The following is a 144179-nucleotide window of genomic DNA, read 5'->3' as shown; positions in this document are numbered from 1 at the left end:
TCCCCTGTTATATTGGAAGTTTTTATTATTATTTTCCTTTTGGTTTGTGCCTTCCTTTTGTTATATGATTTTAAGTTTTGTTGTTGTCTGGAGGGAGGAGGCAGATAAGAGGGAAAGTGAAACTGTAAGGAAGTTTGCAGGGGGGAAAGTCTCACGGTTGGAGGGAACTGGGCTAGCAGGTGTGACCATGAACATCTCAAATAACACTGGGAACCAGCTGATAAGACCTGATGGGCAAGGAAGGTACAGTAACAACTAGGAGGGGAGCAGCTGCAGCTGCGGCAGCCAGCAGAAGGGCTAGTGGACAAGCAGAGATTGGAGAGAAAGGGGGAAAAGAGAAGGCAGATCTTCTGGCTCTGCAATTTTCTGAATTCAGGAGAGAAATGGTTCAATCAATGCAGGAATTTACTCAATCCAGTTGTGGCAGTAGCAGCAGTTCGAGTAATTTCCTGCATTGATTGAACCATTTCTCTCCTGAATTCAGAAAATTGCAGAGCCATAACTGCTGCTCGTATTTTGTTAGCTAAAAGGTGGAAAACCCAAAAATTACCAATGATAGAAGAATGGCAGATGAAGATGATGGATTTTTCGGAGCTAGCCGACCTAACCAGAAGGAGGAGGAGGAGTATCAGGAAGAGTGGATTAAATTTAATGATTATTGAGTTAAATATGTTAAGTTAAATTAACTGAAAACAGCTTGCAGATACTTAATTGGCTTCGGCTTTGGATTTTATTTATGTTAAGTGATAATATGTTTCATTTCATAAAGTGAAGATTTAAGGATGCTAATGTTTAAGTTAAATTTTATAAGAATTATGATTTGGGAAACCTTTAAAAGGATATGCAATGAAATTCAACCAAGGGGAAGCAGGGAGGTCATTTAACAAAGTTAATAAGTGTAAATTTCAATCAGGCTATGATTTATGTTTGTTTATGTTATGTGTTTGTTTGTTTATAATATTGTGAAAACCAATAACAATTTTTTGGGGGGGAGAAAGGAATTTACTCGATCCAATCAAACATTGATTGAACAAGTACGCAAGGATATTGAAAACTCAGAGTTTTGAAAGAGCAATTTGGGATGTTGGGAGACAAGGTTAATAAATTAGAATCCAAGGTGGACAAACGGGAAAAAGTTAGAGACAAGGTAGGAGAACTAAGAGAAGAATGGAATTGTGGAAGGGGTTCAAGGGAAACAGGAAGGATTGGAGGACCAGATCCTCCTTCTGCAATTAAAGGATCACCACACAAAGCTTTGCTGCTCAAACCACTTGGAAAGAAAGGAAAGTGGCTTACATATACTGATCTGTTAAAGGATCAAGATGGGAAATGGAAATGAAGAGACTACGAAGAAATAAAAGACCATTTTCAGAGTTGGTTACATTATCGACAATTATATGAAACATACAAAGACAACAAGAAGAAAGGATTTAGTTATACAACATCTAGATTTCAAAAAGAAGTGGTAGAAGGGAAAGAAAAACAGTTGAAAGGTGCATACAGTATCTTGTTAGAATGGGAGACCAAAGACACAGAGGTGAAAGCATTTATGATTAAATGGGTGCACGACATAGGCCACAATATTATGTTGGAAGACTGGGAAAGGTTATGGAAAATTGACCTAAAATTTACAGATTGTTCTTTACTGAAAGAAAACTACATGAAAATGATGTATAGATGGTACATACCACCAGTACAATTAGGGAAAATGTATAAAATGGGCTCAAACCTATGTTGTAAATGCAAGGAAAAAGAAGGGACTTTTTATCCTATGTGGTGGGATTGCAGTAAAGTTACCGTATTTTTCGCCCCATAAGACGCACTTTTTCCCCTCCAAAAATGAAGGGGAAATCTGGGTGCGTCCTATGGGGCGAATGCAGGCTTTCGCTGAAGCTTGGAGAGCGAGAGGGGTGGGTGCGCACCGACCCCTCTCGCTCTCCAGGCTTCAGGAAGACATCCGCAGCCTGGGCAGCCCTGCAGGAGGTCAGGCAGGGATGTCAAGGCTGCGGATAGCAGCCTGCTTCCTGGAGCGTCGGGCGCCCTGAAAGCAGAGCGCCCGGCGCTTCGGGAGCGCATCCGCAGGCCGGGCAGCCCTGCAGGAGGTCCGGCAGGGATGTCTAGGCTGCGGATAGCAGCCTGCTACCTGGAGCGTCGGGCGCCCTGAAAGCAGAGCGCCCGGCGCTTCGGGAGCGCATCCGCAACCCGGGCAGCCCTGCAGGAGGTCCGGCAGGGATGTCTAGGCTGCGGATAGCAGCCTGCTTCCCGGAGCGTCGGGCGCCCTGACAGCAGAGCGCCCCGCCCGCCGGACAGACATCCGCAGCGTAGGGAGTCCTGCAGGGGTTCCCCGCAGGGCTCCCCACGCTGCGGATAGCAGCCTGCCGCCTGAGGCAGACATCGGCCAGCCCCACAAGCTCAGGGAGGTGCAGCGCCCTTCCTCGACCTGGTTTGGTTTCCCCGACCTGCTTTTGGGGGGGAAATAAAGGAAAAAAAATTTTCCTTTATTTCCCCCCCAAAAAACTAGGTGTGTCCTATGGGACGGAGCGTCCTATGGGACGAAAAATACGGTAAAATGTTCTGGGAAATGATACATAATGAGTTAAAGAAAATGTTTCATCTAACAGTTGTGAAAAAACCTGAAGCTTTTTTGTTAGGAATTGTGAGGAAAGACATGCCAAAGAAATTTTTAAAAAAAAATTATGTATGCGACAACGGCGGCAAGAGTCTTAATAGCACAAGGATGGAAGAATGAAGAAATCCCGACGAAAGAACTGTGGCAAGAAAAACTGATGGACTATGTGGAATTGGCAAAACTGACATACAAACTATGTGACAAGGATAACTGTGATTTTAAAAATGAATGGCAACCTTTTATAAAATATTTGAAGAAACAACAAAATGAACTGAACTCTTTGGCAAGTTTTGAATAAACATTTACAAAATCTTTATTGGTAATATATATATAGATAGACAAACTGAGGCTCTTTACAATTTTACAACATGCAAATAAAAATATGTGTTGAGAAACCAAAGAAAGGAGCTGAGGGAGGGTGGATTTCTGTCTGGGGGGGCGGAAGGGGGGATAATGTGGCTGATGTATCTTTGTTAAAATTATTATGTTGAAATTCTTAATTAAAAATATTTTTTAAAAAAGAAAAGAAGCTAGAGTCTCTTCACCCAAACAAGGTTCATGAAGAAAGAAGAGAAAAATGGGTGAGCATGTATGAAACATAGCTTTGTTCTAGTCTGACCAAGATCTGAACCTACCAAAGCCTGCTTTCCTTAGGTCATTTGTAAGACACCAAAGTTAAAGTACTTCATTGGGAAGATAACTGTGTTGAAGATAAATAAGATTTACCTTTTCTGTTACTGGAAAGAGGAGAAGGATGGCACAAACAGGTCTTGGCACCATGCTAAGGAGTTCTGGTTCCATGCCGTAAACATCCACAAATTGCCAGCTGGGATGTATCCCTAGCTGTTTGAGAAACTAGGAAAAGAGAGATACACATTAAGCATTTATCAATAAGTATAGCCTTCATACAGTGTACAGTAAAAAAAAATTCTTTCCAAAAAAAAAAAGGTAATATTTTGCATCTTTCAGTATGGTTCAACATAGACAGCACAACTGACAGAGGATGGTAGTAATAAACAGCAATGTTAAGTTATATATTATTAAGAAACCGAATTCTTCAAATCTCAAGGAAAAATGGTTTTGCTTCAGGAACTTAAGTGTAGCTGAGATCTAGGGGGCAATGCAATCAGTTTTGCAAATTTAAGGTTGCCTGTGGCTTGTGATTCTCAAACTGTGATTCCTACACCCACCCATCCCTGCATTTTAAAGTAACTTTTCAAACTCGGAGGACTTTTATATAAGCAGTTTGTGATGTGGCAAAGCAATCTTCTGCTCAAAGTAAGAAATTCAAGGGTTCCACCCACCCAGTATCGCAAAGAAGCAACCTTCAAACTATGCTATTCCTAATTTCATTTCCCACTGCTCTCTCCAGAAATTAGAAAGTAACACACTTGAGGATAACCAATTTTATCTTCAGAGACTCATCTGAAAGTTCTCTTACACTAATCAATACAGATGCACAAGAGAATAACTTTTCACATTGGTGACCCCACATTTTCCACATAGCCTCTGGCTTAACCCCTTAATCCTTATCCTGACCTGTACCTGGATTTTAAAATGTGTTAACTGTACTTGGTCACAGTCATCACTTGCTTCTCCGATCCCTACTTAAGTTATAACAGAACTGAGGAGATAAACTACATAGAATAATTGATGGAAGAGGCTCAGGTATGGAGACAGACCCATGGTGTTACTACTGCCACAAAGCACACTAAGGGACCTGCAGCATGTAATTCTCAAATGCTTCACTAATCATAAATTGCCACCCAAGAAAAGGCCTTAGATAGGGTTGCAAAAATCTGAAGCAGTGCACTTCTCTGCATAAACCACTGATTATACAGAGCTTGAAATTAAACAGCACCTGTGCATGAACATGGATACAGAAGACTTACCGGGTATACTTGGTTGTCAAAATCTAGTTACCAATGGTACAAGCCGGGCCACTAGAATTCAGGAGACCTTTAACTTGTGTGCCACATTAATAAACCTGCTGAACTCAATCTGATCCCACGCAAACAGCATTTATCTAGTAGATAATGCATTTATAATGCCGACTTTTCAGGGCGGGGTCTCTGTGCCACTTACTCTGCAAGTTTATCTTCTTTCAGTCTTCCATATACTCTGCCAAAACCCAGCACTGACTTTTCCCAGCTGGGGAAACCCAGCACCGTGCTATGGAATCAGTTCATCTCACACTCACGCAACACGGACTTCCACCACAAAGTTTAAAGGTGGCAAAATGAATGCAGTGACATGGCAACTGTCGCTTGACACTCCTGCCTCCCTGAATCTTAGCATCTTAGAGGAGAAGAAACAGCAGCTACCATAATATATTGCTGTACCTCCCCCTCCAGAGTATGCCAAGCAGGAGAAAATATGCACGACTTGGAGCCATTGCTTGCTTGCCATAAGGTCAGGCGACTGTGTAATTACAAGGCTGAATAATCCTTCTCCAGAAAAAAAGAGATTGTGAGGAGGTAAAGGTAAGAACTGCATTTACTGAATTTTACAGGGATGGCTTGAGCAAGAGTTACTGTACTAGTACTTATCTGTCACATAGGCCTAAAGGGAAATTCCTTCATGAACCATATGTGCTGATGCACTAGCTTCTGAGCATGCCAGAAAACTCATCTACTGTGAAAGATTTCGTTACCACCCAAGCAATAAGCAATTAACCTGTCTCGTCTTCTCAGGGATGCTGCTGAGCAACATCGGCAAAAGCCTAATGCGTCACATTCGAAAGATCAGATTGCAAACACCACAAACCTCTTCCTCCACATACCCAGCTCAGATTCAACATAAATTAAGACTCTTTATTCTGAATCTTGTACAAGAAAGTGCCTTGATGGTCCTTTATTTATCCTCTAAACAAGGGGTTAAGTAGTAACTTACATATGTTTGTTCTTTTAAAAGTCACCCCTCATATTTTATACACATATTCAAAAGGAGGTCACCTTTCCACATCAACTCCATCACTTTTAATTGTTATCCTTTCCTAGAAAACTGATACTGTCCTATGCATACAGGAAGTGCATTTCCTTCCTGTGGTGTCACCTAGGACCAGTTATACAGGACAGAGCAAAAACTATGATAGGTATGGCAAAATACAGAAGCTGCATAGTCAACTGTCTTGGGTAGCTGACATACACAAAGGAAGATGATACCCTATTCCATTAATGCTTAAGACATGTTAAGATGCAAAAGATACGAAGCTATGGTGAGGGAAACCAAGTGTTATAGAACCAAAACAATAAAAACAGTGATGTTTGAGAATCAAGTTTCTAAGCATTGCAAATTATGATTAACAAGATTAAAGATACGGATACTTATACTTAGAAACATTATGAGACCATGAGAGAAACAGTGATGAACACTGTTATCAAACACTGTTTATAAAACCATAAAACACATTTTTACGTTCATGAGTTTATTTTCTCCCAAACTTAAATTCTCCACAAGGAGATGCTTTCCCTAATGAAATGAGTAGGCTGCAAGGGGGCGGCCAGGATATAATTTTTTGTGGTGACTGTGCAGGGCCTTGAAGGAGAATGGGAAACTCCCTGGCCTTAAAACAGGGAAGGCAGCCAGTCAATTTCTTGCAACAAATGCAAACATGTATTGCAGCATCCTGAAAGACCAAGATATTTATTGCAGCACAAGCTTTCGTGGACCAGAGCTTACTTCATCAGATGCCCAAGTGTTATCCTCAGCTGACGGATGAGAGAGAGCCTGTGGGTGGGTGTACAATACACAGGCACACATCCATGCACTCAGAGACAGAATAAAGGAGGAATATACACATCACAGCCAAAAGGTTATGGGAACAGAAGAGGTGCAAAATCCAAGAATACAACAAGCAAATTGTTATCTTAAATAAATAAAAATATGCTCACCTGGTTTGTGACCTGAAAAAAAAAAAAACAGGAAGAAAAAAAGTGATTTAGTTCTAATTGGTCACTAAGCAGTAAAACTTAAACTGGAAATGCTTTAGCTCATTTTCCACCCTCCTGAAATCCCCAACAGCTCATGCTCCCCTATGCATAACCTCCTCATCCCAGCCCCCCCCCTTTCATTGTCTTTCATGCTGTCATCCTTACATTATACATATTGAGTTTCTATACTGTAGACCACCCTGTGATCGCCGGATAGAAGGTGGTATATAGGTTTAATAAGCAAGCAAGTAAACAACTGCCCCTCCCCATTTTTTTGTCATTTCTCTCCCAACCACCTTCCCCTCCATCCCAAAACAAACTCTGAATTGACTCCTACTGCCACTGCCACCACCGCAAACTTAAATATATAAAATGAAGCTGTTTGTCTATATGCATATATGTGTGCATGCAAGTGTGTGTGTACATATAAACTGTATATATATAATTGTATATACGGTATGCACATGTATACATATATGTATATGAATAGATGTTTGTGCAAGCATATATATGTGTTTATAAATATATATGTGCATGCCTGCCTATATTTATACTTGTGTGCATAAATATACTAATATATAGATGTATATAAATATGTGAGTATGCACATGTGTATGCATTAATATAAATATCTATTACATATATATGTGTGTGCATATACTTATATACAGATGTCAATAAATATGTGAATGTGTGCATACATGCGTGTGCATTAATATAAATATATTGTGTATTACGTAGATACATATATGTGCACATATGTGCGTGTATACAAATATACTTATATATAGATGTCAATAAATTTGTGAGTGTGCACATATATGTGTGTGCATTAATATAAATATATTGTGTTACGTACATACATATATGTGTGTATATGTGTGTGTGTACAAATATACTTATATTCAGATGTCAATAAATATGTGAGTGTGTGCACATATATGTGTGTGCATTAATATAAATATATTGTGTGTTACGTAGATACATATGTGCGTGAGTACAAATATGTATACCGTTTTCCCGAAAGTAAGACATCCCTGCAAAATAAGACCTACTTCCAGTTTTGCCTCTCGCTCTAATATAAGGCCTCCCCGATAATAAGGCCACCCCATAATATAAGGCCCCGGAAGCTACCGTAAGGCACTGTACCGTATACAGGTAATAAATTTCCTTCTTCTTTTTTTTGTTCAACAATAAATGTGTACTGTATTCTTCTTCATGGAAAGAATAAGACATCCCCTGAAAATAAGACCTAGGGTATCTCTGGGAGCAAAAATTAATATAAGACACTGTCTTATTTTCGGGGAAACAGGGTCGATGTAAATAAATATGTGTGTGTATATATTCATGTAAGTCTGTGTGCATTACATCCCTCTCTCTCTGTGTGTGTGTGTGTGTGTGTGTGTATATATATATATATATATGCAGGTTTTGGTGTCCTCGGGTGTCTTCCCGTGTAAAAGTTGGGGTGTCTAGGCGACGTTTCGACGAGGTCTCACTCGTCATCTTCAGGCTGGTGCTTTCGGCTTCTTGTTACTGGAACAGAGCGGGATCTCAAACATTGAGATCCCGCTCTGTTCCAGTAACAAGAAGCCGAAAGCACCAGCCTGAAGATGACGAGTGAGACCTCGTCGAAACGTCGCCTAGACACCCCAACTTTTACACGGGAAGACACCCGAGGACACCAAAACCTGCATTCCTGTACCCGTGAAAATCTACGAAAGCATATATATATATATATATATAAATATAATGTAATACATATATATGTATAAAATAATATATTATATACACACACACACACACACATATATACACACACATATACACACACACACACATATATACACATATATATACACACACACACACACACATATATATATACACACACATATATATATATATACACATATATATATACACACACACACATATATATATATATATACATATATACACACACACACACACATATATAAGCATATACACCTCGCCCCCTCTTTGCTCCCCGTCCCCCGGCTCCCTCACCTCGGGGTTCGCCTCCAGAGGCAGCCAGCGGTGGGACTCCATGGCTCTCTCTCTGTCTCTCTCTCTCTTCCTCTCTCCCTGCTGCCGGCCGGGCTTCTCGAGACCTCGCTCTCCGGCTCCCTCGACCCGCTTCCGCCCGGAGCCCCGGCCCGTCCGCCCCGTCGCTCGCAGAGCCCGCCCCGCGCGCCTCCCTGGCGTGGCGCGTACCAACGCCTCCCGAGAAGCACGGGGGGGTGGGGCAGGAAAGTAAATACGCACGGCTTTTTTTCTTTTACTTCCTCGCCGCCCGCGGCCCCGTAGAGATAAACCCGGTATTAAAACAGCAGAATAAAATGAGGGCCGCGCGGCGTTGTGTAAATATGCCTGGTTTCCTTCTCTCCCCCCCCCATCCTCTGCGATGAATTGGTTTCTCCCACGCCCGGCCGAGCAGCTGCAGGGGCAGCTTGCTGCCTCTAGAGGGCGCAGCTCGAGGTTCCGCTGTACTCTCGGCCGGCCCACCTGAGAGGCCAGGTGAGGCGGCGGCCTCGGGCGGCGCAGCATCTTCAGCGGGGGCAAATCTTTCTTCCCCAGCCTCTTGTTCCTGAGTTGGATCTTCCCTGGAGGAGAGAGGAGGAGGAGGCGGCTGCCCTCTTGAGGTTCCTTTCAGGCACCCAAATGTCTTGGGCCGGCCCTTACCTGGTAACAAAGTTTAATCCCTTGGGGGAAACAAGCCTCTGGCTCTTTTAGTACTTGTGAAAAAGAAGTATATAAAAGTATATAGAAGCAGCGCACCATGAGAGTTACCAGAATGCTTTCTTGGGTTTAGACTCAGAAGAACAGAATTGTAATAATAATAATAGCCTACTCAGTTGAGTTGGCAAAAATGAGAGGAAAAAAACTGAGACGTAATACTGATCAAACATTTATTAAGAAATGCGGCATGTACAAAAAAAATACCTTAAGGACTGCTGTAATAACGTGACGTCAGTGGCAGGACTTGAATGACTTCTGTGGTATGATGGATAATTATAAGAGAACATCATATTGATGAAAATGAACAAAAAGAAAATGGAAATTAATAGTGCGCTAGATAGACTAAGTGGTAAATACATGATGTGGTGGCGGGAAGTCATTGGAGACTCAAGAAGAACGTACTGTGGTGTGAGGTAACAAATATTATTTTCTTTTCCTTTTTTCTGATTAATCCTTGTGTTTCTTACTTCTTTTTAATCTCAATAAAGCATTAAAAAGCAAAAAAGAAGAATTGTAGTAGCAGTAATAATAATAATAATTTCTACCCCGCCCATCTGGCTGTGTTTCCCCATCCACTTTTGGCAGCTCCCCCCAAAAAATATTAAAAACATGATAAAACATCAAACTTTTTTTAAAAAAAAAGTTGGAAGGGACTCCTTGCATTGAAAAGCAGCATTTCATGCCGGCAACTGGAAAGGGTGAGGCAGAGCTTGAAATGAAACTACCTTCCCATTTTAACATGTAGATTTTGGGGGCTGACTGCCTAATATAGTTTTTTTTTGCATATTTAACAGGCATTGAATGTGAAATAGTTATTTCTGAGGGTGTTTAATATGCCAGTGTTTAACCTAACTAGGACATCTTCCCTATAAGGTCAGTCTGGCTAGTCCATCATTGGCCAGTAAAATGCTTCTAGTTTGCATGGCTTGAAGGTCCCGATCAGATACTTAGGTATCCAGTGTCTAAATACAGGACCCTACTTGCTTTTTGCGGCGCACTTACCCATACAATGTGAATATAATATTGAAGGTGCCGTTGCAACACATTAGACCAGCCATCAATTTTTTCTTCTTATAATATTGAAGGTGCCGTTGCAACACATTAGACCAGCCATCAATTTTTTATTGAGCAAGACTGCCAAGGAAGCCACAACACCATTAAATGAATGATTCACCCCCTGTTATTCACCCCAGTTTCTAGCAGTTAATAGCAAAGGAACAGCCTGAGCAAAATCTTCCAATACCTGAATACCTGATCATCCCAGATAATAGTTGTTGACAGCAGTACTTCCTGCTGTCTGATTGTTTTTATGATTAGCTTTTAATTAATACATGACTATGACATTTTGATATCAGCTTCCATGCATGCCTCAGTGCTGATTCACAATTTTTATATGCGCATTGCACATGATGGGGGTACACTTTCCATGCATCACAGAGCCACAACCAATCACAGCTTTCAGCAGGTGTCCATTGGATGTGTCTAGGGATGTCCCTCCCTTTCCCATCTGAAGTTCCCAAGCAACAAGCACTGCTGTACTGCATTTTTTCGGTTTCGCTTCTTTTGCCAATGATATAGCCAACTTAGCGTAGCCAGGGTGTTTCATCACATACAGGAGACCCTCAGCTTTCAATTGGGTTTTATTCCAGCATGTGAGGCCCTAATCATGTATGGTCAAAACACGTTGGATTCAAAGCTGGGTGGGATTGCCAGTCTTTTTCCCCTCAGACACCTAAATCCTTTCCATCCTCTCTTATTTTTTTATTTGCCAAGCGTGTAAAGCTTGAATGCACACAAGTTAAATGTACATAAGTTGCAAGTCACCTGTAGTGCATGTTCTGTCTTTTCTGTTGTATTCTATTGCAACTTCAATAAATGAATAGCTTGTTAAGTAACTTAATGCTGGAGTCTGCCTTAGAAGATTCTTTGTTCAAAAACAGCCACTTTAAAGTCAGTAGCAATAAATGGATACAAAACCTGACATCAGGAGGGGTAACTATTCAGAAACACCTAGGAGAAAACGGCAAGCTTTCAGGACACTCCTGCTACTGACCTTAAAACGGCAATTTTCAAACACAGAAACGTCAAGATCAAGCATGAAAATGCTAAATTACAACAGTTTGATAACAGGGGATTTGTGACAAGAGCAGCCTCTGCAATGCTGGAACGAAATAATCTTTTCCAATCCAGGTGGGACTGTGTTCAAATTTATTACAATCAAGCAATCATTTTATATGTATGCTGCCTTTCCAAAGGTAAAACCATGTTCAAGGAGGCTGACAACATATAAAAAATTACGTAACTACAAAACGTAACAAAAGTCGTCATAAACAATGAACAAAACATCAAAAAGTACCCAAATGCAATGTTTTCCCTGCCCCATTGGTTGGACGTAGCCAATGAAAGACGAATTGTTGGCAAGAGAAAAAGAGAAAATGGCCGCTTGGCTGCAAGAGGATTACATGTATTGAGTAAGTTGTAACTCTTTCTGACCTTTCTTGCCCCCACAATGTCACAGCAGCACGTGCTCCCCCAGAGCAAGGAAACCCTCCTTCAGTCTTACAACAAGAGGCTGAAAGATGACATCAAGTCGGTCATGGATAACTTCACAGAGATAATCAAAACGGCAAAGATTGAGGAAGGAACTCAAGTTTCTCGGGCAAACCAAGGCAAGCAGGACAACTATGAGATGCATGTCAGAGCTGCAAATATTGTTCGGGCTGGCGAGTCTCTTAGGAAGCTTGTCTCTGACCTAAAACAATTCCTGATCCTCAACGACTTCCCTTCCGTCAACGAAGCCATCAAGCAGCAGAACCAGCAGGTGCGCAGCCTTCAGGAGGAATGCGACAAGAAGCTGATTGCCCTGCGTGATGAGATCTCCATAGACCTCTATGAGCTGGAGGAAGAATATTACTCTTCCAGGTACAAATGAAGCCATGGACGTTCCCCTGTAGTAACCACAACAATTTCCTGTTTCTGACATGGGGGGCGGCGGCGGGGGGTTGTGTGTGAAAACAACAACTGTCCTTGTTTTAAAAAGCATCCCTAAATTCTCAGCATCCCAAAGAATCCTGGCCCCAAAGCAGTTTTATTGAGTACTTTATGTATGGCATGAGAGGTGGCTGTTTTTGAGGGCAAGTGCACCATGTCACTAGGACTTTCTGCATGGAGATGTGGAGATCTGCTCCCTCATCAACATTGTGATCTTGTCACCTAAATGACTTGCAAACAGGAATCAGGATCTTGATTACCAGTAAATTGCAATCCTAACCATTTCTACTCAGAAGTCAGGACCGCCATTTCTTCTGCATAGCTATTCACCACTGGTCAAGGCTAAACAGATTTCCAGAGAGCATATTCTAAAGAAAGCCATGAAAGGCTCTGCTGTGTTATGCTGAATCCTCGAGCCGTCATAGAAACTTGTTCACCGGCATTATGAAACCAGCCTTACAAATTGCACGTTCAGATAAGCAAGGGCCTTTTTTAATTCTGAGCGTCATAATAATCCACTATGTGATCTTTTGATGACTGTTTCAGTGATTCCTTCAAAACACACCCACCTAACAGACGCAGCTTCAGTTTAAGAGACAATTGTCGGGGAGGGAAAGCTTTGCGTCCAACCCAGGGCTGGATTTAGGTTTGATGAGGCCCTGAGCTACTGAAGGTAATGGGGCCCTTTATATGTCCAGCTGTCCTTTGTCAACAACAAGTTGTCGCTGGTTTTTGTGTTGAATATGTGCGATACAGTCATACTTTGGGTTACAGGTTGTGTTTTTTTGGGTTACGGACCGCCGAAACCCAGAAGTACCGGAACGGGTTGCTTCTGGGTTTCGGCAGTCGCACATGCGCAGAAGCGCTAAATAGTGCTTTGCACATGCACAGAAGCGCCGAATTGCAACCCGCACGGGAGCAGATGCGCTGCTGTGGGTTGCGAATGTGCATCCTGCACGGATCATGTTCGCAACCAGAGCATCCACTGTATGGCAATTTATGGACCTAATAGGTATCTAAAGCCATCTGCACATAACAAAATATGTATTTTATCAAAGTACATCCAGTTCCCCCCCCTTTAAATTTTTTGGAGACCCCCCAAGAGAGTGGGGCCCTAAGCTATAGCTTATTTAGCTTATACGTAAATCTGGCACTGTCAGAAGTAAATCCTCTGGAATTCAATGGGGTTTGTTCCTAGCTAAATGGGATTAAACTGCTTTGAATTTATTTATTTTTTACAATCAAGTGGTGTATAAATTTTATGAAATAAATAATAAATGAAGATGCCAGCTTTAGACCACATTCATACAATACATAGGATGCCATGCTGAACAGTTATTGATTCCCCCGGGTAATTATGGGAGTTGTAGTTTTCGAATGGTGCAGGAATTACAGCAGGGTCAGCAAACTTTTTCAGCAGGGGGCTGGTCCACTGTCCTTCAGACCTTGTGGGGGGCCGGACTATATTGGGGGGGGGGATGAATGACTTCCTATGCCCCACAAATAACCCAGAGATGCATTTTAAATAAAAAGACACATTCTACCTATGTAAAAACACACTGATTCCCGGACCGTCCGCAGGCTGGATTTAGAAGGCGACTGGACTGGATCCGGCCCCCGGGCTTTAGTTTGCCTACCCATGAATTGCAGAATTGCAATTCATTCCCAGAGTTCTCTGTTAAAATGGATTGATTGTTAAGTCACTCTGGAAATTGTAGGTCTGTGAGGGGAACAAAGGCCTCCTAATATTGCTTAGCACCCTTAACTACAGCTCCCAGAGTTCTTTGGGAGAAGCCACAATTGTTTAAAGTGGTATCGTATGCATGGTATGAGCATGCCATAGTCAAACAACAGCATCTGAAAGGCTGCAGTCCAGAAGATATGGAACTTTGGGGTTTTGGATGCAATCATATGCACACTTAGCTGAAAGGGACCACAGCTGAATAGAGTGGGGCTTGCTTCTGAGTAAAGATACGTAAAGGGAAAGGTAAAAGGAACACTGACCATTAGGTCCAGTCGCGGATGACTCTGGGGTTGCAGCACTCATCTTGCTTTATTGGCCGAGGGAGCCGGCGTACAGCTTCCAGGTCATGTGGCCAGCATGACTAAGCCGCTTCTGGTGAACCAAAGCAGCACACGGAAACGCCGTTTACCTTCCCGCTGGAACGGTACCTATTTATCTACTTGCACTTTGACGTGCTATCGAACTGCTAGGTTGGCAGGAGCTGCGACTGAGCAACGGGAGCTCACCCCGTCGCAGGGATTCGAACCACCGACCTTCTGATTGGCAAGCCCTAGGCTCTGTGGTTTAACCCACAGCACCACCTGCGTCCTTAAAGATACATAGGATTGGACATAATAAGCATTTTTTATTCTGTCTGTGATGACTGGACCATGAGTTTCCAGTTTGGGAATCTTAAGATGCATTCAAAACAAAGCAATATTTTAAGGATTGTTTTGTTATGCTATAATATATTATATTACATTATATTACACATACATATATCCCATTAAAAATATTTGCTGGGAGGGAAGTACCCCAATAAATTGAACAATTTCCACATAAATCATAGGATCCAAAACAGAAAGACAGAAAAGCTGCTGCAGCAAAACTCGGCTCCCAAACAAGCCCCGCCTTAAATGATAGCCCAGCCCAAGATTCCTACAGACAGCCGGGTGAATGTTGGACTCCAACTCCCATCAGCCCTTGCTAGCATGACGAACGACCAGGAATTATGGGAGTTGTAGTCCAGAAGAAATAAAATTAAGTTGGGGGGGAAGGGAAGAATGGAGCGTTTTCATGGGGCCACGACTTATTCCAGCGAGAGTCAACTGATTCCCCCGGGCAAAAATGCATGCTCACAAGAGCGCAGACCTTCTCGCCGCCCGTAAAGCGACCAAGAGCGGAAAAAGCTCCGCCATCGGAAACAACGGAGGAAAACCCTGGCTTCTGATTGGCTAGGAGGGAAGTCTCGGAAGGAGAAAAATTCTTTGTTGCTGCGAAGTGACCAATCAGGGAGCCGCTCGTAGTTCGTTGACGTTCCAAGGCGTTCCAAAGTGGGAGGCGCGTCCTTTGATGTCCATGGCTGCAGGAGCCGCCGCGATGGGGCTCGGAAAGCCGCTCGGACCTTGGGGTGAGTTTGGGGAGAGGTGGGTCGCTTTGGGGACTGAACGAGGAAGCATGTCATGGAGGCTGACTATTAAAAAAAAAGGCGGGGAGGGCTGAAATTCAGCCCATATATTTTTACCCGGGAGTAAGCCTTGTTGAACATAGTGGGGTTTGCTTCCTTGAAAAAGGCGTGGAATATCATCATCATCATCATCATCATCATCATCATCATCATTATTATTATTATTATTATTACTATTTATTAAGGCTAAGGATGTAAATGAGGAGGGTTCTGGGGAACCGGCCCATCGCCTCAAGTGCTTCCTGGGCTGCGTTGCCTCCTACCCCTGCCAAATAATAATAATAATAATAATATAATTTATTTATACCCCGCCCATTAAAATACAATAATTCCTCAAATATTAAAAGCTTCCCTAAACAGCGCTTCCCACTTCCTGCATAGGTGGTTCTAGATTCAGGTAAGTAGCCGTGTTGGTCTGACGCATTCAAAATAAATAATAATAAAATTGTCTGGACAGTTTTTTATTTTTTATTTCAAGTACATAGGTGGTGTTTATCCCGTGCGTCTTTCGCAGGCTGCCTTCTCAACATGCTTGCTCTGAAGTAAGCCCTCTTTTACTTTTAGCCATACCTAGAAGCTATGCATGGCTATTATTTGCCGTTTATTAAATTTGCATCAAAGTGCAACAACATCAAGAGAGTCACCCATCCTCTATCGCTGCTTCACGTTGTCCTAAGAATAATTGCCCTACACTTTCTTTATCCTAGAATCATAGAAGTGTAGATTTGGAGGGTAGTCCAACCCTCTGAAGTGCAGGAATCACAACTAGATCATCCCTGACAGATGGCCATCCAATCTCTGCTTTAAAAACCTGCAAGGAAGGAGAGTCCATAATTTCCCAAGGGAATCCATTCCACTGTCAAAACAGCTGTTACTGCCAGAAGGTTCTTGCTGATATTTAGCCACAATCTCCCTTTTTGTAACTTGGTTTGAATCTTACCTGCTGAGCAGGAGAAAAGAAGCTTGCTCCATTTTCCATGGAGATATTTGAATATCTTGTCTCCTCTGTCTACTCTTTTGCAGGCTAAACTTATCCAAATCCCGCAACAGTTCCAAATAAGGTTTTGTTTCCAGACCCTTAAGTGCAGGCATAGGCAAACTCGGCCCTCCAGATGTTTTGGGACTACAACTCCCATCATCCCTATCTAACAGGACCAGTGGTCAGGGATGATGGGAGTTGTAGTCCCAAAACATCTGGAGGGCCAAGTTTGCCTATGCCTGCTTAAGTGCTTCCTGCCACCACCCCGGGCCCAGTGAACACCTAATTTTTCCTGACATCTTCCTGCGTATGCTTTGCCCCTCAAAAATCTCCATTCCATACTTCTGTGGACTACGGATGTCTATGCTTGATTCACTTCCCAATATTCATCATTTTTGCGGCCACTATTGAGCAGAAAACAACTTCTCCTTATTCATTCATTAGTTGGGTTAAATAATACAATGTTTTATCTAACAGTAAAATACATTTGGTGGTTTTTTTTTCTTCCTGTTTTATCATATCATCAATGCATAGTGTGTTACACTCAAGCATGTGGTAGTAAGAGAGAAATAAAAATAAATAAATATAAGACCTATATCTTTAAATAATAACAGTAACATATTTCTCCAGTTTAATTGACTCTTATGAGCCTTAATTTTAATTCCCCTTCCACTCTTTCTCTTGTTTCCTATCTGTTGTCTTTTTGACTGCGTTTTCTGATTCTACTAAATTATTTTCATTACTTTACACTATTCCGCTTTGTCACATCTACTGCTGAGTATTTTTTTTCCAGTCTGTTACACTTATTTTCTTCTTATATTTTCCATATATTCTATATATAACGTCCAGTCCTCTTTTTAAATTCTTATCGTCTATATTTCTTATATCTCTTTGTCATGCTAGAACGTTCTATATATTTTAAGGTGCCGTTCTTCTCTTGATGGTCCTGCATCTCTTCTCCACTTTTGTGCCATGAAAATTCCTCCTGGAAATATTAACAATAGAAATCCCCAAGAATAAAACTACTCTATGGATGTATGTGACTACAGCTGCCCGAATTCTAGTAAAAGACCTTTTGAAAACCATTTGTGGAGCAGTTAAATTTGTGAAGCCCTGCTGTTCATATGAGCCAGGGTGTAAGGTTTTTTGGGGAAAGGAATTCTCTATTTTTTGCTGTGCCAAGGCAAACAGGTGCAGCTAAGGGGTTTAAACCTGCCAGCAAAGTGCACAATTTTGGGGATTTTCTTCAGGCTACTGCCAGCGAAATACCCACTGGTGGCCATTTTACATAGATGGTGCATTGGTTAGAGTTGCACAGTGAAGCTCAAAATCTTCTCTCTGTTTTGCAGATTTTGGCAGCACCGCGGACATCATCAGAACAATACCACAGGATCTGTTTGCAGAGCTAGTAAGTAACTCCTTTCCCCCTTTTAATCATGGATCATTTTATAGCGATTTTGCTCCATTGTGTGTCTTGTGGTTTTTTAATTCCCTTCCTAGTATTTCTGGTGCACAGTTTCATGAATGAAAAACAGTTTTGCTTCAGACGATGGTGGGATGGAGCCATGCTGTCTCCTCACATGGGACTGGAATATATTTTAAGACTTGAGATGCACTCCACTGAAAACAGTGGAGCTTACTTCCGAGTAAACATGCATAGGTGACACAGCTCATAAACAATTCTACCCTCTACCACTTTATATTTAAGGAAAGCCTATTTATTTGTCTCCAGGATAAACCTCACATTTGTTTGTATTATTTAAATTAATAATACAATTTTAAAGAAATACCATACAGTGGTACCTCGGGTTACATACGCTTCAGGTTACATACGCTTCAGGTTACAGACTCCACTAACCCAGAAATAGTGCTTCAAGTTAAGAAATTTGCTTAAGGATGAGAACAGAAATTGGGCTCTGGCGGCGCGGCGGCAGCAGGAGGCCCCATTAGCTAAAGTGGTGCTTCAGGTTAAGAACAGTTTCAGGTTAAGAATGGACCTCCGGAACAAATTAAGTACTTAACCCAAGGTACCACTGTATTGGTCCGAATATAAGCCACACCCACAAATAAGCCTTTAAAATTTGGTGGGGGGGGGGAGAGAGAATACCCAAATATAAGCTGCTCACTTAAAATTCTGCAGGCACTCACACCCATAAATGGCAAATGTAGAAGAAAAATCTATGGGTACTAGAGAGGATCCGCAAGTGGATGGAACACCTGTTCGTAGCACCGTAAATGCAAATAAAAAAATCCATGCTGCACTGTAAAATACGAGGAAAGCGACGAATGACATTAGAATTAATTGCACAACAGTCTCAAGCTCGCAAATCAGCAATAAAACATTTTTTGTTCCGTTTTACCGTATGTCTGTTTCAGTAGCGATATTGTAAAAGCCAATTTTCATAAGGTCGCGAATTTAAGCCGCACTTTAACTTTTCACGGTCGGAATTTGGAAAAAAAGAAGTGTGGCTTATATTTGGGCCAATACGATATTCTCCAACCAATCATTAGAGTTGAAACTGTTTTAGGTTCTAGCCTGTTAATATTATGGTGGCATTTGCACCTAACTCTAAGAAACCATGGTTTAATGTGAAAATGATGATTCCTGGAGAGCAGATGGCCACCACCTAGGCCATTTGATGTAAGCCATAGTTTGGCTTAGTGTTACATGCAAACCAGGCCCTTATCGCTTTATTGGCAAATGTAGAGTGCTTGGCCAAGTAAACACTATTATGTACAGACCCAAGGATAGCCTCTGTGGTTCAGCTGTCCAAGGGGCCTGGACTAGGTGAGCCTTTGGGTCCTTTCCAACTCTACATTTCTATTCAATGATTTTTTAAATTTTAATTTAATTTATAGAAGTACCGTATATACTGCTATATCATTAAAAAAATAATCCAAGTGGCTCACAATAGTATCTGTGTGTAATAAAAACACATAAAAATGTAAAATCTGAGACTATCAATTTTCATTATTGAAACTCGTAATCTTAATTGCTGGCCTACAAAAGCAATTATCACTCAGAGACTTTACGATGTCAAATTACAACAAGAAGACGCCCTACTCCCGGAGACGTATAGATGTTTAAAAGCTTGGCCTAATTTTGCAGCTGCCCCTTACTTAACTAACATCACTAATGAAGCTTATAGATGGGCTTTCTCCAGAGCCCGCTTTGAGACAATGCCCTCAGCAGTGCTGTACGGCAAATTGAGGCGGGTACCAATGCATGCACGTCTCTGCCCCTGTATGTCTAATAAGGTAGAATCTGTCACACACATCCTTCTATTTTGCGAATTTTATAGTGAAGAACGAGTTCAACTTATTTTGCCGCTTTTATCAAAATTTATACCCCTACAACATTATTTGGAATCCTCCCCCGAAATTCTACGAAAATACCTTCTGGAAGACTCCTCAAGCTCAATATCATATGAGGTGGCCAAATTTTGCACTTTAGTAATCAGGAAGCGTAAATCTCTTCTGTTGAATGGCACACTGCGAAGTTCCCTTGTGTAATCTTTTTTTCTTCTTCTGATGTTGTTGTTGATTTCTTTTTGTTTGATCTTGTGGTGTTTAATGTCACTGGCTTTTGCCGCAATAAAACTTGAAACTTGAAACTTGATTGCTGGCCTAAGCCAGGTGGCATAGGAAAGTTTTCAGCAAACGTTTAAAGGTTGAAACAAGATGCACGATGAATCTTTCTTGGCAGAGCTTTAGCTTTAGTTGATTGTTTACCGTTTAAAGGTAAGTTTCATATTAGCAAGGCAGATACAGACCCATTCTTGGAAATATGGATATGCGAGAGAATTTACAATAGAAGCAAGGGACATCCTTAATGCCCTTTTATTTAATCTTTTTTTTATTATATATAGTTTATAGTTTATTATTTATACCCCGCCCATCTGGCTGAGTTTCCCCAGCCACTCTGGGTGGCTCCCAATTGAGTGTTAAAAATACAGCATTAAATTATTGGCCGTCCTTTAGTACAGTAGCTCACTAGAGCCAAAGAAGTCTAAAAATAAATCTTCCCTTTAACTCTCTTTTTTATATATAAATATTTATTAACAGTTTTTGGATACAATAGACAACAAAGAAACAATATAACATATATCTTAACGTAGTTTCTTGACATCTTTGGACTCCCTCACGTCTCCCGCTCCTGCGTTCCTCACAATAAAATTTTGCCAGCAATTTATCTCCTTGTTTCCAATCTTATTTATCTAATTTTCCCATGTTGTTTCTCTAATTTTAGATATCCTTTATTCAGATCCTAAGAATTTAATGTAATCTCATAATTATCCAAAATTTTTTTTTCTTTTCTTAAATCTAACTTATCTTCATAATTCCATCTAAGTTAATGGTGCCAAATTACTTATGATCTAGCAACCTTCTTAACATTCATACAATTTGCAGTGTTTTTGTAAATAGATCTTAAATTTCTTCCAGTCTTCTTCAACCATCTCCTCTCCCAGGTCTCGGATTCTGCCAGTCATCTTGGCCAGTTCCATATAGTCTATCAATTGCATCTGCCATTCTTCCAGGGTGGGTAGATCTTGGGTTTTCCAGTGTTTAGCGACGAGTATCCTTGCTGCTGTTGTTGCATACATGAAAAATGTTCGGTCCTTCTTTAACACTCTCTGGCCGACAATACCCAGGAGGAAGGCCTCTGGTTTCACTTCCCTTTAACTCTCAGTCTCGGTTATTTAAATGTGTATGCATCAATCAGTCAGCTAAAACTTCTGGTTAAAGCTTGTAGCCATGGGTAGATTATGAAAATTGTCCGGGCAAGGCCTTCCCCACCATAAGGTTGATGTCAGTTGCCATGTTTTTGAATGATCTTAAAACCAGGGATTCTTCTACCGCCATTTTATCACTCTATTGCCATTGAAAGCAAATGAATGCTGTTTCGTTCCGGGGTTTGGGGGGGGGGGAATCCTTTTAATTTCCACCAATTGCATTTGCAATTAGCAAGTAGTTGTCATCTAAGAACCATTCAAAATCTTTCTTTGCAGTGTCAGCAAATCATTCAGAATCTTCAGTGTCAGATCCCAGCTGTGAACACAGTGGAACTATGTCAGGTAAACTGAATCGCTAAAACAATATTGCATGCATTTTAACAACACCCATTATTAATTTGTCCTCTGCTACAACCCTATGAACTGCGTTTCTCTCCTAGAGATTTCAGGCAGCTGGGATTGAAATAGTCACTAGTGACCTGGAAAAGGTTGTTAATGCCATTTCCTTTGTATTCAGGTAAGCAAACATGGTCCTCGGATCTCTTTAACTATATCGCTACTGTTTACTGCATGGAAGAAAATTAGTATCTGTAATTATGAGCAGTGCTTTTGAGAATTAAAAATACTGATTTACCTTTATAGCCTGCCCTATAATCATCTACGATATATAGGGATTCCTCATACATACTCTTTGGTACACCGTTGGCCCAAGGCAAACCATGATGCTCTGCTTAACCTTCTTGACAGTGTTATTTGTGAGATTGAAGTGACATAATTCCAGAATTTACTGTAGGAAGAGCAAGCCACAAGTATGATAAATGATCTAATTTTGTTTAATTGTATTTTATTTTATTTGTTTTTTTACAAAAACCCTAAAATAGGTGTAAAGCAGTCTTCTAGGGGACAAGCAAAATTTAAAATCAGCTCTTTTCTATTTAAAATCTAGCAGTGAAGTCTTCCTCTCCCCTCCTCTCTTTTTTTTTGCTTTGCTTTGTTTTGTTTTGTTTAGCACAGCAGCAAAAGATAAACTCTCGCCAGAAGACCTGTCTACCAGGCTAGGAGGTGCAGCTGGTACTCTGCCGAAACAAGCCGTCCAGGTTCTTCGTCACGTCTGGAACGAACAGGGCAGCTCGATCGCAGTGTCGGAAAATGCCAAAAATGTAGCAGTTGTTGGACGGGTAAAACAATTTGTTTCAAAGGAAGTTTGCACTGGGGTAGCCTCCTTCTGCAGAGCATGGTGTAAAATTCTAGTTGCATATTATTGCTGTCCCATGACACGGTGTCCTGGTTTGCATACCACATTAAACCATAGTTATTTAGAAAACCCCCCACTATGGTTTAACATGAACGAGCAGCACAGTGTTGCATGTTGTGCAAAAGTTTCCAGGGCTCTGGCTGCTATCTCTGAGCTGCAAATGTAGGAATATTGTTTTGTGCAAACTGGGGCTCGTGGTTTGTTTGGGGGAAGCAAACCATGAGCCAGGATTCAGACCAAAAAACATCATTATTACCGTATTTTTTGTCCCATAGGACGCTCCATCCCATAGGATGCACCTAGTTTTTTGGGGGGGAAATAAAGGAAAAAAATTTCCCTTTATTTCCCCCCCAAAAGCAGGTCGGGGAAACCGAACCAGGTCGAGGAACAGCGGGATGGCGGCGCTGCACCTCCCTGCTGTCCCCCAAGCTTGTGGGGCTGGCCGATGTCTGTCCGGTGCGCGGGGCGCTCTGCTTCAGGGTGTCCCGCCCGCCGGGCGGCAGGCTGCTATCCGCAGCGTGGGGAGCCCTGCGGGAACGTCCCACAGGGCTGCCTAGTCTGCAGATGTGTTCCCGAAGCGCCGGGTGCTCTGCTTTCAGCGCGCCCGGCGCTCCAGGAAACAGACTTCGGATGTCTTCCTGAAGCCTGGAGAGCGAGAGGGGTCGGTGCACACTGACCCCTCTCACTCTCCAAGCTTCAGCGAAAGCCTGCATTCGCCCCATAGGACGCACCCAGATTTTCCCTTCATTTCTGGAGGGGGAAAAGTGCGTCCTATAGGGCGAAAAATACGGTAATTAAATGACCATTGGTTTCTAAGCTGTGTTTTAATGTGGCGTCCAAGGTTTGCCGCAGCTCTGTTGACATCGACGACAACTTGGTTCACATCTGAATTAGCGCACACTGTTTTGCCGTGAACCAGAATATCAAGGAGGGAACATGAGCATGCGAGGGGAAGAAACTTTGCATGTGCCCAAGTCTGTTTAATGGAATGCCAAAGCATGGTTTGGTGCTGCATTTGAACACACTACTTGAGCATTCTGCCAGCCTTGAAGAACTCATATTGGCCACAGTGTCTGATTCTCTCTCTTTATTTATTTCCAGCTTATTGATTTTCAGTGGAAGCTGGGGATGGCAGTGAGCTCCGACAGCTGCAAATCTTTGAAGTCTCCTTATGTTACAATGGCAGTAAAAGTGGCAGATGCCTCAGGCCACATCACAAGCAAAACATTTGAAATGACGGTCCCACAATTTCAGGTTTGTATAATAACATAACCCCTTCTAAAGGTTGGCTCTTGTTCTAACGTGGTTACAAATCAACTGGGTTGCAATGGAAACGCCGTTGGTTTTCCGTGTTCCTGTTAACTTAAGACTCGAAAACTGGGGAAATGCGTTAACTTTTTGAAATACGTTTTGTGTAACGGTGTACTATGATTGGCTCTAGAATGAAAAAGAGAATTTGGACATTAGAGCAGAGAAGGGGGGTTAAAGAAATGCAGACGTGTGAAAAGGCCCTGACTGGGGATTTGGACATACAAGCCAAACACTGTGGGTCAACTTTTCCCAACTTGTGTCATCCCAATATTTTAGACTGTAATGTTGATCAGCCTCTGCCAGCATGAGCAGTGGTTAGAGATTTTGGTAGTTCTAGTCCTAAACATTTGGGGGGCACCAGTTTGAAGTAGGCTGCTACATCTCATGGACTGTGTATCCAAATAATCGTATATCCTTTCCTTTTTTCCATTTTAGAACTTCTACAATCAGTTCAAGGAAATGGCAGCCGTCCTTGAGACAGTTTGAGCATCTGCTGCGCAGTTTGTTTTGAACCGAATGAGCTGTTCCTGTTTGCCTTAAAACATTGTGGTTTTTGCTAAGAGAAGGTGTCATTTCAATTTCCTACGCGACTTTGCCCATCTGCTGGACTGTTCATGTTCAAAGGCCTGTAAAATGCCTTCTTATATGCTGAAATGCTACACACATGTAGAAGGACGTGCTGCTTAAGAACAAATGTGGTGGGCGTAGGATTTTCACCATACAGAAGAACCCAGAAAAGTGGGACTGTGCAGGAGATGTTGCCTGAGTGCTGTTAGGCCACAATTATAAAGCTTGTGGTTTCTGTTAATTTTTAGCTCAAGCATATTGATTAGCCTATTACCCATGAAACGTGGCATGCCACATATTTTGGGAACCCAAAATGCTGCTGTTTTCTATTAAATCTAATGATGGGAAAAATCGTTGCACCTTTATTTCCCTGATTGTCTGCTGCCTTTTGCTTATGAACCTTAAGTCTGTGTGTGAATGTACTTGTCTGCTGCTAGACGTTTTAAACACAGTGATTTTAGGCTGGGATTTGTAGTTTTCCGTGCATGCCCCAGACTGCAGAACCTTGGGCCTTCTGAAAAATCAGGAGTGGTTCAAGGAGGCTGCATCTGATAAGCAAAACTGTCTGGCTGTCACCTGTATGCATGTTCCCTTTTTTTAAAGATACCAGCTAGCCCATTAAAGGTAAAGGGAGCCATGACAGATAAGTCCAGTCGCAGACGACTCTGGGGTTGCGGCACTCATCTCACTTTACAGGCTTTATATTTGTCTGCTCCACAGACAGTTTTTCCAGGTCATGTGACTAACATGACCAAGCCGCTTCTGGCGCAATGGAACACCAACACCAGAGCACCGCACGGAAACGCCGTTTACCTTCCCACCGGAGTGGGACCTATTTATCTACTTGCACTTTTTGGCATGCTTTCAAACTGGTAGGTTGGCAGGAGCAGGGACCAAGCGACAGGAGCTCACCCCGTCACTGGGATTCAAACTGCTGACCTTTTGATTGGCAAGCCCAAAGCTCAGTGGTTTAGACCAGTGTTTTTCAACCTTTTTTGGGCAAAGACACACTTGTTTCATGAAAAAAATCATGAGGCACACCACCATTAGAAAATTTTTAAAAATTTAACTCTGTGCCTATATTGACTATATATAAAGTAATTCTCTTGAATAGGAATCAAATAAACACAAAGAAAGTATTTTATAATTACTTTATTATGAAATAGTAAGTAAACAGAAATATGAAAAATTATAAAATACTTTATTTTTAAATTTTTCAATTTTTCCCACGGCACACCAGGCAACATCTCGCGGCACACTAGTGTGCCGCGGAACAGTGGTTAAAAAACACTGGTTTAGACCACAGTGCCACCCACGTCCCTTAGCTATCCCATTTTTGTTGTTGTTTAGTCGTTTAGTCGTGTCCAACTCTCGTTGCCCCATGGACCAGAGCACGCCAGGCACTCCTGTCTTCCACTGCCTTCCACAGTTTGGTCAAACTCATGCTGGTAGCTTCGAGAACACTGTCCAGCCATCTCGTCCTCTGTCGTCCCCTTCTCCTTGTGCCCTCAATCTTTCCCAACATCAGGGTCTTTTCCAGGGAGTCTTCTCTTATCACGAGGTGGCCAAAGTATTGGAGCCTCAGCTTCACGATCTGTCCTTCCAGTGAGCACTCAGGGCTGAATTCCTTAAGGATGAAGAGGTTTGATCTTCTTGCAGTCCATGGGACTCTCAAGAGTCTCCTCCAGCACCATAATTCAAAAAGTACCGATTCTTCAGCGATCAGCCTTCTTTATGGTCCAGCTCTCACTTCCATACATCACTACTGGGAAAACCATAGCTTCATGGATCACTGCCTTGCCATGGCGAAGGGGCTTCAATAACTCAGAGAAGCTATGAGCTATGCCGTGCAGGGCCACCCAAGATGGACAGGTCATAGTGGAGAGTTTTGACCAAACGTGATCCACCTGGAGCAGGAACCGGCAAGCCACTCCAGTATCCCTGCCAAGAAAACTCCATGGACAAGGACAACAGCTAGCCCATTATGGGCTATTAAATACAGGTTTGGTTCTATTGCAGAGTACTTGCTTAAAGTGATTGCTCTCTTCTTTCCTGATGTATAACCCATGTCCTTTCCTCCCAAACTAGCCCTGAACCAAGCAGTGAATGCTGACCCAGAAGTTAAGTTTAGGAAGTTATAATTTGATGCATAAGCCCTCCGTCCCTGTCTGCTGCTGCCCTTCCACAGTCATGGTCTCTTCAATGGTGGGTCTGGGTAGGAGTCAACAGCTCATCCACTCTTTATTTCGACAAGTTTCTTGCCTTGTCGCAAACCTGTAGAAATTACTAAGAGGCCTTTTAACTGCTACTAAATGACCACCAAACAGCTTATTGTATTAACATGGGCAGTGAATATTTTAGGGCAGTGTAGAATCCTCTGGAATTTTGTAGAAATTGAAATAATAAGGCCAGTGGCTCACTGGAGAAGAGGCTTAAGTTGAAGTCACCTTTGGCTATATTCTATCATCTCTTGCTGATTTATATATATATATACCGTATATATCTATATCTATATATCTGATTTTATAGATGAACGTACAGCAAGCAGGTAGAAAAGAAGGAACAAAATGGAGCACAGTGTAAAACGCTGTACCACCAGCAAAAAGAATAAGATACTGTACTAGTTGCAAACTGCATAATGAAATAGAGTTTAAATTGCTTAAGTCCTATCTTGTTTATCTAAACCAGCCTCTCCCTAGAAAAACCTACTGAGTAGGTCACAGGGGTTAGCAAACTTTTTCAGCAGGGGCCCGTCCACTGTCCCATATACCTTGTGGGGGGCTGGGCTATATTTTGGGGAAAAAAAAAAAAATGAACGAATTCCTATGCCCCACAAATAACCCAGAGATGCATTTTAAATAAAAGAGCACATTCTACTCATGTAAAAACACGCTGATTCCCGGACCGTCCGCAGGCCAGATTTAGAAGGCGATTGGGCCAGATCCAGCCCCCGGACCTTAGTTTGCCTACCCATGGAGTAGGAGGAAGATCTGTATCTCAAGCTGTTGTGACAATAATGACTAATAAGTAATCCTTGGGCTCCATCACATTCAGCAAGGAGCCAGCACAAGCTCTGATGCAGAAGTTCCTACCTGCAGTCTCCTAGGATGATGGGTGCTTTTCTAGTGTTGCAATTGTCCCTTTCTGCATTTGAGGGCAGATTCTAGATGCTGCGCCAGCAGCCTTCCCAGAGAACTGGATCTGAGGATAGTTTGAGAATTACTAAACTAGCTGCAGAGCTGCACAGCCAATCTGTGTGTGTATGTGTGTGTGCTTGTGTTTTAACAGTCATGATCACAACCTAGCATTCCCAAATATGAACCCTAAACACTGACTTCCACGAGCAAAATGCCATTGAAACACTTTCTCCCAAGTACTGAGCCACTGCAGGGCTTTGAGGATAACAAATGGTAGGCGGATTAAGGGATAAGAAGCCAAATGATGAAATAAGTGGATAAGCCTGTCAGGAGATGAGGGGGGATTATTGTATGGGTTGATGTGAATGGATCCCCGGATCGTGAGACAGGAGAGAGGGAGTGCCGTTTTTGTATTTACCCTCAAAAAAAGGCTGCTGGTTTCAGTAGTTCTTGCTTTCAAATAAACAGGCTTCAGTAGCAGCCTTTAATGGTTTTAAAAGGGGAAGGCGAGGGTTTGGGAACCACTAGTCTAGTGTATAAGATGTGCAGCCGTAGTCTTTAAGGCACCACCCCCCAACCTACAAATCAAATACAACACTACCTCTTGGAAATCTATAGTATTTTGGAGGAAGTGTACCATATAGCCTATAAAACCTTAAAATGTGGACGGGGGGGGGGGCGGTTTGAGATGGACAGAGACCCATCTCTTTCTAAGTATGAATGATTAAAACAACACCCCTACAGAGCAGGATGGTTTAGGGCAAATTGGGCACCAGCCTCCATCAGCGGCCAGCCAACCTGTCCCCATCTGCCTGCTTTCAGTTTTCCTCAGCGTTGTCCTCAGACAACTCAGCACGGAGGCCAAAACTAGAAATAATTGACACTGGCTCTGCGGTTCCAATGGGCACCAGCGACCACTGCGCCTCAGACGATACATGTTCTGGCCTTGGGCGCAAGCATGACACACCAGGCAGAGCTCGATGGGGCTTCTTATGGCCTGAACTTGCCACAAGATCCTCCTAAGTGGGCTTGTTTCATATGAAGTCCCTCTGACTTCAGAATACCAGGTCATCATTCTTTCTTAGCAGCACCTCCACAGAGCCTGGGACCCCCGTCCAGAGGAAAGCAGAGCAGGAGTTGCCGAAAGGCGGCGTACAAAACTCCACCCAACCATCTCGGGGATGGGTGTAGGGCTTACTCTTTAATCTCTCGTGGAAAAATTCGGCAAGGCAGCGGAGGTTTAGGGTCAGGGTTTTTCTTCTCCTAGATGGGCAACCTAGGTTGACAAGCCCCATCTGCCCCTCACGTCCCTCTACAGCACGAGCAGAAACCATCTTCTCCACCTTTGGACTCGCTAATGGTCTCATCTGCTCAATCCATTGGAGCCTGTCTTCACATGCAGGGAACGCCCCTAACTACAGATCATAGCTTCATTTATTTTTAATATTGAATCTTGGGTGTTTTGCTTTCACCTCATAGCACCTCAGGGAGTAATATCCAGCAAAGCTCATTGCATTACGACAGGGCTGGGAATTATGCCCCTTGTGGCGTTATTGTGGCTTATGTCACAATAAATCCCTCAGTACATCAGCCCCTCCCACCTTTGTTTCCTCTACCTCCCCCCCCCCCGCCCGCCCGCCTAAGTTAGAGCCTTGACGCGTAAATTGCGCTGGTTCGACGGCGACTACCAAGCAAAAAGTCAGGCGCGCAACCCGGGCGCAAAAGACGCCACTGAAGCCCGCGCTTAAACTTCCAAGTTAACGCGCTCAGGATCACGCTTGCGACCCCTCTGCCGGATCTGGCCGCTAGATCCGCCCTGCGGCAGCCCGCGGATCGCGCAGGGTGCGTGCATGAAGCCGCCGACCCCGCTCCTTCCTCCCCTTCTGCTGCTGGGCATGGGCGGCCCGACGCGCACACATGCGCGGCGGGCGCGGAGGATGCGCAGACGGCGAGAGGACTGTCGCTTCGCCTAGGCTGGCTGGAGCCAGGATCGGCTTCTGCAGCCGCGTCGAGGCGGGGAAGGGGAGCCTCCGGGAGCGAGCGAGCGAGGGAGGGAGGCGCGTTTCGTTTTGTTTTGGCCGTCGGGAAACGACGCGGCGAGTCTCCTTTGCGGGCAAGCTGCAGGGGAGGGCGGGCCAAGCCGTCCAGCCCGCCTCCCAGGCGCGTCGCCTTTCCGTGCGCCACCCCTCGCTCCGAGGAGGCGGGAGGAGGCAGCCCTCGCGGCCGCCTCACTGGCGCTGCCCGGCGGGGTGGGCGGGCGCAGGAGGCGGGCGCGGACGGCCGTCGCGCAGCTCCAGGCGAGACCCGCAGGAGCGCGGCGGGTGCTGGGAGAGGGTCGCGCCCCGGAGCCCTGCGGCACCCCGAGGGATCGCGGCACCGGGATCCAGGCGCGAAGAGTCCTCCGCCGCCCCCGACGTGCTGCCTCGCTGCTTGCGGCAGGGCATGAGATGTCCCCTTGCGGCACGTTTCCTCGCCCGGGAGCCGCGCTGAGCTGCAGGTGACCTGCTTTCCGAGGGCCGCGCAAGGCTGCGCTCCTTCTTCGGACGCCGCAAAGGAAACCGAGGACCCCTTTGGCGGGGGCTCCTGCCGGCCTCATGGAGAAGGCGAGCTCGGACGGGGCGTTCTCTCACCCCCTGGAGCCCCCCGCCGACCCGCCGCAAGGCGTCGGCAAGGCGCCGTCGGGGGAGAAGCGCTTCAGGCTGTGGTACGTGGGCTGGTCGTGCCTGGACCGGCGCACCACGCTGCCCATGCTGCCCTGGCTGGTGGCCGAGATCCGTCGGCGCAGCCAGAAGCAGGAGCCCAGCGCGGTGCCCGCCCGCGAAGTGCTGCTGCTGCTGGGCTCGCCCAACCTGCGCTGCATCCCGTCGGCCAGCAGCGCCGCCAACCCGGCCGTCTTCATCTTCGAGCACAAGGCGCAGCACATCGCGCGCTTCATCCACAACAGCCACGACCTCACCTACTTCGCCTACCTGATCAAGGCGCAGCCCGACGACCCCGAGTCCCCGATGGCTTGCCACGTCTTCAAGGCCACCGACCCCAGCCAGGCAAGTCCAGGGACGGGGGGAGGGAGGGCTGGGGTCGAGCCGTGGGCTGCGCCGCTTTCGCGCTTTGGCCGCGGGCGCGCAAGGGATGAAGAAGCGGCCCGCGCCATGCGGCGCAGCGGCTTCCTCGGCCCGCCTCTGCAATGTCGCGCGCGCCTCTTCCTCCTCCTCCTCCTCCGCCCTCCCCCGAAGGAAGGCCACGCGCGGGGTGTTGCCAGTCCGGGTGTGCAAACAAACCGCATTGGTATCCTTGCAATGGTCCAGGCTAGGGCCGCCGCAAAGGTCTGTAACTCAAAGTGGAATTTGAACCCAGCTCCAAGGGTTCTTGCACCAGACTTGGGGAAACACCCGGATTACCCCAAAGTGGAATGAATTCACAGATTGAGAGAATGTGCTTTCGTCTAGCCTCCTAAAGCAGACTGGCATTCTGGTGAAAATGATCTGAAGGCAAGGTGCACGGTAACTTGAGAGAAAGCATCGCTGAACTCACTTGAGCTTTGGAGGAAACTTGCTTAGAATTGGGCTGCAAATGTAATGCTCAAAGGCTGTGATGGACAGCTAGGTCGGCGCACCTTTCTGAAACTGTGAACACCTAGCTAATATTCCAGGAGAGTAGCGTTGTGTCCAAGGTGGCTCTTTGCAGAGTCCGCTCTGCCCTGTGGTTACATGCAGAAAGTAACTTTCTGGTGAATCATGGTGGGTTTCCAGATTTGCAGAGGTGTATATTCCTGTCAATGTATAGCCAGGTGACATATTTCACTTACGTGAGTGTGGTGCTGGGGATGGCAGTGGAACTCTGGAAAAAGCAGTGTGAGAACGGCAGCCTGTACTTCCCTTGAGTTCTGTCTCCTCCTTTACAGAATGAGTCCCACAAGTGACTGCATTCATGAAGGAGACTCTAACCAGGCTGTTCTCTCAATCCTGTAGTGGGAGCCAAGAGTCAAAATAGGGCAGTAGCGGGTGGAGCAGTAAACTATATGCAGGTCCTGATGTGTTTCTAATTAAACCCTAAAAATATGCCATCTGGATGCAAAACACACCTGTGCTTTCATTGCACCTAAATAAAAAACAAATTCTGGTGCAGCAGCAGCAGCTGTAAGGGGGGAAATAATATGATTTGATTTTCTGAGTATTGCACAATGCCCCTGGGAATAAATGTATATGTAAGAGCCTCAGTACTTATGCTGGGTAACTGTCACTTAAATGCTAACAGTAGGAGTATCCATCTTTGCCACTAAACCTTCCCTTCCAAATCGTTCTATTCCAATAGGACACATTTTGGCCTTGCTGTGCTTAATCTTGGTTCATTCCTTCTACTACCCATGGTATTGATGGGTACTTTCAGTTAACTTTCCCTAGAGCTCTCCCCATGTTATATCCCACCACGCTCTCATTGCATTAGCTTTATACAACTCTAGCTAAGGGGATTTTAAAAAAACAACAACTATGCATAGATACGGAGAATTAGTATCTTCGAAATCGGGACCCAAATCTAGCTCAGATGTTCCTTTTGAGTGATGAAACCTCTGTAACCGCTGCTTCAGGTGACTGGAGAGGAGGAAGGAAACACACACAGGAGATGTGAGATACCAAGTTGTGTTTGCTATGCAGGAGTATGCTAATTCTTAAGACAAATGCATTCAGATGCAATGGAGGAGATAGGTCCATGGTTTGGAGACCATGAGGTCTCCCCTGTTTATCACAGGCATCCAGTTGCCCATTGTGACAACAGGATGCGGGTCTACTGTAGATGGTTTGATCTTCCAGGGCTCTCTTTATGACTTTGTATCTTGGACCTGCATTTTCCTCATTTTTAATGGAAAAAACCCCATCATTCCCGAATCTTCAGCTATGGCGGGTGCTTCAAGGTGCAACCAGATGGGCAGTTTCTTGGCTTGGCACTTGCAGTTACAGGACGACGATAAAGAAATAACTTCATTTGTGTTGCTGGCTCATAGTGCTGCTGCTTGCCAGTATGTACTATCCCAGTGATGTGCAATCTGTCCGGGTTGCTTCTGTGCTGTAATAAAACACCAGCTGCACCTTATCTGGAATACCCTGAAGGCTGAAGCTGAGCACCTGGTCTTGGCTTGCTCTGGCCTCACCATAGATGACATTATCTGGGAACCAGGTGTAAGATACTCTGAGCTTCTTGAGAGGAGTGTGGGTCTGGGGTATCAGATACTCAGTAGCCACTAAAAGCTTGGCTCTGGTGACTTTTACCGGGGCTGCTTTTGAGGTCACATCCGTTGCCTAGAAAACTTGGTTGGCTCCATAAAGTTCTGGAGATCTTTACAAGCTTTTATTAATGCCTCTCAGTTCATGTGGCCTGCAGCAGTTTTGCAATCACAACTGCCTGCAATTTGTTCTATTTAGGGCAGGGAGGGACAGAAACATGGAATGAAATGGCAAGTTCTCTTGGTATAGATGCTCTATTTCAGTTAAGTTTTCTGCAGAATATCTTGGAGCACAAATCTATCCCAAGTTTGACCATCTTTAAGCAAGTTAAAGGCTTATGATTCTAAGATAACTGCTGTTATAATAAGCTGAGTTGTCTGAGGCACATTGTAATCAAAATGCAATGAATTTCAAACTTTTTCCGGTTCTGATTCAATGTGATCCACAATTACCCTTACTCAGCTAAATAGTTGAAATGCCAAAACAACCCGCTTCAGACAAAGCTTAAAGGGAAATAATGCAAAGGAAGCAGGATATTATTTTCTTAAAAAATCGGTTTTCTAAGAATGGCTGGGTGCTTTGTTTTGCTTCACAAGGATTGAAAGCCAACTTGTTTGAAAAGTCTTGCTGCACAGCTAGGTGACCACTCCTGTGTGGAATGCTCAAGAGAACACAGGTAACACAGTCTTCATCACTGTGCTAAACTATGGGATGGAAAGCTGAGGACCAAGCCCCACGTTAGTTTTGAAGTTATATACGCCTCTTATAGAGCATTTCGCTTTAGCCATATAGTAGATGCACAATGGGATGCGGGTCGCGCTGTGGGTTAAAGCCTCAGCGCCTAGGACTTGCCGATCGAAAGGTCGGCGGTTCGAATCCCCGCGGCGGGGTGCGGTCCCAGCGCCTGCCAACCTAGCAGTTCGAAAGCACCCTCGGGTGCAAGTAGATAAATAGGGACCGCTTACTAGCAGGAAGGTAAACGGCGTTCCGTGTGCTGCGCTGGCTCGCCAGATGCAGCTTCGTCACGTTGGCCACGTGACCCGGAAGTGTCTGTGGACAGCGCTGGCTCCCGGCCTATAGAGTGAGATGAGCGCACAACCCTAGAGTCTGTCAAGACTGGCCCGTACGGGCAGGGGTACCTTTTAGATGAACAATGGATAAGAGGTTTATCTAGAATTCTGCACTTGTCATGCATGGGTTCTCTGTTTCACAGATCTGGAAAGTGAGTCTCAGGCTTGTGCTACAGCAAGTGCATTCTACAGGTTCAGCTTCACCAGAAATGGTTTAAAGAGATCACTGTGACTGAGGATTTGCTATGAGTTAGCTCATTCATTTGGATTTATTCCATCACAGAACTACTTAAGCCGAAGCTCCTCTTTCTTCATTGTGACTTCCAGGAAGTCTGAATTAAATGTCCTTGTGCAGAATATTAGCTTGCCCAGCATGCAGCATCACATCTGCACATTTCTCCCGTGAAGGACGTTTTGTGTCAAGCAAACATTTATGCCACCTGCCTGACCCATTAAGATGCAGGACTGGACTATAAATAGGTAACTCATTGTAGCTACGGGCAGGTCTGTCAAAAGTTGACTTTTTAAATAGTAAGTTAACCTGGGAGATCTTAGTGCATAGCTTGTGATCAGTCACCAAAACAGTTCTTAGTAGAATTATTCACTGTACTGGTGTAGTAAGAGAAGATGCGTGTGCGTGTGCACTCAAAAGTGATGATAAATGTTTGGCTGCAGAAGTTATTACTTTAAAACTGTCCCTTCTATTTTCAGGCATTGTATAGTGTCTTCCTGTGGCCAAACTGTACATTATGGTTGCCAATGGTTGCCATGTGTATTTTTTTTTGTGCTGTGCTGCCCCATGAATCAGCTGGTTTGCATGTCTTTTGGTGCTGCGCTGCTGCACAAATCAGCTGATCTGCAGAGTAGCGCAGCACCAAAATAGGCACATTTTAGTTCATGCTTTTCAAAAAGTATAAAGTGTTGCCCAGTATATGCGTGCAACTACACAGTTTGTTTTGGCACTCACAACCCAGGAGCCTTGTGGCAAATAGCTTTTCTATCGCAGTTTCTAACACTGCCCTGGCCGCCTTAAAATTAAGGGAGGTTTCCAGCATTTAACGTAGCAACATACAAAAACATTAACCCAAAGTGCCATTGTGAAACAAATTTTCAGAAAAGCCAGCTAAATATTCCAGGACGTTAGGAGATTTCTGAAAACGTTTTCAGAAATTTATGCATAGAAATTGCCTGATATGTTAAAGGAACAAAGTGCTTTATAGATGCACCCTAGGCTTTGCTGTGTTCCAGCTCATTTCTCCATGTAGCTACCCCTAAATGACAAAAAATGCAGCATGTTCCGAAAGAACAAAACATTATGAACAACTTGTGTTTCCCTGCTGCATGACCTGAGAGTAAAAGCACATTTAGAAAACTTCAGGCTGAGCACTTGTGATGGAGGCTAAGAGATTTCTGCAAGGTTCTGCTGGAATAAATCAGCTTGATGGCAGAAAGGCTTTGTGTAGGACTGAGATCTGCCAGACTGCGCATCACATCAGTTTCCTGGAACTCTGCCAGGAGCCTGGGAGGGAACTGTGTTCTGAATGCTTCTTTATTAGGATGTACTGGGTACGAGTTTTGACCTCTTGTTTCAGGCATGTCATAGGAGGAATGGGAGCAACAATTTTCGGTAGTTGATCAGAATTAACTAGCAATACAGACACAGAATATTTGTGTGTGTGTGTGTGTGTGTGTGTGTGTGTGTGTGTGTGTGTAAAAGCAGATGAACTTTGCTTTTCCAGATATAGTTCCGGGTAGCTACTGGAAGTGTCACTTCCAGATCAAAGCCCAAAGTAGCAATGGACTTCCTGTGTCTCAATATTTGAGTCCACGAGTGTCGGTCTGTGCTGGAATGCTACTTTATTGTGAAGTGATTTTTGCAGCCCACATTTTGATGAGTAGGTGCAGAAATGCCTCATTCCCGGCCAGGGTGAATTTGATTTAAATTGAATTGTTTAAAATCATGATTTAAATCACTAGTCAGTAAGTCACTAGTCAGTAAGACTTGGTTTAAATCTTTTTTTTAACCAAAAGACTCATTCTTGCTGCTATAATCTTAATATTTACAACCAGATGAAAGTTTCGTTTTTGGAATAATAAATTTTCAGAGTAGCTTTTACAGTTCTATCAAAAATTACTGATTTGGTTATACTACTAGAAATGCATAGATTGATAATTATGAAATTATTGTGAGGTTTACTAAGTTAACTGTTTATATTTGGACCACTTTTCTGCTGTACTTTATGGAAGGAGAAAAATAATCATTTCCTTACTAACAATTTAAACCATTTGTTTAACTAAAACAATAACATTATAGCATGTGTATCCATGTTTGTTAACTGATGTGGTTAAACAATTTTTTTAAAAAAAAAAAACTTAGACTGAGTTTTAGCACACATGAAAAACTTACAACAAATCCTTCTTTCCTGATGGGTTATAATGTGACTTAAATAGAAAACTACCTTTAGAAGGATTTTCCCTCCAAAATCATCTTATTTTAAAAATCCAATTTAAATCAAAAAAATCCATTTTTTAAAAAATAAATCATTGATTTTTATCCACTCTGTTCTCGGCCCATGTCTCATTTTGGCACCAAAGGGTCCTCAAATGCACATCTTGAGCCTTGAAAGTCGCAGGTGAGTGTAGTTATCTCTCCCCTCACCAGACTCTGAGATTATTTGGAAAATAGCAAGAAATGTTGCTGTTTCTGAGTGATTTGAAAGCTTAGCAGGATGCCAGGCGATACCCTGAGAGCTGAGACAGGGCTGGCTGATGGCAACCATAGATTTTGTCTCAACGCAAAGGGCATCCCAAAAATGTGGATCCCTGCAGTAGCTCAGGGATAGGGAAGATGTAGCCAGTAGTTATTGAACTCCAATTCCAATCAGTCCCAGCCAGCATGAAGGATTATGGAAGTTGTAGTCCAAGAACATCTGGAGGGCCAGATTCCCCTCCTCTGTGTATTCCTAAATTGTATATACACTCAGATTGAGACGTTCTGGATGTTATGGAGGGTACCTTAACAATTTTGGGGTACATTTTATTATATATCCTATCCTTGAGGTAGAGAAGAACAATTGCCCTGTTTTTGAGGTTTCTCAAGCAACTGGACTGTTTTGGATTATATGTGATAGCAAAGCTGAGGGTCGTTCCCTAATAAATTTCAGCGCTGCAATTTCCATGAGTCTATTTGTGGGGCCTGAAAAGTCTTTATATTAGCAAGCGGGAAACTTCAAAGTGAGCGTAATTTTAGCTTGGCAATGCTTGGTTTAATTTATGGCTTCAGAATAGCTTTCCTTATAGAGGTTATGATTTGTAAGTGGAAAGAGTTACTCCTTTTAACCACACATTAAAAAGCACTCACAAAACTGTAATTTCTATTTTTTATTTTTCTGGCTGAAGAAGACTGTGAAGAGAGTGAGTTAAAATTTTTGTGTAAGACTTCACAATAAAGAAACGTGTGCCCTTGTATTTCACTTTTTTTCCCTTTAAGGGTGAACATTAAATCTGATTTTGTTTTGTTAGTTGTACTAGTAATTTTCTTCCTTCTGAAAAAATCAGCATTAAGGGGACAAAATAGATAGTTCTGGTCCCAGGGTATCTTCTTGTCTTTTCAAACAAAAATATTTGGGTAGAGTTGCATTTTCTAGCTCAGCATCTCGTTATCTGAAGTGGGCTATGGAGAAGCTAAAGAATTGGCTGTGCGTGGCACTGTGACTCAGGGTGGAATCAGGGGCAGTTAATTCTCAGAATAGTTGTGCATTAAGTATTTAGCGGGTCATTCTATGTCATTTCAATGAGGTCAGGTCACCCTCCGTTTCAGATGTTGATGAAATTTGGTGTATACTCTTCCCTTATGGTAGAAAGAAACCCCCTTAAATCTCCCACCTATATCTCAAACGGTTTAAATTTTATAGCACTTCAAAGTTTCGTTAAATTTGCCTTGTCTGTCCCTCTTGAGACCCTCCTCACAAGATACCCTTGTGTACATTTTACAATGGTACCTCGGGTTACATACGCTTCAGGTTACATACGCTTCAGGTTACAGACTCCGCTAACCCAGAAATAGTGCTTCAGGTTAAGAACTATGATTCAGGATGAGAACAGAAATTGCGCAGTAGCAGCACAGCGGCAGCAGGAGGTCCCATTAGCTAAAGTGGTGCTTCAGGTTAAGAACAGTTTCAGGTTAAGAACGGACCTCCGGAACAAATTAAGTATTTAACCTGAGGTACCACTGTATTTTTTTCTCCATAACCAATGATCAGATCTCTTTGAAATTTTACACAGAGTTCAATAAAATGATGAGGATTTCAGAAAAAATACACCAGCACTCAAAAGATCTTATAAATGCCTAATTTTTTAAAAATAAATGCACTTGTAGCCTAGTTTTTTTGGTGGAAAAACTAGGTTTAGAAAACCTTAATTTACAGCATGTGGGCATGATGTAACCAAAAAATTTTGATGTTGAAAATTATTGCAAAGACAAGTTCTTTCTCGACAAAGAATGAAATTTATGGTTTTTTATTCCTTATAATAAAAATTTTACTTATTTTGGACATCGTGGGAGGGAAATGGCTACTGGATAGCCATTTTGTACAACTTTCCTATAAGATGATTCCTGGAATACTATAGGAGGAAGCTGGAATAAAAATTGGGACAAGTTCTAATACTAGCCATTGTAGGATGCTACCATAAAAAGCATAAAAAAAAATTTCAAATGGCAAGTTGTAATCTAAAACTTAAATATTAAAGAACAGTTTTCTAAAGATTATTTTTCTTTCGTTCCTAATCTGCACTGAGGGAGATAAATGTGTTTGGGCTCTGGCCATCCGAAGTAGACTGCTAGCAAGCTCCATTTATCAGGGATACCATTACTTTCACACACCCCTCCTCTTTCTGAAATTGCAACAGAGGAGCCAGCAGGTAATCAGATTTGGCCATGGGGCCTGCAGTAGCTAATCTGTATTTTTCTGGTTCCCGGCTTATATTTTCTGCATTAGAGTCCAAAGCTGAGAGTATATGGTAAGCAGATTTAGCAATATATCTTAATTGAATGTGAATTGCAGAATCGCCTTCCTTAAGTTTGCTGATGTTTGTCAATATGTGTGTAGGGCATTATTTATCAAAGCTGATTGTCAGGGAACTGCCATTGGAGCCAGAGACGGAGGGAAGGCTCCGGAGGGATGCCGGAGAGGGTCCCAGTAGGGAGAGAGGCAGCCCATCTGCTGGGGAAGGAAATCAGCATAGCACCAGTGGAGAAGGGGAGCAGATGGGGGAATCGGCAAGGGGGCTCCAGGACTCCTCGCCGGAGACCAGCGGAGAGAGCACGGGTCCTCCGCTGCCCACACCCTCCCTGCGCAGAAGACTTCCGCGCAGGGAGAGTAGGAGGAGACTTGGCGTCAAAGAACTTCTTTGCTGGAAGAAGTTCAAGAAACGCCCACTGACGGATTCTGCCAGCGACTGAGACAGCCACGAGTGCAAGGCTGTCCAGAGAGAAAGGGTTCAACCAGGAACCTAGCCAGGAGTGGCGGCAACTTACGCACGAGCAACCCCTAGAACCATTACACTGATGATTTCAATTTTCAGTCTTTGGGGATCTGAATGTTCAGAATGTGTATCACAAATGGGATAGTTTGTCCAAATGAAACAAATAAATTGAGGAAAAAAACAAACAGATTGGCTCTGAAAAATTGGGGACTCGCTCAGAAAGGAAGCAGTTCATTTTTGCAAACTAACTTTTTAAAGTAATCAATCACATGTTATGGATTCTGGATATAACTAGCCGGTCTTGCAAGTAGCCTGTCTAGAAAGTTCTGAGTTCAAAAGTGCCCTCAGCGCTAGGCCTCTGTTTCCCCAGGAGTATATGAAAAGAAACAACCCAAGAAATCTTAGTTGTGAAACTGTGCAGTAGCTTCTTCTATCTAGTTTTTCATCTTCCTCTAGGACAACAGCACCTTTGCATATATTTTAGGCACCTTGCGTCGGTGAGTCAGCATAACCTACTTAATACTGCAAAGAAAGATAGCTGGCTGCTAACATCGTAGGATTTTAAAGGACACTGGATTTCCCTGATATGCATGCATTAAAAATAAATAAATCCTGGAATTCTATATAAAAATAGCAAACTCTGAGTGTGGATCTTTTTGTAGCCAAAAACAGCACCATCCAAGCCCATGAAAGTGGTATCAGCAAGCTTAAAGGTACCCCGACAGTTAAGTCTACTTGCGAACGACTTGGGTTACGCACTCATCTCGCTCTATAGGCCGAGGGAGTTGGTGTTTGTCCGCAGACAGCTTCCGGGTCATGTGGCCAGCATTACTAAGCTACTTCTGGTGAACCAGAGGAGCGCACGGAAATGCCGTTTACCTTCCCGCTGCAGCGGTACCTATTTATCTACTTGCACTGGTGTGCTTTTGAACTGCTAGGTTGCCAGGAGCTGGGACTGAACAACGGGAGCTCACCCTGTCACTGGTATTCAAACCACCAACCTTCTGATCAGCAAGCCCTAGGCTCTGTGGTTTAGACCACAGTGCCACCCGTGTCCCAGGAAGCTTAGGAAACAGCAAAATTGACAGAGGAAGGTGGTTGGAATCAGAGAGAAGAGGTGCATCCTGGGAAGTCAGTCTTGGGCAATGACGTCACTTGCATGAGTGAAGCTGCACCACAAGGATAACTTGAGTCATAGGGCAGTGGGCCATTGCCATAAGCCATTACAGGGGTACCTTGGTTCTCAAACTTAATCCGTTCCAGAAGTCCATTCCAAAACCAAGGCACACTTTCCCATAGAAAGTAATGCAAAACGGATTAATCCATTCCAGACTTTTAAAAACAACCCCTAAAACAGCAATTTAACATGAATTTTACTATCTAACGAGACCATTGATCCATAAAATGAAAGCAATAATCAATGTGCTGTACTGTAAAATAAATAAAACAGTATTGTAGATGATAGAAATTAAAATTATTATTTTTTCTTACCTGCACTGATGATAGTCATTGTTTGGATGGGGGCTTTTATCCATTTCCGCAGTCACACCATCAGTCAGTCAGTAGCTGAACTGGGTTCCACACAGTCACAAAAACAAATGAACCGAAAAAGCCTCAAAAACAAATACGCAAAATAAATAGCAAAAACAAAAGCGGCAAACTTAAATCTGTTCCAGAAGTCCGTCTGACTTCTGAAATGTTCGAAAACCTTGGTGCAGGTGCTCCGGAAACAATAGCCAATAGGACGTTCAGCTTTTGAAAAATGTTCGGATACCAGAACACTTACTTCTGGGTTTTCGGTGTTTGAGAACCAAGGCATTTGAGAACCAAGGTACCACTGTATTTGCAAGCTCTGTCCAAGGCGACCCTAAAGAGAAGACCAGTGAGGACAGACCGACTTCCTTGAACAAGGACTTGTCCACCATTACCATCCTTCTCCCCCACTATGCTCAGCTCCCAGCAGGGTGTTGGGTGTTTTGTTGGATGCAGACAACTGCATTTTCTGCACAAGTGCAACCTGCCAAAGCTGACGACTGCCTTGTGTGAGCCGAGTGGAGGCTGCGCGGATGCTGGTGGGCTACAGTTCTCATCCTCTCTAGTCATTAGCCAAGCTGGCTGGTTCTGATGGGAGTTGTGGTCCAAGCAGGTCTGGAAGATCACATTGGGGCCCCCGCTCTACAGACCAGTCGCTGTCAAAAGGGACTGTTCAAGGTGCGAGAGAAGAGGGAGGCCGCAGCGAAATAATAACGGGGGTTAGTGAAAAGAAAGGAAGAATCAGTAACTTTCTTCAAAAACCAAAAAACCTGCAACCCACACATTTTAATCATAGATCTGCCTAAGAGACAGTAAATCAGATGAAAACTTGTGTTGTCTTCCCATTATTATTTATATTAGTATTATTAGGATGGGGTTATCATTATTATTATATAATTATTATTATTGTGGGACGCAGGTGGAGCTGTGGGTTAAACCACAGAGCCTAGGACTTGCTGATGAGAAGGTCAGCGGTTTGAATCCCCGCGACGGGGTGAGCTCCCGTTGCTCGGTCCCTGCTCCTGCCAACCTAGCAATTTGAAAGCACATCAAAGTGCAAGTAGATAAATAGGTACCACTCCAGCGGGAAGGTAAACGGTGTTTCCGTGCGCTGCTCTGGTTCGCCAGAAGCAGCTTAGTCCTGCTGGCCACATGATCCGGAAGCTGTACGCCGGCTCCCTCGGCCAATGAAGCTAGGTGAGCGCCGCAACCCCAGAGTTGGCCACGACTGGACCTAATGGTCAGAGGTCCCTTTACCTTTATTATTATTATTATTATTATTGGAGTGGGGGTGGTCCTACTAGTGTCTCTAGCACCAGTTATAGAAAGCTTTTTTTGGGAGGGGTAGTTTTATAATCTACCTTTTACCCACTGTTTTTATGTTATGCTTGTCTGTACTTATTGTTGTTGTTTTGCTTTGAAATTGTGATCTTAACTATTGTAAGGTTCCCTGAGTAATATTTGCATGATAGAAGGGCAGGATTAAAGTTCTTGTATAAATAACCCTAGCGTAGAAAGCCTCTGGACAGTAGCAAGTTGTCGCTTCTGCTGTAAGTATCACAGGGATAACCCACCTGGGGAAAAGCGGGACATTGCTTTCCAGATATCCTCATTTCCCTTTTCCCTGACTTGCATTAAAAAAAATATACTTTGAAGGATCCCTTGATTGATTATCAAAGTACTTGTGCTAAGTGTTTTTCAAGCTAATTTAACATGATAACGGTGAATTTTGACGAGAACACCAGCCATATGGACCTTCTAAGCTGGCATATTGAATCACATGCTGTGTCCCGTTTTTCTGAAGTGTTAAGTTAAACTTGATTGTTGTAAAGTCAATATTATCCCACTTAGATAAGAAAAGCCTTTTATTCCTCCCAAATGGACTCTGGTGTAACGAAGCAAAAGCTCAGTGATGATGGCTTTCTTTTTGTTGACATAGCTGAGAACGTACTGTACTTGTAAGATTTAAAATTACTCCCATTCAGCGGAATAGAACAATGTAACAACAGGATTGTTTTTTTGCAGGTGGTAAATATGGATGTTTTGTTAATAGTGAACTCGGTGTGCTTTGGGCTCTTTTTAAACACCCTCCTCTGGTTTTCTTCTAGTTCTGTAGTGTTGCAGACAAATTGGACTTCTTTGGAAAGTTTAATTGATTTAGCTATAATTGATTTAGCTACATGGGCTGAAGGCAACGTGATTCAGCTGCCCAAATTTGACTGCCAACGAGCGCCAGTTTCTGATATCCCTAATGTCAGTGTTTGAGATAAAATACCACCAATAATAATTCTTGTCTGGTGTGCTTGAAATGTGCCCTTGAAAAATGTCCTAAATCGCTCAGAAATTCTCCTTGGTGTCATTAAATAGCAATCAGTCTACAGCAGTGTTGTGATCTTATCTTTAGCCTTCACAATATTATTTCTTGCGCAGCCAAGGATAGATTGCACAGCACCGTATGAAACATGAAATTTATTACGGTCAGAGACCAGCTTGAGAAACACAAATGGAACCAAAATCCCAATAGCAAAACAAACATTTAAAACAATATACAACAACATATTTTAAGTTTAAAAGTGCAATAGGCATATAAACACATAAAAACTTTAAAATAGACTGTCTTAGAGAAATGGCCCAGTCTTGCCCGTGGATTTGGGTTTGGAAATTTTCTAAACAAACTAGATTGAATTGGGGGATGGTCTGCGCCTACAGATCTGTGCGCAGAATCTGGCAACAATCCGAGCCGTCTTGTGGTCTTTGCCTAACAGAAGATCAAATTTTTGCTTTACCGGGAGGTCAGTAAGCCTTACCAGCAGGGGGTCAATGGTTTCTCTATGTGCCTCACCGTAAAAGGGACATCTAAAAAATATGTGTTCAGGGCTTCCTATATCCTCCAATGGACAGGCGCAAATTCTCTGGTCATATGAAATATATGTTTCAAGCTGATTGTAAGAGAGCTTTATTCTTCGTGGTTTCCGAAATCCACAGTGTAGCTCTACTTTCTGAGAAATGCGATGGGGTGACGCTCACAACCCAAACCAAATCTGTCCATGTTATTTTAATAAGTTCGTTTGTGTTACTGCACTTGTCAGGGCAGTGTTGGCAGGCTCCATCCTAAGAAGGTTTTTGCTCTGTGTGGGTAGCTTAGTTGGTTAGAGCGTGGTGCAGATAACAGCAAGGTTGCAGGTTCGATTCTTGCAAGCGACAGCTGCATATTCCTGCATTGCAGGGGGTTGAACCTCTGGGTCCAATCCAACTCTTATGATTCTGTGTTCAGGTACACTGCATGGCTGTATAGTTTAGCATGGGGGGAAGGAAATGGGTGGCTCATAGGATAGAACCAGCTCATAGGTAGGCAGCCTAAGGCCCGGGGGCCAAATCCGGCCCAATCGCCTTCAAAATCCGGCCCACGGATGGTCTGGGAATCAGCGTGTTTTTACATGAGTAGAACGTGTCCTTTTATTTAAAATGCATCTCTGGGTTGTTTCTGGGGCATAAGAATTTGTTCATCCCCCCCCCCAAATATAGTCTGCCCCCCCCAAGGTCTGAGGGACGGTGGACCGGCCCCCTGCTGAAAAAGTTTCCTGACCCCTGTACTAGCCCTTGCAGTCTTTCCACCAAGCCTCAACCCCTTTCAAAGGTCCTGCCCACTGCAGTTAGTCCACTCATTCTGTATTATTATTATTACTACTACTATTATTATTATTATTATTTTATTCAAACCGCACCCATCTGTCTGGGTTGCCCCAGCCACTCTGGGCAGCTTCCAACAAACATAAAAGCATAATAAAACATCAAACCTTTTAAACCTTTCCATACAGGGCTGCCTTCAGATGTTGTTTAAAGGTTGTAAACCTTGGTTCTCAAACGCCTTGGTACCCAAACAACTTGGAACCCAAACACTGCAAACCTGGAAGTAAGTGTTCTGGTTTGCGAAATTTTTCGAAGTCAAATCTGGTGCCGATTTGAGTATTATGCTGAGGTCTGTCTGTCTTTGCTATTTACGTATTTTGCATTTTTGTTTTTGTGGCTCTTTTGTTTTTGTCACTGTGACTGTGTGGAACGCAGTTCAGCTACTGATTGAGTGACTGCAGTCCATTTTTTATCGTTTTCATTTTATGTATCAATGGTCTTCATGTTAAATTGATGTTTTAGGGGTTGTTTTTCAAAGTCTGGAATGGATCGATCCATTTCACATTACTTTCTATGGGAAGGCGCGCCTTGGTTTTGGAACGCTTTGGTTTTGGAACAGACTTCTGGCACGGATTAAGTTTGAGAACCAAGGTACCACTGTACTTATCTCCTTGACATCTGATGGGAGGGCATTCTACAGGGCAGGCGCCACCACAAAGAAGGCCCTCTCCTTAGTTCCCTGTAACTTAACTTTCTGCAGTGAAGGAACCACCAGAAGGCCTTCAGGGCAGAAATCGTCACTTTCTATATTTTGTAGGTATGTTTTCAGACAGTAATCTGGGAGCCCGTGCAGTTGGGACTCCACCCTCCAAACTCCACACACACACACATGAGTAATTTCTTTTAATACAGTTGGCATTACCAGACAGAAAGGGCTTTTCAAAAGGATAGTTTTGGACTAGAGGACAATTATGTCACTTTTGGTAGTACCAAATGCTAGGTAAAAATAAGCAGGGTGAGGTGTGGTTTTCCCCCCTTCCCCTTTGCAACTTTGCTATGCCAAAAATACCATTTGATGGAATTAAAGCATGGGCACAATTGCAGCCTTGAAACAGCAGCTGTTCTCTGTGTGTTGCTGTTTGTCACGGGAGTTCCCGCAAGGTCAGTAAAAGACTCTTTCCTCTCAGAAATGGCAGGGATGAATGCATCCCACGTGGCAAAGTGTAACCTTGCTGTTTTTGAGACCTGAAAAAGCATCATGGCCAATCCAATGCCCTTTTAAAACATGGTGTGTGTGTGTGTGTGTGTGTGTGTGTGTGTGTTTTGGGGGGGGATATTGGGTTACTCTTGTTTTTATTATGTATTTTGTGATTTTATATTGTGATTTTTATGTTGCAAACGGCCCCGAGACCTGTGGTTTTTGGGCTGTATAAAAATTTAATAAGTAATAATAATATTAATAATACTTTATGTAGTGGATATTGCTTCCCCACGGGCAGTGGTTAGGGAGCCTATATTTGTGGAAAACAGAGGCCACCTTATTGCCGAACTGGACCATTAATCCAGCAGTTAGCATCACCAAGGGATCCTCTACTATTTTGCTTGCCTATTTCTGGTCCTCACTTTACCATGGGAAGAGAGAGCTCTTTACTGCCAACAGCACAGCATGGAAAGTAAGAGAAACCATGGTAGTAGGTTTGCCACATTTCAAAAAGTGAAAATCTGGACAAAAAAACGTTGCTGAGCTTTTTTGGGCAAAGCTGTTGGGATTTCATTGCAAAATCTCTTTTAAAAAATGTAAGTTTTTGAGCTATTTTTAAGGAAATTTGCCAAAAATCTGCACTTCCAACATGGGTTGCTCTGCGTCCGGATTTTCCCAGACAGTTCAGCAAATTCTCCCCTGACACTGTTTGCGATGGCCGAATCCCAGCTACGTCCGGGAAATCTTAATCATAGATCTGCCTAAGAGACACTAAAACAGATGAAAACTTGTGTTGTCTTCCCATTAATAGTATTAGTATTATTAGGATGGGGTTGTTGTTGTTGTTAGGGTGGAGGTGGTCCTACTTGTGTCTCTAGCACCAGTTATAGAAAGCTTTTTTTGGGGGGGGGTAGTTTTATAATCTACCTTTTACCCACTGTTTTTATGTTATGCTTGTCTCTACTTATTGTTGCTGTTTTGCTTTGAAATTGTGATCTTAACTATTGTAAGCTTTCCTGAGTAATATTTGCATGATAGAAGGGCAGGATTAAAGTTCTTGTACAGTGGTGCCTCGCAAGACGAAATTAATCCGTTCTGCGAGTCTCTTCGTCTAGCGGTTTTTTCGTCTTGCGAAGCAAGCCCATTGATGGCTTAGCGGATTAGCGCTATTAGCGGCGCTTAGCGGATAAGCAGATAAGCGGCTTAGCGGCTTAGAAAAAGGCGGGGGAGGAAAAAAAACCCGCAGGAACTTGCAAGACATTTTCGTCTTGCGAAGCAAGCCCATAGGAAATTCGTTTTGCGAAGCACCTCCAAAACGGAAAACCCTTTCTTCTAGCAGGTTTTCCGTCTTGCGAGGCATTCGTCTTGCGGGGCACCACTGTATAAATAACCCTAGCATAGAAAGCCTCTGGCCAGTAGCAAGTTGACACTTCTGTTGTAAGTAACACAGGGATAACCCACCTGGGTAAAAGCGGGACATTGCTTTTCAGATATCCTCATGCCCCTTTTCCCTGACTTGCATTAAAAAAAAACAACAACTTTGAATGATCCCTTGATTGATTATCAAAGTACACAGGCTGAGACCCTACCTGCCTGCAGACTGTCTCGCTAGAGTGGTACATGCTCTAGTTATCTCTCGCTTGGACTACTGCAATGCGCTCTATGTGGGGCTACCTTTGGGAGCGGCCACCGAGACCATATAACACCAGTCTTGAAAGACCTACAGTGGCTCACAGTACGTTTCCGAGCACACCTCAAAGTGTTGGTGTTGACCTTTAAAGCCCTAAAACGGCCTCAGCCCAGTATACCTGAAGGAGCATCTCCACCCCTATCATCCAGCCCAGACACTGAGGTCCAGCTCTGAGGGCCTTCTGGCAGTTCCCTCACTGTGAGAGGTGAGGTTACAGAGAACCAGCCAGAGGGCCTTCTCGGTAGTGGCACCCACCCTGTGGAACACCCTCCCATCAGATGTCAAGGAAATAGACAACTATCTGACTTTTAGAAGGCATCTGAAGGCAGCCCTGTTTAGGGAAGCTTTTAATGTTTAATAGATTATTGTATTTTAGTGTTTTGTTGGAAGCCGCCCATTTTATTTATTATTATTATTATTATTATTATTATTATTATTATTATTATTACTTGTGCTAAGTGTTCTTCAAGCCTAGGAGTTGGCTCTTATGACTGTAATGCTGAAGATAAAAAATATTCAAAAATGCCAAACTGTGTGCTCAAGAGAAAAACCAGAAATGCACAGCCTTTATTTAATGAGATTCTTGTAAACATTGCTTTGCAGACTTGTTTGCAAGTTTACTTTAAAGAGCAAGATTCAAATATTGCACATGTGCAGACACTTAAGCCATGTACACATTACTGGCTTAAATCATAGCTGGCTCCTTTTCCCCCTGAATTCAGCTCAAAGCTGGTTTGGGGAAAACATCCTCAAAATACAGGATACACATGGACTGCGGTCATTGCCATATGTACTCTTCTTCCAAAACCAGCTCTGGACACAGAAGAAACAATTCCAAAAGGAGTTAGTCCAAGCCTAGAAGCGATGATGGCTCCAATAAAACTGATATTAGTGCGTTTCAGGCTTGAATCTAAATGCCAGTGCATAACTTTAAAGCTGGCCGGCAGTTGTGGGGAGAAAGGAGGAACCAAATTTAGGGAACACTGCACCTGCCTTAAATAAGATGCCTTCTAGATTTATTCCAAATATATGCAACTTATGTGGCATGAATTACCGTATTTTTCGCCCTATAGGACGCACTTTTCCCCCTCCAAAAATGAAGGGGAAATGTGTGTGCGTCCTATGGGGTGAATGCAGGCTTTCGCTGAAGCCTGGAGAGCAAGAGGGGTCGGTGTGCACCTCTGGTTGCAAACGGGATCCGTTCCAGAGGCCCGTTTGCAACATGAAAAGAGCGCAACCCGCAGCAGTGTGTCTGCACACACGCAGGTTGCGATTTGCCACTTCTGTACATGCGTGTGACGTCATTTTGCGCATATGTGCAGGCGGCAAAACCCGGAAGTAACCCTTTCCGGTACTTCCGGGTCTCCGCGGGACGTAACCTGAAAGAACGTAACATGAAGCAAACGTAACATGAGGTATGACTGTACATGCAGCAGAAGCCGTTTGACTTCTGAGGTGTGTTTGAAAACGGAAGCATTTACTTCCAGGTTTTTGGCATTCAAAAACTGAAACATTCAGCTTCCAAGATGTTCAGAAACTGAGGTACCACTGTAACAACAACAACAACAACAACAAGTTTAATTAGTGTTTAACATTGGAGTACAGTGGTACTTCAGGTTACATACACTTCAGGTTACATACGCTTCAGGTTACAGACTCTGCTAACCCAGAAATAGTGCTTCAGGTTAAGAACTTTGCTTCAGGATGAGAACAGAAATTGTGCTCTGGCTGTGCGGCTGCAGCAGGAGGCCCCATTAGCTAACGTGGTGCTTCAGGTTAAGAACAGTTTCAGGTTAAGAACGGACCTCTGGAACAAATTAAGTACTTAACCTGAGGTACCACTATAGTCAGGGGCGCCGACTTATAAAAAATATTGGGGGGGGGGCCCATACCGCTGCTGCTGGGGGAACGAAAGGGGCGAGCCCCGGGCTGCCCCGACCTTAAGTGAACCTGTGAGGGTCCGCCCTTTGCGGCAGCCGATTGGCTGCCGCCGTGGGCGGTGAATATTAATGAGCTAGGGGGAATCCCCGCTTCTCGCGGGGCTGGATTGTTGATGGGTCGAGAGCCCGCAACCCCACCCCCTCTCTAGATCGGGAGTGGCTTTGTTTTAACTCATTACTGAATGTATTTTAAAAGGTAACTATCGTCAAACAAGGAAAATAAAAAATACCAACATAATTTTGTGATTTTACAAAGCATAATATAACTAATAATTCCCACAGTGTCTTGTCTTATGAAAAACCTGTGTGCTGCCCCCAGGACTCTGCACATTTCAGAATATTCTGGTCCATGTTTTCAGGGTGTGCTCTTTGCTCATGGAGAGCATTGCCCAAGCCTGTTTCTCAGCACTCGCCTGGGGCTTTATGTTGCAAAGTGAGATCAGGAACTGTGGCCAAGATGCCTTTCAGCAATGCTCCCATGCCACTATTGATCTCATGGAGGAATCCCAGATTTCCCTGGCACACGGCACGAGAGCCAGAGGCAAAAAACAAACACTGTTGATAATCAAAATAGCTTTTGAATTATTCTAAATTTCTGAACGATCTCTCAAACCCTCATGTTAAATATTTTCCACTACACGGCTTTTTATATTAGGAAATCAGTCGGGCTGCCAGCTTGTTACAGAAGAGGTGCAGCGCAATCCTATGGGTGTCTACTTGGAAGTAAACTCCATTGAGTTTAATTGGGCTCATTCCCAGGTCCGAGTGCAGAGGATTATATTGTGCAAATTTTAGTGCGTTAATTGGTCAGTTTGAATACATATAAGTAAAAACAGAATTTTTGCAGCAAGAAAAATACTGTATTTTTTGCGCCATAACACTCACTTTTTTCCTCCTAGAAAGTAAGGGGAAATGTCTGTGCGTGTTATGGAGCGAATGCCTACGGGTGGCGGGGGGGGATCTGCTGCAGTCGTGAGCAGAGGATCCATGGTTCCCCTTCCCTCCTCCGTGGCTCGCTTTGAAACAGCAAAGCGGAAGAAGAGCCGCTGAGTGGGGAGGAGAGAGGGACAGAGAGTCTGCTTCTTTAAAGGAGCAAAGCGGGAGAGGAGTGGAGCCTTCTCCCCTTATACCCCTCTTCTTCATTATTAGCAGCATCCTTCTCCACACCCCCCACGCGTGCTCCTTGTCCCTTGAGTGCTTTTCCTTCCCTCCCCACTTAAAATGTGGTTACAAAGCACGGATCCACATGGATCCTCAGGATTTTTGCCCTGGGTCACCCCAAATTCACCATCAGATCACATAGCATGTCCATGGCTACATCTTGCACCAAAAAAATCATGCACCCACTGTTGCCTAGGGCCGCAGTGGTGCAAAAACGTGGTTACAAAGCATGGATCCACATGGATCCTCAGGATTTTTGCATTGGGCTACTCTAAACTCACTGTCAGATCACATGTCTGTGGCCACAGCATGAACCACAAAAATAAAAAATCCACTGTTTCGTTTAGAATATTTTTTTCTTGTTTTCCTCCTCTGAAAACTACGTGTGTGTTATGGTCGGGTGCGTGTTATAGAGCGAAAAATACGGTAATCTTTATTTTTATTTGCACGTTGCTATACAGGCATTATCAGAAAAAGCATTCCTTCCTTGTGGAGGATAACCAGTTGCAATGGAGGAAAAAGCTCCTGCAGCTTTAATAATGGTGTAGAAGCAAGAATTTGAGCAGGTGAGGTTGTCAAGCAGCTATGAAACGTGCATATATGCTTTCTCCCTTTGCATCTGACTCACCTTTTGTGTGGAAGGAGAGAGGAAACAGTTTTTAAGATGGTACTTGCCACCTTCTGTTTATATAAGCAGAATGATTTATTTATATAGAAATCAGCAACTCAAATAATCAGGACAATTGGATTTTTGTCAAGTACAGTGGTGCCTCGCAAGACGAAATTAATCCGTTCCGCGAGTCTCTTCGTCTAGGGGTTTTTTCGTCTTGCAAAGCAAGCCCATTGACGGCTTAGCGGATTAGCGCTATTAGCAGCTTTTAGCGGCTTATCGGCTTAGCGGATAAGCAGATAAGCGGCTTAGCGGCTTAGAAAAAGGGGGGGGAGGAAAAAACCCCGCAGGAACTCGCAAGACATTTTCGTCTTGCGAAGCAAGCCCATAGGAAATTCGTTTTGCGAAGCACCTCCAAAACGGAAAACCCTTTCGTTTAGCGGGTTTTCCGTCTTGCGAGGCATTCGTCTTGCAGGGCACCACTGTAGCAGCCTTACGAATATATTTATTCCAAACTCCAAGAGGGCTTACTCCTAGGTAAATGTGCATTGGATCGAAGCCTTAATTGATTAACCAGCGAATCAAGTGAATGCTACGCTCCTAAGCGTAAATGTCGGAGTGACCTGAATTTTCTTTTCCAAAACAACTCTTACATCAACAAGTTCGCCCCAGCCTGCAAGATGACTCTGGTAAAATAATTCCATTGATGATATTTATACTGCAACTGTGGCTATCTTTAGTTGCTGCTACTGCTGCTTTAAGTCCTATTTAGAGCCACAAGATGAGATGACACTCGACACCCCAGCTCTATCACCCTAATACTTGTTCTTTAAAAAAAAAGTAGGCCAGAAATGCATACTTCCAAGTAGCCTATTTGCTTTAATTAGAAATGGGCATGCATGAGTTAGCTTGCTGAGAACAGAGTCCGCAGCTCAGCACTAGAAGTTATTCAATTTGTGTGTCCCTTTTACAGTGGTACCTCGGGTTACATACGCTTCAGGTTACAGACTCCACTAACCCAGAAATAGTGCTTCAGGTTAAGAACTTTGCTTCAGGATGAGAACAGAAATCGGGCTCCGGCGGCACGGCAGCAGCTGGAGGCCCCATTAGCTAAAGTGGTGCTTCAGGTTAAGAACAGTTTCAGGTTAAGAACGGACCTCTGGAATGAATTAAGTACTTAACCCGAGGTACCACTGTATTAAGTGTCTGTATCCCTTTCCACACCACTTAAAGGTACAGTTTTCTCCATGTCTGTAGGGAGCCTAATATATAGTGTCTGGTTAAAAGAAGGAAAATGGGCGCCTCATACCTTTGGCAGTGTGGAAAAGAGGGAATTTCAGCAAGGGTACATCTCACGACAATTGCATTTTGCCCTCTTTTCCGTGTGGCCAGCCTAGATTCCACCTCTCCCTGTAGATGAGATGTGGGGAACCAACCCTTGGCTCTCTTGATGTTGCTGAAATACAAACTCTATCATTCCTAGCCATTGGCCATGCTTGTTGGGGCTGTTGGGAGTTGTAGTTCAGCATCTGGAGGGTCAAAGATCCCCTGACCACTGGTCCTGCCAGCTAGGGATGATGGGAGTTGTAGTCCAACAACAGCTGGAGACCCAAGTTTGGGAAACCCTGGTCTAGGCCCAGTGTTTGTAAAATCCATTGGTTGGCCTATCTGCTTCCCTGATGGCTTGACCCAGATCTTTGCTATTGGGATTCCTTCCTGGTAGTCCTTGCGAAATGTTTGAAATGGTACTCCCCTCTGCAATTGAATTATGTGGCTCTGATGACATCTCTGTACATAAATCAGCTTCCATTACACTCTTCCACCTGGTCTTTCTCAAGTGACTTACATACTAGTGTACGAATTACGTACGCCTGCTACTTCTGAGCTTTTTGAAAAGAGCCATGCCGTTGCAAAATAAAGCAGGATGCCAATAAAAATGTCCATATCATGAGACTACGTGGAAGACATGTCCACACATGGAACAATCTGAAATGCTCTTGGACAAAGTATGCACCTCTTTTGATGACATTGCCTGATGTAGCTGTTCATGTATATCTAGTGTATTGTTATTTGTTTTGTTAACAAAAATGTTCGCAATAAAAATGTGTTTTCTAAGAGGCACGCCCTTCGTTCTGCATGCAGGTGCCCTCCTGTTTCATAAACTGGATTTCTTCCAACCTTAACTTGAGTGAGTAAGGATTTGAATTTACGTCTCTATAATTTAGTCTTTTGTTCTGAGATAGTTTGGTGGTGGTGGTTGTTTTTAGATTTAATAATAATAATAATAATGTATTATTTATTTATTATTTATACCCCGCCCATCTGTCTGGGTTTCCCTAGCCACTCTGGGCGGCTTCCAACAAAATATTAAAATACAATAGTCTATGAAACATTAAAAGCTTTCCTAAACGGGGCTGCCTTCAGATGTCTTCTAAAAGTCTGGTAGTTGTTTTTCTCTTTGACATCTGGTGGGAGGACGTTCCACAGGGCGGGTGCCACTACCGAGAAGGCCCTCTGCCTGGTTCCCTGTAACTTGGCTTCTCGCAGTGAGGGAACCACCAGAAGGCCCTTGGCGCTGGACCTCAGTGCCTGGGCAGAACGATGGGGGTGGAGATGCTCCTTCAGGTATCCTGGACCGAGGCCGTTTAGGGCTTTAAAGGTCAGCACCAACACTTTGAATTGTACTTGGAAACGTACTGGGAGCCAATGTAGGTCTTTCAAGACCGGTGTTATATAAAAGATACTTCTAGTGGTGAATGATACCCCACAATTTGGAGTGGCACATCTTGAATTGATAAATCAAGTGGATACACAGTGGTGCAAAAACAGGGAGGAAAGCTGTGATAGCTTGCAGACTGTGTAGGATCAACCTTGCTTTGAGGGACAACTGAAAGTCATGGTGATGTAATGGGATTTAATGGGCCCATTGGGATTAAGAATTAACTTTCTCTTGGCAGTACTAATTAAGTCAATGATTGGCATGTAGAAACAATAGTGTGAAGAACAGAGGGCTTCTGTATTTCAAGGATCCAGGCAGGATACGATGTGCAGTGTTGTAGCCCTGGATAGACTGTGTATTTTAGGAGGGGGAAATCAATGTGGGATCTGTTTTTAAAAGGTGGAAATACACTGTCCAACTTTACAGCAAAGCTGCTCTGCCATATATTTGACGCAAAAAAATAAAATGGTGATTAATTGTGGAACGTCTGCAAGTCAAGTTAAGAATCAGTGGTTTATGTTAGTGTTTGGTTCTGTTTAGGATGTAGTCAACTTAATTTGCTGAGAAAGAAAATGCAGTCCTCTGCATACATACTTGCGAGTAAGTCCTGCTGAACTCATTAGAGGTTTCTTTTGATTCAACATGTGTAAGGCTGAGCTGCCAGAGTGGGAGCGGGTTAATAGAATTGGCTGATTCTTTCAGTTATTTGTGGCTGTGCCTTCAACAACAGCTTGATGTGCAGAAATTATTTGGTGATGATGTTTCATTCCGTACAGAGAAAATGTTGACCTGCTGATTTCTGAACATCTCATTGCTTACAGAAGCACTTGAGCAGCTGGCCTTGTTTATTGAATCATTTGGCCACCCGTGTATGTTGGGTAGCTTAATTGCTTCAGTCATCTTGCTGCTTAAGAGCTGAACTAGAAAACTTCCCATATGGTTTAAATACTTTTTCTGTCTGTAGTCTCCATCCTATAATCCTATAGTAGTATCCTTAAAATAGCAACTCTGAAATGTGTTCTGCCTTACTCTACTTCGGATACAACATCCTTTGCTTTCTGGCTTTTTTTACCATGGAAGCTTGTGCTGTATTTCAGTTTGTAACCAGATACAGAATAAAATGTTTAGCTAAAGTAAGTATTCATAGCTCTGGTTCTTTTTCTGCAGCCTTGGAATGATTTATCATACATAAGTCTAACCGAGGGCACATTTAAAGAGGCAAATACAACTTTTCACATTTCTGGAAACTTGTAGTTAGATATCCCTGTTTGTAATAAATATAGAAAAGGGGCCTTGTACATTTTCTTTTATGTGATTGGGAGTAATGTCAAGGTTTGGGTCTCAATTCTGGCAATATTTAACTAGTACTGGCTTTTCAGGAAGTAACATTAGTATGAACAAACCTGAAAGGGAATAAAATAAAGCTAAGCTTTTCTGTTTTCCCTCAGTAAATGAGTGAAATCAAAGCAAGTTTTGCAATGACTAGTTTCTTCCTTTTTAGAGATAGAAATATAGCTGCTTCAGTGGCTACTCTTTCTCACTCTGAGAGTACATAACTGCATCTTTCTTACGTTTGGAGTTGGTGTCATTGCAAGTGCCATGTTTAATGCTGTTACAGCCCCTGTTAATGGCAGGTAAAGGGAAAAAAACATTTAAATTTAGCCATCCCTTTTATATGGTGCTCTTGTTTTGGAGCGGTGCTGGCTTCAGAAACTTTTGGGGAACCCTTCGTCTATAAACTTGTCTCATGAGGAACCTGGCCCCAGGAACCAAGCTTGCACATCGTGCTTTGGATTCTAGGAAGTGTTTGAAGTCAAGTTACTAGATTTTTTTCAAAGAATCTGGGAACACTTTTTTTAAAAAAGAGAGAGAGAGAGAAAGTTATTAAAAAAATATCTTGTCTTCTGTGGTCTCCTCTGTTGTGGGGCCCTGGCCTGCTCTCTTGGAGCACTAGCTGCCGTGGAGCAGGCTTGGGCCGGGCCTGGGCTCGGCCACGTGCCCTTGCCTTCCCGGTGCTCTCCTGCCTTTCCTCCTCAGTGGTGGTGACACAACAAGTTCGCCCCCCCCTCTTTTTTCTCTTTCCTCTTTCTCTCTCTTCCTTCTCCTTCTCCACTCCTCCTTTTCCCTGCGGCGGCTCCAGGGTTTTCCTGGCTCTGGAGCACTGCTGGGCAGTTGGCCCGGCGCTCTCACTCCTGGCTCGATTTGGGTCACATGGGGGGTCAGCGGTTCCCCCAGTTGACGCATCAGGCACCCCCGGTTTCCCCTCGGCATTGGCGGCGGCAGCAGCAGTCTCAGCAGCCCAGAGCCAGCCTGGTAGCGCAGTTGTCTCTGGCTAGCTTCAGGAGCGGTTCGCTGCTGTGGCGCCCGCCATTTTGCCTCGCTGGAAGTCCCCATACAATGTGTCTTGTGCCGTTGAACCAACATTCATTCCCTACTAATAAATCTACATCTACAACACTTAAAATATAAATCCAGGGACATTAAATGAAATCCAGGGACATTCCAGGGATGGATTTTGTCCGGGGACAGATTTGTAAACCCGGGGACTGTTCCCGGGAAACGGGGACGTCTGGTTTGAAGTGCACACTCAGTTTATGCAGTGCATTGTCCTGGCTTGTTGGGGCTGTCTATCACATTGCATGGCCTGTGGGAGCGATGCGTTGTAGGGGGAAGATCTGTAACAAAGCTGTGCCTTGCCGAACTTTATCTGGTGCTGATGGTCCTATCCGAGGCTTCTCAATGAAAATCTTCCTCTGAATATGCCTTGAGCACCGCTGTTCTAAACTTCAATCTTCAAACATTTACTAATATGGTAAACAAGATTTTGCAAGCCACCAAGTCTCCAAAACACCAGAGAGCTAGGATTTATCAAAGCATGCAGTAGCTGTTCATCATTCTTTTCCCTGTTTAGTTACTGGGGAAGTGAAGAAATGTGAAAACGAGCAGCTTAATGGGCTTCTGGTGACACTTTCATGTCAGTAGCATTACTCTAGGGTAACGTGCAAGCGTTAATGGATTTTATGCCTAATCGTTGCAGGCAGCATGTTCAAGTCTGCTGTGTAGCCCAGTGTTTGTTCTATAGCTGTAGCACTAATTGGAATCTGTACGCCACCCTGATGGGCACTTCTTGAATTACGTGTTCTGTACCCTGGCAATAACCCCTTCATGCAAAAGATCTAAGTTTTGTAAGTAGCTAAAGCCTCTGCAGATCTCTTGAGTTCAATGGAATTCTGTGCGTATAATAAGTCTTATGTTGATGCTTCAGCCAAGGACCAAGCTGAAATTGATAAGGGGTGTGTAGGTGGAGGAAATAAACCTAGTGTGTAGCTGCAAGTAGGTAAATCAGTGGTGAGATTGTGTATTGTTCACGAATTACTGTCATGGCACCCTTGGTTCCATCAGGATCTACGACCAGACATGGTTTAGCAGCCACAGTTGGAAGAGGAGGAGAAGCAGATTGGGAAGACTTGAGAACAAGCAGATTGGCACCATACGCACCAACTCTGTGGGACTGAGGGCAGCTTATACCCCCCCCCAAAGTATGTGAGGAAGGAGCAGAGTCCCCCCCCCAATCTTGAGGGGGCTCACCTGAAGAAACTTTAGTATAATCAGTCGGGTGGCTTCAGACAGAGCAGACTGGATATTTTTTTCCCCCTAACAAAAACAGAGATTTGAGGTCAAAGCCTAACAAATATACCATGGCATAAATCAGGCACTGAAAATATTTGAAAGCAGTAGGGGAGCATTTCAGTATCCCAGGCCGCTTCTGTAGCAGACTTTAAAATTGCCAAAAGTTTCTAAAGTTACTAAGTCCGACTTCCTCAGCGGATAGGCCCTGTGGTTCTTGGTTTGAACAGAGACTAGAAATGGCCTCTACTGAAAGTAATCGTGACTCTTAAAGCATATTAAACTATTCACTTTGCTATACTTATTTCCCACTAGTGGATCTGGAATGGGTCACCCACGCTGACCGAATCTTGGCTACATCTTGGTTTGAACCTGTTTTTGTTTGTGTTTAGTAGTAGGCACGTCACATTACGATACGATCTGTTGAATTGCTTGGCCTTGCTGGTTTCTTTATTTCACAAATGTGATTTCTTTAAAATAAAAAAAATCTGCAATCAATATGGATACTCTCTGTCCCATCAATGTGGGAGGACTGACCCATTTAAGCCAACGCCCCTACAGTCTTGAAGATCCATCAAAACTGTTTTAGAAATAAAGAAGCTGATGTTCTTCTTGGCACACACCTAAGGCAGTGGATCTCAGCCCATAATACACTTGCTTAGTCTTGAGCTGCTTCAACACTTTGTTATTCCTGGCATGGGCAAATGCCAGGATCCAAGGAGTGTGCCAAGGAACTCTGCCTGCCTCAGGAGGTTTTGGATGACTTCTTCTCAAGCAACCTCCTGTTCTCCACCCCTACCCCACTCCCAATCCTATGCAGCATGGACCACTTATGGGACTCGAGAGAATTAATAGAAGCACTTCACTCTGTAAACTGGAGAACCATCTATTCAAAATGGCGGGCGTTAGGTAAAGCTGAGGAGTGTCACGAGTAGCTCTTCGATCAAGACCAAAGTACTAACAAAAAGTTTTGCTTGCTTAATTCTGTACACCAGGATGCTATTAAAAACCAATGATTTTCACAAGTTTTAGCAAGGTGTTAACACAAGCCCTGTGTACTTGATAGAGCATCCATTCTCTGCAAGGACCAATTCTCTTGAAAATAAATAGTTCATCCCGTCTAAACTAAATAATACTACTTTGATGCAGATGAGAATGTTCTGAATAAACGTTGACACTTTGCTGTAGCCGCAGTCTAAAGCTGGTCAGATCGGTTTTGTCCTCGTCTTCTCCTCTTCCATTTTACTGCCATATATGAAAATATATGTTCAGTTATTATGTAAACCTGAGTGTTTTATTGCTTGTGGTCCAGATGAGGAAGGAAAGTAGACCACATAATTGCAAAACGCTGTTGGTTTATTAAGCCTCGTAACTTTACTTGGGAAGGAACTCTTTTCTTCAGGGAATGAATGGACTTACAGTGTTTACAGTGTAGTTTCTTGCAATATGTTAATTTCCAAGAATAACTCGTTTTGACGTGTGGCAAAATAGCGGCTCCTCAGCACTGACATTGGAGTGACCTTAAGGAAAGGTACTAATAAGCTCTTAAGCTTTACTGAAAATGGTGGGATATAATTATCAAAACATCTCTTTTGTACAAGGGTGAGGAAGCCACAACCCGCAGGCGTAAGTTGGCCCAGCAGACGTCCCCATTTGACCTGCGAGTCTGTTTCTTCCCAACCGTGGATCCGTACCACATCCTTGACATCACATAAGACATTGGGTGGGAGGCAGGTATAGGTGCAGCCTTCACTTTGAAGAGTGTTTTCCTAGTTTCAAAGGCGATGTCTCTCAGCCAGTGCTAGAAATTCCCCAGGCATTAGGCCTGTTTTACAGCTGGTGCTGGTCCAGTTTCAACCACATGGAGATCTCTGGATGCCAAGATTACAATGAGATCTCCACCTGGCTGGCCCCTCCAGCTTTCTTAAGCAGGTAAGCAGAAGAGCTCATTTATTGCATTTAAATTCCAACTTTTCCTCCAAGAACTACATGGTTCATCCCCTCCTCAATTTATCCCTACAATGACCCTGTCAGGGAGGTTAAGAGGCTGTGACTGACTCCATCTGAAATATTTTCCTTGAAGCTTGAATTTGTTTTATTCTGGATTGTTTTATTTGATGTTTTAATGTGTTGTAAAACACGGAGAGATTCCCCCCCCCCTTAAAATATAAAGTAGTATAGGAATGAAAATAATAATAATACAGTGGTACCTTGGTTTTTGAACGTTATCTGTTCCAGAAGACCGTTTGAATTCCGAAATGTTTGAAAACCGAGGTGCGAAGGGCGGCCTGCAGAAAACTGGAAAAAATAACAGGTACATGCAGCAAAAGCCGTTCGACTTCCAAGGCACATTGGAAAATGGAAGCATTTACTTCTGGGTTTTTGGTGTTTGAAAACCAAAACATCCAGCTTCTAAGATGTTCGAAAACCAAGGTACCACTGTAATAAGAATAAATTTCATGATTACAACAATGCCACCTAGACATTCCTTTGTGGCAACCGTAACCAAAGTTTAAGGTGCCATTTGGCGATTAGCTTCTATATCTGAGTTTCTAACACTGCTTTGAAGTGTGTTTTCAAGTAGTTTCTCTTGAAACCGCTTTGAAACACACTTCAGATTGCAGAGTCAGGAGAAAATGAAAGACAAAGTCCGAGACTGGTTACATTATGCTCAGATTAAAGAAGTTTTTAAACATGATAAAAAGCTAGGATTCCAGGTGGAAAAATCGAAGTTAGAAACGGAATTGTTAGAGCCTAAGACTAAGATACTCTCAAGAATGTATAACTTACTGCTAAAATGGAACACACAAGATGAAACGGTTAAATTAGCTATGATAAAGTGGGCACAGGACATTGGGTATAATATTATGTTTGAGGACTGGGAAAGGTTGTGGACTACTGGGCTAAATTTCACTGCATGTAATGCTTTGAAAGAAAATGTAATGAAAATTATATATAGATGGTACATGACCCCAGTCAAACTTGCAAAAATATACCACTTGTCTGATAACAAATGTTGGAAGTGTGAGGAAAATGAAGGAACATTCTTTCACCTCTGGTGGACCTGCCCTAGAGTGAAGGCTTTCTGGGAAATGATATATAATGAGCTGAAAAAGGTATTTAAGTATACCTTCTCTAAGAAACCAGAGGCCTTCCTTTTGGGTATTGTCGGCCAAGGGGTGTTAAAGAAGGACCGAATATTTTTCATGTACGCAACAACAGCAGCAAGGATACTTGTCGCCAAGCATTGGAAAACCCAAGATCTACCCACACTGGAAGAATGGCAGATGCAACTGATAGACTACATGGAACTGGCCGAGATGACTGGCAGAATCCGAGATCTGGGAGAGGAGACAGTAGAAGAAGACTGGAAAAAATTTAAGATTTATTTGCAAAAATATTGTAAATTGTATGAATGTTAAGCAGGATGCTTGACTATAAACAATTTGGCACCAGCAAAACAGATGAGGTGAATTATGAAGACAAATTAAATTTAAGAAAAAAAAATCTTTTTAGATAATTATTAGGCTAAGAGGGAAATAAAGGTATCTAAAATTTGAGATATAACATTGGAAAAATAGACAGTTAGGATGGAGACAAGGTGATAAATTGCTGGTTTAAATTTTATAATTTGGAACGCAGGAGCGGGAGATGTGAGGAAGTCCAAAGGAGATAAGAAAAGATGTTATGATATGTAATATTTTTGTTTGTTTATTTATATTGAAATTAAAAAACCCTTAATAAAAATTATATATATATAAAAAAATGAAACACACTTCAGAATGAAGGCCAAGTTTAGTATTAGATTGTTAATGCAGGAATTACGGAGAAGACATTGTCGTTTTAAGTACTTCATGATGACAAAGTACTGTATATGACAATAGATGTGTCTTTTTATAGCTTGACGTTTTTCTGACTTACTAGATTTATCCTTTTGGTAAGTTTTTTTGGTGGCGTTAACAACTTATTTTGCTTATGTTTAATATATTCCTTGTTAATGCGGTAACAATGTGTGAAAGAAAGAAATAACTGGTGTGTGTTTTTATATTCCTTGCTAAAGAAAGGAACATTTTGATCTTCCCTTTCCCTTTTGCTCAATTGACTTCATTAGCCTCAGTGATGTAATCCATGTAAATTTAATTATATATTTGTGTGATCCCCGTTTGGCTGAAATCACTCTGTGATTAATTCAGCACTTTGTGTTGAAAACTCATGATATCATATCTACCACCAGTAGAAGCAATGGCACCAACCAGGACTGGGAAAAAACTGTGCTTAAGGAAATCAAGTGCTATTTTTCTAGAAAAAAGAGGGGCAGGAACAAACCCTTGTTCTCTTATAATGGTAATGGCGCCCACCTGAGAGGTGCCAAAACTGAGTCCCGGTCAGAAAAAAAGCCCTGGTTCTACCCTACCAGATTGCTATGCTATTGAGTAAAATTGAAACTAGATGTCATTGGTTTTTTGGGTTTTTGTACAGCCCTGGTTGAGAGCAGGATGTTTCAAAAGCAAAATCTGGGTGATTGTTTAAGCATAGCAGCTAGTGTTGAAGTGGGAGATGTTATTATGAAATGTTGTGCACAAGCAACAAAACTTACATCCTGGTTTCTGTTCTGACAAAGAAAATACTTGAGGAATATTTGGCTTTCAGAGTTTAACGGTCAGTTTTCCGCTTGGTCATTCAAAAATGTCAGGATTCCGTTGCCTTTTGCCCTGGAAGTTGTTGTCTTTTACAGTTCTTTTCCCAGAAATGATGTTGCTTTAAAAAAAAAAAAAGGAAGTGATTGATGGAAGTTAAAAGGCTGTTGATGGGAAAACTAATTAACCTTATATAGTTCAGTTCTTGTTAGTAGGAGAAAACGTTAAGACTCTGAAGAGCAATAAATCAGATTAATTATCCTGCTGGATGCAGGCATTTGAGGCCAAGAACCAAATCATCTTGATGTGGGAATTGTATGAGTAACTTGGTTGAAAGTTGGTTTCATAAGTTACGAAGCGGGGTGCTTTGTGTATTTGCAAGGTGGATTAAATGTAATGGCTCGGATCCAAACAGTTGCATTAGGCGTGCCCAAGAGCTTTGACATGCGCAGTAGGATTTTGCATTGTTTTTTCACAGTAACCTGCAATCCCATTTTGCAAATGCCTTCAAAACTTGCCTTGGTTCCTAAAGCAGTTTGTTCAGTGGCAAAGAGGACCAATTTTTTTTTTTTTTTTTTTTTGCCAAATTCAAGCCTTGACACCTATTAGGCACTCAGAATAGTTCTCTTGGTTTCAGACAGTATTAGGCAGCGGAGCAACAGATGCCGCTGGTCGTTTTAGTCAGTTCCATGTTTCGATTTAGGTTCTTTCCTCTTCAAGCCTCACAAAGCTTGAAAACCTTAACTTATTAAATGTGCAACACGTGTTACATGGATGCAAAAAGACGGAGGAGGTTTCACTATTCCATAAATGTGCAAAGGATAATTGCCACAAGAAAATGAGCAGCAGAAAAACACACAGCTCTGATTCACTGCTTACTACTGCTGCTTGAATTAGACCTTTTGGGATGTACAGTGGTACCTTGGTTCTCAAACGCCTTGGTACTCAAATGACTTGGAACCCAAACACTGCAAACCTGGAAGTAAGTGTTCTGGTTTGCGAACTTTTTCAGAAGCCAAACGTGCTCCATTTTGAGTCTTACGCTTCTGTTTTGAGTACCACACTTCCGTTTTGAGTGTTACACTGAGATCTATCTGTTTTTGCTGTTTATTTTGCGTTTTTGTGGCTCTTTTTGTTGTTGTTTTTGTGACTGGGTGGAACCCAGTTCAGCTACTGATTGATTGATTGATTGATTGATTGTGTGACTGCAGTCCATTATTTATTGCTTTCATTTTATGGATCAATTGTCTCATCAGATAGTAAAATTCATATTAAATTGCTGTTTTAGGGGTTGTTTTTAAAAGTCTGGAATGGATTAATCCATTTTGCATTACTTTATATGGGAAAGTGCACCTTGGTTTTGGAACGCTTTGGTTTTGGAACGGACTTCCGGCATGGAATAAGTTTGAGAACCAAGGTACCGCTGTATAGCTGCAGCAGAAAACAGCAGCTTTATGTCTGTTTGTTCTGTCTTACTCTAATAATATGTCTTGACTAGTTTCCTGTTCTTATAAGTGATGAGCAGTGACACCTTGCAGCATGGAGATGTGTCACACACACACACACACACAGAGAGAGAGAGAGAGAGAGAGAGAGAGAGAGAGAGAGAGATGCTGTTTTGCTGTAGTATTTGGTTCTGAATTAATTTGGAGCATGCAGCTGTGATAATGAATTCTTCATAATACCTTCTGTAAGTCCTACGCTGCCTGTCGGTAGAATGCATTGTTTCACTTGCAGAAATATCTTTTTTATTTTCTTAAGGACCCTCCTGTGCCTTTGGGAGCACTCAGTTCACTAAAGCTCTTAGTGAGGTTTTGGATCAGGCCCAATCCTGCAAATGGAAGAGAGTACCCATCTCTGATCCAGGTATTGCACAGAGCAAGTACTTGGCCTAGTTTTCCCCGTGATAATAAACCCATGCCCAGTGTGTACCACTTCTGACTGCAAGCCCTGCTTGGAGTCCCTTTAATAATTTAATAATAATAACAATTTTTTTATTCGTACCTCGCCCATCTAACTGGGTTGCCCCAGCCACTCCCAATTTCTCAATCTTAAAAATCAGTTCTTAGCGTTACTACAGGAAATCTGCCTTAAAAAATAAAAATCCTCATGCAAACTCATGCCTTTCAGTATGAATTTCTCCTGACGAACACATTTTTTGTTCTGTTTTTCTTAATAGAGTCATTTTTAGAATGCCGTTTTCCTATTACAATGCATTTTCTTGAGATTTTTCCACTAACATTTCACCAATGTATGCAATCTTATGTACACTCGTACAGGGGTACCCAATATGGTGGCTGTCGTGGATTACAACTCCTATTAGCTGCAACCAGCTCGGCCACTGATTGAGGATGATGGGATTTGTAGTCTGAAACATCTGGAGGGCACCATGCTGGATACCACTGCCCAAGTATATGCCTTTTTGTACATATTATGTGACTGGAGAACTGCATTGCAAAATTCAGAGAAGTGCATATTTATAAAGATGTGACTGTGCTTTGGTTCAGAGATTGTTTTGGAAAGTGCAGATGTGCTAGGTTTGTCTTTAAATGTGAGTTTACTTTCCCCAATCCCTATGTGCTAGTTTCTCTGCAAAGCATTTTCTACTGCTCATGAGAACTCATCTCTCTGGAATTGAATGGGCCTGAGTTATGCTCTTGGGACGCGGGTGGCGCTGTGGGTTAAACCACAGAGCCTAGGACTTGCTGATCAGAAGGTCGGCGGTTCAAATCCCCGAGACAGGGTGAGCTCCCGTTGCTTGGTCTCTGCTCCTGCCAACCTAGCAGTTCGAAAGCACGTCAAAGTGCAAGTAGATAAATAGGTACCGCTCCGGCGGGAAGGTAAATGGTGTTTCCGTGCGCTGCTCTGGTTCGCCAGAAGTGGCTTAGTCATGCTGGCCACATGACCCGGAAGCTGTACGCCGGCTCCCTTGGCCAGTAAAACGAGATGAGCGCTGCAACCCCAGAGTCGGCCATGACTAGACCTAATGGTCAGGGGTCCCTTTACCTTTAAGTTATGCTTTTAAATGTATGAGATCCTTGATCATTCTTCAGCTGGGAAGTGATTGTTCCATACTGTTAGTATGTAAACCTTCAGTTAGTCAGTGGCCGTATCCCGCAATTGAATTGCTTGGGCGGCAGTTGGTGGAAAAATTTGGTGTTCACTGAAGGACACCACGACCTGCCAGGGGGTTTATGCAGGAAAAACCTTTTGGAGGCAGGAACCTCTTGGAACTGGAAACAACCTGCATTCCTATAGTATCCATTAATTGAAGCTCCTCTGCACATATCTGTATTTTTTTAAAATCTGGAGACGAGCCAGAACAGCCAGTCTTTCAAGGCCACAGATAAAATCACCTTTATTAAAATGTGTGCAAGACAAGTTCTTGCAGACCTAACTCTGTAGATGGCTATGCCCGCATTCCTACTTTGGGTTATGCAGAGGGCAGCGTTTTAAAGTACGTCAGACGCAAATTGCTAGGTAAACAGAAATGCTTTGCCCAACGGTTCAAGACTAGTTTTCGTATTGCTAGGACTGGGTTCGGAAATAAAGCTGAAATAAACAGGAAACTGTACCAGGGACTGCGCTCGCCTGGAGGGCTTGTGTGTGTCTTAACTCTGGCCTGCTTGTTTATTGAACTTAAGATGAAGAAATCTACCTCAGAATTAAAATGCTCCAGTTGTGTTTTGTGGAGTCCTCTTTAAAAATGAGTGAACAGGGGTTAGTGTGGAAGCAAAACACGTTATATGCCCATAAAGGAAGCAAATGTGTTGGATATCTTGGTTTTGTGAGGGTTATGCTTTGTCACTCAGTTATATTTTGGGCATGAAGTTCTTCTGACTTCACTTCTTACATCTTGTCTTCAATAATTGCTGCCAACACAAGTATAATTTTAATGGATTTCTAGCAGGTGTTCAGGGCTGTGTGTTGTAATATAGCAGCCTCTTCAAAAGATCATTACGAGGGAGGAAGTCTGTGTTGATGTGGTAGTGGAACATTAAGTTTTCAAATATAGATGCAGAGCTCAGAAAATGAGAAGTAATATTGATTGCAAAAGCTGAGGCTGGCCTATTTTCCTCCTAAACAGAAGCAGAAATGTTTTCAGCATAGACATTCTGGAATGTGGTTTTGTGGAGAATAACGGCTGATAGAGAATCTGTGCTAGAGATGTGTAGTTCATTTGTTAATGGTGAAGGATAAACTTGCTATTTATCAGGATGAGGCTACATGGGGGGAAGGGACATTTGCACATGGTGCCACAAACATTCACACTTCAAGAAAGTTCTGGAGGTTGGGGGTGATATCCTTATGTAATTGTATATACTTGTACTGTTATGAGTTTGTGGGTGTTTCTGTGTTTCACATGATTCCAGATATTTATTGAAGCTTAACTGAGTAAATGGCACGCAGGTGGCGCTGTGGGTTAAAGCCTCAGCGCCTAGGACTTGCCGATCGAAAGGTCGGCGGTTCGAATCCCTGCGGCGGGGTGCGCTCCCGCTGCTTGGTCCCAGCGCCTGCCAACCTAGCAGTTCGAAAGCACCTCTGGGTGCAAGTAGATAAATAGGGACCGCTTACCAGTGGGAAGGTAAACGGCGTTTCCGTGTGCGGCTCTGGCTCGCCAGATGCAGCTTTGTCACGCTGGCCACGTGACCCGGAAGTGTCTCCGGACAGCGCTGGCCCCTGGTCTCTTGAGTGAGATGGGCGCACAACCCCAGAGTCTGTCAAGACTGGCCCGTACGGGCAGGGGTACCTTTACCTTTACCTTTAACTGAGTAAATACAGGCATGGCAATTCCTATCTTTGACCTAGATTCCTGCTCTGGAGATATTTCACTTCCCAGTTTATGTTGCTCACCTGCTCAGACATATCTTGAAAAGAGCCTGCTTGCCTGGAGGTGCAGTCTGAGGCACCTGGGAGAGTTGCATGCAAGTTAATATTATTCTTATTATCCACAATATATCCACCCCACTAAAACCACACTGCACCCCATAAAACTACCTCTGGAGCAATTCCCTACACATGGTTATTAAGCATGTCAGGAGGAAGGCTAGGCTAAATCCCTTTTCCCTGACACTGAAATAGTATGCACAGGGAATTTTTTATTTTTTTTTAAGTACTCAGCCGCTGTCATATGTGGTCCATCCTAGAGTGGTTTAGTACTTCATTGAGAGTTGGGGCTTTATGTTGCCGAAGTAAACTTGAAAATACTTGTCACAGGTGCAGTAAATAAATAAAAAAGCTAGGATTTGATTTGGTGCAAGAAATACATGCGAGGATGGTTATTATGGCAGTATCCGACAGCAAGATTTAGTCGGTTGCAATGATCTCATTCCTTCAGGCTGGCATAGTATTGTGCTTAAACATTGCAGTTGGAGTTACAAAGATGCCCTATTGATAGTCATTTCCATCTGGATTCCATCCTTTGATGGGAAGAATGAAGGGTGGAAATCCATCAAAGCTGCAACAAGTCCCAGACTGACTATAAGAGTTATATTATCTGCTTCACTTGTAATGTTGGCAGACAAGGTAGAATAAAACTGCAGGAGAGTTTTGTAATATTGCCCCCTTTCCACCTTCTCCTTCATTTTAATGTTTGATTATCTTTCTCTCCTTTTTTTCTTCCATGTTTATGTGTATCATTCCTTTCATATATATATTTTGGATGAGCACTTTAGGTGATCTTTCACTGCTCTTTCTTATTTGGTTTTAAGGGGTATTTTGTTGTTGTTGTTTCTGGTTCTGTTACGTAAATTGCTTCGAAACACTTCGGTGTGAAAAAGGATTGACAGAATAAAGTTGTTGAGTGTTTTGTACACAGATCAGGACAAACACCAATGCTCATGTAATGGGACATGAGGGTTCAACACAAGACAATTGTGATTTACTCTTGCTAAAGGTGATGAGAAGTTAAGAAGAGCCAATGGAGAATAATTGTTTGCCGCCACCCCAACCCTTATAAATAGGAATGGATGTGACTGGAAATTTGGCATAAATTGATGAAACTTGCATTCTCTGCACTGAACATATAACGTCAAGAATGTATGTGCTCTGGGTCATGAACGCTTCCGCCATGTTTGAGCATTGCTTCTGTGTTCACAGTTTGCAGTTAGCCTGCATGTGTCTGTTGTAATTCCTGCATCTTGGTTTGCCTCCCTCCAGCAACTGCCCTCCTTTTTTGAGATCAGCTTGGCCAATGGAAAGATTCCCCCCGTCAAGTTGTGAGTCAATGTGAGTCAAGTTTGCCCTAACAAAAGGAAGAGCCTTTATATATATTGCTCTTTCTTCCCTGGTCTCCTAAGCAAAGCTGATGTCGTACCAAAAATCCATTTGGTCCAAACCTGATGCATCAGTACCATTGGTTTTTTGCTTCTCTCTCTCTCTCCAGCCTTCTATCTCCTACAGGTTGTGCTCTCAATAAATAGAGACTGCTAAACTAGCTCGGTGCCCCAATAGCTTTGAATTCAAAATCTTATAAATTGCACCTGTCTTTGTAGAGCAAAATAATACATCCCTTGGCAACTGCAGTCTTGAGCAATCAATAAACCTGCTCCTTTAGATACAAAGCTTGTTTATGCTTGCTCACAGAAATAAGAATATGTTTTACCTACTTTATGTGCATCTTTATGATCAATATAATAACACTTAATGAGTAGATGGCAGACTTTCCACTTTGATCTTGGAAGCAGAGTCACAGTTGGATAATGCTTTTAAGCAGAAGTTTGAGTTAATGTTTATAAAATCATGTAATCCGAAGTGAGGGCTCTTTGCATCAGTTAGCACCATTGTCCAGTGTTTACATGAGTGTAAACAAAAATAAAGTAATAACACTTGGGTTTATGTATTTCAGAGACGCTCACATGTGAACAATTTAAGGAGAATTTTAAACATCTGTGTGCATGATACAATATATTACCCATAGTTTACAATCCATCCATGTTTATACCTGCAAAATACTTAAACTTTAGTTTAGTTTTAATTATATAGCTTTAAGAATGCAACTAAAAGGGCCTGTAGATAGTTAAATGCTTGACAGCATATGTGCTTCCTGTGTTTTAAATATCAGGAAACACTCTGCTTTTGAATCTGTAATGACTGTTCCTTGAAAAACTATGCAACTGTTGCTGTGAACAGAGTGTCTAAGGAAATGCCGCAAAATAGCTGCCAATTCTGTAGCAAGAGATACTTTTTTTCCTTGCAGAGGAAGAAAGTCTTTAAATACAGTCCTCTTTCTGTTTCTGGAGTTCTGTAGAACTTTGAGAATGCCTTCACTGTTCTGCTGAAATGCTAATAACAAGGTACCACTTTGTTACATATGGAATAGGAGAAGCTTCTAGCTTACTAAATCTTAAGCGCTTACCTAAAAAATTCATAGAGAAAATATTAATGCAGCTAGTGTGTTATGTGTATAGCATTTCATCTTTCGGAGGAAATTTACTAGCAGAATATATTCAGCTTTTTATATGTGAGATGTGTGGCAGAACTAATACTATTCACAGGCTTCTTCACTTGAAGTATTGTATAACTATGGATTTCCCATTTTCTGTATCCCAAATGTATATGGTGGTCAACATAAGCTTGCATGCAGTGGTGGTTTTGTGCTACTGTAAAGCGTATCCCATCAAATGAAAATTGGCTGCCCTACCTTGTCCATTGCCACCACCACCTACCATGGTCGCTTGAATTCTCCAAAAATTGTATGTATTCAAACTCCAAATGGAGAATTTTTATATTACGGGAGCATGCCATATTTTCCTTTGATAGGTCAACGCTAAAAGTAAATAAATGAACTATTGGGTTGTATTTTTTCTAAACCTGTGAGATCAAGCTGATGTTGAAGTTCAAGTAGAAAGTCACCTTTATAATGAACAAATTTCTTATCCATACTCAAGTCTTGGAAATTTGAAATTGTTGCAAAAAATCCTACTGTCGTAAGAAAGGATGCTTTTTATGCTTAATAGTCATGATGGAGAATGTGGTTTCTGAGGATTCTAGGGCTTGAACACTTGTGATTAGAAGTGTTGGTAGAATTGCTTAAACTGTTCTTGGCAAACCAGTTAGCCATTTTTCTGCCTGTTATAGTAATTGTAATGTGCTCTGCTAGGTGCTGTATGGTTTTTAATTATATTTTATTACTTCTTTCATTTCTTTTACTGTAGTTTATTGTATTTCAGTTTGCATTCCATCGAATTCAGATTGCAAATCAATAAAACGTAATATAAGAAATAAAAGAAGCGGTCAAATACAATTGTAATCAATGTAAACATGCTGCAGACTACCAGAATGAAGTTTGTGGAGTTCTAGTGGTCCATGGACCACAGTTAGAAAATTTGTGCTCTTAACCCTCTTCTCCAAGCTTGCAGTAGTGGCAAATACTTCTCTAGTAGATGTCATTGTCCCCTGCCCAAACTGAAGTGTGTGGGGGGGGGGAGAGGTGATAACAGAGATGCACTCCCTGTCTTGGTTTTTCTTAGAATTTTCAGTGTCCTGTTCATGAATGCATGGAGCAATTGATAACTACAGAGGCATATCTGAATTCTGTTTAGAATCAATGCAAAAACAGAGAGAGCATACAGTCCCTAATCCTCACACTCTCCAGTCCAGGTAATCAGGTCATTTTATAGGTAATTGTTTGAATCTTCCATAAGATCTTATGTGTAAGGACTGGGTTATCCCTTTTTCTGGACGCCCATCCAAGGCAAGTGTAAGGTAAGGTTACCAGACGTCCCTGTTTCCCAGGGACAGTCCCCGGATTTACGAATCAGCCCCCTGACAAAATACATCTATTTAGTTGGAAGTTGAAAAGTGTCCCCAGATTCATTGGAAAAAATCTGGTAACCTTGTTGTTTAGTCGTTTAGTCGTGTCCGACTCTTCGTGACCCCATGGACCAGAGCACGCCAGGCACTCCTGTCTTCCACTGCTTCCTGCAGTTTGGTCAAACTCATGCTGGTAGCTTCAAGAACACTGTCCAACCATCTCATCCTCTGTCGTCCCCTTCTCCTTGTGCCCTCCATTTTTCCCAACATCAGGGTCTTTTCCAGGGAGTCTTCTCTTCTCATGAGGTGGCCAAAGCTTTGGAGCCTTAGCTTCACGATCTGTCCTTCCAGTGAGCACTCAGGGCTGATTTCCTTCAGAATGGATCGATTTGATCTTCTTGCAGTCCATGGGACTCTCAAAAGTCTCCTCTAGCACCAGAATTCAAAAGCATCCATTCTTTGGCGATCAGCCTTATTTATGGTCCAGCTCTCACTGGCAACCTTAGTGTAAGGCAAACCTCCACTCCAGAGACAGCACCCTTCTCCTAAAGGAAGTGCCTCTCTTTTTGTTAAAAAGTTCTCCGTTTCCTTTCAGTTTTCATTTTGTTAATGATGTTTCTCTTTCTCCTTTTCTAAAGGTTCCAGATGTCATCAGCAGCATAAGACAGGTTTGCAAAGCAGCCCTGAAAGAGGACGCCAAGCCTAACAAAGACAGCGAAGATGCCTTCTACAACTCTCAAAAATTTGAGGTTCTGTACTGTGGCAAAGTGATGGTGGCACACAAAAAGGCGCCTTCCAGCCTGATTGACGACTGCATCGAGAAGTTCAACCTGCATGAGCGTCAGCGCCTGAAACTCTTGAGCGAGCAGAGGAATGCGGAATCTATCACGGATCTTATGGAGTGCGACGGAGAACTTCCCTCTTCTCCCTTGGACAGTCCCTTTGAGGAGGTGGACGGCCTAAACGGTGGTAGCCCCGGGATGTTCATAGTTGGAAGCCAGCCCAACCTGGCCAGCTTGGCCAGCTCCCGCGTCTCTTTTCCCGAACGCATTTTGGAGGATTCAGGGTTTGATGAGCAGCAGGAGTTCAGATCCCGGTGCAGCAGTGTTACGGGTGTCATGCAAAGGAAGGTTCATGACAATAGTTTGAAAACACAATCCCGGAGACGTCACGCAAGTGCCCCAAGCCACGTCCAGCCTTCTGACTCTGAAAAGAACAGGACAATGCTGTTTCAGGTAGGTTCTGTGTGTAATCCAGAATATTCGCAGCCGGGAGGGTGGAGTGAATGGGAATGGATTGAGGTAGACAAATTTACATACTACTGTATCTTTACTTCATATCTTTAAGTTGGAGTCCTTTTGTACAAACATGCTTGAATCTGATCACTGACAAACAACACAAGCTAGCAGGGGAAGATCCTTACACAGATCCCTTATTAGTCCAAACAGACTCCCAGTCAACGCATCAGAGTTGGAGATGTACTGTTGGTGGCAAAGCACCAGCGATAGCTGCTCTAAACTTCTTGCAAGCTGCAGCTTGAACTTGCTCTCAGACAATAAGCTCTCTTATCAAAATTGTGTTTGCACCTAAAGAAGAAGAAGAAGAAGAAGAAGAAGAAGAAGAAGAAGAGGAGGAGTTTGGATTTGATATTCCGCCTTTCACTCCCTTTAAGGAGTCTCAAAGCGGCTAACAATCTCCTTTCCCTTCTTCCCCCACAACAAACACTCTGTGAGGTGAGTGGGGCTGAGAGACTTCAGAGAAGTGTGACTAGCCCAAGGTCACCCAGCAGCTGCATGTGGAGGAGCGGGGAAGCGAACCCGGTCCCCCAGATTACGAGTCTGTTGCTCTTAACCACTACACCACACTGGCTCTCATCAGTAAAACAAAATGAATCTTAACATCAGTGTTTAGTGGTACAACCATGGTTTTCAGTCATAAAGCGAACAGAATAAGAGGCTGAAATTGTGCAATACATTGAAAGACAAGGTTCCCAACTTCTGATGAGTGGTCAGTGCTGTGTTAAGAGTTCTTCTGCTGTCATTTTATGTTATTTGTCTCCCTCTGCACTTGTCTCCATTCTGCAGCAGAACAGTGAATATTACCATGGTTTCTCAAGTCAGACATCATGCCAAACTACGGTTTGCTAACCTACTTCAGAACGTATTTTTCTCAGTCTGATTTGCTGGCCAGTAATCAACCATAGTTTATAGCTTGGACATTGCAGCAAGCCATAGTTAAGCTACTGCAATTGTGCATTTGAACAGAGCTGAAAGGGAATGCAAGATAATGTACCATAGTAATCGAATACCTATTTTGTGTGTGTGTGTGTGTGTGTATGTATATATATAGCATTCCCAAAGCAAATCCTGAACAAGAAAATAACTATTTCTTGATGTCCTATCTGCCTTAGAATTTATACCTAAAATAACCTGAAAAAGCAGGAGGCAAGATAAGGCTGTCATGCCAGTTCTAAGCATTGCTACACTGCATTGGGGAGAGTTCAGTCACCCAATAGCTTCCCCAAGCGCTCATTGTTGAAAGCACAGTTAGCTATGCATAGTTTTAATTTCCTAATAATACAAAATTATCTTTTACAATTAGTGGGGATCTGTGGTGATGCCACACCTCTGTATACCTTTCCTGAGGAGGCCTTAAAGGCTGTGCCATCACTCCTAAGTTTAGCAGGCAGGGTAAAACTATTCTTTTTCCATGGGACTATTAAATTTTCTGCTGACCAGGTAGATTACCCTTTAGGTTTTGATGCAGCTGTTGCCAGTATCTGATGCAGGATCTTTGCAGAAGATAAACAGGTCTGGATCTGTTTAGTGCATGGACAGGAGACTGTCAGGGAACTCGAATGACAGAGGTTTGAGTTCCATGATGGAACTTAAGGCGGTACCTATAAAAAAAACACAGCTTTGTTTACAGTATAGCCCTGTTCATATTTACTCAGAAACAAATTTCCAATGTGACTTCCTCCACAGTTTATGATTAGGGCTATAGCCTTTAATTGTTCTTTTAATAAAACAATTATATATATATATATATATATATATATATATATATATATATATATGCTTTCGTAGATTTTCACGGGTACAGGAATGCAGGTTTTGCTGTCCTCGGGTGTCTTCCCGTGTAAAAGTTGGGGTGTCTAGGCGACGTTTCGACGAGGTCTCACTCGTCATCTTCAGGCTGGTGCTTTCGGCTTCTTGTTACTGGAACAGAGCGGGATCTCAATGTTTGAGTTCCTATAAATACTGTAGAGGGGGTGTGGTGTCTAGCCTCCAATGTTCTGGGCAGAGAGGAAGTTCCCAGGCTAGTGTGCCTTTTCTTCTTTTGTTCCTTAATTACTTGAGAGATACCTTGAGTGATTTCTTGAGTGAACAAGCGTGACGACATGAACAAGCGTGACGACACATCCCGCTTGCCAGACATCTGGAAATTAGCCCTCCCCACAAAAACTGACACCAGATCCAGAGGCACACAGAACGCCAACACCAATCAACCACACCAGACCCAAACCCAGACCCTCTCCACAGATGAATTACTGACACCATCCAGTAGCCAATCCATGGTGGCACCTCCGGATGCTGCACCCCCCTGCAATCCCTACACAGATCTGGCTGACACAAGCCACAAAACCACAGCTCGCCCCTATACACGAAGCCAAGCCAAAGCACAACTAAGTGCAATACAGCCATCTTCTCAGGAAAACTCTTCACAAAGTTCAAGAGGTCAAGACACAAAGACTTTAGCAACTAATCCACACCTAATGACCCACCTAAGTGGTACTCAGGATATCACTCAAGAAATCACTCAAGGTATCTCTCAAGTAATTAAGGAACAAAAGAAGAAAAGGCACACTAGCCTGGGAACTTCCTCTCTGCCCAGAACATTGGAGGCTAGACACCACACCCCCTCTACAGTATTTATAGGAACTCAAACATTGAGATCCCGCTCTGTTCCAGTAACAAGAAGCCGAAAGCACCAGCCTGAAGATGACGAGTGAGACCTCGTCGAAACGTCGCCTAGACACCCCAACTTTTACACGGGAAGACACCCGAGGACACCAAAACCTGCATATATATATATATATATATATATATACACACACACACACACATACACACACACACACACACACACACACACACACACAGACACACACATTTGCACGTGTACAAACACAGAGATATTAAACAGCCCTGGCAACTATTTTTGGCAGGCAGATCTGTTAAGAGGATTTAAAATTAAAAATTACACTTAACGTTGCAGACTGTAGTCCACAAAAACTTCTGCCATCAGTTCACAATCTTCAGATGCAAGAAGCCTCCTTGTTTTTATTACGAAACAGTGCAGTGCCTTACAGAAGTGAGCCCGGTTGAGTTAAGTGGAACTTTTCCCTAACAAGTGTGTATAGGACTATGACCAACATGAATGCTATTCCAGAATTTGCAGGCATAATAATAATAATAATAATAATAATAATAATTATACCCCGCCCATCTGACTGGGTTTCCCCAGCCACTCTGGGCGGTTTCCAAAAATATTAAAATAATGTAATACATCAAACATTAAAAGCTTCCCTAAAAAGGGCTGCCTTCAGATGTCTTCTAAAAGTCTGGTGGTAGTTGTTGTTCTCTTTGACATCTGGTGGGAGGGCGTTCCACAGGGAGGGCGCCACTACCGAGAAGGCCCTCTGCCTGGTTAAAGGCAATAGTTTATATCAGGGGTTGGCAAAGTTTTTGTGGCTTGGGCCAGTTCACGGTCCTTGTCCCATTAAACTTTAATTAGTTTAATGTAAATGCCCAGTGCGCTTCCATCGTCACAAGTCCCACTACAGCAGAGTATTTCGCACAGCAGTTGAAGAAGGGCAGGAGAGGCAGTATCTTTTCAAAGAGGAGTCTTGGAGCATGCGGTTTGTAACTCAAAGATAAGGTTTATTTACAAAAACAAAAAAAACAACCCTGGCGAAGAACCACACATCTCAGCAAACACGCCCAAAAAGGGGAGAAGGGAGGAACAAACACACGGGAGACTATTTATACAAACTCATGTTCCTGGAAGCCTAATGACCTCCAGCTGCTCAGTGATTAGAGCATTTCTGCTACCTTTTAACCCTTTGATAGCAACACCCCCTCTCGCTCGTAACACTGAGCTGTACCAACCTTAATTCAAATTTAAACCTGAACAGAAACATTTATGAGATTGCGGACCCAAAGCTTTCGTAAAACCGTCTGCAAGATTTTCTTGGCTTGGACAATACTTTAGTTCAATTAAACCTTGTTTTACACTTTGGCATACATTTTGATAACGGATATCCAAGTGTTTTGTGTGTGCCTTGAATTGACCTGATTTAGCTAGTTTAATACAAGGTTGATTGTCTTCCCACACTCTGATAGGTAGGGAACATTCTCCAAACAATTCTTGTACCAGTTGCTTATAAAATTCCAGTTCTCTACATACATCTGATAATGCATTAAACTCAGATTCAGTTGAACTTAAAGCTATAAGTGACTGCTTTCTTGATCTCCAACCAATTAGTGCATTTCCAAATTTTATCGCCATTCCTGACACTGATTTTCTATCTGGTCCAGCATCTGCCCAACTGCTGTCGGCCCAACATTCAAGTTGTGTGCTGCCCTCTGCTGATAGTTTTAAGTGAAACCTTTTGGTAGTTTGGAGATACCTTAAAACTCTTTTTACTCCTTGCCAAGCATGCATTGATGGTTTTTCAGCTTGTCTACACAGCATGTTGACAGCATATGTTATATCGGGCCGAGTCCACTGTGCAATGTGGAGTAGACTGCCTATCGCTGACTGGTAAACCCCAGGATTACTGAACTCTGCCTGTTGCTCGGCTTGAGCATCCTTTGTGTAACTTAACTCCATTGGGGTTTTAACACCAGCACAGTTGTCCATTTTAAACCTTTCCAGCAACTGCTGGATCTTAGCTTCTTGGCTGAGCCAATAGTTCCCATTTTCATCTTGCTGAATTTTAACTCCTAGATAAACAGATACATTGCCTAGTGATTTTATCTGAAACCTTTCTCCAAGCTTTGTGGCAAATTGTTGTGCAAGTTTATCATCCTTTCCACTGTATAATAAATCGTCAACGAATATCAAGACTGCTTCTTGTTCACATCCCGAGCCTTTTAGATAAAGACACGCATCTGCTGTGCTCTTTCTGAACCCCATGCTCTCTAGAGCATCGTTTAAGCAGGAATTCCAATTACGGGCGGACTGTTTCAACCCATAAATGGATTTGTGTAGGCGCCAGACCTGGTTTGGCTTGTCTCCTTCAAAACCCGGTGGTGGTGTCATATAGACTTCCTCCTGTAAGTCTGCGTTTAAATAAGCCACATTGACATCAAAATGAAACAGCTTATTTCCCTTCTTAGCTGAAGAGGCTAAAAGCATTCTTAGTGACTCTGATCTTGAAGTAGGGGCATAGATTTGAGAATAGTGAACACCTTTGTGTTGCGAAAACCCTTTTGCAACTAGTCGGGCTTTATATTGCAACTCCTCAGTAGTTGTGGGCTTTAAACGATATACCCATCGACAACCTACAGCTTGTTGCCCTTTCGGAAGCTCTGTACTTGTAAACACACCGAGAGACTTCATTTAAGCCATCTCCTTTTCATTGCTTCCTGCCACTTTACGGCTTCTGAGCTTGGAAGCTGTTGTACATCCATATAGCTATCTGGCTCACACTGTGCCATATTTACGTATACACTTGTCACCTTAAACCGCTCTGGCGGCTTGCCCTTTGTGGCACGATTTGACCTGCGCAATTGTTCCTCTTGTGCCCCCTCTGACCGTTGGCTGTCAGAATCTGTCTCAGACTTTATACCTGGACGCGCCCCTAGGGATAAAGACCTCCGTTTAGATACCTCCCTTGGGCTTGGTGTTGCAGGCGACCTGCTTCGCTTTTGCTGTCTGCTAGGCCTACTGACTGGCGATGTTGGAACACTCCTAGATTCTGGCTTTTCTACCCTAGGAGAAGAACCTTGTGCCTGGTCAGAATCTGCATCTGAACCATGTGCACCATCCTCTTCTGGCTCACTACTCTCTGGCCTTTCATTCTCAGCATGAATGCCTAAATCATCTCTCAAAATGTCAGGGTTAGCATGTAAGTGAGTCCATCCAGATTGCTCCATTTGGGTTCACGAACCTCCAAGATTTGGCGTGTGGTTCGTACCCACAAAAGATGAGTTTCCTAGCTCTTGGACCTCCCTTTTTCCTTAACGCTTTTGGGATAAGTACATAGGCTGGACATCCAAACACCCGAAAGTAATTAATTTTGGGCTTCTTCCCATATAAAGCAAAATAAGGGGTAGTGCCAATTACAGAATTATATACTCGGTTCAGAATATGAGTAGCCGCCTGCCAGGCTTCCGCCCAGTAACTTTGAGGGAGTTTAGCATCAAACAACATAGAGTTTGCCAACTCTTGCAGAACCCTGTTTTTACGTTCGGCCACGCCTCCTTCTTGGGGGGAATAAGGTGTAGACAGACGATGCTTAATTCCCTTTTTCTTAAAGAAATTCTGCAACACAGACCCGGTAAATTCTGACTCTCTGTCTGTCTGAAAAGCAAGTACTCTAGTACCGAATTCAAGTTCTACTGCATGAACCCAATTTTTAACTGTTTCTGCAGTATCTGCTTTTGTTTTGAGAGGAAAAAACCATGTAACCTTTGTTTTGTCATCCGAGAGACACAGTGCATACCTCGAACCTCCCATGCTAGCAACAGGCATTGGGCCACATAGGTCCATATGCACAAGTTGGAATACTTTGTCAGATTTCCTATCTGAACTGGGATAGCTGCATCTATGAACCTTCGCCCTTTTGCATGCAGTACAATCCAAATACTTAGTACATTTGTTCATTTTGCACCCTTCTGATAATTCAGGTTGCCTTTTAACATACTGAAAATTAATATGTCCCAGACGGCGGTGCCATAAATGGACACAAGAATTATGGGTAGGCGTGTTCACACAACCAGCATGAACCTGTTCAACTTCATCTGGACTTGTCTCAAAATAATATAACCCATCTCTGCATTCCACTTGCAAAAGAGATACGTTATTCTTTGAAATAGTGCAAACCCCATTTTCAAACACAGTTTTAAACCCATTTCTATCAAGTTCTGACACAGACAAAATACACCCCTTCAATCCCTTTAGCACGTAGGCATCAATTTCTGTTTGCAAACATTTCAAGAACACTGTGCCTACGGTCTCTAAGGAACGTTTAGTTGAATCTGCCATTGTCACAACTTTAAGGGTTTGCAAATGTCTGCAGTTCTGCAAACGGACACTAGATGGCGCCACCAGGTGGTGAGATGCACCACTGTCGATCAACCAGCGTAGATTGCTGCCTTGGCCACGCCCTTGCATCAACGCCATTACTGAAGCCATGTGCTGTGTGCTGTGGGAGTAGCCATGACCTCCTCCTCTTCTTCGACGCCCCCTGGAACTCCTTGTCTGGTAACTAGGGGTAATGGCCTTGGTGCTGTCTTGACCAGGTTCACGTGTGCAATTCCTAATTAGATGGGAAGGGGAACCACAGCGAAAACAGTGTCTAGCTGCAAAAGCATTTACTGTGTGCTCAAACTCAGCATCAACACTCTTAGGCACAGCATAACTCCCCTTTAAAGACAAACCTCTTTCTCTTTGCCTTTTATCCTGTTCATCTGCAAGCCAAGATGAAATGTATTCAAGGGTTAATTCAGTTGAAGGCATAGCTTCCAAAGTTAGAGCTAGAGTCTCATAGCTTTTATCAAGAGAAGACAACAATATGTATGACTGCTGCTCCATAGAGAAAGGAATGCCCAGCTGTCTTAGTTGATTAAAGGCAGACACCATTTTGGCAATATGTTCTTTCACACACGCTCCCGGTTGGAGACGTAAATCAAACAAATATCTTGTAGCATGGATCTTGGCCCCCGCAGTGTTTCTGGAATTTAGCCGCTGCAGAACCGTCCAGACCTCATGCGTGTTCTTTAACTCAGAAACATAAGGCATTTGTTCTGGTCCCACTGCCAAAACTAGTAGACCTTGGGCTTTCCTGTCGCGTTTCTGTGAAGCTGCTGCTGTTGCTTTGTCTTCTGCAGACGCGTCTGCAGCTGCCTGTAAAGGCGGTGCTTCAGTACAACTCCACAACTCTTTTGCTTGCAACCAAACCCTCACTCTAGCCTTCCAATCTTGCCAATTTTTCCCATTGAGTCGCGTAAACGGGACAGAAAAACTTTCCTGGGACTCTGCCATCCTCCCTGGGGCTTAGGAACGATACTCACACACCTGTAGACCGTCTCCCAGCTGCTGAGGTGGCTCCTTGAGGAATAAGGCGTCTTCCAGCGAGTACAAACTGCTCAGTGCCTGTTTAAAACTTTTCTAGGCACATTGCAGGACTCAAGCTGCTTTGAAAGCTTTCGTTGTCGGCAACCGCTTCTGACTTCGCTCCAGTCCTTGCATAAATCACTCTGAACTGCACTCCTTAGCTCCTTCTTGACGTACAAACATCCATAACCTGTCCCATTAAACTTTAATTAGTTTAATGTAAATGCCCAGTGCGCTTCCATCGTCACAAGTCCCACTACAGCAGAGTATTTCGCACAGCAGTTGAAGAAGGGCAGGAGAGGCAGTATCTTTTCAAAGAGGAGTCTTGGAGCATGCGGTTGGTAACTCAAAGATAAGGTTTATTTACAAAAAGAAAAAACAACAACCCTGGCGAAGAACCACACATCTCAGCAAACACACCCAAAAAGGGGAGAAGGGAGGAACAAACACACGGGAGACTATTTATACAAACTCATGTTCCTGGAAGCCTAATGACCTCCAGCTGCTCAGTGATTAGAGCGTTTCTGCTACCTTTTAACCCTTTGATAGCAACAGTCCTGCAGTGGGCCAGAGTGTGTGTGTGCGCGCACACATGCACAAACGCTATTTCTGGCGCTCCTTCCAGCGCAGAGGAGGCATACGCAGCTTCCCATTGGCTACAGGAGCTTCCTGCAACCAATGGGAAGCCAGCCAGCATCGCAGAAGGTGGTCCCTGCTTTGCTCCGCACCGGTTTAGCGCCGAACGAGCTGGCAGCGGGGATCCATGGACCGGTTAAATGACCCCCCATGGGACGCTTGTGTCCCATGGGCCTTAGGTTGCCGACCCCTGGTTCATATGCTTACAATGAATACCCCATTGATTCTCACTCGTTAGATTGTTGGGAACTTGGGTTTTTATACCTGAGGAGACCCAGGACAGAGTTGGGCATTCGCATGCATGAGAGAGAGAGAGCGGAGACTGTAGTCATCCACGCTGATCCATGCTGCTCAAAGCCATTTCAGCCCTTCCTTTACTGTTTCTGTTCCTCCCCTAGATATTTTTTCATCTTTCCTTACAAATTACTTGCTCCTTCATTTTACTCTCAGGCCTCTCCCCTCTCCCTTTTGTTACCTTTTTACTAAGGATTCATCTACAGTGGTCAGTTAAAACGTTAAAAATGCGTTATAAACCTGTGACATCAGAGGGCGCTATAGAGCAGTGATCCACTGCCAATGGAAAATTGCATTGAGAGTTATTTAACTTTTTTAAAGCATTTTTACAGGTCAGTGTAGATCTAGCCTAGGTCTGGGGCTAGCATTGCTAAAGGCTGCTGGAAATCGGAGAGTTGTCTGTAACATATGCTGTATACTTTCTCCTGGCCCAGTATGCAGGTTATAAATGGTAAAAAAAAAGTAATAATATGTTCAGCAAATGGAGCGAGAGGAGAAAACTTCACAAAATGAAATATAAATTTTGATAGGAATATGTGATGGTTGGTAGGTTTTAACCTGTGAGGCCAGGATTGTAGTTTGTAGCACTGAGGAAGCAATGGCTCTAAATAATGGAGCAGTGTCTCTAAATTATGTTTTTGTTTGGTTGACCACCACCTTAAAAGCATACCAAAGCTAATTATATACTGCAAAAGATACTGTATATGTTCAGCTGATAACACAGCCAGCAATTTGATGTACAGTACTGCTGATAAAATTCCTTGTCCTGTTTACACTTACTTTCTGCTTTTGGTGTTTGTTAAATCTGTAAACATGTGAGATTAGCTTCTGGATGACTGGTTAAGATGATCTTAAAGATCCCTTAAATTGAAAATATTTGCAGGCAAGGTTATTACTGTAGCATTTAGAGCAAATTCATCAATGTCTATTCTTAAACTGCATGCTGATGCTCTTCCTGGTTCCTCTTGACTATTTTTCTGTACCTCGTAATTCCCATTATTCATCTTCTGTCACCTAGTTTTATTCTGAATATTTCCAGTTGCCCTGACTTTTTGGAACATTTGAGAGGCTTGTTACTGAGACTTCAAGCCTGTGTCTTCTGTGGGAGCTTGCATGACTGACTACTCATCCCATAGATAAAGTGGAATCCTGAATAAAACAAAAGCAAATATATTATATGCCTGTTCCTCTTTCTCTATTCCGATTGCTTTCAGGTGGCTTAGCAGAACTGTCACCCTGTCTTTAATCATTACTGTTGGCATAACATCAGTTTTTGATACGCTTCCCTTTGATAAACAGGCACGAGTAAAAATTTCTGGCGCCTCAAGTCTCAAGGATAGCTATTTGTCCATGATGTTCTGATTGCCTTAACATGTTGTTGTTGTTTCCTCTCTTTTCAAGGTTGGTCGATTTGAAATTAACCTCATCAGTCCAGATACGAAATCGGTTGTGTTTGAGAAGAACTTTAAAGATATCTCCTCATGTTCTCAGGTGGGTATCCAAGCTAGCTTAATCGTGTTTGGATAAAACAAGCTGGGCATCTTCAGAATAAAAACAGGTTTGGAAAATTAAGTGTAAGCAGAAGGACTGAGGTGGGAGGAACTATTTGTTAACATCTGCTTAGTTGTTCCTGCTTTTCACTGTAGAATTAAGGGAATGCCAGAGAATTATCCTGCAGTATCAACAACAGAGACATCTGTTAAGTTTCATGCTGTTTGCTGCTGATTTCTCATTTCCAATCCTCCTTGTGGTAATAAATTTTTCTTAGAACATTTAGAACAACAATTTGAAATTAAAAATAAAATAAAATTGAGTGATCAGTGGGTACTTTTGACATGACGCTTTGCCTACTTATTGAAAGAGAAGTTTCAGTTCCTTCTCTTTATTAAGGTAATTGCAGGTGAAAATCTTAACTGTTCTTCACATCAAAAATTAAAAGTATCAGAGAGACAAATGATGAAATAGCGCGCTGGGATATTTCTTGATCATTCCCCTGCCCCCCAAAATGGGGTCTTGTCATGACAGCTAATCCTGTTACATGTGCAAAACAGATGGATCTGACCAGTGAATGTGCTTTGTAATAGAAATAGTGAGATACATGCTTCTGTGGGCTTTGTGTATGGAAGGCTGTTTCTGCTTGCAATTCTCCATTGCTCGATTGCAGCCACTATTTTCCAACAAGACTTGCAGGCAAATACCTTAATCACGTCATCATCTCAGTTTTCTCATCACCGGTTTTAGAGTTCTCAAGCATGCATTCTCTTGGACTAAAATAGCAACGTCACTTCCAACCGGCTGTTTTCTAGTGACTGACACTTTTGCAGGAAGGTTGCATGCATTGAACTTGTACAAGCGGATCACAAATATCAAAACATATTAGTATGGCGTGTCAGAAGCAGCTGTGAGAGTTTCCCTGTACTGAGAACAATAAAAGAAACTCACCTGTTGTTCTTGGGATGTTGAAAAATCTTCCCAGGGAAGACCTAAGAGGAGAGAACCTAACTGACAGTCACACCAGTTTTAAGTTTTAGGGTTTTCCCCCTTACACACAGTTCTCTCACTTACTGTGTTGTGGTAAGGAGCAACCCTGTGGTTACTTTCACTCCCTTAGTGCTGGTGAAGGAAAGAGAATCGTCTGCTTGCTTTTGATTCAGTATGAATTTCTGCTCCATTTCTGTTGATGTCTGAAGTCCTTGCACTTCTCTTCTGCAAGGACTTTATGATATAACCAAAGGGGATCCACAAGATGGTGTTGGACTACAACTCCCATCTGCTCTGGTCAGCATGACCGGTGATAATGTATGGGGAGAGCTATAGATCAGCAGCACATGGAGGGTTGTAAACTGCTGGCAAAAACCTTTACATGTTTACTCAGCCATAACCCCCACTGAGTTCAGTAGGACTTAACTCACAGATAGGCATGCATAGGGTTGCAGAATGAATACCTTCCTCCTTTAAACTGTTTAGTGTGGTCAGTGCTGTTCTTGGCTTCTTAAAATCACTTTTTTTCATGTTTTCCATTTTACTACAAAACTACTTCAAACATAATCATCATTATTTTATTATTTATACCCTGCCCATCTGGCTGGGTTTGCCCAGGCACTCTGGGCGGCTTACAGCATGTATAATACATAGTAAAACATCAAATATTAAAAACTTCCTGAAACAGAGCTGCCTTCACATGTCTTCTAAAAGTTATGTACAGTGGTACCTCAGGTTAAATACGCTTCAAGTTACATATGCTTCAGGTTACAGACTCCACTAACCCAGAAATAGTACCTCGGGTTAAGAACTTTGCTTCAGGATGAGAACAGAAATCGTGTTGCGGCGGCAGCGGGAGGCCCCATTAGCTAAAGTGGTGCTTCAGGTTAAGAACAGTTTCAGGTTAAGAACGGACCTCCGGAACGAATTAAGTACTTAACCAGAGGTACCACTGTAGTTCTTTATCTCCTTGACATCTGATGGGAGGGCGTTCCACAGGGTGGGCGCTACTACCAAAAAGGCCCTCTGCCTGGTTTCCTGTAACCTCACTTCTCGCAGTGAGGAAGGCCAGAAGGCCCTTGGAGCTGGACCTCAGTGTCCTGGCTGAACGATGGGGGTGGAGACAATCCTTCAGGTATGCAGGGCCAAGGCCGTTTAGAGCAGGCATCCCCAACCTTTGGCCCTCCAGATGTTTTGGACTACAATTCCCATCACCCCTGACCCCTGGTCCTGTTAGCTAGGGATCATGGGAGTTGTAGGCCAAAACATCTGGAGGGCCACAAGTTGGGGGTGCCTGCTGTAGAGCTTTAAAGTACCAACACTGGACCATAAAGAAGGCTGATCGCTGAAGAATGATGCTTTTGAATTATGGTGCTGGAAGAGACTCTTGAGAGTCCCATGGACTGCAAGAAGATCAGACTTATCCATTCTTAAGGAAATCAGCCCTTAGTGCTCACTGGAAGGACAGATCCTGAAGCTGAGGCTCCAGTACTTTGGCCACCTCATGAGAAGAGAAGACTCCCTGGAAAAGACCCTGATGTTGGGAAAGATTGAGGGCACAAGGAGAAGGGGACGACAGAGGACGAGATGGTTGGACAGTTTTTTTCTCGAAGCTGTCCAAACTACGGGAGCAAGTGGAAGACAGGAGTGCCTGGCGTGCTCTGGTCCCTGGGGTGATGAAGAGTCGGAAACAACTAAATGACTAAACAACAACCAACACTTTGAATTGTGCTCAGAAACATACTGGGAGCCAGTGTACCAAGACCAGCGTTATGTGGTCTCGGCGGCCGCCCCCAGTCACCAGTCTAGCTGCCACATTCTGGATTAGTTGTAGCTTCTAAGCCACCTTCAAAGGCAGCCCCGGGTAGAGCGTGTTGCAGTCTCGGCCGGCGTACCAGATGAGCATACAAATTTTATACACGTACCAGTGTACACAAATAAACACTGCTTGTGACCCGTTTCAACTCAGGCTGAGGCTGCCGCCATTTTCATTTTGTATGCTGGGGCCTAGAAGTCAGGAGCTATGCCAAGTAGAGACTTAACTATTTCGGATCTTCTCATGCTCCCCTCAGAAAGAAAGGACACAAATCATTGTGGGGTCCTTCTTGATTCACAGGGCTTTGGGGGAGTGTCGTAAATGTATACTGAGAGGAGGAATAGGCAGTGGAAGCAGAAACAAAAGTCAGAAAAATGATTCCGACTCTTCAGTGTAGTAATTAAAAATAGTGATCTGTTTGCTTTGTTTCGTTTTTGGAGATGTGTGTTGGAGCAAGGAGCATCACATATTCAGAAATGTTTGTATATATTTATACGCTCTCTTTAAAACCACAAAAGGATCATGGTTTTTCTATCTATATGATTGGGAAGCACTATACAGGAAAAGTAGGTTTAGTTACTCCTGATTTTTTTAAAAAAATGCTAGAGTCTTAATGATGAGTAGTTGATGAGCATCAATTAAATTTTTACTGTATGTTCAGCTTTTCGTTTTATTTCTCTCCAGGGCATAAGACACATAGATCACTTTGGTTTTATTTGTCGGGAATCTGCGGAACCTGGGATCAATCAGTATGTTTGCTATGTGTTCCAGTGTGCAAGTGAATCTCTGGTAAGTCACTACTGTTTACTGTATTCTTCCGTTCATCTAGTGATTTGTATCTCAAGAGCTATAAAAGTTCAAAAATGTGGTAAGATATTTGTGTTCCTTTTTTTTTTTGGACCCAGGCCAAATCCATAGCGTGATCTCCTTGTGACTCTTAGTTCTGGACAGTGGGGGGGGGGGGGGAAGCAGCACACGCTTCTAGTCTTTGTTTTCCTTCCCACATCCTATGGCAGTAATTTCATGTGCCAGGGCACATTCGGCAGATATTTCTTTTTTTTTTTAATAATATTGATTCAAATTTTAAAGATTACAAAGAGAAAATTAGAAAAAACAAAAAAGGGGAAAAATATACAGAAAATACAATACAAAAATACAAACAGTTCGAAAAAAACGGAAAAAAACCAACAGCTCAAACTTTTACATAACTTTCTTTCCTTTGCTTATTTCTTTGACCTCCTCACACCTCCCTTTTTTGTATTCTAGTTCAATTAGATATTTCTGCAAATTTTACATTCTCGTCTTTCTCCAATTAAAAAAATCAATTTTTACCTAATCCTTTATATCATTTCTGCTAAAACCACATTACTTCATTCCAACAGCCTTCTAACATTCCTTAATTTTACAATGTTTCTGTAAATAAACTTTAAATTTTCCCCAATCTTCTTCCACCAACTCTTCACCTTGGTCTCGGATTCTGCCAGTCATTTCCGCCAGTTCCATATAGTCCATCACTTTCATCTGCCGATATTTCATACCCATTTTGAGCAGGGTAATGAAGCGCAGCACATCTCCCTTTTCTCTTCACCAAGATATGGGCAGCGGCATCATCACAAGGCCAGGAGGAAAGAGACCCTGGGATTCAAGAGTCTATGATGATGCTGCAGTAGCAGGGGAAATCCCAGGAAAAACCCAACAGTACCCACCCAAAGTACTATAATCCTAAAAGATTATAATAGCTGCCTCCCCCCACGACCAACACCCATAGTTGCAAAAAGGGTATCGCTTGTTCTGATGCCTGATTGACATTACCTCCTACATTCCTCACAAATAACTTAATACACTAGTTTATGCATGCACAACTGCCTTCGGAGCTTCTATATCGGCAGGACAGAATTTTATTCTGTAATTTCAGGTGGTGAGAATGGCTCCAATTGTAACTAAAAGCTGTTTTGACAGAAGAGTCAAAACAGAAATCTGTGCCTAGGCTCTTGTGCCATTTAAGGCTTCGAACAGTTAGGATCTAAATGATAAAGATGATGTGATCTTTGGAAAGAGAAAATTGCACAGCCACCAAATACTCTGCTAAGCAACAATCCATAGACGAGGGCCTCGCTTTCCTTGCCTGGCAAATATTCTTCACAAGAAAGCTGTGGAACCGTGTCCAAATGCAAAAAAAGAAGTTCAAAGCAAACTAGAAGCTACTGTAAAAAGCGAATCTTGTTCCAGATTTTTCCAGACTCGAGGTCTGGCTTTCTTAAACGGCACAACATAAAATATAGGAAGGGAAAGGAGATACTGAAAAGCTTCTTTGCGGGGCATGAAAATGGATTTGAATCTCTATACCACTTGAGGGGAAGGCTTGTAACCTCTGACCCTTTTCCTGACAGAGAATGTAAAGTTTGCCCCCCTCTAACGTGGGAGAGTGTGGGAATTTTGCTTGCCTCTATTTGCGATTGTGTCGGGGGGGGGGGGAGCACGGCCCAGACTGCCGTCTGGAAACGATAAAGGCTGGCGAGCTGTTCAGTTGGTTACTAATAAGTTGGTAGCTTGTCTTCAGCTCCTTTTAGTCCCACTACATAAAGGCCCAGTTCTCTAAATTAAATTCTATCCAGGAGTAGGATTTAATAACTTCATTATGCTTATTGGAAAAGTTAAGTTTCCGATCCCTATTATCAAACAATTCAGCTGTGTTAAAAAACAAACAAACAAGAAAAACGACACTTGTTTAAAAAACAACAAAAGCAACCCAAATGTGAAACAGAGCCTGCAAAAGTCTATTTTTAACAACCCATTTAAATGAAAATAGGACACAGGACACTGGCAGATTCTTCCACAGACGCTGTAGTGAAATGAAAGGGTTCTTAGCCATTGTGTAACTCGCGTTCATTTCTGAAGGAGCATCACCTCAGTTTGCTGTGCTTTTTTCTAATGGTAACTCAGTGGTTTGCTAACTAGATTGAAAATCTAGTGTCTGGTTTAAATATGTATGTATGTATTTTTATGTAACTGGTATTAAAATGCACACATAGGATTCATTGGATTTTAATCCTCCCTTTTCAGGTGGATGAAGTAATGCTCACTCTGAAACAAGCGTTCAGCACAGCTGCAGCCCTCCAGAGTGCCAAGACTCAGATTAAGCTCTGCGAGGCCTGCCCCATGCACTCGCTGCACAAGCTCTGCGAAAGGATTGAAGGTAGTTGTGAGCCCTTGCTTGCTTTCTGAATCTGGAGCATTGTGCTTTGCACACAAAAGTGCCACGGGGCTTTGTTTTGCAGTAAGTCAAGCTTGTTTGCTTAGGGTGCCATGCTAAGTCTTCCAGTGTCCATAAACGCCTGGTTAAGGCTGTAACTTATGTTAGATTGCCTTGCGTATACCATAACTGTGAGGGAATATAACTTAACTACCCGGACCCTGAGATCATCTTCTGAGGCCTTTCTTCCTGTGCCTCCTCCGCGAGACATCCAGAGAGTGGCAACACAAGAACGGGGCCTTCTCTGCAGTGGCTCCCCATCTGTGGAATGCTCTCGCCAGGGAAGTTCACCTGGCGCCTTCATTACACACCTTAAGGCGCCAGGCACAAACCTTTCTTTTTAACCAGGCCTTTGGATGATCTGATTTACATCCAATGCCCTTTTAAAATGTTCCAGTTACAGATAGGTAGCCGTGTTGGTCTGCCATAGTCAAAACAAAACAAAATTCCTTCCAGTAGCACCTTAAAGACCAACTAAGTCAGTTCTTGGTATGAGCTTTCGTGTGCATGCACACTTCTTCAGATACATTGAAACAGAAGTTTCCAGACCCTTCTATATAGTGAGAAGGTGGGGAGGGGTATTACTCAGAAGGGTGGTGTCCTTCAGCTCTCTATATTGGACAAACAGGCCAGACCTTACGCCAAAGAATAAACGGACATAAATCGGACATCAGGAATCACAAGACAGAGAAACCAGTAGGAGAACACTTCAATCTCCCAGGATATTCTATACAAGATCTCAAAGTAGCTGTTTTACTACAAAGGAATTTCAGAAATAGACTGGAAAGAGAAGCTGCTGAATTACAACTTATCACCAAACTTAAAACCATGGAGAAACCTGGCCTGAACAAAGACCTTGGATTCTTATCTCATTATACATGACAAAGCCATTTTTCACCTTTTCACCCCTTGCTTCTTCCTGTAAGACCTATTGCAGTCGTTAAGAGTCGTCAACAGGCTCATCACAGCTATCTGCCAACCACCCATTCCCACCACCCTTCTGAGTAATACCCCTCCCCACCTTCTCACTATATAGAAGGGTCTGGAAACTTCTGTTTCAGTGTATCTGAAGAAGTGTGCATGCACACGAAAGCTCATACCAAGAACTGACTTAGTTGGTCTTTAAGGTGCTACTGGAAGGAATTTTGTTTTCTTTTAAAATGTGTTTTTTTGAGGGGGCCACTATTGGGTTGTTGTTTTTATTTTTATTATGTATTTTGTGGTTTTATGTCTTGATTTTATTCTGTGAACCACCCTGAGACTTCCGGGTATAGGGCAGTTTATAAATTCAAACAACAACAACAACTTTTCTTGTGGATATTTGGTTCTGTATCAAGAAGGCCCACCCACCTATTATAGGCCCCCTTCTTGTTATAAGGTTATAGGATTCCTGACACAGCCATAAATAGGGCATGTGCCAGATTGTTGCCTTTTAAAGGAAAGGAAGAGGGGATACCTTGAACTATTTGAACCCTATCTAGAAGAAGAGCTCTGCAAAATCAGACCAAGGTCTAGCGAATCCGTTCAGTAATTGTGTTTCCATTGGTGGCTAGAGAGGTTGTTTTGCAAAACCCACAAAACAGTTACTGAAGACAACAGCTTGTTCCCTACAGACCACCCAGTGGTGCCTCAGAAGTCAAACGGAATCCGTTCCGGAAGTCCGTTCAACTTCCAAAACGTTTGGAAACCAAGGCATGGCTTCTGATTGGAACGTTCGCAAACCGGAACACTCACTTCTGGGTTTGCGGCATTTGGGAGCCAAAATGTTGGACTCGCAAGGCATTCGGGATCCAAGGTACAACTGTACAGTGGTGCCCCGCAAGATGAATGCCTCGCAAGACGAAAAACCCACTAGACGAAAGGGTTTTCCGTTTTGGAGGTGCTTCGCAAGACGAATTTCCCTATGGGCTTGCTTCGCAAGACGAAAACGTCTTGCAAGTTTTTCCGACTTTTTTTCCCTTCCCCCCCCTTTTTCTAAGTCGCTAAGCTGTTAATAGCCGCTAATAGCGCTAAGCCGCTAATGGCCGTGCTTCGCAAGACGAAAAAATCGCAAGACGAAAAAACTCGCGGAACGAATTATTTTCGTCTTGCGAGGCACCACTGTATTTGGTATTCTACCCTGGCTGGTCATTCCACCTGAACAGTGCTATTTTCCTGTATATTTGTTTGATGCCTATAAAGGCTCATCCATACTTCCTTTTGTGCTGTGTTTCTAGGCACGGTTCTAGTATTGTTGTTTTTGTTTTGGTGCTTTCCCCAGGAAAACCCTCATTTTAACACTGAGAGAAAAAACGCCCCGGTGCACCCATAACAGCAAAACTGGGCATCTTCCTCAGCCCCGCCTGTCTCTCCCGTATCAGTCTCTACAGTGCTGTAACTCCAATGGTTTGACCACCCCCAAAGGCGCACTTATATATGGTCTCCTGAACAGGCGGGTGCCAGCATACATACCACCGAATCAGGGCAAATGGCAGCCAGTGGGCAACCCTATCGCCATTTACTCTGATTCAGCGGCGAAACACGGGTTTCCCCGGGGGAAGCACAACATGGAGCCTGTGCCTGGAAAGTGCAGAGCAAAAGGAAGTCTAAATGAGCCCTAACTCATCCTGGGCAACATTTTCCATCAAAAGGATGACTCGCACATTTTAAGAACGTGATGTGGAAACCTTATTCAAAATGGAGGCCTTTGGAAGCTAGTCACTATACTGACAGCATGACAAGGCTACCCACATGCTACTCCTCCCTCCCCCCAGCCCAAAATAAAGCTTACTTTCTTCTATGCTGGCATGTGTTTATAGCAGAAGCACATATTTAGTTGTCAGCTCCCTCTGGTGGGCAGAGAAGAGTGCCAAGTCTGCGCAAGTGCAGCCTGTGACTTAAGCTGATGCTTTCTTCAAGAAAAGAAAGAGCTTTGTCTGGGGCGGCGGGGGGGGGGGGGCGTTGGCAGGTTCTGGAAGGGTGTATGTAGGACCTATAATCACCTCTCTCGAGAATGACTGACTGATTGAACGCTCAAACTGAAATCCCGCGGGAGGCCTGGGTTTTGAAAGAGGTACGTCCTTCCTTGGCCTTAAGAGAGAGGAAGGGGGGAAACCCCACTGCTGAGTTACGATTCTGCCCTTGAGCAAGAAAAATGCACGCAAAACAACAACAACAACTTTGCATTGATTTAGCTACGCCAGCAGCTTAAAGAAGATTTCTATCACATGTGGTAGGTGGGTATTTATTTATTTTAAAAAAGAACTGCTATATCTTGGAAGACTGTGCTTCGGTCGATAGAGGCATTCCAGGTGAAAGAAGGTGCCAGACCTAGTGGTATGCTCATTAAATTTTGTTAAATATTGGGTACCAGTGAAGGGGAAAGCCCACTTCCAAGAGGCTCTCGGAGCAGCCAAGAAAAAGTTTCTCAAACAAAATCTCTATTAAAATGTGGCACACAAACAGAAATCACATGGTGCTCTTATGAAGGAGGCAATTCTGGCTGCCATCCTAATATTGTCCCTGGTGTCATATCAACTCCCTCTCGAATCCTCTGAGGCAAGGCAGTGCATCTGAGAAGATGGATCTCACTTGGCACATGGCAGAGGCCATCTTCTCTTGCATCTATAAAGGAGGGCCCCCATAAGATCTTTAAGTCCAGTGCCCAAAACCACATAATCACATCACTGATGGTGGTTCTATTTACCCGCTTGCTTGTTTGAGACCCGCCTCTCCCTTTCCATAAATTAAGAATGCAATAAGACTGAATTTGTAAAAGTTGTGGAGCAGAAACGTTTGTTTTTAGCATAAAATCTGGGTTTTCTTGACATTGTCATGACTTAATACCTCACATTATTCAGTGTTAATGTTCTACAACAAGTATGATGAGATGGTTTGTCAAATAAATATAACTTACCTCATCAATGTCTGCCTGCCTCTCTGTTGTTTTTTAAGGTCTTTATCCACCAAGAGCTAAACTTGTGATTCAGAAACATCTGTCCTCTCTCAGTGACAATGAGCAAGCTGACATCTTTGAGCGTGTGCAGGTAATAAACCAAACCAGTTGACATTCATTCTCTGGAACGGGACTACAGGATCAAGTTGTTAGCTCAGAGACACCAAGAATCAAAAGTACATTCACAAATGTACTCCGAAGGCTATTTTTAAACAGCTGTAAGCTGCCCAGAATGACTGGGAAAACCCAGCCAGATGGGCGGGGTATAAATATTATTATTATTATTATTATTATTATTATTATTATTATTATTATTATTATTCTGTAATGAAATTAATTTATTTTGATACTTTATTTCTAGAAGAATGAATTGTCTATTGTTCTATAAAAATCAAGTTGAACCAGAATTGCAGATATCAAATTTCCAAAAATATATTGCTTATTTCCCACCTAACAGAAAATGAAGCCCGTTACTGACCAGGAAGACAATGAGCTGGTGATCTTACACTTGCGACAACTGTGTGAAGCTAAACAAAAGGCTCACGTGCATATTGGAGAGGCCCCAATGGTAAGGCTCTTTATCCTGTTTTGTCGTTTAGTGATGGCGGAAGAAATCTTAGAATATGAACCCAAGTGCTTCTGCTGGATGGTTTCCCATCTTAGCTCCTTCTCCGGGGCTGCAGCATACATCTGAGCATACATTTAGCTTAGTCCCAATGAAATCCCTCCGAGTTAATGTATAGTCAGGCTAGTAAACTATGGCACTTTGTGGCAGTGGTTTCCAAAGGGCAATTATGTGTTGTGCCAATCAGTTTCATTGGGTGACCCCAAGCTCTAGCCTTGTGAGAGAGGTGGGAAACTCTAGCCTTGGGGTGGGAATTGCAAGTTGATTTCGTTTTCAGAATAAGGAAGACGGTGAATGATAAGTACCATAGTGTAGAAATTACTGAGCGACCATCTTGAGCATCACAAGAATAGCTTCCTTTAATGATAAACCGCCTCTTGATTGAAATATTGTTAAGGCAGCAGTTAAGTTAAAAACTACTATGAAACAAAACTTGGTTATAAAACCCAGCAAAAGTTAACTATGCCAGAGCAGTTAAACCAGGCTTCCTCAACCTTGGTCCTCCAGATGTTTTGAGACTACTGTTCCCAGCATCCCTGACCACTGGTCCTTCTAGCTAGGGATCATGGGAGTTGTAGGCCAAAAACATATGGAGGGCCGAGGTTGAGGAAGCCTGAGTTAAACTAAAGCCCTAGTCAGTATTCTTTGCTCCTGTGTTGACAGAAGTCCCACCTTCCACTTCCCCCCAAAATGGTTTTAATGTGAATGCATGTAGCAAGGGAGCCATGAGCCTTCATATTCATGCATGGAGACTTCCTGGAATCTGAAACCCTGGCTTTGCTTTTAGCGAATGAATGGCCAATGGGACCTTCTGATTTGCTTTGGGGCTGCAGTACACAAAAAAAGGGGTCACTACTCCCCTGTGGCCAAGCCACAATCCAAATTGATTATAGCAACATCATCAAGAAGTCAGCGATGAATTTTGCACCCCTGATGTTGCATCTAGTTTGACCTGGTTTCCTTAAAGCTAAAGCTAAAGGGACCCCTGACCATTAGGTCCAGTCGTGGACCACTCTGGGGTTGTGGCGCTCATCTCACTTTATTGGCCGAGGGAGCTGGCGTACAGCTTCTGGATCATGTGGCCAGCATGACTAAGCCGCTTCTGGTGAACCAGTGCACAGAAACGCCGTTTACCTTCCTGCCGGTATTTATTTATCTACATATCTATTTATCTACTTGCACTTTGACGTGCTTTCGAACTGCTAGGTTGGCAGGAGCAGGGACCGAGCAACGGGAGCTCACCCTGTCACGGGGATTCGAACTGCCAACATTCTGATCGGCAAGTCCTAGGCTCTGTGGTTTAGACCACAGCGCCACCTGCGTCCCTACCCGCGTTTCCTTACGTTGCACTAAAAGCCAAAGTGTAGCATGTAGAAAAACTTAATGCAACGACACCCTGCAAATTTAAAAGGCAACATGAGATAAGTGCACTTTTTTCTGTTTTGCACTTTGTATATCTGTGGGTCAGTTTGGCAGGGGTACATTTGCATTGTCTTCTGTAGGCAACATTGATGACAAAGCTTGCCTTTTTGTTTCAGCAGAATGCCTCCAACACCACAGTTCCAGAGAACGCAGCTAGTGGTGGCAGATTCAAACTTGACATTCTGAAAAACAAGGCCAAGAAATCTTTGACCAGCTCTCTGGAAAACATTTTCTCAAGGGTAAGTTGCTCAGAAGCGAGGACTCCTGGGATGTAATTGTCCATAAGATCATTGTAACCTTTTAGATATTTGATTACCTTCTTCGGTGACAAATTCTACCTTTTGGTGCCTATTCTTTTTTGCACCGCTCTCTTGAAAACTGAAATTTGTGTTGATTTGTACAGATCACCAATAAATCATTAAGTTGTCCTTGCAACAACTACTACAGAAATAAGAATTAATTTCAGTATGGCAAATGGTGGTCTGTTGGGAGTGCTGGTATTTTGTCTGTTGTGAATGTATTGTGCCCTACAGGAATGTGCTTCTCTATTTATATCACAAAATTTATACATTACTTGGTAGCTTTTTTAAAAAAAAGTGGTTTACAAAAAGATAAAACTAATAGACCAGATTTTTTTTACAATACATTAAAACTTGCAAGAAGTTTAAACGCTAAAACAGATTAAAATTCACACCAGCTTTTCTAAGCATCTGGGTAGACTTGACTAAACTTCCAAGTTATAAAAAGGTTGATAAAATAATTGGCTTGGCACAAGTTAATACCAATTAAAACTTGGTTAAAATCATGTGATCTGCAGAGCTCTGGAGCCAACTTTCTGAGCTGACGCCATCTTAACCAGAAGTCACTAGAGATTCGACTTGAGTAAACAGGAATGTTTTTAGTGGATTCAGAAAAGAGTTCAGTGAAGCTGCCTGCTTGATATCAATAGGCAGGGAGTTCAAAAGTGTAGGTGCTGCCACACTAAAGGATTGGGTTCTAACAAATGTGGAATGGATGTTACTGGGCACTTGCAGCAGTGCTAATTCTGCCAGTTGAAGCGATCGAGTAGGGCACATAAGGGGTAAGGCAATCTCATAGGTACACAAGTCCAAAGTTGTTAATGGCTTTAAATGCTAACTTTAAATACTAACTGGGCCTTGAACTACTTGGCCTGGTAGCCAATTGAACATGGGTATTCTATGCAAAGGGATGTGGGTGGCGCTGTGGTCTAAACCACAGAGCCTAGGGAAAGTCGTCAGTTCGAATCCCCGCAAAGGGGTGAGCTCCCATTGCTCAGTCCCTGCTCCTGCCCACCTAGCACTTCAAAAGCACATCAAGTACAAGTAGATAAATAGGTACCACTCCGGTGGGAAGGTAAATGGTGTTTCCCTGCGCTGCACTGGTTTGCCAGAAGCAGCTTAGTCATGCTGGCCACATGACCCGGAAAAACTGTCTGCGGACAAACGCCGGCTCCCTTGGCCTATAGAGCAAGATGAGCGCGCAACCCCAGAGTCGTCCGTGACTGGACCTAACAGTCAGGGGGTACCTTTACCTTTATTCTATGCAAACAAGGGCTCACTCCGTCAGCCGTCTGCACCATGCTCTAACTAATTGAGTTATACAGAGGCATCAATCTGCTTTAACTTCATCTTCTGGATCAAGCACGAGGAAGTCCCTCATAGAGCACGTATTGAGTGTGTCATTTAACATCTGCATGTTTTGATATTATTATCAAATAGGTATTAAGAATTTTTAGGAGGTTTAGTGGCATAAGTTGTATAATGCATGGCTTGAAGCTGCATATTTTAGCATGAGTAGCTTGGACAGTAAATCACTTTGTATGTAGGTCAGATTTGAAAGTTAAAATTAACTTGGCACAGTGCCTTCTGGAATTCCGTTGCTTCTGAACGTGGTTGCTGATGGGTCACATAGTCTTAGAGCCTTGCATTCAGATTCCCTCTCTTGCTTACTTAATTAAGCACCATGGGAGAAGATAGCATGGCATCGAAAGCAACAAACATGAGAAAACCTCAAGAGCAGAAATTGGGGGTGCGTTTTGATTGGTGAAGGACAGTCTCACTCAAACTAGAACTTTTGATTGATTGACGGCAAGCATGTATGTTGCAGTTCAGTAAATATAACATGGAAATCAAACCGAAAGGCAGGGTTGACCCTAAATTTTAGATTTGTTGTTTAATATATGGCCCTGGGCAGCAACTAGCTTTGCAGAAGTGCCATTTTGTGAAGAGATTAAAAGTGGTAGAAGATGAACAACAGGCAAAGCCTACCATGCAACGAGACACCCAAAATGTATTTAGTTTCAAAAATAAACAGAAGTTGTGGCTTCCACAGTTGCAAGCTCATATCTCAAGTGCTGAGATATGAGAGGGAAGGGGTTGTCTGGCAAAAATTGTTTCCAGTTGACTGAATAAATATAACCTATTAAACTCCAGGTTTCATAAGTATAGCATATTTCTCTTGTCTTCAAAGCATGCCATACTCTGTTTAGGGTAGCTTATGAACAGTCAGCACATTTTTTTGAACATTGAAAGGAAATCTTGATGCTTTCCTGAAGCAAAATCCTGAGCCTCTTAAGAATTTCATTTGTATCTCCTGCTGTTTTGCTGCCAGATAAATATTTGCTTCCCTTAACAAGAGTTCTGTTCAACAGGCCTTAGTAGGTATAGCACCAATGCTCAGTTACCTTGCAAGGTTAATGACAAATGGAGGTGTCATCGTTAAGGGCCACTTCTGATATGTCTAACCATCAAACTCAATTTTGGGATGAAAGCACAATGGCATCCAAGTTCGCACACATGGCTGTGGAGGGTGGGATTTGCATGTGTCCCAGACCATTCCTACCCAGATGTTCCTGATTGCCTACTGAAGTTCACGCAGCCCTCTGTACTAAGGCCCATGGCTTGGATCCTGTGCTTCACTCCCATTCACAGAAGGGCTTTTGAGGCAACAGGATCCCGCTGGCAAAAAGAGAGAAGGCAGCTTCATTAATTACTCTTCCTGCACCTTCTATGCTGTTCTGGGTGCAGTGTTAGAAACTCAGATCTATTAAGTAGGCAGCAAATTAATAATAATAGTAATAATACAATTTATTATTTATACCCCACCCATCTGGCAGGGTTTCCCCAGCCACTCTGGGCGGCTTCCAACAAATATTAAAATACAATGGTCTGTTAAACATTAAAAGCTTCCCTAAAGAGGGCTGCCTTCAGATGTCTTCTAAAAGTCTGGTAGTTGTTTTTGTCTTTGAAATCTGGTGGGAGGGTGTTCCACGGGGCAGGTGCCACTATCGAGAAGGCCCTCTGCCTAGTTCCCTGTAACTTGGCTTCTCGCAGCGAGGGAACTGCCAGAAGGCCCTCGGCGCGGGACCTCAGCGTCTGGGCTGAACAATGGGGGTGGGGACATTCCTTCAGGTATACTGGGCCAAGGTGGTTAAGGGCTTTAAAGGTCAGCACCAACACTTTGAATTGTGCTCGGAAACGTACTGGGAGCCAATGCAGATCTTTCAAGACTGGCGTTATGTGGTCTCGGCAGCTGCTCCCAGTCACCAGTCTAGCTGCCACATTCTGGATTAGTTGTAGTTTCTGGGTCACCTTCAAAGGTAGCCCCATATAGAGCGCGTTGCAGAGTCCAAGCGAGAGATAACCAGAGCATGTACCACTCTGGTGAGACAGTCCGTGGGCAGGTAGGGTTTTAGCCTGCGTCCCAGATGGAGCTGGTAAACAGCTGCCCTGGACACAGAATTGACCTGTGTGCCTCCATGGGCAGCTGTGAGTACAGAATGACTCCCAGGCTGCACACCTGGTCCTTCATTGGCACAGTTACCCCATTCAGGACCAGGGAGTCCTCCACACCTGCTCCTTAAGGCAGGCTTGCAGTTGCCAAAATGGAATGTCTATTTGCCATTTGGAGGCAAAGCGGCTCTGAAGTCTTAGCTTTCAAATGATGGACTTGACTGTGATTAATTCTCATTTAAACATCTGGCAAGTGCAGATTACAACCTTGGGTTCTGAGTACTTGATCCAGGGACAGTCCACACACACACATATATATAGGCTATTTCCAACCTCTTTTTCTTAATGGTGACTGCTGCTGCTTCTGCTGCTCAGGCTGCACAGAAATAGCATTTTGATTCCTGAAATTTATTCCAATTGTACAGATAAAATATAACTGATAGAATTCTATCAGATGGGGTATTTGTGTGTGAAAACAGTCCAGATCCAATGATCCCCAGGTGGTGGAGATACCGGGCACCATCCTGGTGCAAGTGGTTAAAAGCCAGGTTCAAAATGCGCCTGGTGCCCAGCTAATTTCGAACACTGTCTGGATGGCTCCCTAACCCTGTGGCATAGAATTTCAGGGGTTTAGTGACAGGAAAGGGGGAGTCAATGAAAATTGTCTTCCTATCTGTTCGCCAGCGGGAGAATCCCATGAACAGATTTCTGCTTATGGGATCAGAGGATTCGAGACTTTATCCTTTTTTGACACATGAATGTAAGTTGCACATGTAATGCGCATGTAAGTTGCACAGGATTTCAGTTTTCAAGTAAGTGTTCCAATTTGGGGTTGGTTCACAGCACGTTCCAACTTGGATTTCTTTATCAAGGATATTTCTTCAGCATGGAATTAAATGGCTTGCCTTTCAGCACTTGACAGCTATATTGGTACAGATAGTGCTAGAAGCACATTCAAGCACTCTGTACTATCCTTGCCAGCTTCCTCAAAGGAACTACAAAATGGGAAAGTTCCCAAATTCAGAGGGGTCCACAGGCTGCTTCTGGCCTCATCAGGCTGTCGCTGAGCCGTTAACGCTCCAGGCGAAATCCTTTTGTGAATTGTTTTCCTGGCTTTGCTCCCTTGTAGCCGAAAGTAAGCTGCTGTTTGTGAATTGCAGAGAGTGGGGAATGGGATCTTAAGAGGTGGAATGCTTTGTTGTTATTCCGTAGGGAGCTAACCGAATGCGCGGCCGGTTGGGGAGCATGGACAGCTTTGAAAGGTGCAACAACCTCACTTCTGATAAAGTAAGTAACGGGTTTCGCGCGCGTGGGGGGTGGGGGAAAAAAGTGCAAAATTATGCTGGATACAGGAGTTTATTCGGGTTTTCCTTTAAAAAAAAAAAGCTTGTGAGAAGCTTACTTTCTGATAAAATTATGGTTTGCTGGCTATTTACTTTTACAGGCAAAACAAAACAATAAATAGCCTAATAGTGCTTGAAAACTGCCCCTTACCTTGTAAGCTTATGGCTGGTTAGAGTCACTGCCTGGCAAACCAGCAGGGGAGAAGGTCTAAATTGGAAGAGACATTTGTGGTAACTAGATGTCTTGGGGGAAAAACAAGGAGCAGTGATGCAGGGCCGATATTTTATTTCTTGGTGGAAAAACATTCCGTTTCATAAATTCATTAATCAAAAACAATGGGTGCCAACTGCAAATACATATTAGGAAAGGCTAAGTTTTTAAGCTTAAAAACTTAAAAAAAAAACTTTAAAACTTTTGTTGTTGTTTAGTCGTTTAGTCGTGTCCGACTCTTCATGATCCCATGGACCAGAGCACGCCAGGCACTTCTGTCTTCCACAGCCTCCCGCAGTTTGGTCAAACTCATGTGGATAGTGTTCTTGAAGCTACCAGCATGAGTTTGACCAAACTGCAGGAGACAGTGGAAGACAGAAGTGCCTGGCGTGCTCTGGTCCATGGGGTCACGAAGAGTCGGACACGACTAAACAACAACAAACGTTTTTAAGCTTTGTTTAGTAAATAAAAGTAAAACAGAAGTCTGAATTGGGTCATTCTCTAGGGCGCAGAGGTGGGGAACCGGCCCACCTTCCATGGGGCAAAAATATTTGGGCTTGAAATGCAAGGCCAGTGGAGGGGGTGGCCTGGAGAGAGGGCTCCGTTTGGCCCCTGGGCCTCAGGTTCCACACCACTAGTGTAAGAGGATCTTTAGTTAGCCGAGTTGGTTAGAGCGTGGTGCTGATAACGCCATGGTTGTGGGTTCAAGCCTCCTGCATATTCCTGCATTGCTGGGCGTTGGACTAGATGACTCTCAAGATCCTTTCCATCAATTCTAAAATCCTACTTGCTTTTATGAGTGTAAACAGAATAACTCATTGCCAATTGAAATGAAACCTACTTAGGGGAAGTAAGCATGTAAAGCAGAAAAAAACCTGAAAGCCCTTGTTTATCCCAGTTGATACATGTCTCTTAAACAATGACATTTTAAATCTGTCATCCTTTGCCGTTAGCCTGCCTGTGCAGCATGTGTAAACAGCTCGTTGTACACTTTCCATTTATTTCCTCTTTTACATAGCAATTCCACACACACACACACACGCACACATTATTATTATTATTATTTCTCCTCCGAGAGATGTGGAAACAGAGCGGTTCTTTTGACTTCTAATTTTCCTGTTGCTCTTAATGCAACTTTTTATTAGCAGATCCCTCTTCCAGGAAAGAGCTCTGACAGGACAGGAAATCTGTACACGATAGGCCGAGAAAAGAAGCCAGTTTTGATTGAAACCCAGGCTTGAAAATGTAGTAACAGTGCCAGTAAAGTATTCAGATTCTTTTTGCGGTATTGTTCGCGAGAGGTCATGGCAATTCCAGGGGCAAAGGATGTTTGGCATAGTTTCTAATTAGCATACAATGGGTTTGCTTTCGTTTTTTTTCCCGCCCAGGAGGAGGAGGAGGCTCAGTTTCATCTCCTCTCTTGTTAACTTGCAGGGATTACTCTGACATTCACTGAGTAGCTATAGGGTGTAAAAGGGGCAACCTCATTCCTGACTGGCTGACTTCTTCCAGGAATGCTCTTCTGGGGAATCTCCTTCCACAACGCCCCCCGCTTCTCCCATATCCTCGGCTTGGCAGCCGTTCCCCGAAGAGGATTCCGATTCTCCCCAGTTCAGGAGACGAGCTCATACCTTTAGCCACCCACCGTCCAGCGCCAAAAAGAGGATTACTTTCCAAGACGGAAGGTCTCAAAGTGTCAAGTCTCCTCTCCTGAGACAGAACTCTGTGGAGCATAGCAGGTGAGTTTTGAGCCAAGCAACTGCATAGGAATCTTGTAGGCTTGTCTGGATATCTTTTATTTCCCCATTATTATTTTTTTGATGGAACAAGGATAAGAATATTGGAATAGTTGCCCGGGTTTTTCATTCTATCTCAGGCAACCGGAGAGTAACAGTTTACAGCATATATCTTCAGTATATTTTACTCAGCAGTAAGTTCCAGTGAGTTTGGTGAGACTTCTTACTGTGTAGGGCTTTGCATCCTACAAATAGAGATTGAGTTGTTGTTGCTGTTGTTGTTAATAAAAACACTTTCATTCGACGGCTGTAAAGTATCTGAAGCAATTAGGTGCTTGTAATGATGATGGTCTACATTATATAAATCAGAAAGCAGCTATAGCCAGCCAATACAAAAATGGGTATATAAAGATCTGCTCTTTGGACGTGGCTCACTCTTCTGCACAAACCTCTTGAAATGAACGGAAGATGCACAAAAGCAATTGGACCCACTGATTTGTGAACTTTATTTATTTAAATCTTTAAGGCCTTTGGTGCTTTCTATAAAGTAACAGTTTTGTTTAAAAGAAGATCTGCCTTGTTTCTTTCTAGAGTGGTTCAAGTCTTGTGCTTTGGTGCAGTACAGATCCCTTTCTCTTTCCACCATTCAGGGATTTACAATACAATGGTTTTATTTCAGACTAACATTTTGAGGGTGCTTTTCTTTCCCAAAATAACTCTCAAAGCACCGTAGAAAAAATATACTTTGAATTATCTTGGAATAAAATATTATTATATAAGAAGAAGCAAACATCGAACAATGAGGATTTTAAGCAATGCAAAAACAAAATCAGCAACAGAACTGTTCTGGCACCTCTCAGCCAGGAGAGGGAAGCAGAGACATAGCTCACCTAATCTCAAAAGGACATAGAATAAATGTAGTCTTTTGATACTGGAGGAAGAGGAATTCCCAACAACTGCACTTCTAAAAATGGTGGGACAAAGGGAGGATAATATGGGAGCAGGTGGTTCTTTAACTTCATTCCCAACCTGTTTAGGGAGTTATAATTTATTACCGGCACTTTTGGATCAGGCTTCAAAACAAGCTGAAAGTATCAAATAATTTCTGAGTGACACGTTTGCAAAAAAGGCACCTCCTTCCATTCTCTCTGGCCACTGCCTTCTTCAATGGCTGCAGCTTTTGAGCACTTGTTCAAAGCAGTCCACACACAGTACATTGCTGCCGTTGAACATGCATGTGGCCAAGGCATGTAAGACAACAGCCAGAGCCTCAGTACATTTTGACTAGTAGGCAGTGTCGCCATCCAGATATTGAATAATTCCTATGCAACAGCTGCAGTGTTTAAGATGTGGTCCACTACTTCGAAGTAAGTCTCATTGAACATGTAAAGGATTGCACCTTAAGTGTCCTTAAATGCCTTCAAAACTAGTAACATAATAAGTTCAGTTAATTTAGGTGGTTTTGTGCATTCCTAAGCAAAACTTCCCCTTGAAACTGTAGAACACCGTACCTTCATTGAACAATGTGCAGAGGTGAACTGCGGTCTTCATGAGCCTCCATTGCAGACAGTGGCCATGCAATTTCAAGGAATCACAATACACTATGTTCTGACACCTACTCTGTCAGGCCTGCTGAGGAGATATATGGTGGTGCCATTTTAACTCTTAGGAGGGTAGGATGAAGGCTTGGATTCCAAATACTCCCATAACCCCCCCCCCCCCCCGAACCATGTAGCCTTAATACCAAGTCACTTTTTAAATTAATTGAGATGAGAAGATTCATGCAAAGAATGAGCTGGGTTCAGGACACCCCTAGCTGAGATTTCCCCCCTAACATCTAGGGTAGAGAAAGCAAGCATTTTCCAAGTGTTTAATGTACCAAGCCTTTTTGTACTGTATTTCTCTGTTGAAATGACTGAGACGACCAATTATTCATTTATTTCTAATTGTACAGTCAGCCCCACAGCCAGACCAGTTGTAACAGCAGCCCTTGCGGTTGAGATCCTTTCTTCTAGAGATAGGTAATCCATTTTTCCCAATTAGTGCTAATTAACACCATCGCCAAGTTGAGCTTCCCTTCATCCAGTCTTTGTGACCGGATCCACAATGGATTGCAGTGTGATTGAAGCCAGTCAAGTTGTTTTATCCCTAAAAGACTGGTATCAGTCTTGCCCTGTTAAGCAGGTTGCTGCAGTTCTGTGTAGTAACCACTTTCCAAACTTTCCAATGAATTGTCCCTAGTAGTAAGTCTGCTTGCCGTCAGGAGTATCTGTTGCTAATCCTCCCTTCTGTGTCCATGGTTAGTTGACTCCTCTCAACACCCTCTTCTGGCAGTTTGTAGCTTGTCAGCAAAGTGACCTTGTCTTTTGCCGATAAATTTCGTGTTAGGTTGCTCCCCCCACCCTCAGACCCTAATCATTACGATGCTGCAGTGAAACAGGAAACTTGAACAATAATTGTGTTAGACTTGCTGACAACATTTCTTTGCCCATTGCCGCAGAGCTGTTGTCTTTTTTCTTGCTCAGCAAGTTTTCTAGTCAAAACAGCAACTCTTCAACAGTTTGATCATAAGTTGCTTTTGTGCATGTGTGTAGACTCAAAAACGATCGCCCCAGAAATATTTGAGGGCGGAGGCTTGGAATGATTCACCTTCTAACAGCCTGAAATAATTCTGAGGATACTTAAGTTTTTCCACCAACTCTAGAACACGTTTATTTTGATCGACTCCATCATTTTGGAGTCTATCACTGTAAAATAACTGCATGCTTTTGTATCTCCCCCCCCCCCCCCCGGTAGCATCTTTCTGCCCACTACAAATAATCTTCTGGTGAAATGTGGTTTTTCTTGCTGAAAACAAGGTGGCAGTGTATGAGTTGATAGAAGCTTAATCATAAGCAAACTAGTAGCTGGGAATCTATTATTGTATTGGCCCGAATATAAGCCACATCTTTAAAATTCAAGGCGGGGGGGGGTGGAGACAATACCCGAATATAAGCCGCTCCCTTAAAATTCTGCAGACACTCAGACCCGTAAATGACAAATGTAGAACAAAATCTGTGGCACCATAAATGCAAATAAAAAATCAATACTGCACTGTAAAACACGGGGAAAGCGACGAAGGACATTAGAATTAATTGCACAACAGTCTCAAACTCGCAAATCAGCAATAAAACTTTTTTTGTGTTCCGTTTTACCATATGTCTGTTTCAGCAGCGATATGGCAAAAGCCGGGTTTTGTAAGGTTGCGAATTTAAGCCGCACTTTAACTTTTCACAGTCGGAATTTGGGGGGTGGGGAAATGTGGCTTATATTCAGGCCAATACAGTAAGTTTGAATAAGAGAAAATAAAAAACGGGCAGTTGTGCTAGGGACACAAATGGCAAACCTGCATCCAGCAGCTCCCACGCCCCCTTGTAACACGTAGCAGAACTTCCTTCTTCTCCGAATGTTCTAATGTCAGGCAATGGGTAAATTCTATGCGACATTATAGGATGAGTTAAGGTGTGGTGCTGGTGTTTTTTATCAGGATCTTGTCTTCAGTGCCACCTAACCTTCCTGTTGGAATTACTGCTCGCGTGGTTTTTCTTAGTTCCCAGTAGGTCACAAGACTTGCAACTTCTTAAGTTTTAATGAAACCTGAACCTTTAGGGTCTAGTACAGTGGTAAGGTACCCATGACCATTAGGTCCAGTCGTGGACGACTCTGGGGTTGAGGTGCTCATCTCGCTTTACTGGCCGAGGGAGCCGGCGTACAGCTTCCGGGTCATGTGGCCAGCATGACTAAGCCGCTTCTGGTGAACCAGAGCAGCACACGAAAACGCCATTTACCTTCCCAATTGAGCGGTACCTCTTTATCTACTTGCACTTTGACGTGCTTTTGAACTGCTAGGTTGGCAGGAGCAGGGACCGAGCAATGGGAGCTCACCCCATCGCAGGGATTCGAACCGCCCACCTTCTGATTGGCAAGTCTTAGGCTCTGTGGTTTAACCCACAGCGCCACCCACGTCCCTACAGTGGTACCTTAATTCGTTCCGGAGGTCTGTTCTTAACCTGAAACTGTTCTTAACCTGAAGCACCACTTTAGCTCATGAGGCCTCCTGCTGCTGCGCCGCCGCCGGAGCATGATTTCTGTTCTCATCCTGAAGCAAAGTTATTAACCTGAGGTACTATTTCTGGGTTAGCGGAGTCTGTAACCTGAAGCGTCTGTAACCTGAAGCGTATGTAACCCGAGGTACCACTGTATGTCCCTGAAAGGGGGGGTAGTTTACCTTGACTAGATGTGCAGGTCGAGGGAATGTGAAGCCAAGTACATGAATCAGCTTTTCGGTTTCTTTAAATGCCCCCCAACTCAACTTCAGCAAAATTTCGTGGTGCATTAAACTTAAAGTGCATCAAATTTTCACACTGTTACAGTAATAATGGCAATTACAATTCAGGTCTTGACTGAACCTCTTACATGGTGAGTATGGAGTGTGGGAACGCTTTAAAATGTTGTACTGAAACTCATTTGCTACGCTTTTTCTTATCGCCTGCTGTCAGGCTGACAATTGCCCGACGTGCTCGCAGTGAGAGTGAATCATCTGCGCCGTCGAGTCTCCCTTCTTCCTTCTCTGCCCCATCTTTCCTGAAAAGCTTTTACCAGAGCTCAGGAAAACCATCTCCTCAGTCTGAAAATGAGCTCCCCCAGAGGTGAGAACTCCGGTTTCTGCCTGGCCTGCAATTTTGCACTTCCTATGCAGCCGGCTTGCGATAAGGAATTTTTGCCACTCGCTTCTAAGTGAGATACTTCACTTGTTTTGTGGAAACCTGTGAACAGAGCGCTCTTTGGAAATGCCTACCGAAGGTTACAGCACAGAGATCTTGCATAACTACTACACTGTTTTCTGACTAATGCCAAAATAATGTGGGGGGAAAAGATCAACATTGCCAAACCCAGTAAGTGAAAAATCATAAGGTTTCTAAATATACTGATTGTTGTTTTCCCCCAGATGGGATATTTTTTTAAAAAAAAACCCTGCATAAATCTGTATATGACTTTAAATTATTCCTCTGGACAATCTCTGCATGTCTTCCTAGTGTAGTCTAGTACAAGACTTGGATGTGGAAGCACTTTTATTCCTCGAATAAAAAGGATTTTCTGTCATCCTCAGCACTCCATCCATAGAAATAGGAACAATCTTGTTCTGCAACACAGAATGGTTGTAAAGTTCGTTTGAGGAGATGATAACAAGCAGGGCATTTTACACTACACACTTTGAAGTGTCTCAGATTTTATAAAATAAACGGACTTTATTGCTGAATTAACAATGTAAAGAAAATAACCCAGGCACTTTAAAAAAAGGAGAGAGAAAAATGGCAATGTTGACGATATTAGTTGGTATTATACTAATTAGCTGCTTAATCGTGTGCTGTGTGGCAGGGGCAATGTGAAGGCTGCCCGTGTGTGACTAACATTGGCATGCTTTTGTTGTTTTTAATGCTTTAAATGATGAATATAATCTGCACTGGGCTGCTAATGCCTGCTATCAGGGAGGCTTGTTATAGGGCTGTGTGAACTGACCTCCCTTTGGCCAACCTGGATATTTGCATTTTTAAGGCACCCAGTCACTGGTACGATTCAACCGCTGCAGCTATGTTTAGATTCCAGTACACAATGACACATACTATACGGCAAGTGTGAATTTCCCTCCACTTTCTGAGCATGGCGATGAAGGTTTTGTGAAGCCCCAGTGCATGAGGAAAGCATCCAAAAGTAACAGTGGTACATCTCTTTGGTGATGCCCTTGAATGGCTTCAGAATTGTGATTTCACCACTTTTGCTGCTTGCGAAAGCGTAGGCAGTCTGCGGACCCTGATGTGGAGGATATTGTGCCTACTTGTAATGTCTCTGTTTGGATTTTATTTTCACTGAACCAAAGCAATGTTCCATTTAACTGGAGGTCTGCAGGCCCCGCAGAGTGTCCACTGGTCCCAGCCTGTGGCCTTCTGTCTCAGGTACCGTTCTTTGCCAAACTGGCTTGTGAGTATGCAAGAAACTTTGGACCTGGACCCAAAGAGTCGAGGAGGCTGGTGGTGCACACTGATTCACACGGAATTAATTGGCTTAGCAGGATTTTCAGCGAAGAACAGCGATAACCGTAGTTGAGAAATATCACGGGGATGTGTCTTTCTTTCCTGCTAAACCCAAATGTCCCCCTGCAGACCATCTTATTAGAGTGACAATGTTTGTCTGATGCAACCAAAAATTATTATTTAACCATATTATAACTTAAAATGTGATTAAATCTGGAGTACATCTAGCTAGCATCTCTTTCACGCCAAGGTCATTTGCTTTCAAACTCCCATCTCAAGATTTTTCGGCTGTGGCGACTTCAATAACAAACTGTTGCTCGTATCTCTTTATTTTGCAAGCTTAAAACCGCAATGAGCTTTGAAAACAGTAAGTGGGTGTTAGCATTCTGGTTGATACAGATTTTAATAGGAGCAGGAGTGTTGTTCCTGATTTTAAGCAGTTAAAGCACTGTCGATGGCTGAAGGAGGCAGCAGAACTATGAAAACTACCTTTCTCATGGAAGTGCTTAAATGCCGCAGGCAAAAGAAAAGCATTCTTTTCTGTGTGAGGAATGCCTCTTATAAGATAACACATATCGTGCATGTGTCTTTCTTTAAAATTTACTGTAGGCAACTATATGCAGATTTAATTGATCAACTGTATCTGCTAAATTGGTGGACTAGGGCTTCTTTAATCTGACTATAGCCCTACTTTTAATAGGTTCTCTTTTTATCTGTGTTATCCTATAACTATCAGCTAAAATCCGCCTACCTGGCGGAGGAAACCTTTTACCGTTCTCATCCTGATCTTGGCCTCTTTTTACTAAATATTTCTGTGGGGAGGAACATCTTGGCCTCATCTTCCTAGCCTAGTCGGCAGAGCACGAGACTCTTACTCTAGGGTCATGGGTTCGACTGCAACGTTGAGCAAAAGATTCCTGCATTGCAGGGGGTTAGACTAGATAACTCTTGTGGTCCCTTCCAGCTCCACATTTCTGTTATTCTTTGGCCCCTTATTGCTCCTACCATGCATAACAGGTTATCACTGTTAGTGGCTGACTTTTTAAAAAAAATATATATAAATTTTATTAGTATTTTCCACACAACAACAACACGAAAAATATCGAAAAATAACAAAAACCGTTAGTGACAGACTTATGTCATGAGCACTCCAAATCATTGACTGGACATCTTATTTACAAGTTACATATGTAATTGTAAAGCTGTTGAGTTTCTTAATATTTCAGGCATTTCATCAGTAGCAAATCTGTCTGTCTGTCTGTCTGTCATCTATCTATCTATCTATCTATCTATCTATCTATCTATCTATCTATCATCTATCTATCTATCATCTATCTATCTATCTATCTATCTATCTATCTGTCTGTCTGTCTATCTATCTATCATCTATCTATCTATCTATCATCTAGGGCTTATGTTTTTCTTCTTGCACTTTTAGGGCAACCAGGAAAATTGGATGTGTGGTCTTGTGGAATTCAAGAGTAATACAGAGAGAGATAAGCAACATCATAGTCAACCCATCAGAGGATTAAAACTGATGGGAATCTTTCAGCCTTAGGACACATTAGTTAAAGGCGGAAGCATCTGAGCCGCTCTTTTCTATTCACCGGGTGGGTGTGTTTTCATTTTCAGCTAACATCAGTGAGTACATACACAGGCTGAGGCGTGAATTTCCCTTTTAGTTTTCTGCTTTCCTTCAAAGGAAAGGAGAAGTTGAACTGAAAGCAAAGCTGGGAGACAATGCAGATTTTTCATATGCTGCAGCCCTAAAGATTTACTTTTGGGTGAGTTACGGCTTGCGGGTTAAAATTCAAAAACGCTCCATTTGTGAACAAAATAAGGGAAATTATCTTTGAAAGACGGTTGTGGAACTGTGCTACCAAGAAATCTAGAGCCTGTTGCTCTTGTCGCCTAGGAAATCCCCTGCATTTATTTGGAGAAGCTCAATGCTTCTGATGATGAAACTGGAAGAAGGAATAGAAAAGGGCTTTTGTAATTACAGTGTGGTTTTGGTACCAGATCGTTCTAAAAGAACCTCTTTTTCCTGTGAAAGTTTGCAAAAGTAGAGGCAAACTTCACAGGATCTCACAGCTGGCTAATAGGAGACGGGGTTCATGGCCAACCAGGTAGTTTTAAGTGTTTTGCTAATTTCTTTCTGATGCTTCACAACTTGTCAGCAGCTTAAGAGTAAAAATACAAAGTTAGAAACTGAACAGTGGTTTTCTTTGCAGTTTTGATTTGGTTCCTTTTATCCTGCTTTGTCTCTAAGAAGATGCATTAAAACCTAGATGGGTTTAGTATGGGTTAATGGAAGACCTTTTTATTTGTGGTGTGTGCTTGTGAGAGCAATCTCTAAAGTAAAAGGGCTAGGTCGGAGCTTCAATGTAGGGCGTTTTTTAATTAAAATGTAGGGAAAGAATAAACACATTTCACTTTCAGAAGGCAGTCTTAGTTGCATTTGCTTCACTCTAAAGCTGCTGTTACACTTTACAAGCAAAAGTTAGTAGTATTACTTACCCCCCCCCCCCAGAAACTGCTCTTGCTAAGCTCTAGGGGATTTTGCCATTTCTTGTTGAAACCATTTTTTTAAAAAAACCTGGCGAAGACTTGCATTTTCTACCTGCTTGGAAAACTAGGTTACTTGGGATCAGAAAAATTAAAGGGCTACGGGAAGACATATTGCACAGGATTCATTGATCTGAGCTCAGTTTTTGCACAACCAAAGTAGGGAGCATTTATGGCTATCCTGTTTAGAAATTAGCATTTTAGTGATGAGTGTGGGGGCCACAAAAGAGGTCAAAATAGTTCTTTCTTGGTGCATTATTTATATAAAAGCTATCTCACGCCCACTTGCCATGTATGTAAAATATTTCAGATTGTCAAATAAGGGCATTCTACATACTTTTGATTCGTCACAATAATGCAATGCATTTTGAGAGAGTTTAGAGGGTTTTCTCTGAAAGTCCATGTGTGTCTCCTTTTTATGGCTCTAGTTTCTTCCTCTTTTGTACTTCAGTCTTTGTAATTCTGTGCTTGGCTATATTCACTCTTCATTAGTCTAGAATACATCAGTCTGATTTTTAACTCTATCACAGCAGCCAAACTCTTTCAATTATATCTGCATTGCTTTTATGTACTGATCTTGTACTGTTAGCTTTAACTATTAAGTAGAATATTAATGTAATGTTACATTAGTGGAGGTTAAACAAATACTTGCATACAGTATTCTGTTTAGCTTAGAAATGAGGCACATTAAAGATCCTTTTTGAGATGCTGGCAGAAAATACTCTTTGGTTCTTGGCTAGATAAGAGAGCAAAGGTCTCTAGACATCTTTATTTAATATGATGGGACTTGCTTTTATTCAGTTTCATTCTTTGTCATGGTGTTTCACTACTTGTTATGCTGTACAAAATCATCTCCTGAAGCTCTTTCTTGTCTGCGAATTTCAGGTTCTAGAATATTTCAGTCATGATTCTTTAAAGCACACACAAAGGCCCAGAAATTAAGAATTTAACAATTGGCGGCTGTTCTGGTCAACTTCACAATGAAGAAAAACTGCTTTCTAACCCATTCACTGGACCTATAATGTATCTATTTACCCCTTCTTTTTTTGCTTCAGTTGCTAGGTCTGTATGTCCTAATAATAATAATAATAATAATAATAATAATAATTTATTATTTATACCCCACCCATCTGACTGGGTTTCCCCAGCCACTCTGGGCAGCTTCCAACAGAATATTAAAATACAACAGTCTATTAAGCATTAAAAGCTTCCCAAAACAGGGCTGTCTTCAGATGTCTTCTAAAAGTCTGGTAGTTGTTTCTCTTTTTGAGTCCAGTATTCCAGTGTTGGTGATTCCGTTTCATTAAAAAAAAATCCTCAGTGTGGCTAAGCAGAATGACAGCAAAATTCAACAAAATAAAAACCATTCATATCAGCAGTTAAAATACCTTGAAAACTCCACAGATGAAATGCCAGGGAGATGAACAGCTTGGCAAGTCAAATTCCAGTAGGAAACAGAAGGTCTTTGTGCAATAATGTGAAGGTCTTCAAGGAAAGCCTCCTTCTGCAGTGAGTTCCAAAGCCAGGATTTGGCCCCAGAGAAAGCCCTGTCTCATGTTCCAACCAGTTGGAACTTAGATGTTGGCAGCATGCAGAAAGAAGACCTTAATGAGCAGGCAGGGCTTTTCCCCCTAGAACAATAGATGCCAATACTCACCATGAAGTTATTACATTAAGTGCTACACTTTTTAACAACAGCAAAAGAGGTGCCAGTACTGCATGTCCTTAAGTACCCCCTGAATAAAACCCCACACTGCATATAAGGCTTTAGAAAAGGCAGTGAGCAGTCTAAATTAGGCTCAGGAACAAACTGGAAGCCTGTGAAATTGATGCACTTAGGAAATTGCAAGTTCTTTTAAATTTATTATTGTTTTTAACGTGTCCAGCCCAGTTATCTTGACTTCCTTTTACCTGAAGATAGAATCTGGCACTCCCCCATATTCAAAGCAGAAGTTCTGAACTATGAGCCATAAACAGTAATATGTATACAGTGGTGCCTCGCAAGACGAAATTAATTTGTTCCGCAAGTTTTTTCTTCTTGCGAGTTTTTCGTCTTGCGAAGCACGGTTTCCCATAGGAATGCATTGAAAATCAATCAATGCGTTCCTATGGAGACCGTCCGGGGACAGTCCGGTAACCTAGAAGTTGAGATCAGTAGCATTTTTAGCTTAGATTAGAGATCTATGGACATGAGGGGAAAACACACACACAGTCTATTCCCAATTTTGATAATGAGGGTTCTGTTAAATACAGTTTTCCTTCTTCTAATAAATATGCAATGTGCAACATAGTTTGCCGCAACTCTAAATATTCGTAGATTCCAAAATTCTATGGGACCTGCAAAAAACTTGTTAGAGATTTGAGGATAAACTTCCAGGTTTCTGGTGGTAGAAACAGTACAGTGCCTAGGACAAAAATACAGTGAGAACTTGGGCCCAGATGAGGCCGGTGTCCTTAATGAAAAGATCTGGGAAGCCTCGCTATATGGCGATTACATTGAACTGATGTAATCCTTTGTGTGTTCAAGGCTGTTTTGCTGGCTTTGCATGGCCATACCTAGGCTTCTGTCAGTCTTCCTTGACGCTGACTTGGGCTGTTGTCTTTTCCTCCTGATCCTGCAGTGATGGGGAAAGAAGAAAAAGGACCTCCTCTGTGTGCAGCAATGACTCTCTAAATGCTGGCGGAATTACTCTCACCCCCCGCCGGATTTCCTGGCGGCAGAGAATCTTCCTAAGGGTGGCATCGCCCATGAAGAAATCGCCCTCAGCAATGCAACTTCAAGGTCAGTTTTCATTTTGAAACATTTCAAGGTCAGTTTATGTCACGACAATTCAATTTCATATCTCTGTTTAAGAGTGGCAGTTTCCAGTCCTCTCTTAAAAGAAGTGGGCAAGTTCTGCAAGACCCAAGTTTGAATACTTGATATGCTTGCTAGGTGCGTGTTTCGTTTTAAGGTTCCAAATGGATGTTTTTTTTCAAGTAGTTGGCCTTTTTGTGGCAGTATGCTATCGAAGTCTGAGTCAAGTCTATGATTGAGTATCCCTGTATCTTTCAACATGTCGTTCTAAGAGTAACCACTTCAGTTGTCTCCAGAAACACATGGCCACATCTCCTCCTATCTGCTTCCGAATCATGTTTCCTTCTGACCTCCCTGGTAACATTTGGTTAACAACTATTATGCAACGTATCTTTATCGCCAACACTGCCTTGACCTCAAGTTACAGTTAAGGAAGTTATATGGGGTGGTGCAAGAGAAGATGTCTGGTGGCAACAGGCTAATGAACATAGGAAGAGTCCTGCAGGATCTGATCCAATGTTCATCTAGTCCAGGGTTTCCCAAACTTGGGTCTCCAGCTGTTGTTGGACTACAGTTCCCATCACCCTGACCACTGGTCTTGCTAGCTAGGGATGATGGGAGTTGTAGTCCAAAAATAGCTGGAGGGAATTCCTGATCTAGCCCAATATCCTCCTTATGCACAGGTGCATCTGAAGTAAATTCATGATGTCAGGCATGGCCAAACTTGGCCCTCCAGATGTTTTGGGACTACAATTCCCAACATCCCTGACCACTGGTCCTGTTAGCTAGGGATGATGGGAGCTGTAGTCCCAAAACATCTAGAGGGCCAAGTTTGGCCATGCCTGCATTATGTAATTGCTTCTCAGCTACTGACAATCAGAGTTAATATTGCTACATGTAGCTCTGTCCTCCATGAATTTGCCAGTCCTCATTAAGACCATCGAGGCAAATGATCACATCCCTTCCTTTTACCTCTTCTGAATCTCCTGCCAGCCAGTTAAACTGGATGAAAGGAAGGGACAAAAGGGAGAGACAGAAATTTCTCTCTCCTCTTTCTTCACCCCGTGCTTGTCAACCCCCTTGCAGCATTTGGGCCTGTATCATACCGCCTTTCAGGTGCTATGAATCAGATGTGATGCAAATGGTATGGGCCATCTTTCCTTGGTTTTAAAAGAGTATGTTAGAGATACTTTGTGTCCTGTTTAATACAAATTCCTAGCATAGGAAAAGGCAGATGTTGGCTCTGTGCCAGATCACCAGATCTGTCTCAGGTAATGAAGGCCAACTAGGCAAAGCCAGATCAACTCTTGGTTAAGATTGGCAAAGTTTCACCCCTGGAGGAAACTTTCTGCTAATTGCAAGTTCGCGGCAGTACTGCTTTCAATGCCTAAGTTGGATAACATCCAGTTATCATATTGACAGGCTCTGCTGCTAGGAGAGCGCTCTAGTAACAGTTCTGGATGCTAAATCAAAAGGAACACTAATTACATCTGGCAATTAGCAGCTGGGAAGCATTTATTCAAGGGAGGCCATAGGCCAGAAAGAAAGGCTTTTGTCTTTCCCTAAAGCCAGTCTGCAACTCATAAGGGAATACATAGCCTTGGCACTTTACTCTCGAGAACAAAACTTGCAGAATTATGTATGTCTGCTTGCACTTTCTGACTCGATTGTTATATTCAGCAGAACCACAGAAGATGAATGCTCATTAGCACTTGATTTCCAAAATTACACGCAATAGGTGACACTGTTATAGAATGGCTTGTCTGTCTGTCTAGCAGGGCAAACTGTGGATGCAAAGAATCTTAAAACAAATTTGCTGACTGTTGTGTGAAGAAGCAGTATTGCATGAGATAATAATCCCAGAGTTAGGCTGTATCAGGGTGACATTATAAAAGTTCCATCATGCTTTCTTATGAGGGTATAGTTGGGCTTGTAGCAACATGTCCTTAGGTCCATGGGCTTCAGTTAGGGTAAAGGGAAAGGGACCCCTGACCATTAGGTCCAGTCGTGGCCGACTCTGGGGCTGCGGCGCTCATCTCGCTTTATTGGCTGAGGGAGCCGGTGTACAGCTTCCGGGTCATGTGGCCAGCATGACTAAGCCGCTTCTGGCGAACCAGAGCAGCGCACAAAAACGCTGTTTACCTTCCCACCAGAGTGGTACCTATTTATCTACTTGCACTTTGACGTGTTTTCAAACTGCTAGGTTGGCAGGAGCAGGGACTGAACAACGGGAGCTCACCCCGTTGTGGGGATTCGAACCGCCGACCTTCTGATTGGCAAGTCCTAGGCTCTGTGGTTTAACCCATAGCACCGCCCGTGTCCCTTCAGTTAGGGTAGTATATATGTTATTGAGTGCTGGAGCACAGACTAAAAATACTACGTACTACTGTTATTATTTATAGAGTGTCATCAATGTGCATGGCAGTTCTGCAGAATAAGCAAAAAAACCAAAACCCCAGTAACCCAGGTCTCTCTCCCAAAAGGAGAGACAAGGGAGATGGGTGAATGTGAGCATATACAGTAATATAATAAATAAAACCCTAATGATGGATGTTCATGCATATTTCTGCCACCATACTAGAACTCTCAAATAGTATTTAATAAATCCATGTCTAATGCAGCAATATTTTGCAGATGGAGGTGATGTAAATGAATTGTTGCCGCTGTCTCCCCTTGCACGATCTTTTGATGAAGACCCCCTTGTTTCCTTATTGCAAAACGATGATCTTCAAGATAAGACTGGGGAGAAAAAGAACTCTGAAGAGCTGCAGAGTCTGTGGAGAAAAGCCATCCATCAGCAAATACTGCTACTTCGAATGGAAAAGGAAAACCAGAAATTGGAAGGTTAGTGAAGGTTAAGATAAAGAATGGTTGCTCTGCCTTCCGGGCTTGGACGTCCCAGGAATTAGTTAACGAATTCCCTGCGGATTTGAAGCAGAAGTAGCTAATGAAATGGTGTTGTGCGACTGCCATATTTCATGGGCTTACATTTCGTCCTTCAGTAAAAAGGTTTTTAGTATGCGTCACAAAATTAAGAAAAAACTTTAAGTAAATGACAAGCCCATCCTGGATGGCTTTCGGGTCTGGCTGGACCTGCGATCCCTATTGCAGTTCAGCACCTTAAAACGATGTTTATTTTCCTTTATCTTTTGCTCTCCAATCGACACAAGATAATATCACCAAGGCAGCTACCTGCAAACAAACAATAAACCAATAAACGCCCATAAAAATGGCGAAAGTAGTTTCTTTCCCAAATTGCTTTTAACTTAAACAATAGCAAACACAGTAAATAAATACTTCGCTTGTAATATATATCAGTGGTTCAGTGCTCATTTCTTCTCTTTCCAAAATAGATTTTATGACTTTGTTCCGGTAATCCGACGTTTCGTCGCTAAAGAGCTTAGTCATTGAGCTCTTTAGTAAATAATATACAAGAGAAGACAGTATATAAACGATTTAAAGCAGGGACATATCTGTCCCTACCTGCATGTTTCCATCGGGAGGAGCATAGAAAGAGGACAATCTTTTTCAGTTTGTTAAACTGGGGATAGTGTTTTGTGTCGACTGCAGTAGTCATTGTATCACCACCCTGTTCATTGTTTTGTTGTTATAATTTCTCCCTCCAGCTAGACTATCTGTTCCTTTCTGTTCTCTTGCCAGCACAGTAGTTTTCAGCTGTGTTCCTCAGGAGTTGGCTGAGGAGATTAGTATTGCCTGGCTGCCTTTAGGGAAACTTGACTACCTGTTTTTGCTCTTTGCCATCAGTGCACCAGCAAAGAGAGTACAGTGGTATCTCGGGTTACAGATGCTTCAGGTTACATACGCTTCAGGGTACAGACTCTTCTAACCCAGAAATAGTACCTTGGGTTAAGAACTTTGCTTCAGGATGAGAACAGAAATCATCTTCCGGCAGCGCAGTGGCAGCAGGAGGCCCCATTAGCTAAAGTGGTGCTTCAGGTTAAGAACAGTTTCAGGTTAAGAACGGACCTCCGGAACAAATTAAGTACTTAACCCGAGGTACCACTGTAATTTGGTGCATCAGTTAGGGCACACTGTCAGTTCATACAGGGCATTGCAATGTCCCATCATTCCACATGGGTCCTAACACCCTCTGTTCTATGAAATGTTCTGTGGCACACAAAAACAGACCTGGAAAGGTTTTCTCAAGGGTGGGAGGCTTTAAAACTAATGCCATTTGAACATTGCCTCTGGAATGTCACTGTCTTAGTGTGCACAAAATATCACAGCCAGCTTATAAATTCAGCAGAAGCTGAACATTAAATCTTTTGCAACTTCTCGTATGTACAGAATTAGCGTGAGGGTGATCAGTGCTGGGCCCACCCCTAACATCCTGGGGTTTTTTTCCTATGTGGAGAAAGTTGGAGGTTTGTATGTGTTGTATTTTCTCTCTCCCCCCCCCCCCCTCTCTCACTCACTCACATATCTTCAGTTCTGATGAGGTGGCTGAGAGATAAGCAGGCCCTTAAATGGGACACTCAACTTTTCAAACAATACCACAGATTTTGGATTTTGTTTGTTTATTTATTTTTAGCTTATTTGAACTGTCTGGGAGGTGCATATGGGCATTTGCATCATACACCATTTAGCAGAGATGCTTGTGAAGAAATTGTAGACAGAAGTGCCTTGTAATCACTTTTTCATAGCTTTGTGGTTTTAAAAAAGCATAAAGCAAACACCTCTTTCTCTTTCTTCCATAATAACGTTGAATTATGAAGTGGTGAAAATGAGAAAACAAATTTTGGCAGTGGGAATTCTGCTTGAGTGGAAGTTTCTAATCAGTCTGTTTCAGCTGGCTGATTTGCATCAGCTTCAAATTCTTTGCTATATCACACAGCATTTAACATTGCATCGTTCGAGGGCTGAGACAACGTATAAACCTGCCTCCCTTCTTCCGCACCTTCCCATGCACAGAGAGTTAGGTTGATAAAGCAAGTTGCAGCAGAGTCCACTCCTGCCTTTGTGCAATTTATTTCTGCCCGTACACCCTCTTTGCTTATTCATCATCAGATGAAATTTGTTGACAAAATACTAATAAAAATACTTCCTATTCTTCTTAATGCTGTCGAGGAAGCTTGAATTATATTTTCTTTTATAGAAGGTAAGATGCACGTAAGGAAAATCTTTTCTTCCCCTCCTTATATGTAACTCACTATTGGAATCACTGCAGATAGTAGAATAGCACTAAATCTTTCGCAGTTTGAGTGATGGAATTGTAGCTTTACGTCTTGCATGTGCTACTTCCATCTATTCAACCGCCATGTTCTTTGCAACTCCACCAAATCTAATGATTAGCTTTAGGACAGGATAATCACATTGTGAACCATACAGTAGAATTCAGATCATCCGCAGAAGGAGCTTGTGTACCAGGCTGGCTCAGGGGAGACAGCTGAGCGCATGTTCTCACTTTCCCACAGGTTTTAAGAAAGTCTTCTGCTATTTATTATTGAGTCTTACCGAACTTTCTACAGCTTTAGTTTAAGAGCTGGTTGTACAAGGCTGTAAGTGTGCAGAGCTTTTGCACAGTAAGAGAACACTACTATGGGTAACTGCCCCCAAACATGCCTTCCTAAACCTCGGCCTGTAGGATGGTTGACGGGACATAACCTGATATGTGGTCTACATGGCATTCACTGCTGGTCTGTGGTCCATCATCTGAAATGGTCTGTGCCTTGTGTTCTCTCTTGCAGCAAGCAGAGATGAGCTCCAGTCCAGAAAGGTTAAGCTGGACTATGAGGAAGTTGGTACTTGTCAGAAAGACGCTATCAATATCTGGGATAAGAAGCTGTTGAATTGCAGAGCCAAAATCAGATGCGACATGGAAGATATCCATGCAACTCTGAAAGATGGTAATTTTGAGTGCTTTTTTTTTTTTTTTTTTTTGAGACCTTGCATTTTTCATCTGTTTGAACACCACCATAGGCAGGGAATGAGCCTGATGCAAAGCCATGACATTTTTCTGGTGATTTTCCCTCGCTTCTGTTGCTTTGCATTTCCAGTTGAAAACTGGGAAATTATAGTCCCTTTGAGTTTTGGGAAAGGAGTGGCTGACAAATAAAGATTTCCAGGCTGTACAGTAACTAGAGAAAGGGAGTGCTCCGCTTGAATTCGGGTGGAAAAGTAAACCAAAGCTCAGAAAATAGGTCTGAAAATTCTGAGGCTCCTGGGTCAGCAAAAGGATCCCATTTTTTTGCTGCATTATGAGGCTGCAATAAATGAGATGCTGAAAGTGTTAATGTGGAACAGAATGCATAGAAGTTCAAAATAATGACCCTAATGGTTATAAATTAGAAATGGGTAATCTTTATATTTGTAGTGAACTCTATTAAACCACCCCACAATCCCCTGAATAATTTTGTTTTTTATCTTCGTGTGTTCAGGTGTTCCCAAAAGTCGCCGGGGAGAAATATGGCAATTTCTTGCTGTGCAGCATCGCGTAAGGCACCGGCTACCAAATAAACAGCAACCCCCTGATATCTCTTACAAAGAACTCCTGAAACAGTTGACAGCTCAGCAACATGCGATCCTTGTAGACCTAGGTAACTCTTTCCCATAGTCAGGACTTCAGGTCATGAACAGGTTGGAGGTGGAGGTATGTGTGGGGCGGGGGAGGGGACTTGTTCCAAGTTAATCTGGTTCTGCAGATTGTATAAATTGTACAAGTACCAGGGTAACACCTCTTTATTTTGTATAAATTCATTTTTGTTTTGCTAGCCACCGGGTAAAGAACGATGTGAGCACTGAAGACTTGCTTTTTCTCTATTGAAGTCTTATTCAGCCACCCGCTCTGGTTTCTGGAACGTTAGATGGCACTATCTGTAAACATTCATATTTTAGCCACGAGGCTTAGAAATCTGACGTTCAACAAAGAAAAGAGGTTTTTTGGGAACCTGAATTTTGTGCCTAGTGTTCAGTTCTGTACTTCTTCTGTGCCACCCAAATCTTGCAGCCTGCTTACATTTATTGTTTTATGGCTACCAGTTGTTATGCCTGGAAACTGCCCCCAGTAATAAGCACCCCGTTTTTCATTTGCTTAGGATGGTTGATTTTCACACTTCTCATGATCATGGGCTCAAGAGTAGCAGCACAGTGTAAGGAACCAAAAGAGAGGGAGGCTTCCTACTCCTGCCAAGAGACGAAAGAGAAGTTTAACATTCTGTTGCTATTGGATAATGGGGTGGTAGTCAATGAAGGTTTACTCAGAGTAGACCCATTGAAAATAACAAACATGATTAAGTTAGGTCCATTGATTTCAATGGGTTTGCTCTGAGTAAAACTTAGTTCTACCCAGACACTGAGGTCCGGCACCGAGGGCCTTCTGGCGGTTCCCTCACTGCGAGAGGCCAAGTTACAGGGAACCAGGCAGAGGGCCTTCTCGCTAGTGGCGCCCGCCCTGTGGAACGCCCTCCCTCCAGATGTCAAAGAGAAGAACAACTACCAGACTTTTAGAAGACATCTGAAGGCAGCCCTGTTTAGGGAAGCTTTTAATGTTTGATGCATTACTGTGTTTTGATATTTTGTTGGGGGCTGCCCAATATTATTATTATTATTATTATTATTATTATTATTATTATTGACTAATGCCCACAGTTAGGAAGTGTATATAACAAGGGTTATATCTGTGTATGTGTGTGTAAGCAATCACTTTGGAAGCTAGTCATGGCTTGCTTCCCAAATGATAACATACACTGGCAATAGAACTTCTGATGATTTTTATTCTGACTGAGTGTCCTGTGAGTTCTTCATTCCAGATGACAACACTTTCTTTCTTTCTTTCTTTCTTTCTTTCTTTCTTTCTTTCTTTCTTTCCTTCTTTCTTTCTTTCTTTCTCTCTCTCTCTCTCTCTCTCTCTCTCTCTCTCTCTCTCTCTTTCTCTCTCTTTGCACCAGGGAGGACCTTCCCAACACATCCTTACTTCTCTGCTCAATTAGGAGCAGGGCAACTCTCCCTCTTCAATCTTCTGAAAGCTTATTCCTTGCTGGACAAGGAGGTGGGCTACTGCCAAGGTATCAGCTTTGTAGCTGGGGTGCTGCTCCTCCACATGAGTGAAGAACAAGCCTTTGAAATGCTCAAATTCCTCATGTACGACCTCGGCTTCCGGAAGCAGTACAGGCCGGACATGATGTCGCTACAGGTAAGGCAGAAATAGGCTTCCGCTTGGGAGAAAGATGTTACACTGGGAGTTGGGGGCAGCACTGCAGAAGGCTCATGAACTAAATGTGGCCTGCCACCTGGTTCCCTTTGGTTTCTGATCTCTCGTCGTACTCAGAACAACCTCTCTTACCACTGTTTCCTGTATTGTCCCTTAAAAGTTCCCATTGGCTTGTTGGGCATCTCCCTTCCCTATGTTTTTCTCAACCACCTCAGCAGTTTACACTGAAGTGAAGGACATAAGGCAGGAGTTGATAATGCAGGTGAGCTGCGCACAGGTCAGCTGCAAGCAAGCTACCAGCCAGCTCTGTGGAGGCTCCTTTTATTGACACAATATGCAAACCCAGGCCGATACATTTTGGGCTGTGACCTTTACACATCTTCCAGTCCCGAGATCGTGGGGTGGTACAAAGTTATTTTGGAGCCTGTTTCCACCGCATCATTTTCCCCTTGTACAATGTATGACGAAGGAGACAAAGCTTTCAGACAGGACACGGCAGACTACTGAGATCGCAAAAGGTTAGACAGAGGGCAAGATGTTCAAACAGCTATGACTTTATCTGTGAGGGGGAGTGTGCCCCGCACCCCAAGCTGAGGCTGCCTGCGGGCGGGGAGGTTGCTCCACACCCAGCGATCATTCCTACATACACTACTATTCACCATATACTCTGCTGCCAAATATTCTGCTGCTCCATGACTTTATTAGGTACCTTCAGTGGAAGCGATGAATGAGAGGAACACTGTGTTAGAAGCTAGCTCGCTTCTTGGCCGGGTTTCATCCTCGCTCAACTTGTTGCAGCGGCAAAGTGAGAGGCCTGCAGTTAGAAACTTGGATCCCAGGAAGCAGCTTATAAAGTCAAGAAGCATGCATAGAGCCGAGCTGCTGATGTAGCAAACTATTCCCTCCCTCAGAAATAGTGTCTTTCTTTAAGTGTAAACCTCTGTTGGCAATGTAATAAGACGTGGCAGCTGATCAATATCTCCCTGCTTTTCATTTCTCAATTTTGAGGGAGAGCTGTGCAGATCCCCCCCTCCTCTGGTCGGAATTCCTAAGACAAATTCCAGAGTGCTAGTTCACAGGAGAGTACTCTGTTTCAACATAGTTTATCAGTTAGAGTAAGGGACAAACAACACATTATTTGGGAGATCTGTGATCATTTTCTAGCTTAGAAAAACCAACCTGAAATACAACCTTGGGTGCTGCGAATCTGAAAAGCTGCCTGCATTAGTGACTGTGACCACATCTTATGGCAGTGAATTCTAGCTATGCGCATATACACATGTGGCCACACCTTCTGGACAGACCAAGCATCATGTGAACAGCAGCCACAGGGAGAGGGGACCCAAACAGCCTCAGGGTTTCCCCCTGGGGAAACTGTGATAGCAGGTACGAATTGCACAAGAAGTCAGAGAAATTCTTAATCTGAGCCAGTGTGGTGTAGTGGTTCAGAGCGGTGGACTCGTAATCTGGTGAACCGGGTTCGTGTCTCCGCTTCTCCACATGCAGCTGCTGGGTGACCTTGGGCCAGTCAAACTTCTCTGATGTCTCTCACCTCACAGAGTGTTTGTTGTGGGGGAGGAAGGGAAAGAAGAATGTTAGCCGCTTTGAGACTCCTCTGGGTAGTGATAAAGCGGGATATCAAATCCAAACTCCTCCTCCTCCTCTTCCTCCTCCTCCTCCTCCTCCTCCTCCTCTTCTTCTTCTTCTTCTTCTTCTTCTTCTTCTTCTTCACTCTCCCATATTTTAATACAGATCCAGATGTACCAGCTGTCGAGACTACTACATGATTATCACAGAGACCTCTACAACCACCTTGAAGAGAACGAGATCAGTCCCAGCCTTTATGCTGCCCCCTGGTTTCTGACTTTATTTGCTTCGCAGTTTCCATTGGGATTTGTAGCCAGAGTGTTCGGTAGGAAGCTTTTCAGTGTATTGGTTGAGCAGATCAATAATAGGCCCCTCCAAATTGGTAGTTTTGTGTGTGGGGGGGGTCCTATTCCGCAACATGCCTTTGACATAATCATAGTGCCTTAATGACAGATTTATACCAGACCATCCACATTTAATTCTGCTTTACACTGGCTAACATACATTGACTTATTTGACATCAGCTTCTCATGTATAAGAACAGTTCCCTAATTCATGTGTGTATGTAAGAAAACATCCTTTTGAGTAGTTTGGGCACTCCTTCTGCACTAGAACAATTGTTTGAGACTTCTTTTTTCCTGAAACTAATCCTTCTGCAGGAATTTTTTAAAAGTGTATTGCAGGAACATAATCTACATTTCATTAGATCTTGGGCCATGGTGATGGTTCAGTAATGCTAACCAAGCCAGGTGTTGTGCTCAGATTTTACTTGAGAAGACACGACACGTTTTCTTGACTTGGAATACTAAAGCATTTGTGATGTATATGTTAATTATAAAACATGTTTTTAACAGATAAGTGTAAGAACACAAAAAAATGACTTTTTCATCCCCTTTAATCTTCAACATAAAAATGTATAGAAAACAACGTTTTAAATGGGAAACACAATCTAATCTATGTTTTGTTCTCTGCCCTAGACATTATATTTCTTCAGGGAACAGAAGTCATATTTAAAGTAGCACTAAGTTTGCTAAGCAGCCAAGAGGAGCACATCATGATGTGCGAGGCTTTTGAAAGCATCGTCGAGTTTCTGAAAAACACTCTACCAGACATGACAAAGCTCCAAATGGAAAAGATTATGACGCAGGTAATAATAGTCTGTTCCACCCCCACACAAACAGTATAATGCATTGATAATGCATCACTTGGCCATTCAGTCGTATGATAGTGCCTAAAGATCTGAGCTGTGAACCAAAAGGCCCTGACTTGAACCTCGCTTCTCCCATAAATTCACCAGGTGGCTTGAGGGAAGCCGCTCTCCAGCCGCTGCCTAGGATACAGGGAATAATATCTGGCCTTCCTTACAGGGTTTTTTTTTGTAAGGATTACTGAGCTGATGTACAGGAAGCACTCTGTAAAGTTCACTGTTGTTCTAATGAGAAATATTAGGTTGTAATCCCGACGCTGTGAGTCATATTGCTCATACCCTGGCTCTTTCAGTTTCCACCTCAAGCCAGCAGACTGGCTGCTTGCTGTGAACCATTTCATGTACAAGCCCTTAGTGCCTTTGACACCATCCTGGGAGTGCAAAGCTCTGGTGTGAAGCCATCTTTAAGGAGTTGGCTGGTTAGCTTATATCTGGGTGAATGGAGGAGACTGAAAACTCTGTTCTGTGAAGGACTAACTGAAAAGAGCACTCTCTGTGGGTCAGTGCTATAACTTTATCTTGCAGTTTCAAGATCATAGAATCATAGAGTTGGAAGAGACCACAAGGGCCATTGAGTCCAACCCCCTGCCAAGCAGGAAACACCATCAGAGCACTCCTGACATATGGTTGTCAAGCCTCTGCTTAAAGACCTCCAAAGAAGGAGACTCCACCACACTCCTTGGCAGCAAATTCCACTGTCGAACAGCTCTTACTGTCAGGAAGTTCTTCCTAATGTTTAGGTGGAATCTTCTTTCTTGTAGTTTGGAACCATTGCTCTGTGTCCGTTTCTCTGGAGCAGCAGAAAACAACCTTTCTCCCTCCTCTATGTGACATCCTTTTATATATTTGAACATGGCTATCATATCACCCCTTAACCTCCTCTTCTCCAGGCTAAACATGCCCAGCTCCCTTAGCCGTTCCTCATAAGGCATCGTTTCCAGGCCTTTGACCATTTTGGTTGCCCTCCTCTGGACACGTTCCAGTTTGTCAGTGTCCTTCTTGAACTGTGGTGCCCAGAACTGGACACAGTACTCCAGGTGAGGTCTGAACAGAGCAGAATACAGTGGCACTATTACTTCCCTTGATCTAGATGCTATACTCCTATTGATGCAGCCCAGATATTGCCATATTCGAGGTATTTTTTAAATTAATGTTTAAAGAACATTTTAACTGAACAGGGTAAAAGAAAAGGTATACTATATCATTATAGAAGTGAGCAATTCCAATTACATATATGCCTATCTAATGTATAGGCATTATTATTATCATCCGAATACATACATGTATATTTTTAGCCTGCTGTATTTTGTATAAATGTTTTACAAATGTCAAAGGTTAACAGCAAAATACATTTTAAACAAATGCATACTTGCAGCATCCTCCAAATGTCATCGGAATATATCACAAATATGTGTGCGTTTTAAAAAATGTACATGTGCAATTACAAATGTGTGTGTGGTTGGTTGGTTGGTTAGTTGGGTGTTTGGACAACTCTGGGGTTGCGGCGCTCATCTCGCTCTATAGGCCGAGGGAGCCAGCGTTTGTCCGCAGACAGCTGACAGCTTCCGGGTCATTTGGCCAGCATGACTAAGCCGCTTCTGGCGAACCAGAGCAGCGCACGGAAACACTGTTTACCTTCCCACCAGTGCAGCACCTATTTATCTACTTGCACTTTGACGTGCTTTCAAACTGCTAGGTTGGCAGGAGCTGGGACCAAGAAACAGGAGCTCACCCCGTCGTGGGGATTCAAACCGCCGACCTTCTGTTCGGCAAGCCCTAGGCTCTGTGGATTAACCCACAGCGCCACCCTAGTCCCTGTACTTAGCTGCTAATCCTTGAAACTTCTTTGAGTTAGCATGTTGGCAAAAGGTCAAGAAAATTCCCCAGCTATCTTACTGACATTAGTCTCTGCCTCTGGTAAGATTCATCTATTTATTGGCCCGTCCAGAAAGTGTGTTAATGTAGCCACATCAACCCAAGTTGCACAGGTTCTACCAAACTTCAGTTTGGAACATGCATGCTGCTGATTCCTCAAGATTGCCATCTTTCAGGCTCATTATCCAGAAGCAGCTTCTAGTCTTGAGAGTCATCTCTTCTGGGGGACAAGTGCAAACACCTCCTTGACTCATGTAACCAATTGGATGAGGCATCCTCGTAGGCATGCTTTGTTTAGTTCATATGGTCCTATTTGCCTGAACTAAACACGGTGGGACCTCTCATAAGGAAACTGGTTTTCTTTTCTTTTTTACACACATTACAAATTACACACATATACAAAGAATTTACAAAGAATTTACAATCTCATACTACAAAAAGAAAATTAAAGAAAAAACAATGAAGAAAAGAAGTCAATACAGAAAAAAGAAAGAAGAAAAAGCAGATTTATGTGCATAAAAAAACTTAATCTTCCTAATTAATGCTTAAATAAGCACTTAAATAAAAAAGACTTCTGACAAAACAAGTCTTCCAATCATTCTCATTGTACTGTTTATACCGTCGTTTCCCCCCGCACAGTTTTATATTCTTTAATATTGTTCCCATCTACTCCACAAACGGTATTCGTTGTGTTTACAAGTATCACTCAAGTTCTGCTAATATGGTGTGCTTGGTACAATATGATCTCATCTAATCCTTAAATATTCTCCAAGCATTTTCTCTTCTGTCGGTAGGTCTTTGAGATGGATATTTCCAAACAGCTGCACGCCTATGAGGTGGAGTACCACGTTCTGCAAGATGAACTGCAAGAGAACTCAAATATCTGCGATGATGGGGAGGCTCCCGAGAAACTCGAAAGGGCAAACAATCAGCTGAAGAGGCAGAATATGGACCTCCTGGAGAAACTACAGGTAAACTACCAAGGACTAAGCTGCATGTTGTGACTTTATCCTGCATTGCAGAACCAGTGTGGCACATGGGGTTGGCCTAGGAAACCTAATAGGTCCGTTCAGGCTCTCTGATTCTCTAAATGTTTAGCAGAAGACCCGGGTCTGGGCTAAACAAAAGGAGAAACATCAGGAGCGGGTACTTGACGCCCTCCTATATTCCAGCCTCTCTTCCTCAGAGGAAAACTCCCAGTCCTTTGTTTGGTGGCTGCGGAAGAGGATTATGGAGGAAGAGTGAGCCGCTCCTGCCAACAGTTCTCTTCAAATTCCATCCTCTCCCGTTTTTTTTTACACATTTGTCAAACATCTAGATCTGATGGTGAAAGCTTCGTTTGGTCTTCAGGTTCATTGAGGTAGGATAGGAAAACACACCAGGTTGTATCCATCCATGCCAGAGTAGAAGGGCCATAGCCCAGTGGGAGAGCATTTGCTTTGTGTGCAGAAGGTCCCAGGTTCATGCCCAGGGAGGGCTGAGAGGAACTTATTTCTGCCTGAAACCCTGGAGAAATGCTTCCAGTCAGTGTAGACAATATGGAGCTGGGTAGACACTGTGGTAGTAGGGAGGCGGGTGGCGCTGTGGGTTAAACCACAGAGCCTAGGACTTGCCGATCAGAAGGTTGGTGGTTCGAATCCCCGTTGTTTGGTCCCTGCTCCTGCCAACCTAGCAGTTCGAAAGCACAAAGTGCAAGTAGATAAATAGGTACCGCTCTGGCGGGAAGGTAAACGGCGTTTCCGTGCACTGCTCTGGCTCGCCAGAAGCAGCTTAGTCATGCTGGACATATGACCCAGAAGCTGTATGCCGGCTCCCTCGGCCAATAAAGCGAGATGAGCGCCGCAATCCCAGAGTCAGTCAGGACTGGACCTAATGGTCAGGGGTCTCTTTACCTTTAGACACTGTGGTACCCCAGCACACAGTTTTGGAATGGCTGTTGCCAAAGTGCAGTAGACTATGACTAGAAGTTAAGATCCACAATACAATAGCTTTGTGCAAGTAGTTCTTTTCAGTAAACTGGAAATTAGATATGCCTGTATCACAAGAATTACAGCGAGCAAACATGAAATGCTTTATCCCCAATGCACCTGAAGGGAACAGTGAGCAATTTGTATAATGTATTTGCAAGCAATTTTTGCAGGTAGTTGCTATGTGTTTCTGCTCTCAAGGACGCTCGTTTAAAAAAATCCTTTTCCTGCTTTCTGATTAGGCAGCCCATGCTAAAATCCAGAGTGTGGAATCGAACCTGGAAAACGTCTTGGAAAGGGAGAGCAAGCTGAAGAGCTTAATTCAGTCTCTGGAAGAAGAGAAGGCGCTCTATAGAAAGACTATTGAGAAAATCTGTAAATACTTGCCAGAAGAGGTGCTGCCTGACTGTGAACAGCTGCTAAAGGAAGCAAACTGTAACCCAAGCAAAATTTAGAAATAAGCCATAAGTGAAGCGTTGCAGGCAACACGGTTTCGAACAATAAAGAAAAGGGAAAACGACAAACATAGAAGGTATCTGCATAATCACACACGGGTACTGGGATTCTTCTAGCAGCGGAGAGGCCTTTTAAAATCTTGATATGCAAATCCCAGGTTAAATGTTTTTAATAATGGGTGTACATGAATAGCAATGCAAAAAAAAAAAGGAAAGCAAAAGAAGATTGGACCTAAAGAAGACAATTAGATGTATATTTAGGATTGGTGTAAAGGGAAAGAGAGGAAAGTCCACCCTTTTGGACCGCTGGTAACTTAAATGTCAACTTCAATATGTTCTCTGGATCTAGTGAAAGGAACATGTTGTTGTCTTTATATACATTGATCAATACTTGAAAAGAAAACAAGAATGTAATTGTTCCCCTCCAAAGAACAGCATGTTTTCCATTTTAGTTGGGGATTTCTTTTGTGTTTCGTGTAAGGTTTTTTTCTCTGTGTGTGTGTGTCTCTGGCCATTTTTGTGGAGGACATCCCTGTAAGCTCTTACGTGCCTGCAGTTCATTCTGCTGACTTCCACATACGTCCAAGAATAACCCTGACCGGCTGTCATTTTGCGGCTCAGCTGTTGAGGAGAGTTCAACGGGGCCATGTTTCTCCTGCATGTAGAGAAGTGGCCAAGCCTTGTTTTCCCCAACGGAGGCAAGAGAAGCGAAGGTTGGAAGCCGTTCCTCTTCCCCCGTTCACTGTGGTGTGAAATTAAGAGCCGAAACAGGCTCTTGGAAATCTCGCATGATGTATCTCGCTGGAAATACACCATGATGAATAGCCGGTTGGCTGTGAAATGTGCGAACGCTCCCTGAAATAAACTACTCCCTTCATATACAGAACTAGCACGTGTTTCCAATGTAGCTTTTCCCTCTGACGCACTAGCTCTGTAGGTGCAGGAATTATTTTATGGGGGGAAAGAATCGAAGTTTTCGTTTCTCACCCATTTTCTCACATGATGCACACCAACAGATACGTTACATGGAGTTTTTGCCTGTCTGCTGGCACATAAGATAACCTTCGATTTGAGTGCTGCTTCATGCAGTTTAATATGTGATGAATACATGGTTTCAACAAGCCAAAGAAACCTTGTAAGAGTCCCCAACCTCTCTCTGTGCAAAGAGCCAATGACCCGTCCAGATTTTTTCCTTTATTGGGATATGGGCACTGACAAACCTTCAGGATTCTCTATGTAGACTATTACGATGCTTCAAAAATGCCCTTGCTTCAGAGAAGCAGGGAATTCGTCGTCCAAATCTAGTGGTTAGTACATTTCAGCTTAAGATATCTGTTCTGTGGCGTACCTTTTCTCATTTTGTTTAGAAGCAGGATTCAATACCAATAGACACAGTTCAATGCTTTTTCCTGGCTTTTTCCATTCTTTTATCAGTCTCTGCTTTTGCACAGCGCTGAAGATTTGTTGTTTCTGGAAGCCATTTCTGTCTTGTAGACCCGACCCTGAAGTCAGTCTTTGATCTGAGGGAGCTATGAAAATAGCAGTTAATCATGCGCAGGAAATTTGCATTTGTGGGAACATGCTTGAATCAAATTAGCGTAACATCCAGTGGGGATTTATTTGTTATATTTTTCCAGGTATTGTTTTTTTTAAAATAATAATAATAAGTCAAGTGCCAAATTCAGCCAAGTGTCTTACTCATAGGTGTGGGGTGAGCTGGAGAGAGTGCCAATGTTTCCTTTGTAAAATGCATAATGCAAGCGACAAGCAAATCCGAGGGACAACAAAGTTGGTTTACTGATTTAAAACGGCAGTATCAGTCTTTTCTTGTTAGTTGATAACAATGGTGTGATCATCATGGGGCACAGTCTAGCAGGAGTGGATGAAACAAATAGGTGACATTGTAGGAAATTCCACAGTGGAAGACAGATTTCTAATAGATTGTGCCTAGCATTATTTTCTTGCAGCTGTTGCCTCTTACCGAAATGAATAAACTCACATGGAATCCGGTGAAATCATACTAATAATTGCATTTTCCCAGATGGAAGAGGGAAAGTAATTCTCCTTTCTTTTTTGCAATTTCACTTGAAGCAATATTGTGCATACAGAACCCGTCCCATAGAACCGTTGAACTGTGTACTGCATTGATCAACTTGTTGAGGCACATTGCAATTTTTTTCAGAACATTTTTTTTTTAGAGGCAGAGAAAGTTTCACCCTAAGTTGGACTTATTCACATGTATCATTTGGAGAATTTCCAATAAATGTCATTGCTGCATTTGCTCTGGTTGTTTTCATTCGTGATACAGATCTTTTGCATGTGAAGAGAGGAATTCCTGTTCCTCTTGTGTATCAGCAAAACTCATACTTGGGGGGGGGTCACCCAATTAAATTAACTGGTAGTAAGCTCAGGACTGGCAAAAGAGAGCATCTATTCAAACTGCTTTTTAACGGAAAATTAATTGTGGAATAATTCCATTAATTATGGAATTAGCTGCCAAAAGAGAGTGGCTTAGATTTGACACATCCATGGAAGAAATTGGCGGCTAAATTTGTTGGCTAAATGGAGTCTCCATATTAAAAGGCAGTAGACCTCTGTAGCAGTGGCTATAAACAAGCCAACCTCCTGGCTGGTTTATGAACATCCTCAGGACACCTGACCGCCTGGCTGCTCTGGCAAATTGAATGCTGAACTGGATAGACCCTTGACCTCACAATCAAATATATGCTGGAAATTTAAGGAGAAAGAAGGTACTTTTTACCATATGTGGTGGTCTTGTAAGAGTGTACAGTGGTACCTTGGTTCTCAAACTTAATCCATTCTGGTAGTCCGTTCCAAAACCAAAGCGTTCCAAAACCAAGGCGCGCTTTCCCATAGAAAGTTATGCAAAACGGATTAATCTGTTCCAGACTTTTAAAAACAACCCCGAAAACAGCAATTTAACATGAATTTTACTTTCTAACAAGGCCATTGATCCATAAAATGAAAGCAATAATCAATGTACTGTACTATAAAATTAATAAGACAGTATTCTAGATGATAAAAAATAATAATTAAAAAAAAAAATTCTTACCTGCACTGATGATAGTCATTGTTTGGATGGGGGGCTTTTATCCATTTCCGCAGTCACACAATCAATTGGTAGCTGAACTGAGTTCCACACAGTCACTAAAACAAATTAACCGAAAAAGTCTCAAAAACAAAAACGTAGAATAAATAGCGAAAACAAAAGTGCCAAACTTAATCTGTTCCGGAAGTCCGTTTGACTTCCGAAATGTTCAGAAACCAAGACGCAGCTTCTGATTGGTGCAGGTGCCCCAGAAACAATAGCCAACAGACGTTCAGCTTCCGAAAAACGTTAGAAAACCGGAACACTTAGTTCTGGATTTTCAGCATTTGGGAACCAAGGCATTTGAGTACCAAGACGTTTGAGAACCAAGGTACCACTGTAAAAGCTTTCTGCGAAATTATTTATAATGAATTGAAGAAAATGTTTAAAATAACTTTTACTAAAAAAAAAACAACCCAGAAGCTTTTCTGTTAGGATAATTGGTACAGAGTTACCAAAACATTTTTTTAAAAGAAACAGTTTGTGTATGCTACGACCGCAGCCAGGATGATTTATGCTCAGGAATGGAAAAAAGATTCTGTACTAGCCAAGTAGTCGTTGCAGATGATGCCCAAATGGCAAAACTTACAGAAGTAATAAAAAACCAAGAGACCGCAGGACAGGGGGAGCTTTATAAAAGACATGGGAAAATATGTGGATTATCTGAAATGTTACTGTACACATATAAGTTCATTAGCAGGATTAACTTAAACCAAACAGTTGTAATTAATGTTAAAAGATAACTAGAAAGCAATTAATAATTGGAGTAGTGAAGGAGATGCAGTTTTATAAATTTAAAAATATAAGAAACCTCAAAAGGAGTGGGGGGGGGAGTTCAAAATACATATATTAGTTGGAACATATTGGATGGTATTTATGTCAAACGGTTTCTGAAAAATTGGGGGGGGGGGTGTTAAAAAATAGGTGGACTGTTGACCTAATCCAGGGGAGATGCCCTTATGTTCTTAATGTGAACCAAAAATTACTACACTGAAAAATAAAAACTATGCCTTAGTTTTAGTAAACTATAATATAGTTTAGTAAACTATAATAATACAAAACATCAAAATCTCAAAAAGCAGGAAATGCTGACAGCAGGGTCTCTGGAAGGAGAAATGTACAATGAAGATACACTGGACACCAGCAAAAGTTTCAAAACATTCGTTTAGACAATTGTCTTCTGTATTAAGACAAATTATGAGCTGTTAGGACTCTCAGGGAATAAAATGAAGTTTAAATTTTCTAACTGAATCTTGTAGAAATAAAAAGATGTCAACTCCTTCAGCCATTAAAAAGAAAGTAAGTCAACACTCAACATTAACTAGGTTAGACTAGAGACTGTGTTATGAAAGCTACACTTTAAAAATAAAATACAGTAAAATATTTTAAAAATAAGATAAATAATGATGCTTATTGCTTTGTGTACTCCACAGCACGAAGAAACGATGTCCAAAAAAATCAGCATTATTAAGCACACAGATATGCTTTGGAACAAGCTTTCATTGATTTCACTTATGTACATGGTTCCATTGCTTTAGACAGTTGGATGGAATTTTCTCCAAATCTAACCTTATCTGTAATTATTCCTGCTATTATTTTTATTGCATTTATTCATTGCTCACGACAGGAATGTCTCAAAGCAACATACAATTATAGGTTTCAGCCTCAAATCTCTGCCCAAAATCTCTTCTTGGGAATCGTTGACTTAATTTGTTCAGTCAGGACCTCTTGGGTTGCTCTCATTCACATTTCTGAAAGGATCAACTGCTGTACACCACATAAGAAGACTGGCTGCTTGTGGGGGAAATGATAGCTTAGATGATAACTTGATTGTAAGTACCTGAAAAACTTTCCACACCGTGGACAAGAGACGGAGAGTTTTGCAAAGCTGGCTTGAATGCAAAAAATGAATATCTGCAGATATTTCTCTGAAAATCTACCTTTGGTATGGAACTCCTGGCAGACAGGGGGTTAAAACAATTTATTCTTCGCTCCGTATTAGCCGCTAGATGGCCCTGTACCTTTCATATACCCTAGTGAAATTTCCTAGACATTTCCCCTCTCACTGGAAGTGTCGATACATATTCACCAGCATCATGATTACTTGAACCAATACGGAATCAATACTAGGGCACAAAAACCTCATTGCTTAAGCGTGTTATGTTAGTCACAGAAACACTTACTGCCCGCCCCCAAACAAATCTAGGTATATGTTTTTTTTTTTTTTGAAAAGTTTTTATTAAAATAATTCAGCATTAATACATACATATTGCAAATATACAAGCATACAAACATACATTTCATACAATCCTTAAAAATATTCAAACATACCTACATTCAGTCCCACAGATAATTCCTTTTCCCAACACCATCCACCACCCCTCACCCCACCTTTGTGTTAGACTTCCAATCTACTCAGTTGCAATTTCTTTCCACTTCTATTACTTTCTTTCACACACCTTTAACCTAATTTCATGCTTCTTTTTCTATTACACATTGTTATCCATCTTATTTAGTATTTCAGTACTTAAAACGGAAGTTGTTTATTCTAATAGGAGTTCAGATTTTTCAATATGGTTTTGCAAGTTAAACACCTTCTAATCCCTGTCTATCTTCTCTTTTGAGATCCTTCCAATTTCTCCCATTGTTTTGGATATATTGTAGTACTCCAATAATTTGACAAGCCACTTTATTTTTGTCGGTATAATACCACTTTTCCAATTTTTCGCAATCAATAGCCTTGCAGCTACTGTTGCATACAAATATAATGTCTTGTCTTCTTCCTTTAGACTCCCTGGTACTATTCCCAATAGAAAACCTTCTGGTGTCTTCCTAAATGAATATCTAAAGATTTTTTTCATTTCGTTATATATTGTTTCCCAAAATTGTTTGATATTTAAACAATTCCACCATATATGTATCATAGTACCTTTTCCAGTGTTGCATCGTTAGCAGACATCACTACAATTTTTATTCATTTTTTGCTATTCTTTCCGGTGTTAAATATAATCTATGTTGTATTTAAGGTAATTTTCTTTCAATATATAACACTTAGTGAATTTCATATCTTCTTTCCACAATTTTTCCCATTGTTCAAACATAATATTTTTCCTAATATCTTGCACCCATATCTAGGTATATGTTTTAACCTTCTTCTATTATTTGAGGTTCTTAGTATTAAGAAAATGTGGTGCTATATTAACTAACATGTTTTACATACAGTGTTTTTTGTGACCAACGTAACACCACAGCAGTGCAACTTAACTTAGCATAAATGTGTTGCCATATGTGCCATTCAAACACCTTTCTTTCTCTGATAGTTTCATACTTATTAAGGGAGCTATCTATGCACAAGAAACAGGCATAAAGCAAGTAAGTTAAGCCAGAGTAAAGTTACACCAGACCCAGCTGGTTCATTGGGGCGGAGGGGGCTGGGTGACTACTGCTGTGCCAGAGCCTGGTAGTAGTGGAGCATAAAAAAGGTAAAGGGCCCCTGGACGGTTAAGTCCAGTCAAAGGCAACTATGGGGCTGTGGCGCTCATCTCGCTTTCAGGCCGAGGGAGCCGGCATTTGTCTGCAGACAGCTTTCTGTGTCATGTGGCCAGCAGGACTAAACCGCTTCTGGTGCAACAGAATACCGTGAAGGAAACCAGAACGGATGAAAACACCATTTACCTTCCTGCTGCAGTGGTACCTATTTATCTACTACACTGGCATGCTTTCGAACTGCTGGGCTGGCAGGAGCTGGGACAGAGCAATGGGAGCTCACTAGTGGGGATTTGAACGGCTGACCTCCTGATCAGCAAGCCCAAGAGGCTCAGTGGTTTAGACCACAGCGCCACCAGCTCCTTCCTGGCAGTCGTAGAGCATACAGTAACCATGGCAACTGTGACAATAATGATGAACAGCGTGCTCATAATCTCTCTTGCTGTATCCCGAAGTGTGGCTGCTGTTTTCCCCACCCCCAGAAAGAAATCGCGGTATTTTTAATCCCCTTCCTTTGTGCGTTTCAGAGTTGGAATGCAATCGTAAAAGTTAACGCAGCCCTTCATAGGGTTCCTCTTTCTGTAAGCTGGAGCTTCATAATGGAGATTTAGTGGGCTGTAAACAGGATGTTGAGCGGTGCCCTCCGTCAAAAATTAATGATGGCAACGGAGATTAAACCGTTCTTCCGTGAAGTTGGAGCGCATAATGCTGGGAGAGGTTTTCAAGCAAGCTTAAAATAGGCTGTTCTCCCCCCCCCCCCCCCGCAGGGGCAGCCCCAAGAGCTCGCTGCTGTCTCCTCCATTCCCCACAGAAGCTTCACTCCACAAAAGGGAGCAATTCCTAAGCCCTGTAGAAAACCAGGACAATGTTTTTGAGTCGTTCCAAGTGGGAGCTCTTTTATGTAGCCATCCTCTCGTGTATATGAGTTACAGCAGCCTCTATGGCTTGGGACTGGCCCATCTCTATGGTCTTGCCCTAATGGAGGTTAGCGATTTCGTAAAAGGACGGGATGGTTCACAGTGACTGACTCTGGCTCCCTTCCCCCTTCAACAGTGCACCTGCCCAGGTGCGGTCTGGGTACATGGTATGAGATTTAAATGGTGGGGGGGCTTAGACCTTTGAGCTGGACTTTGCTGGAAAACCAGGACCGGAAAAGGGGTTGGGTTGGGTGGGAAGATTGCACAAATTGCTTTCAGGAATCTATACCAACGATGACAACAAACCTGAACCTTTTCTTTTAGGAATTATAGAGACAGAAGTCCCCCAAAAGATGATTGAGTTATTTATGTACATTACAACTGCAGCTAGGATTCTCTACACACACAAAATGGAAAGAAGCAGAAATAGCCACTGAAGAAGAATCGATAAGCATAGCGGTGGATCACGCAGAACTGGCAAAGTTAAGAGGTTTTACTTTCTTGGGTTCCAAGATCACTGCAGGTGGTGACAGAAGTCACGAAATTAAAAGACGCCTGCTTCTTGGGAGAAAAGCAGTGACAAACCTAGACAGCATCTTAAAAAGCAGAGACAAAGGTCCATAATATTAAAGCTATGGTTTTCCCAGTAGTGATGTATGGAAGTGAAAGCTGGACCATAAAGAAGGCTGATTGCTGAAGAATTGATGCTTTTGAATTACGGTGCAGGAGGAGACTCTTGAGAGTCCCATGGACTGTAAGAAGATCAAACCTATCCATTCTTGAGGAAATCAGCCCTGAGCGCTCACTGGAAAGACAGATCGTGAAGCTGAGGCTCCAATACTTTGGCCACCTCATGAGAAGAGAAGATTCCCTGGAAAAGACCCTGATGTTGGGAAAGATGGAGGGCACAAGGAGAAGGGGACAACAGAGGATGAGATGGTTGGACAGTGTTCTTGAAGCTACCAGCATGAGTTTGACCAAACTGCGGGAGGCAGTGAAAGACAGGAGTGCCTGGCATGCTCTGGTCCATGGAGTCATGAAGAGTCAGACAAGACTAAACTACTAAACAACAACAAAAAAGAATAAGAGAACCTAATGACAAATGGTTTTTGGGAGAACGGCAACCCTTTCCGGATTATTTAAAGAAATATTATTGTATGACGAACACCCTAGCAGGATTTGAACCATGAGCAACAGAAGGGATTAAAGATTAGAGTTGTTTTGTTAAGGATTAAGAGAGAAAAGATGGTGTCACAGAGGGAGAGAAGCAGAAACACCATGGGAAAGGGGATGGGAAGTGTTAAAAAAGAAGATAATTTTATTATGTATTGAAATGTATGTGTGGAATTTTGGAGAACTTAATAAAAACAACTTCACACTCCAAGTCATCTGAGGCTTTTCTCTAGGCCTGCCTGCCATTAAATATAGGTGTATGGTTCCCAGGAAGAAAGTTGGGGTACCCTGTGCATGGAATATAAATCTTTTGCCCACTTTTGATGTCTTTTTGATGCCAAATGAAGAAAATCTGCAGGCATTCCAGCATGTTCTATAGCTGGCCTGTTCGATTTCATCACCAATATTTCATCACACTTTGTGTGGTGAAGAAACAAAGCTCAGCTGCTGGGCTCACCAAGAGCAAAAAATAGATTTCACCTTCATGCTACATAGTACTGTCCAAGTGAACCGCTTTACATTATCCCAAATAAGTATGAGGTAAAAATTCACTCCTATGGAGAAAAGTAAATTCACTCCAAACCCTGTTTCAAAATCCCACCTCTAGAGACCCTGATGTGACTTACAAGCCTTTTCTGCACACAGAATCTGGCTGTGGTTCCTTTTTCTTGCTCTTCCTTTTTTCGGCTACCTGTGGAGATTTTCTACCTGAGTGTTCAGTTCTATACAACTGTACGATAACTACCCAGTGCTGGAAAATCTCCCCTTAATTTTGCTCTCCATAGGCATTAGCTGTGATTTACTTGAGCACATGTAAGTGTTGCTGGATGAGAAAATAGACAAATTTGTCTACAAAATGGAAAGCAGTCATTGTCTTGTTTTATCAAGCTGGGTTTTAAAAATGCAGATGTCCTCCTGATTCATTGCAAGTGCCTCAATAGATGGAAAAGGTCTATGTGAAAGTGCTGGTTACGCACCTTTTCTCTTTTTATTTATAAATTTTGTTTTTCAGCTTTTTTAAAAAAGGAATTTTAACAGAAACAAAAATCCAATATTTTACCAATAAACATACATATTTTGACCAGTGGCAGAGCTTCATGCTTTTCAATTTGTAACACTTAATTTCCTTCATTACTCCAATTATTAATTCTTTTAGCATTACTTTTAGCTGCTTGGTTTAAGTTGACCCTGCTAATGAACTTATATGTGTGCAATAACATTTCAGGTAATCCACAAATTTCCCCCAGTCTTTGGCAAAGTCTTTTTCCCTCTTGGTTTCTGATTGCTTCCGTACGTTTTGCAATTTCGACATAGTCCATTAGTTTAGTCTGCCACTCCTCCTTGGTTGGTACAGATTCTTCTTTCCATCTCTGGAAAGAAAGATGTTATGCCCCTTTCCTCAAGACAATGCACAGGGTCGTTCGGCCTCACGGCTATTCAGTGAAGCTGAATGTCAGAAAATTCAAGACGGACAAAAGCACTCCATAGACATTGATATTGCTAGATATGTTCTGCCTTCACTGTTGGAGACAGCATGCTTCTGAATGCCAGTTGCTGGGGAAAACAAGTGGGGAAAGCGCTCTCCCCATTGGTACCTGCTTTGCCACTGTGTGGACAGAAACCTGGGCTAGATAATCTATATTTCAGCAAGCCCACCCTTCTAAAAAAGGCCACCTTAATCTTGTGTTTCGCGGAGGTGCCACTAGATGGCGCCCCATCTCCGAAGAAGAATTTCCAGGCGAATAATGCTCCTAGCCTGATAACAGAGGATTCCCAAGGCACTTGTTTCCCAAGCTGATTTTTCAGATTATCGCTCTGTAAAGATGTAAACATTGCACGAGCGCAGGAGAAATAATTCTTCCGAAAAGCATGTGGGCCCTGCAGGGGTGTGGTTGATTGCTGGCTTTGTTCCAGATATTACAGAATGAGGTCTTCCACGGACCATCTCTCCTGGACCTTTGAATTCTCTTGCACAAAATAATTGCTGGGCGGGGGGGGGGGGGGGGAGAGGGATAGCACATTGCTCTTATTATCACCTTGGTCACCTTCTCAGCTCAGGCATTCCTTCGCTAGATTCCCAAGCAGTAGCAGGCAATCAAATCAAGTGAAATTCCTCAATTTTATTACATCCTCTGCTCTTGTCTTCTAGTTCTGGCTCAATTCTTCTGAGCAGTCCCCCACCCCCCCTCATTATAGAAAAAATGCACCTTTTCAAGCTGATTTTATTTTTTTTAAGGCGGGTGTTCTAAAAAAAGGAGGGAGAAAGGTTAACATATTAGAGAGTTCCTGAGACAGAAAGAAATGATTCCAGGAAAAGCTCTCTAAGACTGTGGCGATCTCTCTGTAAATGCAGGACATGTCCCTTGAGAACGGCTATTGAGTTATTATTACTGTACAAATAGTTTCATTGAGACTATTGGCCGGAGGAGTAGACTACAGGCTAATTCCTGAGGCAGGTTTGGTTTGTAGGTGATTATCCTAGAATAAAACGCCATTTAAGTGCTTTGCACTGACGACAGTCACATTTAAAGATCCTTGTATTTTTTTAATTTTGTGTCTGAAGATCAAAGACATTATACAAGAGATCCCCTTCAGTTCAGAAGCTTCTTGTAGTTGCATTGAAACCAAAGAGAATAAAGACCTTTCCGTCCGTGCCATTTAAAGATTTTCCCAAACAACCTTGGGAACTGTAATTTGCTAGAAGCCGGCATACAGTTTCCAGGTCATGTGGCCAGCATGATGAAGCCGCTTCTGGCAAACCAGAGCAGCGCACGGAAATGCCATTTACCTTACCACCGAAGCGGTACCTATTTATCTACTATTTATCTATTTTGACGTGCTTTCGAACTGCTAGGTTGGCAGCAGCAGGGACTGAGCAACGGGAGCTCACCTCGTCGCAGGGATCCGAACTGCCAACCTTCTGATCGGCAAGTCCTAGGTTCTGTGGTTTAACCCACAGCGCCACCTGCATCCCTGTAACATAGCTTCTGTGTTATGTATCCGCATGGAAGCTCAGCCATGTGGACGGAAGTTTCCAATACATTCCCAACAGCAAATGGGAGCAGCCATGTCACCCGCATGTGTGAAAGAAGCCTTGGGTTGGTTTTCCACATGAGTGCCAATGTACCACTTCTCTCAGCGGAAAGATTGTGTGTCATTGGTAAATTTTGCTCCCTTTGGAATGGGTGTTTGTCTGCTTATCTATCAAAGTTCTCTCCATACTTCACAACTTATTTGTTTTGCTCCACTAAACTTGTCGTTTTCTCCTCCTCTGTTTTTGAGGAAAATTTCCATGGTGAATTTATGACATTTCAGTTATTAGCATGGCAACAGGCTGTAGGCTTGTAAAAACATGATTTCACTGACAGGGGGTTGGGCTTGAGGACCCTCGGGGTCCTTCCCAACTTTACAATTCTATGATACAAAGCAGAATTATATAAAAGAAGAAAGTAAGTGGTTACAGTGAAAGCCACACTCTCCTCTCCCTAGTAAGAACTTATCAAGGGCCAGAATAAAGACCAGCCAGGTATGAATTTAACTGCACCTTGATTTGCTGAATCAAGAGATAATGTTGCCTAGAAACAGGCACCGCCTACATACATGGGATCTAATGCACCTGGGCCAGCTGGAGTATGCATGTGTGCACACACAGGGGACACGTGTGTGTGTGTGTGTGTGTGTGTGTGTGTGTGTGTGTGTGTTCAAAAGTTACAATACAGCTTTGTCCACTTCCATAATCCTCAACCCCACTGTCATCTTGGCTGGCCGACCCAACTAGCAATCTGGTTAGTTTGACATTTTCAATCAATATATCCCCTCCATAGACACCTCTGTGGTGGTGATGATGGCATTGAAATATCCTGTTCTTCATTAAAAGAGAAAAAGGGAGAGCAGATTGTGTCAAAGGTATCTTTCTTGGAGATGCCTTTGATTAATTGCAGGAGACTTGTAGGGCAGGAGAGCTTGCCCCACCTCATCTTTAGAAGCTTGGCAGGAAGGGTATGTCAAAGTGTTGGGACATCTTCCTATGTAGCTTCCATCGAGTTCTGAATCTCTTGCCTTGCTCAAGAACCTTGGAATCTGAACTTATGGACCTTGCTGCTGAGGCTGTCCTGCAATTAGCCTGACTAAAGTTTTTTCCCTATTTCCGAGGAAGAATTGCTGCCATGTTTTGGAACGGGGTGTATATGTCACACCCTAAATGCACCTGATCGCACCCCGTCTGTCAGCTTTAATGAACCAAGGAGAACACCTTGTTGGCCACATTGTCGCAAGCACTTTCGCCCCATTATCAAGACACATCCATTGAAACCGATCCCACAATATTGCAGCAGACGTACTGGGCACCTCACAAGAGACAGCAGTGAACGTGGATTTAGGGTCAAGACTGCGATGGATGGAAGCAAGCAATCTTACCCTCAAAATGCCTTGCAAATACATCTCCATGGGCTTCCAAAGGGTCTAAAACACCATTGTTAACAGACTTTGGACAATGCAAAAGGATGGCTATTTAAGGATATGAGGCAGGGAGAGCAGGCAGTCTTCTTTGCCACCCTTGAGGTCATGCAGCAGGCGTGATATTGAGCTCTCCCTCCTGCTCAGCAGACTTTTCAGTGCCCCATTTACCACATGTGTTCTAGCCATTCTCTGGTATGTTTAATCGCCCTTAGTTCTATGGTGCACCAAAATGCAGAATGCGTTCCACTGTGCTGGAGAGGGTGCTCAAGGGTGCTGTTAAGAGCTCAAAGCATCTCCGTACAGTGGTACCTTGCTTCTCAAACGCCTTGGTACTCAAACAACTTGGAACCCAAAACACTGCAAACCTGGAAGTAAGTGTTTCGGTTTGCAAACTTTTTTCAGAAGCCAAACGTGCTCCGTTTTGAGTCTTACGCTTCCGATTTGAGTGCCACACTTCCGTTTTGAGTGTTATGCTGAGGTCAGTCTCTTTTTTGCTATTTATTTTGCTTTCTTGTTTTTGTTTTTTGTTTTTTTGTGTGACTGTGTGGAACCCAGTTCAGCTACTGATTGATTGATTGATTGATTGATTGATTGTGTGACTGCAGTTCGTCGTTTATTGCTTTCATTTTATGAATCAATGGTCTCGTCAGATAGTAAAATTCCTGTTAAATTGTTGTTTTAGGGGTTGTTATTAAAAGTCTGGAACAGATAATCCATTTTGCATTACTTTCTATGGGAAAGCATGCCTTGGTTTTGGAACGCTTTGGTTTTGGAATGGACTTTTGGAACAGATTAAGTTTGAGAGCCAAGGTACCACTGCATTCTGCAGTGTGGGCTTCAATAGGGTCACCTGTTCTATCCACTGGGAAAGAAACCAAGAGCATTCAGAAATCCATTGGATTCCATTTGTTTCCTAGGGCAGATATTTAGTCCACCATTCCTGATTGCAGAATCGAACCCTTAAGTCCAAAATTCTCAAGGAAGTGGTCTGACACGGACCACGGGGTGATATATGTCATATGCCGCTGTAATTATTTTCTTATACGCATGCACAGTTTAAAAACATTATAATAAAATGTAAAAGCAAAAAACAATCACTAAGGTCAGGGGCATCCAGCACTTTGCATTTCATGCTTAGCTGCTGCAGGAATATTGTAATCCAGACTGCAGACTGGTTGTGTGTCTGTCTGCATGGAAAGGTGGGAATTTGTTTAGGACGGGAGGAGCAGAGAGGAACAAATTCTCTGGGGTTTTGTGTCTTTACAGCAGGAAGCTCCTGAGGGGTCTATTGAGACTCAGCGATATTGAGCATTTTACTCAATTAATGGATTGGTTAATTAACTTATATATAGAAGCCTTCCTAAATCGCCTGGCAAATTTTGTTCGCAGTAATTATTGTAGCATTTGTGAAACCCTAGGACAACATCCCCAGGAATTTTACTGCCTCTGGTGGCAGAATCTACAGGGGCAGCAGATCTAGCCTTGAGGAAGCACATTATTTGCTGCCCTCGCAGCAGCAGTGACTGCCGTGTGGTCCTTGAAGGCCAAGATGTGCCTCCTTCTCCACAGCCCCTGCCTCAAACTACTTCCACAGCATCCTTTCAGGAGGTGCTGCTGGCTGAGGGAGGAAATGGTGGGGGGCTGCCTCCTGGGAGCCCCTGGGTTCTGCACCCATCCTACATGATTCAGGGCATGCCCCTTTCCCCCCTATTATGGGTACAGTTGATTGATTTCCCCATGTAGGTCTCCAGTCCTGCCTTGTTCTTGAGGTAGATCTTCATTCCCTCCTCTTTCCTGATGTAGATCTTCACTCACCCCTTCTTCCCTGGTGAGGAGGGATGCCATTTTGCGGTTCGCCTCAGGTGCCAAAATGTCTTCGGCAGATCATAGCCATGGATCCTGGGTGTCCTTGCAGAGGGATGTGCAGCTGGAGAACCTCTGAAGTCCAGTTCTCGTCTGGTCCCAGAGTGTCACAGGCCTGGGGTGGTAAATGGGAGTGGGTGGCCCACTGTCCTCCAGCTGCTTTGGCCAACGACTTCTATAAGGAAGTGTCCAGATCCCACGGGGCCAAAGCAAATTCTCCTTCAGAAAACTCTCTCCAGATGTAGCTGCAGCTGTCGTGCCCCTGTCAATAATTGTTTGTGTGAGATATCTATGCGTGTGAGCAGTGTTTTAACTGGAAGGCTGAATTCATGAAATCTTGCCACTTCTCTTTTGTGAATAGGTACATCACAACTCTCCATTTTCTTGTTAAGGAAAGAGAAGGGAACATTTATTTCTGTGTGCCTGCCTGCTTAGTGCTCACTGACCCTCTGGGAGTGGCTTTCTCCAGAGAAACAGCCTGCAACCATATTTCTATGGCTTGTCATTCCTAAAGGGGCTACACATAAACTTAGCTTTCCTGCTCCACTGCAAGCAGCATGGGAAATTTTGCCTTGTTTAAGCAGGTCTCTGCTTAAACTAGACTGTGTAATAATAATTAATAATATGAATGTGCAATGTACGGTATTTCTTTATTGTTGGCATACGTCCGTCTTGAGAGACAGTGGTATCAAGAGTAAAGTCAAACTGTTGGAGAGTTTCAGAGCCTGCTGTAGTCTGATACGGGAGGGACATATTTTATTCTAGTTGGGGCAGATGAAGACATGCAATTTCACTGTTACAGATGCAAGCCAGTGTGGTGTAGTGGTTAAGAGCGGTGGACTCGTAATCTGGTGAACCAGGTTCGCTT

General features: G+C 42.8%; 4 protein-coding genes and 1 long non-coding RNA gene across 14 annotated transcripts in view; 3 read left to right on the top strand and 2 right to left on the bottom strand.

Annotated features, from left to right (window-relative positions):
• Positions 1-8799, bottom strand: part of UCHL3 (ubiquitin C-terminal hydrolase L3) — a 30269-nt gene extending 21470 nt beyond the window's left edge. For 2 of the 4 annotated variants that reach the window (XM_083737885.1, XM_083737887.1), the window contains exons 1-3: positions 8593-8750; positions 6523-6534; positions 3356-3484 (exon numbers count right to left, since the gene is read on the bottom strand). In XM_083737885.1, the coding sequence (XP_083594011.1) occupies positions 3356-3484; positions 6523-6534; positions 8593-8634 (183 nt within the window). In that variant the 5' untranslated portion in view covers positions 8635-8750. Of the gene's footprint in view, positions 1-3355; positions 3485-6522; positions 6535-8592 lie in introns of all 4 variants that reach the window. The other 2 variants (XM_083737888.1, XM_083737886.1) reach the window with 2 other exon arrangements.
• Positions 1-12603, top strand: part of LOC310844094 (mediator of RNA polymerase II transcription subunit 22-like) — a 304807-nt gene extending 292204 nt beyond the window's left edge. Inside the window, exons 1-3 of one of the 4 annotated variants that reach the window (XM_083737895.1) lie at positions 8902-9152; positions 9187-9270; positions 11846-12603. In XM_083737895.1, the coding sequence (XP_083594021.1) occupies positions 9247-9270; positions 11846-12256 (435 nt within the window). In that variant the 5' untranslated portion in view covers positions 8902-9152; positions 9187-9246 and the 3' untranslated portion in view covers positions 12257-12603. Of the gene's footprint in view, positions 1-8901; positions 9153-9186; positions 9271-11352 lie in introns of those variants that run through there. The other 3 variants (XM_083737898.1, XM_083737896.1, XM_083737897.1) reach the window with 3 other exon arrangements.
• A 2688-nt stretch (positions 12604-15291) lies between these two features.
• COMMD6 (COMM domain containing 6) lies at positions 15292-24702 on the top strand. The gene is made up of 7 exons (XM_083737892.1): positions 15292-15449; positions 17835-17893; positions 21495-21560; positions 21659-21735; positions 22228-22396; positions 23575-23727; positions 24220-24702. The coding sequence occupies exons 1-7, from the start codon at positions 15392-15394 to the stop codon at positions 24268-24270; spliced, it is 633 nt and encodes a 210-aa protein (XP_083594018.1). The 5' UTR covers positions 15292-15391; the 3' UTR covers positions 24271-24702.
• Positions 24703-29713: 5011 nt separating this feature from the next.
• TBC1D4 (TBC1 domain family member 4) lies at positions 29714-130582 on the top strand (the record flags this gene model as incomplete). 4 transcript variants are annotated; one of them, XM_083737772.1, is made up of 20 exons in its annotated part: positions 29714-30532; positions 71402-71998; positions 82440-82529; positions 86020-86124; positions 88399-88531; positions 92522-92613; positions 92980-93090; positions 94686-94808; positions 99534-99608; positions 101388-101614; positions 106150-106299; positions 112869-113029; positions 115679-115888; positions 118753-118911; positions 119443-119601; positions 120952-121196; positions 122967-123126; positions 123779-123948; positions 126678-126854; positions 128093-130582. In XM_083737772.1, 20 exons carry the CDS (start codon positions 30083-30085, stop codon positions 128303-128305), a joined length of 3807 nt encoding a protein of 1268 aa, XP_083593898.1. In that variant the 3' UTR covers positions 128306-130582. The 4 variants fall into 4 exon arrangements, with proteins under 4 accessions (XP_083593898.1, XP_083593899.1, XP_083593900.1 ...); XM_083737773.1 differs by having other exon boundaries at positions 30083-30532; positions 94689-94808; XM_083737775.1 differs by lacking the exon at positions 29714-30532 and adding an exon at positions 53015-53214.
• On the bottom strand, positions 46686-51525 carry LOC310844140. Its single transcript, XR_014563982.1, has 2 exons — positions 51265-51525; positions 46686-46776 (listed from the first exon to the last, which is right to left on the bottom strand). It is a non-coding gene; the product is annotated as an uncharacterized lncRNA (long non-coding RNA).
• Positions 130583-144179: the final 13597 nt, after the last annotated feature.

This window comes from Podarcis gaigeae (genome assembly GCF_964106915.1).
Source record: "Podarcis gaigeae genome assembly, chromosome: 4".
In the NCBI taxonomy this organism is placed as follows: domain Eukaryota; kingdom Metazoa; phylum Chordata; class Lepidosauria; order Squamata; family Lacertidae; genus Podarcis; species Podarcis gaigeae.
This window is presented reverse-complemented; position numbering and strand designations above follow the sequence as displayed.

Excerpts from the sequence above, each read along its gene's own strand:
- COMMD6 (XM_083737892.1), top strand. The coding sequence starts at position 15,392 with ATGTCCATGGCTGCAGGAGCCGCCGCGATGGGGCTCGGAAAGCCGCTC. Across the intron at positions 17,894-21,494 it reads AGGATCTGTTTGCAGAGCTA|TGTCAGCAAATCATTCAGAA; the intron begins GTAAGTAACTCC and ends CTTTCTTTGCAG. Across the intron at positions 22,397-23,574 it reads ATGTAGCAGTTGTTGGACGG|CTTATTGATTTTCAGTGGAA; the intron begins GTAAAACAATTT and ends ATTTATTTCCAG.